We start from the raw sequence: 144,179 nt of genomic DNA, 5'->3' as shown, positions 1-144,179 counted from the left end.
CCAACAGCCCTAGGAGCACATCAATGGAGAGGAGAGGGGAGGAAAGTGGTTGCTCCAAGTGTGTCCCCATTAATCCAGTCTGGGATAGCAGAGGTTTTGCACTGTGTCCCCTGAGCCTGTACAGGACCATCGCTTCGGTGTCGTGTTGGGGGACGTGGCGGGATGCACCGCTTCTGGATGAAGCTGAGGACTCGATGGCTTGACAACGCTGACGGATCTCTGAGTTGTTTCCGAAAGCTGCAGATGAGAAGCCCAATTTTCCAGCCCACTTCCCAGCCCATCACTGCCTCGATTAGATGAAATATTCTTTGTTTCCTCCCCTAAATGACTGGGTGGTGTTCCTCCACCGTGTTTCGCTCAACCCCAGTGTGTAAATCATCTCTAATCACCGGCGGGTTACAGGGAGGGCACAATTTGAGCACGAAAAAATGCCACGCTTCCAAATCAGGTTCTTGCTCTGAGTCACAGAAAACATTGCAACTTCTCCTGGTGAAAATCCCCCAAACCTTCTGGTCAATCAAAATGTTCTGTTCCTATTTTGACTATTTTCTTTTGCAGTATGTAAGAGACTGAAATAAAAAACCCTTCTGAAATGAAAAATGAAAAGGCTTCACTCCTGAAGGTTAAAATGTTCTGTTTTGATACCTTTAAAGCACTTGTAAGCTTTTTTTTTTTTTTCCCCCCAAGGTAGGTTTTAATTAAATCTTCAGTCTTACCTCTTTGATTTGCATCGGCAAATATTTCAACCTGGTCCAATAAGAACTACTAGCTGTAGAAAATATGAATCTGAAGGATTTTCCTTGTATCCTGCAGATATAGGCTGCTTTTTTATTCCTCCAAACTGAGGGCAAGGCCACTGCGGGCAGAATTTCTCCCTGCCCGTCCTTCCTCCAAAGGCAGCAGGACCGCAGCAGGCTCCGCTGCAGAGATGCTCTCGCCTTGCTGGAGCTCGCAAGCCCTGGCGCCTTTGGGTGAGAGCTTGCTGCCCTCCAACGTCGGGGGCGAGCGGGGCTGCACGCTGGCAGCCACGCAGGAAGGGCCGCTCTCCATCCCGGCCGACTGGGAGTTGAAGCATGTGGTCCCGTGGGCCCCGTGGGACCGTTCAACAAGGCTGCTCCTGGGAGGTGATGGGCTGCAGCCGCTGCTCGGGCTTACCCTTCCTTGGCGCGAGCCAGAGAAGCACAGCCGGCTCTAGCTAAGCTACACGTTTGCTTGTGAGCTATTTGGACATGCCCGGTTTGCCCTTTCGGAGTGAAATATCTCCTGGGTGATTTAAATATGAGGTAAACGGTTCAGCGGCTCTGTGAAACAGGTTTTTTTGGGCAGGGAAGGATTTCATACCATGCTGGTAGATGCTAAAGGTCGCTTTCTGATAATATTTACACACACTAAATGAAGCAATTAAAATAACCAATCTGCTGCCATTATCTGTCACAGGAGACTGTCCCAGCAGCGGAAATAACTTATTCAGTGGGAAAAACTGCTTGAAAGTGTCTATTTAATTGGCCAGCTGAGGCTCTGCCTAATTGGAGCCTCTGTTTGCCCTGACATTTGTGATGCAGTGGGAGCAAAATGCTCTTTTGAACCCTGGCTCCCCTGGGTTGCTCCATTGCCTGTGCAGGCTCAGAGGGTTTGGGCATTCCCATACAATGCTCGAGGCAAGAAGCTGCCCGCAGCTTTCATTTCTTAGGAGACTGGCAAAAAATTAAACACCTCTCCCTACCTCAAGCTGTTTCTAATCCTCATTCCCATCACTGACACATCCTCCCGGCATCATGGTCTATGAGCCAGGCAAGTTGACCATCAGCCGACGCCACGATCGTAGACATCAGTACTCAGGCTGGATGGTTGAAGCGGGGAAAGCAAGACTGCAAAGGTGCTCCCAGCCCGTTCACACGGGAGATGAGACACAAGGGGTGAATCTCGGATGGGCTGGAAATCCACGGAGAGACCCCACTGACTACAAGGGGGTTAAATCTCGCGTCTCGGGGGAGCTGAGCAATTGCGCAATGAGCGCTCCATTTAGCTGGATCAGAAATCTGCAGGAAGAAAACAGACTGGAAGTTGGCTGCCACAGTGAATTTGCTTTATGTTGCACTTATCACACTGTTGACACTATGTAAATAATAACATCTTATGATTTATTTATGAACAAGCTTGGAGGTGACCTCCAGCTGTAGACTCATAAAGCTGCCACACTCGCACAGACATTTGGGTATTGATCTCTCCGAGCAAACGAAGTCTGTGGAGCTGACACCAAAGGAAATTAAAAACATGGGTTGATTTTTTTGGAGGCATGATTGTCTGCGGAAGAAGGCCAGGGATCTTTCATCATGATGGTCACGGGAAAATCAGTTGTGGGGAGGCACCTCAGAATGGGGCTGGGGAGGATCTCTGCTATCTAAAGGTCAAAGAAAGGAATTGAAGAAGATGTTGCTCCACATGGACAACCCACCCCACCCCCACACAGTAAGGAATTAATGCATTGGGGACAAGGCAAAAAAGACTAGAAGTTTTCAGCTGAGTGGTGCCTAAGGGCTAATATCTACAGTCACTGCAGAAGAAGTCCCCATGTCTTCTGTGCACCTTTCTGCCTCCCCACCTTGGATCTCCTTGGAGGGGTCAGCTAAGGGCTCGCCACATAGCTGTGCTGGGACCAGTCCTCACACCCCAGTCCTCCAGCACCCTTGGGGGAGCAGAAAGCAAAAGTGGTAGATCTCCACCATAGAAACAAATCAGGTAGCCAAGACCTGGAGACCTGAAGAAAAACACACTCCATTTCACTTGTTTTAACTGAAGATCCCACACACCAGCTTGGGAGTCCAGACAATCCTGATTTGTTTCATTTTTCCTGTGGTTCCCCATCAATGTAGTTGCAAGTCACACTATGTCGCGAAGTTGTCAACACTTGTTTTCCATAAAGACCACCAGGCTGTCCACATGGGACACCCCGTGATTTACTCATGATGGGGAAGAGGAGCCACGGGGGCTATAGACCTCATCCCTGTACCTCCTGTCCATGCCCTGCTCACTCAGATCCACCCTGCATCCAAATCTGCCCCGGACAATCGCCAGGGTTGGCATCCGCTGGACCACAAACCAATGTCTGCACCAGCCAGACCAGTCTCCCTGGTTCTTTGGTTTGATTAACGCTGGCAGTGCAGGTCTCCTCTCTGTAGCTCCGTGGGGGTGGGGAAGCAGGGCTTCCTGCGGAGTATTTATAGGGCACATCAATATTTATGTTCCACTCATCTTGCTACTGTCATCATCCGAACTGCGTTTCAACATCGCAAGTTAATGACGGTAGCTCTGTGATGGATCTTCACTTACACGTTCTTAACCACACACAAATTTTTTTTGGCCTCTGCAAATGTAACTCAAATAATTAAAACTGACTTTCATTTCACAGTTCCTTCACTGGTTTCCCGTCCTGTTTTCTTTTTATAATTGCAACCAGCATTTATTCTCTGCCATTGGGAAGGGGGTTTGCTGTAGAAGGCACCAGCACTCCTGAATCTAACTGGCTTGGGGAGGACCCAGGCAGCGTGTGCTCAGAGGGTGAGATGAAACACCCTCATTTCTCCAAAGCTGGTGGGACGACCCGAGCAAGGCGAGCAGAATAGCCCTTGGCTCTCATGTAGAGGGAGGAGTATGGGGAGCGTGACATCTCCAGCTCTCCCTGCTTTCAGCAAATTATTATCAAGCCAATTAATCTGTCACTTGAAAATTTCAGCATACGTAAATCGACCCAGATTCCACACTGGCATCAGTCCCTCCGTGCCCAGCTGCTACTGGAGATATTTTTCCTTTACCTTTCATGCTCTGTTATTAATGGGAGAATTAAAAAAAGCACTTTTGCTTTTGCAATGCCAGCTAGTGAAGAGGCATAAAAAATAGAAGATGAAAGATTAAGTATGTTTATTTATGTAACATTATATTGTGTCTCTGGGTTACTTACCAAAACAGTAACTCTCTAAAACCATCCCCCTAAAAGATGCACGGCAGTTTATTTAATCACGAACTTAAACTTCCAGATGTTTTGCTGATGCATGCTTAAACTATCCGCAAGTAAACCATGTATCATTGTACTTCCAACCAAAGGCGAGAGGATTTCTAGTCATTAGTAGTACCAGCAGGGCTGTTATTTTAGGCATTTCATTATTTAATGCTTCTTTGAGATCGCTCCCGTGCCTGCACAAATACACAGCATGACACGTTCCAAAATGCAATATAAAAGGCCACAGATAAACCTGACTGGAGGGTGGATTCGTCTGCGTTTCCTAAGAGCCGGGGGAATGATAAATAGCCCATAATCCATCCTAAACCCTCCCGGGGACTGCCCACTCGGCCAGCCCTCCTCGGGCCGCAGCGAGCACGCTGCCGCAGCTCCAGCAAGGTTGCGCCGGGGCTTTGAGGGACGGGAAGGAGCAAAGGCGAAGAAAAGGGGCTGGGGAGGAGTTTTTCTTTTAAATTGCGAAGAAATAACCCTGCAGGAGAGTTGGCGCCGTGTGCCAGACCTTCTCCAGCACCCTTCGGGAAGCGGTGTGCTGCCCACCCCCGCTTGCTCCCTGTGCCCGGAAAAGCCATTTTTCCGTTTCGTTTCCCTCTCTCCTCCCCGGTTCGGACTGTGCCCGTTTCAGGTTATTTTTTCCTCTGAAACACAGGTGCAGGCTGCTCAGCTGCTGTCCCAGTTTACCAGTGCTTTGAGCCTGGTGGGAACAACCTGGCTCCAAAGTTACCAGAGCATCTCGCAAAGCCGTAGGCGCTGGCGATGCGACGCGCGCGGCGGTTCGGGGCGATGTGCTCAGGTCCCGGGTGGTCCTGGCGTGACTCAAACCGAACGATATCTCTTTTTCCCTTCTCCAAACAATCAGTTTTAAAAACGTCTCTGGCCTTGCAGGGAGTTTTGATTCGTTCTATTTCTTCTATGGTCCTGTGGAGTTTTTGGCAAAGAGGCACGTCCTCCAAAAATCCCTCCCTCGTCTGTTCTTCTCCTCCATGCCCTGCTAGATCAGATCTAACAACAGCTCCTGCCGGCAGCGGTGAAGCGCAGCCCGTCACAGTTTGCTCCCTTTCTGCCTAAAGAAGCAAGGAGCTGTGGGACACCAAAACCTGGGCTGTGGTTACTGTCGGAGGGATCTGAAGGCACCCCATCACCTGAAACCTTGGGGACTACTACTACTTTTAATAGCTGGCCACCTCCAGGGGTTCTGGACCACATACTGTCCTTTCTCTGCTTGGGACATATAGATCGTGCGTGCACCCGCTCCCACTTCACTCACAAATCCTGCTAAAAGCCTCTTCCTTAAAAATTGCTTATTTATGCTCTTTTTCCTGTCATGCAGTTCTTGTCTTATAAAACCACCCATCCACTTCACCCGTGTGCTATTGACATTTGTAGTGAGGCATTTGCAATGCGTGACGCATCGTCCTCCTGGGAAGCAGCCGGTGTGCCACCGTCCTTCCTCCTCCTCTCACCCCTGCAACACAGCCTCGTGGTTAGCACTATCCGCGTTGGAATAACCTGAGTCTGGCTGCGGTTGGTGAGAAATATCAGATCTCAGCCTGGAAAACCACAGGGATTCCAATTTCCAATCAATCAGTAGATTTAAGATGTTAAATTTAGACTTCAGATCCTGAAAAACTTTGATATAAATTGCATTTGTGGCTTCATTTGGACGCAGCACGCTTCATCGTGCCCATCGTGTTCCATTGCGGAACAGCTTCTTGGCTGGTTATCAAATTCTGCCTTTCCCAGGAGGAAGGTTGCATTTTCGTGATTTAGGGAGGCCGTTTTGAAAACACTGGTGATGGAGCAGATTCCTACACAGTGGTCATTTCTACTGTGCTTTGGGATTCCCTTCTGGTGAAATGCCATGAGGGACATTGCTAACGTCCCTCAAGACAAAAAGGGCTTTTAATAGTGAGCTTTCCTGAGGCTCTGCTTGTCATCACCGCTGATCTGTCCTTCCAGGATTCGGTCTCCTTCCCAATGATAGCCAATGATGAGGTGCTCCACAAAGCCGAGCAAGAAGGAAGATGATATAGAAACTCCTGACTTATCACCAAACAAACCTTCTGGCAGAAGCACCTCTTCCCTTCTTGTGAAGCATCTGACAGAGGTGCTGACAGTGACAGTCATGGGCCTGAGCTGGTGCAGCAGCTCCTCTGGCCCTTGATTTTTCCTGGCCATAGGCAGACGTCTTGTTGCAGCTGAGAACACCTGAGCCCATCATGATCATGAATGGGAAGTCTCCATTGCCTTCTAAGAACTGGCACCCACGTCAAGGGTTTCTTGAGGTTGGCAGTAGAAAATTAAAAGTGTGATGATTTTAACGTCCCGATACAGGACGTTTGAGTGGGGGAGAATAGAGCAGGTATGGGGTGAGCTACACAGGAGGTGATGGACTAACTGGACAAGCTTGGTGCTATGGTAGGAGTTATGGGGTGTGATAAGCTTGGCTAGATGTTTCCCTGCTTTTAAAGCTGTGTGCGACCGTTGTTTTTCTCATTTTCTCACCAGTGAGCTCTGAAGTGGCAAAACGGAGCTGAAAGCCCCATTGTCTCTTCTTTTCAGTCACCCTGGCCCTTCTTGATATCATAATATAAAACCCTGCAATGTCTGTCACGAGAGATTACTGCTGTGTGATGCCACTATGTTGTCATGTGTGGTAACTCTTTATGCGACAGGTTAAATTAAGAATAACATCCCTATCACTGCCTGTGCTCTGCCTTCACATCTGCCAGGCAAACATCCATCCATGACTCTATTTTTTCAAGGCTTAACCTTAATTACAAAATGAATATATTGATGAAAAACATCAGGAATTTCTGCTGGACCTGTGGGATTGAGCCACGCAGTTGTAGGGGATTTTGGCTTTCATTTTAGAGTCGACCTGTAAATATATTGTCATATATGCTGATATAAACGCTGCTGGGCAGTGGTTAGAGGGTATGGGGCAGAGCTGTCTCCACCAGCTAATAGCTTACGCTGCTACCAGATGGGCATGGCCGGGAGAGACGGGTTGAGAGGAGAGACAGATGGTAGGATGGGACTGACTAGGTTACAGCTCACGTGCAGGGATACGGTGCTGTCTCATGAGGCTGCAGATCCCAAACTATAAGCAGAAAAGATGAAAGCCTAAGGAGGGAAGGTAGCATGCAAGCAAGGTGAGTCCTGATATCCGGGGTGAAGTTCCTGCTGCTCTCAGGTCCCTGCAAATCTCCGGCTTGGTCTCACATGCTCAGTAAAGATCAGAGCATCAGTGACTGCTCCTGGGAAGCACTGGAAGGGGTTAAACTCCACCTGGGGCCCCTACGCATCTTCCTTCCTCCAAAATTAATAGTCCTCTATATCCTAATGTAGGTTACCCCACATTTTTCACTGGTGGCCCTGGGTAGACCTTCCCAAAGTGGACTTGTGTATACGTCTGTGTGTGTTCGGGTGTGCACTTCCATGACCAAGTGATTTCATTATCGTGCTAGCTAATTAATAACTGTGTGCTTATTTGGCCTCAGAAACGTGGATAAACTACTTTTCTTCTGCGTGGCTGACCCCCTTCACCTGCGCTCTGGCTGCTAATCCGTCCCCGCCGGGATTGCTTGTTATATTGCAAAGCTCTGAGCAGCTTCCACGCGGAGCCATTATAAGATATTAAATCTGGCAACGCAACTCTTTTTCTTCCTCCTCTAGAGACAGACGTCTGGAGCAGGTGAGAGCAGAATCCCTAAAGGACCAGGATTTATTTTGTTCGGTGCTGGACTCCTCCGAGACAAGGACTTCGCAGAGCCCAGTAATTTGCAAATTGCTGTGGAGAGAAACGCTGGCTCTCTTCCCGTGGAGCCCCGCGATCCGAGCAGTCCTAGGCATTAGTTTGTGTAGCACAAGCAGCCTCTGACCCTAATCGGGGTCATGATTTATAGGATCATGCAAGTCCCCTGATTTACAGAGCAGCTGTCTGGGAGCTTGTTGCAGACCTTGCAGTTCAGGGCTGGCTTTCCTCCCGCTGCCTTCACACAGGGTTTACTAGGCTGGGGTGAGCTGTGTCTAACAAAGAGAGAGACGGGGTCTTGAAATCGTGTTCAAACGTAATTTATATAGGGAGAGATGGATGGATAAAGAGCGTTAAACACATGTGCATGTGGAATAAATAGCTGTAACTACGCCTTGCTGGAGTAAAGTGTATCATTCACTCACTGGCTCCCTTGGATTTTGTGGCACTCCCAAACTCATGCCTTTAAGAGAAATGCTCATAAAATGTCAAATTGTGTCTGCATGCGGATATAATTAAAATCCAAGCACGAACACACAATTATTTGAAACTTGTTTCTTCCAGCTTCTAAGCCCTGTGAGGCCAGGCTACAGAGAGCCTAGCGAGTTCTGAGTTTAAATGCTTATTACTGTATCATGAGTTCCTGGCAGGTTATTATTAGTTTTAATGACTTTTGTTTTCCTAGAGGAAGCCTGCTTTGGTTTTGGCAGTTATGAACACTGCTTCCAGCAGCCTGGGTGCAATCGGTGTACAGGTCCTGGCAGCAGAGGAGAAGGGAAATGCATGGACACATGACAAAAGCCAAGGAGAAAAATTGTCTAAGCCTGGAGGAGGAAAAGGTTACGGTGAATCCCTTCTCTTGCACGTCCAGCAGAGACCAAACGTTTCTTCAGGATCCAGGTATTGCCAGAAGAAGCTGAAGATACAGCTGAGATTTCTGCACAAGCCTACCATCAAACATGAAAGAGCACGTGAGGATTTGTCAAGCACGCAGGTGGTGAGATAGGAATCAGAGATGCCCGAGGAATATATGAGAGGCAACCTAGCCAAGATGGTTGTCTTCATTAACCACCGTGACGAGGCTAAAAAGACTTGCAGGTTGGGACATGGACCTGGCTCTCAGTGGTGCGAGATGGGATCGATGGACATAGTGTTGCGCTGAGGATGTTTTTGGTTTCTACTTTCAGGTATCTGAAGTTAAACTGAGGATCCCAGCTGAGCATTTGGCCATGCAATGGTGAGTCGTTTGCTGTTTGAGCACTCGTGCTTCCTGGCAAAGTCTTGGTTAGTGCAGCAAGCAGAGACAGGAGAAGATCCAAACACCACAAGCTTGGGTCTGAACTTGTCCACGCAGGGCAGAGCTGCTCCATGTTATCCCAATCTTTGCAATCAGCCCAGGGCTCTCTGTGGGACCAGCGTTGTAGGGGCGTATTTTAGGGCTGAGCGCCAGAAAATCTCTGAGAAAAACAGTCCCAAAGGGAGCTGAACACAGGGAGAAAGAATAAACCTCAATGCACATGCTCTTGGCTTGTCCTCAGGATCAGGTGATTTGAACCCAAAACCGACATCCCCTTTTTTTCGCAGCCAGGCATTGCAACGGACTAGAGTGGAAAGGAAAGCGTCTGTGAGAAATGCGTAGATGTGACAACCAGCCAACACAGCAGGACTCTGAATTATCCATGCTAATGCTGCTAACTCTGGGGCAAATGAGGCAGGAATCTGGCATCCTGTTAAGAGCAGAGCTTCAGAACCAAATCGTGAATTACTTAACCTGTATGTAAAAGGAATTTCCCCTGTCTTTCCACCTTCACATGTCTTGGTCAGAATGAAACGGTTCGTCGTGGTCTGTGGGATGCTATGGGACAAGGCACAGCCAGGTTGTCCCTCCTGGCTTGGTAGCTGAGGGCACAGACAAGGCACCTGCATGTTGTTTTGCAGGAATAGCTGTAACGAATCATCTTCAAACTATATGAATGAACCAAGGTGGAGAACAACTGTCTTCTGCATTGTCCTTCTGCTGGATGGTGCAACCCCTCAGAAATTCCTTCCCAAGTGGACGGATGCAGCCCAGACTCTCCTGCTTCAAGAGGATGGTGTCCCTCTTGATTTGATCTGGAGATGGATGTGCGGGAGTCACCACAGTAGCTCCGATCAGCCACCACAGACATCCAGTCCAATGTGTCAGAGAGAAGGAGAGATGCAAAGGTCAGGTTTTACCTTCTGCCTATCATCCAGCAACAGAGGAGCCATTTCAATGCAAGACGGTCTGTGCAGAGCCAAAATCCAAGCTGACATAATTTAGTTGGGCTGTCTGCAATGTGGATGGTTTTTGGAAAGTGAAGAAATATTTTTTTTTGAGTTTTCATTCCAAACCAGAAGCCACTTCCCCCTTCCTCTTCCTTAGAAAGCTAGAAGCCCCTAGACTTTGTGGCTGCTCATCAACTCTCCCAAAAAGCCTGGTCTTGCTGTGCAGAAACGTGGTCCTTGTCTTCGAGGTAGACTCACCATGGGAGTCGGATGCAAAGCTGAACAGAACGTTCGGGTGAACCAGTGTTTTTCAAAAGCAAGCCCACGGTATTTCCAACCAGCCAACCGCTTCCTGATAGCCCAAGCTGGCTCTCCTGGGTCGTGTCTCTTCTGGCCCAGCCCATGGCGTTCGCAGTGGCTGTTGGGCACGATGGGTCCTTCCTGCTCTGCTTTGCTCCTGCAGCTGAAAATCTACCCCTCAAAACTGAAATCTGTGTCCAGTCTGACAGCACGGGCTGGTCTGTCCTGGAGCAACATGCGTTCCCACCCCCTCCGCACCCTGCAAATGTGACTGTGCTGCTGCTGGTGGTTCAAGGATGGAGAAAAGCTTCTCCAATGCTGAGGGAACTGTAGATCAATGCCAAACAGAGTTTCCAAGTCTTTTTGACATGCTGTGCCCTGTGGCCTGTCAGACACGTACCCGATTACTTTACCTTGCTGGATTTGTTTATCCTATCACGCCAGTAGAGAAGCTGATGATGTGTTGTTCTTGTTTCTTTTTCTTTGTTGCTTTTTTTTTTTTTTTACCTTGAATTTTGCAAGCATTAAAGGCTTCACAGTGGTTGAATAACTTGAAATTGGATTTTCAATCCCTGCAAAGCTCCTGTACAGGTACGGCTCCAGCACCGATAATTTTAGCTTCCGACTCGTCTAGCAATGAAAGCTCAGTTCCCACCCAGCTGCAGCAGGTCGCTCAGCGCTAATCCTTTAAAGCATTTGGGTACAAAATTTCTAAGGGAATCCATGAGAGACTGAAGCTTAAATAAATTTGGTATTTGTTTCAAACACCTTCGAGCCAGCTCTGGAAGGTGGGGATGGCAGCATCTCTACCACATCTATGTTGGGAAGACAAATCCAGCGCATCGCAAGGACCTCAGCAATATTAGAAAGGGTCATAAATACCAGTTGCTCTTCACTGCACCTTTAGTTTTCAGTTCTGCCTCCTGCAATGATTCCACTGGCGTGTTGTGCTTTGGAAATAAGGCTCAAAAAAAAAAAGTAACGGGCCTAGAAGCTTGGGTGCATATTAACTTTTTTTCTAGATGCCATATTCAGCATCAATATCAGGGCAGTCCTCTTCAAGCAGCGTGTTATGGTGTCTCCACTTTTCTCCTCCCTAGCTGCTCTAAGGATGTCATTCAGCACACTAAAATGGATGTTATAGGTGTATTTATTCAGCACAGCATCTGTTTAGTCTGCAGATGATCTAAGATGTTCAACAAGTTAGTGAAACTCGTATTATCCTGTGCTGACAAGCTGAATTACATGGCGGGAGAGTTTGGGCAGAATCCTAAAGAGTTTGTGCATTTCCATCCCACTTAACTCTGGCCACGGGCTCAGCCGTCCTGATGGGATCCCTAAAGCTGTGCTCAGCTCTTGGCTGGAAGGATAATGATTTTCATGGGGAGGAAGAAATATAAATTTTTCCTAACATAAATTAGGGGGAAAAAATGGGATTGGGTCCTCAGGGCTGTTGCACATGCTGCAGGGAGCTTAGGGCAGCGAGCGAACGCCATTTCAATCCTGCTGCTTGCAGCTGGCACCGCTCAAGATCCACAGTGAGACCAGCCATTAAACAGAGGAGTAACCAGTATGTCACAGCACTGCCGGTTAGTGCATTTTGTGCTTTACCGAGTCGAGAGCTGCTAAGGTACCTCCCTAGCAGGAGAGTTGGAGAAAGAGCTTGGTCCTCTGCTCAGGGCAAACCTCCCAGCGCGGTGAACCGCAAATACCCAGAGGTCTCAGGCGTGTATTTGCTGTACACGTCTCGGAGAGGGGCGCCGGGACCTGAGCTAGAGCCTCCTGCTGGAGAAAGAAACCGCCAGGCCAATGCCCTTAGGGTCATCAGTCATTTATTTAGACCTGCCTGTTGGTACGGAGAGCAGTCCAACGGTACGGAGGAGCAGTCCCATGGGCCACGATGGTTTCTTCTCACTAGAAACTGCGCTTGCAGCTTCACCTCCAGGTTTGTGACTCTCCATCTTGGCCGGAAATGCCTTTTCTCCATGCAGCTGGGGACTGTCACAAATGTTGTGACCACTCCCCAGGGATCCCAGTGCCTGGACCTGGGGCACGGGAGATCGTGTTGCAGGTAACGCATGGCACGAGGCGTCACCGTACGGCTTCTGCTGCACAGTCAGCCCTTCCAGAAGATAAAGCCTCCTTAAATATGCACCTCAGAATAAATACAGGAACCAAACTCAGCGTAGCCACCTCCTTTTGTAAGTCCAAGATTTCACCAGTCGTTCAGAAACAACCTCCAAAGTCAAGCTGAACTTGCAGTGATGTCTGCCTACAAACTTAGGGAGGTCAGCCCCTTGGCTTTCACATGTGTTTCTTTGCCTTACCAATGACAAGCTGTTTCCTACCCAGAAATACAGCAAGCATCAGATCGTGTCCACCCAGTTCCACGGTTCTGGACATCTAGCTGAAATGCCTATGTCTGCATTCCTCTAGGTGATCTGCTCGCTAACTATCAAGCCAACGTGACCATTTCTGGAGAGGATGGTCACCACGTCATGACGCTGAATTTTGCTGCACGGGTGGAATGGCCCAGTTATACCTGTTCCAGTACCAAACTTTCGGACTTGGTCTAGCTGTGTGCCAGAGGAGTGTCCTAGAGAATGTCTCAACCTTGTCAGCCCTGCCTCCTCTGAGGTCTGTCCCAAAGGGTATGACACATTACAGGGACATTGGAGAAACAATAAAAATATAGATAACCTGATTTACTGTGAAGTTTCAGGGGGCATAGCTGCTTTGCTGCATCGTTTTCAAATCCAGCCAAGCCGCAAAATATCCACAGCAGGTTTTCTTGGACAACAAGGGAAGAGGCTGCAAGGCTGGAAGCACAGTGCACATCTCAGTGACCTTCTGCACCAGACCGGGGGCTTACAGCCCTCCGCCAAATCCAGTGACTGGTGGCGGAACCGGGGCTGCTGTGGTTGAGGCATCTCAATGAGCAGAAGTGGTGCTGCAATGTCCCCATCCACCTCAGCATCCTGTTCAGGTAGTGAATCTCCTTTTCCTTTTAAAAAACACATTTTATTTCCCATATAAATATTGCTTCATTAACTTCGGACTATCGGGTGTTGGTTGTGTCTTTCTCTGGCGTGTGGAGGAGCTGTGTAATATCAAAGATCTGCTGTGGAGGTAATTCATGCGTCTAATCCGCTGCAGCATTTCTGCAGGGACTACGTCTGCCATACCAAGGTTTATATCACTTCAGAGGAAGGTTTGAAGAAAATAATCTGTAGATGGGCGCGCTCTTCTCCCTGCCAATCTCTCAAGAACCCAGTTTTGCCATCTGGGGTTAGGCTCACCTTTTTGGCTTTTCACTATAACGGTGATTCTTTGGCGTGGAGAGGAGGAAGGAAAAAATGCTTTTTGCATGTAGCAGAGAGAATTAACCACCGAGTGCTCACACTTTGCTGCCAGGCCCTGGTGTTGCTGTCCTCCAGACGTGACTACGTGCTGTGCTGAGGTTGTAACCATCACGGGAGGGTGACTTTGCCCCAGGGACCCGCTGCACCTGTATTTTGCTGGCCGTGGCGATTCCTTCACACAGACTCCTTATCCCTCGATGCAATTTGGGGGCTTCTCATCTGTGATTGGCCCCTCCAATATTTTTGAGGACGGCTTCGATATTTGTCTGCTCGGTGCAGAAAGGGCTCTTCAGCCGGCTCCCAAGCACCCGCTTTGGAGGAAGGGCGCTTGGTGTGCGCCCATCGTGGAGACCGGCGCCGGCTGACGGGATCTCCCCCGCGCCGCCGCAGCCGTTCTTGCATTCCTAGGAGTGAATCACGGGCCCCATGTTACGCCAAATTACCAAATTTCAAGGCACTGAGTGCCACAACAGCTGCTGTATTTTCTACCTCCAGAAGCAAGCTCCATGTCCATGCAGAAACCAGGAGGGCGATGACCTTCCCACGGAGTTTCCGCCGCGGCACAGGGCTCCTGTTGGGATCTGGGGCTGCGGGCGAAAGCAAAGGTCAGGCTTAGCCTGGAGGGAAGGGAAAGGCACGGCGCAAGCAAAACCCCGCCGACCCAGAAGGAAGGAGCTGCTGCAATGAAAAACGGGAGCATGGTGGTACATTTTGCTACCTCCCCAGCTAAGCAACAGCGACGGGAGGCCAAGCGACAAGCCGGGATATGTCTATTCTCTTCGGCTTTACACCTTTGTTGTGTATTTGCTGCCTCCTGGTGCCCGCAAAGCAAGGAGCGGGAGCAGCCCTTCCCCGCAGGCAGCCCCGGCACCAGCGCAGCAAAGGCGAGAGGCACGAAGCTGCTGGAGGTGCGGGGACACCCGCTCACGACCCAGCGCCTGTCCGAGCCTCAAATATTTTATACTATTTGAGAGCAAATCTGGGCCAGCCTCTGCTGTCGATTCTCAGAAATCGGCGCGTGCCCAGCTGTGCACATATAGGTGTACCTACAGAGAAAGGATTTTTTTATAAATTCAGAGAGTGGGAGGCAAAACCTTCCCAGTGCAGGGAATTTCCTATAGGAGCAAAGTTTTCTCAGGTGCGTAAATATTTCTGAGGTGTTATTTAAGTTAATAACAATGTGATATAGTTAAGTTAGTGAGAATGTTAGTTCCAGAAGTCTTTTGTAGCCCACCTTGGGAGAAAATACACCCGGCTGAAGTGAGGGTTTTGCACATGCAATGGGCACTCCAGTCTCATCCCGCTGACCCGTTGCCTGCCCTTCCCTATGCTTTGACTGAATCTTCTTCAGGTCGTAAACGTGGCCAAGAAATGACCAGTCGCCAGCTTCACGACTCCTGGCATTTAAAAGGTGCGTCGCCAGCTGCGAGTTCGTTCTGCCTGGCAGTTACGCCCGTGCTCGAGCAGTCGGGCGCCGACTCGTTGGGTTGTGTCGAAGCAGCGTTAACAGAGAAACTTGATGCACCGCGGAAGGGAAAATATGAATTCAGACAGAAAAGAAGCCCCACCTCCTATTAAATGGAAGAACAGCCAGCCCGGTGTAATCTGCTCTGAAAGCCTTCCCGTGTCCTCTGCCTCCGCGCTTGCATGCCCCATCGTGCCACCGGGTTGTCCTCACCTCTCACTGCCATAATCCCCACTCTGTGGCCAGGAGATGGTTCGTGGTTTTCTCTTGGGACTTCTTCCTAAGAAAATCCTTACACGTGCTACATATTTTTTTCCTCTTTTTTTTTTTTTTTTTTTTTTTTAAAATACCGGGAGAGTTTTCTAACTGCTTTTGAATACCGGGAGGACCTGAGGGATGCTCCTTGTGGCTGTTTGATTGCGGGAAGGCTTACGATGCGATTGCAATGCTAGCAGTGTGCCCTTGGATAGTTCTAACTCATCTGCATCACAAGCTTTACAAAGGCTGGCTCTTCTTCACATTTTATGATGGAATAAAGGAGGCGAGGCGATTTCATTACTTTTTCCCTGAAATCAGATGTTAGGAGTGAAATCCCATCCCCTCAGCCGTGCTTCTCTGCCTGAGCTCAGCAATAGCAGTGAGATATTCCAATACAAAACTAAAAGGACTAGGTACAAGGAAGGAATTTTTCCCAGTGAGGGTGGTGAAACCCTGGCACGGGTTGCCCAGAGAGGTGGTGGATGCCCCATCCCTGGAAACATCCCAGGTCAGGCTGGATGGGGCTCTGAGCAACCTGATCCAGTTGAAGATGTCCCTGCTCATGGCAGGGGGTTGGAGTAGATGGCCTTTAGAGGTCCCTTCCAACCCAAACTATTCTGCAATTCTATGAAACCATTCATTTTATATTTGTGATTCATCTCTTAAACCCATGACAGCAAAGTTATCTTGACCAACTCTGGCAAAGGCTTCTTCCAGGATGGCACAGCAAAGGAAAAGCTCTGGGCTTTAAAAAACTCAAAGGGTTTTCTAGGTCAGTGGATGCTTTTACACCAAGTGACCTTACTTGCTATAACTAGCTCATCCTAAAGCTCTCATGGAGATGTGGACGCTGTGCCTTCTCCTTCATAGAGAAGGTCAGTTGCAATGACGTAGAATCATGGAACCACAGAGCAGGGTTGAAGTAAAGCCCACTCGGCTGTAGTTGTCACAAGGAGACTTGGGATGACACACAGATCACTCCGATTGCCCGTGGAGATGCTGCAGGGGTGAGCATAAGGTATGTGTTAAAAATGGAATTAGTTTCATGAAGTGTCCTCTTTCCCAAGCTATTACCTGAAGATACATTCTGCAGGCTTTTGGTTTCGTAGCAAGTTCCGGGCTGCTGGGGTTTTGTAGCGAGCTAGAATTTCCACATAGATTTCCAACGTGTTGCCATAGTTTTAATGGAAGGGAGAATAATGCTATGATTTTCACCGACGGTAGACATAAAACCCCGATGGAGACAGGGCAGAGGCAGGTACCTCTGCACCGCGTATCAGCGGAACGTGAACGTTGCCTCTACCCACGGGGCTATACACAGCTTTGCGTCGACTTCGGCGACGGTAAAAGCTATCTCCAATGAGGCAGCTGATTGTAAACACACCTCCTTTCACAAAAAATTAGGATATTTGGCCTTTGCAAGGTTTCCTATTTTTTGCCTTCAGAGTGGCCCAAAGCCGTCAGCTGGCGGCAGCCGCAGGGCTGTGACCCGAGAGCGCGTTTGCTAATGAGATCAGTGGTACTTTTCCATTTAATGGGCTGCAAGAGAGCGCTTCGCTGAAGGGCTGTGCTTGAAATTAGTGCTGCCGCTGTGTAAAAGCCCAGCTCCTTTGTTTCCGATGGGGGCGACAGCTATAAATTACCATTTAACTTGACAGCTCGGTTCCTATTGTTCCCTTTTTAAAGATCAAGCAAGGTAAAGCGCTAGATGAAAAGCTCAGGAGAACACAAGGGAGAAGGCAGACAAGGTCAAAGTCAAGGTCAGAGACGGGAGATTCCTCACGCCCTTCTCTTGACAATAGGGCCTTTTTATTTCTGTGCTCTCAGTGGAAGACACTGGTTTATATCCTAATTTTCGCTTCCTTTTAGCTAGTAAACGGTGAATGTTATGGTGCTGGCTAAATAGGAATTGTGCTCACACAAGCCCCACCTGCGTTTTGCAGATCCTTCCTTTTCACTACACAATCCTGTTTCCTCATGTTGTTATTTTACAGTTAGGAAAACGAGCCGCAGTTTTGTCTCACCGGACCTCGGACCTTGTTTTATTATATTGCCAGCGCAACACAGAGGAGCATCGTGCTGCTTGCTCCCGAGCGTGGAAAAAAGCACAGAGCATCAGCACGAAGGGCTTCGCGGACGCCTCCGCAGACGCTATCACAGCGATCATCAGCTTCCCCCCTCCTCCCTTTTTAGGTCTCGTCTCGCTTTTATGCAGTCCCCTGCTCTGCATAAAGCGCTTCTCGACGCGAAATCTCTCCCAGCTGCTCGGGGAATAGTTTCTGATCGTGCTCCCCTGATCCGTCATGCGAACGCAGCGTCTCTGACGTGCCGGGCAGCAGCACGCTCCTCCTTCCCCTCACGCAAGAGCTCTCCAGAAAACAGAGAATATTTTGAAGGTATATTGAAGACGGTATTTTGGCCATTTTCCTGGCGCCGGGGCGAGAATGGATCATTTCTAATTGTCCATGATCGCATCTTAAGTGTCTTGTTCTGCGCAGGAAGACATCAGATTTCCTTAATTTTTTCCATCTAGGAAAAAAAGCTTTTCCTTTGTCTCCCATAGAACAAAGAAATGTGAACAGGCTATTTAAACAGCGAGGGCTAAGCCCATCCCCAGGGTAAAGGCACTGCCTTAGTGGGGTTACATGCAGAAGAAATTTGGCTCGGAGTGTGTAATCACTGCCTGAATTAATGAAAAAAGGGGTTCTTTGGAACGGGCTGAATAGCCCAGCTGCAGCAATTATCTCGTCACTCATCAGAATGACGACAAATTAGTTCCAGATATAAAACCGGACGGCGGAGGCGAGATGCCTAGCGTGCATTTATTTTCCCAGTTAATGACACCTGAGGTTGCCTTTCCGTCCCCACAGGTTTGGCGCAGCCCGCGCCGCACGCTCGCGGCTCACGGCACGGCGCTGGGGGTTCCCGCAAGGCGAGACGGTTTTGGTTTGTGCAGAAATTGGCTGCTTTTTCAGGAATCTGCTGCAGCTCCATCTCAGCTGTCCCGGCCGGTCCCCAGCTCATGACCTGTGCAGGCAGCTCCTGCCTTTGGAGCGGGGACCCCCACCTGGCTGAGCCCTGTCGTGCTCATTGCTGGGGAGACAGCACACCGGCTGCCGTGGGCACAGGTATTTATCCACCTGACGGGGACCCACATCTCTCTCGTGGCTTCTAGGTGCCACCGCCGTGCCAGTAACCGCCAGGATGGGCAACTGGTTTCTCGGGGAAGCCAAGCACGGGACTTTTCCCCTGTTGCTGTTTGTGGACGGGTGGGCTGAGCCTGCCGCTTTGGTTATGGTCTCTTCCTAAAACGCTGGGACTCAGCCAGTTCGCGTGGCTGTGCTTCGCGTCTCGTGACGAGTGTCGAAGCGACGGAGTCCAGTGGAGGGCGAAGAGGGAGCGGGAGCATCGTCTGCCAACAGCTCTGTGCGTCGGCGCACGGCTGCTGCCCAACCCGCCTGCGGGTCTCGGAGCCAACAGGCGTTCGCAAAGGACGCGAGCTCTACCCCTTGTGAGCGAAGCTCGAGGAAAACTACGGTAAAGCGAAGAAATCGCGTTACGTGTTTAACAGGATCACGGACTAAACACCCCTCCTGCGCTGCCCGCCGCGGGCTGCCGGCAGGAAGCTTCACCGCCGGGGGAACTGGCAGCAGCACTGCCCCCGGAAAGACGGGAGCTGCAAAAAGCTGGTTTTGGCTCGAGGGAGCAAACCGCAGAGGTCTGACAGGGAAACGTAGCGCATGGGGTGTTGTTTTCCACCTAAAATCTGTTACCAGCCCCTCTGCTTGAGCATCCAGAGTCTTTGCGCAGGAGGATCGGGATTCTCGCATCCCTGCTGCGCTCTCATAGCCTGCGACGACGGATTTTGCTTCCTGACCCACCCGATGGTGTATCTGTGACCTGGCACACAGGCATCCTCCCCCTTTCCATCCTCCCAGCCTGACTTTAACATATCCACACCATCCTGGCCAGGTTTTAGCCCAGGGTCGGTGCAGGGTGACCCCAGGAGGTGCTTTGACACCACAGTTCTCCCCGACGTGTTCAGTACTCGCATAGGCAGCCCCAAGCCTAAAATAACAAATAAAAACTGTATTCTGTGTTTTGGGGGACTTTTAGCTGGTGGACACGCGCTGCCATGTTGTGTCTCAGATACAGCTGCGTCGCATGATGGGGAAAAAAAGATTGGTAGGTTATTTTTGTGTTTTCATTTAAAATTTCTGCAGGAATGAAAGCTTTTACATGAGGAAAAACTATAATAGCCGCAGCTGACTCACTGCACTCTCCCATTGAAGGAGGCTCATCAGACACTCTCTAGAAAAGCATGTGATTTTTTTAAAAGAGACTTTTTTTTTTTTTTTTTTTTAAATCTCCCGGTATTCGGAGGCAAGCAGAGCCTTTGCTTAAATCAGAGCTGTGATTTCAGTTCTGCTTGTGCGCCCCGCAGCCCTGTGCGAGTGGGTGCTGGAGACCATTCGGTGTGTGGTGTTTCCAGCCGACACGCAGAGCTACCTCAGTAATCCGGCTGCTGCGCCCGGGTGCCGCACGCGGCTTCCAGGGAAGGGCTAATGCCCCTTCCCCAAGGGGAGCCGGCAAGTGTGAACCGAAGCGGTGGGAAAACCCCTGGGGAAGAGGCTGCCCAGTGGGCTCAGCGCTGCGTTTTTCGGGGGACGGGGACACCAGCCGCCTCCTTCCCACGCTGCCCGTCAGAGCGAGGGACCTCAGGTGACAGCGACCGGCCTGTGCGCTCCGCGGGACTGAACCGCCCCTCCCGGACCGCTGCGGGCCATGGGATGGATGCCGCCTCCGGGGCGACGTACCAAAGGCATCACCGCCCGGTTAAAGAACTGGTGGCATCACTTCCCAGCAAGCCTGTTAGCCAGCTGACCAGGCTTTGGGAAGCTTTCTATGCCTGTGCACTAGCCATTTTAATCTCCCTGGTGCTGTATTAGTATTATTATTACTAATGATAATCAATAAATTAAGGCCTATGGGGTTCTCCACTGAGATACCACTCCGTTGTGTCTAGCACATTACAAACATCCCCTGAGAACGCCGTTCCTGCTCGAATCGCTGTTGCGCCAGCTGCGACAGCCCTCGGCGTAGACAGAAAGTTGTAAATCGTGGTCTTGTAGAGGCTGGTGCCGGTTTAGTGCAAGCGATAAAGAGCCCAAAAAGGTGTTTGTGCTCTGGCTTGGAGCGACGCGATTCCTGCCTACGCCCAGGGCTGGGAAATCAGGGCTGCTGTCCCTATCGAATCAGGATTTTTTTCTTGTGAAAAAGACACGGGTTTGATCTCTGAACTTGGCCCACGGTGTGTGCGACAACGTGGTGAGGTTGGCAAAGGTGAAATAACCTGAAATAATCCTCCGCCCAAGTGCTTCACGCTTGTCCTGAAGCATGGACCAGCGGCTCTCCCTGCAGTAATTTGGGAAGAAGGCCGATGGGAGCTGCTGAAAGAGACTGGGGCGATGCAAGACCTGAAGCTTCTTGACTCATGAACAAGTTGGCTTCAGCAAAGCCCAACCCCTCCGGCACTCGGTGTTCAGTCCTGCAGCGCAGACCAGCCAAAAAGCAGATTTCAGGCCATTATTTCCGAAGACGTGGGGCCAAAGCACAGCTTATGGGGAGCCTCAGAGCTGGCCGTGCCTAACGTCAACGCTGTGTCTTCCCCGTAAGCTCCTCACGGCTGGGTCTTACTTCTAGATGCTTGCCCTTAAGTCTCTTAAGATTCTTTAGCTCATGAAACACTATCAAGGTTACTTGCTGGCGTTGGAATAGAGTTTCTCTGAAGCCTGCCTGCCGGCTCCGATTTTCAGTGGAGATTTCCCCGGCACGTTAAGCAATAGGCTGTAGCGTTTCACTTCCCAGCTGTAACTGTCCTAGAGGTAGGGAGAGAAGAGTTTATTTGTAAACCGAGATTTACGGCGGGTTACGCCTGTGTGCTTTCCCAAGCTGCGGATTTCACAAGAATAATCGGGAACGGGGAAGCTCTCAGCAGCTTTCCTTTCCCAAGGCTGGGTTTTAGGCTCTGCTTGTTGTTTCACAAATGAGTGGGTTTGCTTTTCTTGCTTGCAGATGCGTAAGTGCTGCGTGCTGAAGGGCAGCGAATTGACCAAATGCACCATTTTCCCCCACGTCTTCCCTTCCAAATCTCTGTAATCATGTATTTGATTTGCAAAGGATCTTTTTGCTGGTGGCTTCAAAGCTTCCCCGGTTAGAGCAAGCCATAAAATGAACCGTATGACGAATTTGTCTTGGTAACAGAGGGACGCGGCGGCTCGCGAGCCCTGAATGCTGCCACGCAGAGATGCTTGCTGAGCACCCAGCCTGCCTGCGGCGCGCGCCCGGTAGATCACCAGGATCCGTGCCGAACATCAAATCCATGAATAAATGGCTCAGGGAAGGACAATGAGTTCGCCCCCATCCGTCACTGAACAAAACCTGGGAGCTGAGCCCGGAGTGGTGCTTCAGCTGCTGGCTTTATCCCACCCGTGGGTCCCCGCCGGTTCCCACGGCCCCACCGCCAAATGGGGCTGCGCCTACGAGCTCAGCCTTCCTCCCTCTGGACCGAGGCAGGATAGAACAGGAGGATGGAGTGTTGCTGGTTTTAATTACCACCTTTGTTTTTATGGATGAGCAAAAATGAGTTTAATTTATCGCAGAGAGTGAGGGCGATCGCTGTTTGGTGTTTGCTGATCGGACTCCTGGATTTCCGCTGGGCAAGCCAAATCAGAAAAAAATAACATTCCAAATGATCTCATTGTTGTTTCCTTCCCCTGGATCCAACAAGCGGAGTGCACGGCAAAGTGGTCAGCAAGGTACTGCTTCACCGGAGATCCGGGAAACTCTGCAGGAGGTCCTGGTCAGGAGCTGCATTTTGCCAGAAAAGAGGTTCAAAAGGAGATGAAAAGGCAGCCGTGACCCAATGAGATGGAAATTAGTGATGGAGTCTGAGGATATAAAAGTCCTTCTTCAGAGAAAAAGGAGAGAAAGGGGTTCAGAGGAGTTGGGTCCCAATTCCCACTGCACCATTGGTGATTCCCTCCTCCAGCAAAGGAGGGGGACAGCACTGGACTGGGCATGGAGGTGGGTGGGAAGCTGTTGAAGACATCAGCATTGGCAGCATGAGTATCTCACTTAAACGAGATGTTGGCAAAAGCAGATGAAAAGCATAGGTGGATTTTCCCTTCCTGACATCCCAGGCCTCATCAGCTCTGAGCCAGAAACCATTGCAAGCTGGAACCAGGGCGTCCGAGAGTGTGAAACTCCAGATAAGGAGAGATTCTGGCTGTTTTCTGGCAAAAGCGGTGGGTGAAAGATGGAGGGAAATGGTCTCAGAGACAGAGAAAGAGCTTCTGGGAGTCTGTTTAGAAGAGGAAGACTGAGAGGAGAGGTGCACCAGTGCAGCATGGCTCATTCGTATCTTCATAGAATCACTGAATGGTTTGGCTTGGAAGGGACCTATAAAGATCATCTAGTTCCAACCCACCTGCCATGGGCAGGGATACCTTCCACTAGACCAGGTTACTCGAAGCCCCATCCAGCCTGACCTTGAGCACTTCCAGGGATGGAGCATCCACAGCTTCTCTGGGCAACCTGTTCCAGTGCCTCACCACCCTCATAGTGAAGAATTTCTTCGTTGTATCTAATCTACATCTGCCCTCTTTCAGTTTAATGGCATTACCTCCTACGGGGCCCACAGAAGGTGACTAAGAAAGCAAATTTGCTTAGAGATTTCTCAATAGACCTCCTAAAAATGTTCCCGTATGATGCAATGGAGTTCACGTTAAAGTGAATATATGCATGCTGGCAAATTTGCTTTCTTTGTCACCTTCTGTGAGCCAAGCCTTAGGAAGAGCCCAGAGCTCTCCATAACCACTGACTAAGGAGCTCTGCCAAACGTGGAGAGGCTCTGAGATGCTCTTGGCTTACACATCCAGCCTTTGAAGATGTTGCGTTGCCTGAAGTTGCAGCCTCTCCCCAGCCTGGTGGTTGAGGCCAACAGGTAGAGACTTGAGAGCGAGTTGGAGAGTTGTAAAATCAGATGCTGTTGGATTAAATCATGTTTTAAGAAGTGTATCCCCAGGCAGCATTGAGAGGAGGCTTCTGGAAGGGCGAAGCACAGCGAGGGGAGGGATTTGAGCCCTGGAGGAAGCGGGATGGGAGAAGTGGGAAGCTGTTCCTGGAGATAACGAGATGCAGGGAAGGCCACACAGCAAGCGTTGTAGGTCCTGCCTTCCTCTGTTCATCTGAGGCTGAAACAACTTTAAGGGAGAGGAAAAAGATGGGTGTAGGGCTGGTTGCCTCCAAGAGCTGGTGGTCACCCAGCGGGAGGACAGCTGTAGTGCTGAGGGTGGGTAGGTGGTGGCTGTGGGCAAGCACTTGGAGAGGAGCAGGTCCCAGGCAAATCTTTGAAGTTTGGGGTACGGGGCCCAGGGAGGCTTCACTGTCTCCATCCTTGGAGGTTTTCAAGAGCAGGCTGAATACAGCCCTGAGCAACCAGGCCTGACCTCATGGCTGGCCCAGCTTTGAGCAGGAGGCTGGAGTAGAGACCTCCTGGGGTCCCTTCCAGCCTGAATTTCCTTATGATCCTATGATCCTAAGATGTACCCAGACTGTTCCCCCTTTGTAGACCCTTTCCACAGCATCCAGGGTATTAAGGGAGAGAAGCCGGCACATCGCTCCAGGCAATTATTTTGTGTCTTCTGTCAGACAAGATCCCACACTGGCAAATCTGACATTACCAAACAGCTTTAGAAAATGCTGCCTTTAGCCTCCGGGATCACACGGTGAGTGGGTAGATGAGATCTGAGTTTTGCTCCATGGAGCCAGACAGAGTAACACCATGGAAATGATGCCGGGCAGAAATTTAGAAAACAGTAATATTTCTTTTTTCACCAAGAACTGTCATACTGTAGCACCTGGAGATGTCCCAGACTGTGTTGGGATTAAGAAGCCATGACACTAAATTATTCTCAGGGACGGTGGTTCCCCCATCTGGCAGCAAACACCTCTCTGCTCCAACCACCGTTGAAGAAGTCAAGGACAACTTCAGCAATGACCACCAACAGCGCCAGATTCCCTACGTGGAGTTAGCTATTGCAAACAGAACATCTAATAACCCCTTCCAGTTCAAGTCACCCTCACCTCAGCCTCATCTCTCTCTTAGCCAAGCTCTTCATTTACAAAGAGCGGTAGCTATAAAAAAAAAAAAGCCCGGCTGACTCTGGGTCAGCACTGCTATTTTTGCGATACGTTTCCTGTGCTTGCAGGATCTCCGTGTGTCGTGTCTCCATCATCTCCTGCATCTCCACCCTGTGTTTCTTGGGTGCGCGGTGCCAGATTCTCAGTGGTATAAACACGCAGACCTTGGCTGGAGAACTAACTCGCCTTTTCATTTTCTTTGACTTGGGGGCTGCCTTTTGCAGTGAGAATAAAAGTCATTTAAGGGTAGAGGAAATCTTAATATCTCTCCTCCCAAAACAGCACTTGAGAAGAGCTAAGATCTTTTAGCCTGAAGAACTTGAATAAATGGCATAGGAAGTATTTATTGCCATCCTAGTTTATTATTCAGTTTTTCTCTCCTGAGTTAAAAAGTGAGGAACTTCTGTTGCAGTCTTGGTTTATCCCTGTCTGGTGCTATTCATTAATTTTTCACGAAGAGCTCTGTAGGCAGCCGGTTTGTTCTGGGTACGAACGTCCACTGCTCTCAGGACGCTGCCCGGAGGGTGGCCTCTGCCGAAACATTTACGAGATCCCATAAATGCAACGGGATCCCAGAAATCTGAAGAGACGAGGGGAAAAACAATTCCTAAGAAACACAGCAGGGGACTACCTTGTTTGTTTACCACGCAAGCACGGCACCCTTCGTTTTTTCTCTCTGAGAAGTCTAAATTATTTCCTTAAAAGTGCTCTTACGCTGGGAAAATGGCTCATTGTATTCTTGATGCTATGTAGGGATAAGAAAAAAAAAATATTTGAAAGCCCCCAAGGATGGATCCTTGGCTCATAGGAAGCTGAAAGCTGACGGTGAGATTTCTGTAAGCCATAAAGCTCTTCTGTTGGTTTTTATTTCTAGCCGTTGTGCTGTCACTTCTACCAGTGACCAGCTGCACCTCAGCTGTGCCTGGCACCGTCGCGAGAGCCAGAGCTGCAGCTGTGACCTCTGGTTTTATTTCTCGGGTTGCCTATGCCCAGGCAAACACAAGGGATGGAGACGGGTCTTCCTGCCGGTGGACTGAGGTTCGACCATCCTGCGATGTCCTCCAGGACAGCTCGTGGGTGGCTCCTTGACACGCACCAGGACATCAAAGCCTTCCCACAGCCGACAAAGCCAGCAGCCCACGCCTTTCACGGGGAGGTGTGGTGCACGTGCCAGTGGTATGAGATGTATGAGTTAAATTCTAAATAAAATGCAGCCTGCAGCCTTCCGAGCAGTTTCCAGCCCAAGGTGAGACGTTTCGGTGTCCCTCGTGGGTGGGTGAACAGAAGACCTCTTCCAGGTGCATGTCTCAGGCTGAACGATGGCTATTTTTGGCCTCTGTGTATCCAACATCGTTTTCTCCATCAGTGCAGCAGGGATTTACTAAAAATAAAAAGGTATTCATGGGCGAGGGTGCGAAGGCAGCTGTTCCCATAGGCAGATGCCAACGTTGAGGTACCCAAGCTGAAAGCACAGCGAGAGACAGCCCTATCAGGTCAAGCGAACAGAGACTTAACCCAGATTTGGTGGTTTTCTGTTGGACAAGATCTAGGTCAGGAGGACCCACCAAGGAACATCGGCAGCAGCTTTCCTCCTTTTCCAAAGCGTTCTTCTTTCCTCTTCCTTTCTTTGGCAATTGTTATGGATTTCATTCAGCTTTTGCAGCCTTCAAAATGTGGAACAATAGTGGCACAGCGAAGCTCAGGAAGCCGGGGAGCAGGAACAACAGTTGATGTTGTGTCCTTTCCCAGCCGTGCTGCCAGACACCCCTGCCCCTTCACTCCTTCTCCAGGAAGTCTGACCTCTCTGTTGGGTGCTTTCCAGGCTGTTGATCTGCTTTTGCATTGCCCTGCACCCCAGGGAAGTGTAAGGCTGCAGATAACAGCCTGCTGCAATGCACCGGTGGTGCAAAATGTTGTCCCTTGTTGGGTGAAAGAAGAGCTTTGGGAGCAAAATTGCACTGACCCCCGTCCTGAGAAGATCCCTGTCTCCTCTCCTCTCTTACCATGGACTCACTGTGTTTCTGGGGCTCTGGAGCTCTGCACGCCCCTGGGCAGGCATGTGAACTCCTCTGTGCTGGTGGATCGTGGCCATCAGGGTCTTGGTTGCATGCCAGGGAGAAGACGGAAGGAGCCAACACAGCACCCAAATGTTAAGGACGGTGCTTGCTGCAGGGAAAGGACAGCAGAGACGTGTTGTTAGGACATGTCCCCTTCCCTGCATGAGTGCTGGATGTGGAGGGAGCCTGGGAAAGCCTTTTGGAGGCTGGAGCTCCGTGGGCTAGGGGCTCTCTCTGCAGGAGACTGCCCCATTCAGCACACAGCAAGAGAGCCAGGAGGGACATGGTTTAGGGGCTTTCTGGAGAGAAGCCAAGCATTTTTGGCAATGCTGAGAAACCCCAAAGGTGTCTGCTTTTCCTTTCGGTGCGTCAGTTCCCACTGCTGACGTTGCCTTAGCGAGCTCATTTCAAAGCATGTCCAGGAGCTCAAAAAATAGGGAGAGCTCGGGATCCGGGCGGTGCCAACTCCCCGTCAGGACGTGGGATGGGGCTGGGTGGTGTAGCCCATGGCTTAGGGACATCTGCACATCGAGCCCATCTGAGCTTTATTGGTGAGGGCAGCTAAAACGCTTCCCAGTTGCCCCAGGGCAGCTGGGTCATGGCCCAGTATGTTTATCTTGTCTTCTCTGCTCCGCAGCAATGAGCAAAGTCCAATTTGGTCTTTGAGGAAAAAAAAGAAATAACACTTTGGAACGTGCTCTCGCCTGCTCCGCGTTAAAAGCGAGGTGTGCGAGAGAGCCCTTGACGGCTCCCTGTGTGCCCCCCGTTTGCATTGGGCTCCACCACAAAGCCGAAAGGAGTTTGCTCTTCGCAGCCCACGTCCCCGTCGCAGCCAAAGGCTGCAGATTTCGGGCTTTATGCCGCTCTTGGCAAATACTAGCATAATTAAATAAGGTGCAGACGAGTGGTCTGATCTCGCTCGCCACCAGGGATGAGGAGCCGGGGCGGTTAACGGGGACGGCAACGCGTGCAGAGGGCTCGGCTGCCGCAGATCAACGTTGGGCTTTCTGGGGAGGGGAGGGAAGAAGGCACCACATGGCGGGATGAGAGCGGCGACAGCAAATCCCATTTTCCTGAATGCTTCCTCAACCGCGGGGCAGCTTTCCTCTCCTCCTGGGCTCCTCGTCGGGGCGGGAGGATGGCGGACGGGAAGGATGTGTTCCCCGCAGCCGGGGGCTGCGTGATTAGCAGGTTTCACGCCGTGTGCCCCTGCGCGGTTCCTTAAACCTCGGCTCCAGATCCTTCCCCGCGTGGTGTTGGTCTCGGTCCTTTAATTACGGATACGCGGGGGTGTTTGCATGCGGGACCTAAAACCCCGGCTTTTGGCATCATGGTGCTGGTAGCTGGACGCGCCGGCTCATTTTTATCTTTTATTCTTTTGCACTGATGCAAGACACAGGCCCAAGGGGGGGACGGAACGACGGAATAACGGTTGAATGGGAAAGACCGGGGAAGGCGGCCGAGGCTGGTACCTCGGAGCGGGGCGGGACGGGGGGCCAAAACTCGGCGCTGGTTGCAGGAGGGGCCGGGGGCTCTGCTCGCCTCGCGCCCCGCGTTTACGGGGTAAAGCGAGTAAAAGGCGCCCGTGAGGGCGGTTGTGCGGGTGCCGGGACGCGGCCAGCACAGACGGGGCGACGTGCTGATCGGAAAGGGGGTATTTTTAGGGGGGTAACAAGAGAGGGACCGTGGGAGATAGTGGGGTGCTGGTGTCTCGCCCCGGAAGGGCGCCCGGACGGGGCTGCCGCTCCTTTGGGGCACGGAGGGGAACGGTGACTGGGGAGGGGGTTGCATGGGGGGTGCAATGCCGTGGGGTGATGGGGGGGCCGGGTCATGTCCACGTGCTGTGGGGCGTTTGGGGGGGGGCAATGCTTGGCGGGGGGTGTCCCAAGCACACTGCCCCACGGTGCTCCGCCGTGGTGCGTGGAGGGGGGGGTCCGTGTCGCATCGCCCTGCGGGGCTCCGGAGGGTGTGTGTCCGTGGGGCCCCGTGTCACGCCGCCCCGTGGGGCGCGGGGGACAGGGGATCCGCGGGGCCCGGGTCCGTGGGATCGGACGAGCCCACGCCGCGGCGCGGGAGGGTGGGGGCTGTGGCGGGGGTGGACGCGCCCATGAGCGAGGGGGTGTGTGGAACGAGCGCTGCGCCGGAGGGTGTACGCGGGGGCAGGCGTTGGACGAGCCCACACCTTCCGGAGGGGGGAGCCAGCCTTATTGCCCGCTGTGTTTGCGCCCAGCTGTTGTCAGCGGCAGAAGCCTTTCCGACCTCGCTTATTGCGGTTCGAAGAGAAGGCCGAGCTGAGTCCTACGCTGCCAGGAAAGGCGGAGAGCGCGGGCGGTGGTGCGGCCGCGCCGCGGCACCCCCCTGCGGCGGGGAGAGCGGTGGTGCGTGCGGCGCGGGGAGGGGCGGGGCGGGGCGCCGCGGCCGCAGTGCCGCCGGCTCCCTCCTCCTGTCGTCGCATCGCCGTCGCCATGGCGCTGTGCGGCCGCTCCGCGCTCCTCCCGCCGGCCCCGCGCCCCTCGCCGCGCCGCCCCCGCGCCGCCGAGGCCTTCGTCAGGTAACGGGGGTCGGGTGGGAGCCGCCGGGGGAGGGCTCTGAGGGTGCGGGGGGCCGCGCTGAGGAGCTGACAGGGAAGGGCCGGGCTTTGGGCTGCGCTGAGGGGGCTGGTGGGGTGGGGTGGGGTGGGGTCGGGTCGGGCGTTGGGGGGCACTGATGGACCAGGGGTATGAAGGGGGCTGGGGGCAGCGAGGGAGGTGGTGCAGAGGTTTTGGGGGAGCTGATGGGGAGGGGCTGGGGGCGTTAAGGCGTGCGACGGGGGAGGAGCTGAAGTGATAGAGAGCCGTGGACACTGAAGGTGGTGATTGGGAAGGAAAAAGGATGTTAAGGGCGTTGGGGTGGGCTGGTGGGAAGGGTTGGGGGCTTAAGGGCTTTGGAGGTGCTGAGGTAGGCTGGAATAGAGGGGTTGGGGGCTTTAAGGAGAGGTTTCGTGGTGTGCAGGGGGCACTGGGGAGCTTTGGGGGGTATTACGGGGGTATTTGGAGCCGTTAAGGAGGTTGGGGCGGTTATGGGGGGCTGGAGCATTAGGAGCATTTTGAGGGGTTGGGGCTATGGGTGGAAGGCATGGAGCGTCATGGGGAGTGGCTAATTTTGAAGGTGGTTACTAGGAGAGCGGTGTTGATGGCCTTGGCAGGATGGCAAGCAGGGGACTGACTTGATCTTGTGTGTGTAGGGATTGGTGAATCGTGAAGCCCACGGGAGGAGGCTGGGGGACAAAAAGAGAGGTTTGGGGAGGGTCTGGTGTGGGGAGAGTGGGCTTGGGGCAATGTTACTGCGGGGAGCTAAACCTGGGTCTGGTTTGGGAGGGGATGGGTGTCAGGCTACCTTGGAAGTAGGAAAAAAGGGCTTGGCAAAGGTAGGAAAGGCTAATTAGGGTAGGGATAGCAGAGATTTGGGAGGGGGTGAGGGATTATGGAGAGAAAGGAGATTGTGTATTTGTGTGGGTACCTGCTGGAGAGCTGCTTGAGAGTACGAAGGCAATAACATTCTCCGAGCATCAGAAATACGGAGGATGGAGCTTGACAAGAGATGGGGGCGTGGGGACATGTTAGATGATAGCGTTGGCTCTATGGAGCTTGGATGTCAGCTCGGGTATCCTTAGGTTGCCAAAGCTCTATTTCCTTTCTAAGACTTAACACACACACAGATGCACCTTATCTGAAGTGTCTGAATGTCACAAAGAACAACCCAGGAACTGAAGTGCTTGATGCTTTCAATAGCTATAGCACAATACATGGAAATATTCACCAGTGTGAAGTCGGATAATAGAATAACTGGGACGTTGCACGTAAATTGCAGAATTGCATGTAAATTGGAAACAAACAGTTGGCCAGGCTACTCGGCTGTTAAAGTGGTTATATGTTTGCCATAGCTTTTATGATTAAAAAAAAAAGGTTTTGATATTTTGTTCAAGGAGGGAGGAAAAGCATTTTTACTTTTCAGACAATATACCTGTGAAAGGAGAAATTCAGCACTGTGAGAGGGAAATGGAGGTCGTTCTGTTTGCTTGAAATACATGAACATGGCTGTTCCGTGATGGTTATGTTTCCTTTCTGCCTGCAGTTAGAAATTGAATTGATCATAAGAGGGAAGGAAAAGTGACCTTTTAAAATATTTTTTTTCACTGAATAAATTATCTTATTTGTTTAGAAAGAGCTTAGTGTTTGTTTATAGCTGGAAAGTATCTAAAAATTCATGATCAGTAACAAAATACTAAGATGGTTTTAAACAAAAAAAGCTGAAAGAGAAAATGGTTTCCACTCAAGCCTCTCTCTTTATGAGTGGTAATCTGAGATCCTGTTTTAGAGTTGTCATGAGAACATTCAGACTCCGTGAACATCTGCAAGCTTTTGAGCTCCACTGGGAGACCCAGGCAGCATCTGTAATTTGGCGTGTTTGTAAGAGGCATGTCATCCATTAATATTTTTCCTCCTCAACATTCATTCTTGTGCAGTTTTTTTTTTTTCAGGCCAGATGGAGGCAGGGAGGCCAGTGTTTGCAATAAATTTCCCAAGCAGTCACCAGATACCAGGCAGTTAATAAAAATAACTTAAAACAAAACAATCTGTTACCCTTCTCCCCCTGCCCCCAAGTCCCAAACAGGAATGGAAAAATTCTTAAGACTATATAAAGAATAGAGAAACGTCCAGAGATAATTCTTGGAGTTCTTCCACATACTTCAGAGTTTTCGTCTGCCATACAGTGTGTTGGGAGCTGGCGTTTACCACAGTGACCCTCGGCATTGTAACAACAAAAGCAAGTAAAGAATGGTTTTGTAAATAAAAAGAAAAAAATCCCTTAACTAAGAGATGACTATTGCCCAAAAAAGGGTATGCCTTTTTAGAAGGTGATGTCATGTTTCATAGGTCTGTTTAGGGGCGAATGAGTGTTTTCCTTAAGAATACATACATTTCTGAACAAAATTTCGATTAAATGCTTTTGTTAAGTATCACCATCTGAAATCTGTGTAAACTTGATCTATTTGGTAGGGCTCTGGACCCACCCGATTTTGCATTACCTTTGTGTAAAACAGAGTAAGCAAATCCTCATTATTAACCATATTGGTAGCATAATACAGATTAGTTCTCGCTATAGATTAGTTCTCGCTATGTGTCGATGTGGGGAAATGCAAAATGAGCACTTGGGTTCATTTTTATGTTGTCTCTGCCTATATGCCTAATATCATCATCCTCTAAACCATTCTGGTTTTAATCACGTAGCGGTTAAGTATGTGGCTTTTTTCCTACGGCTTCAGAGGAGCAGTCAGTGGGGCGTTTGGGGACATGGCAGTGCAGGGATGAAAGGGTTGTGGTTTCCCAACCAGTTTTAGCAGGGGACATATCTGTGTTGAAAGATTAACAGTTTGTATCTGTGTGTTCCTTAATGTAATTATGCCGAGGTTCAGGATTTTGTAATAGCACTGTTTCACCAAATTCTTTTGAAGGAATGCACTGTATTTCAGCTATGCAAAGAGAGTGCTAAATTAACTTTCTGAAGTATGGGCGGGGCGGCAGAGAGAGAAACAAACCCCATTCTTCGAATATGTTGAGTTTCTACCATGTTAAGGGGAAGTAAGACAGCTTAGGGTCTGCTGAGTGCTAGGCTGCAGCCAAAGTTAAGAGGGATGTGGGACTATGTGGTAGATATGAATAGAAAGGTAGGATAAGTGCCTGGGAAGGAAAAATTGCCAAGGAGAGGAGCCGAACTATTGCGTGCACTTGGCTGCTTGTGGAGCTTGAGCATGAAGTTGCCTCTTTGCGACTGCGCAACTTGAACTCATGGCAAAGCATGTGGCTTCATGCTTTGTGGCTGCAGTGGTTGTGGCCCAGTAATGGGCTCTGAAAGTAAATTTAGTCTTAAGGCACTGTAGCGTAACTTCTGATTTCTGCGGAAGTGCTAGACGCTTGCCTTGTCTTTCTGATCAGAGGTTGACTGATGGCAGAATAATCACACTTGAGTTGCTAGTCTTTCCTACTTCTTCAAATATTGTCATTTTCTCAGGTGATAATATTTTTTTGGGGCAATAGTTGGCATTCTCGATAACACGCTGCGATTTAAGAAAGTGAAAATACAGAGCTGGTGTTTGTAAATCAGTCTGTAAAGAGAGAATGCGTTAAGGCTGCAGGACTAACTTGCACGTACATGTGTGTAGGTGATGGGCAACCTGTTGCTTGATTGCACCCATGGAAGCACTTTGCTTCGTTTCCAGCCCATGAGCTGACGTTGAGGTCCAATCTGTGAGTTACTCACAGTTAACAAGTATGCCGAAGGGCTGCGCTATCCTGTGTGGTTACAGAAAATACCAGTATGAATATTGATGTGCATTCTTCATAAATAGTGCTACTGTTCAAATGTGCCGAAGGTCCTGAAACAAGCTTGTAATTTGCAGATGGCATCAGGTAGTCCCAAATGTTTATTCAGGAGAGATTCATGCTTGTTCCTATGCGCTTTGAGGTCTCTGAATTACAGAATTGAATATTCCTTGTCCGTTTAAAATCAAGAAGCAAGGAATTTGGTCCTGTAACAAACACACGGAGTTGAAATTTCTTCCTTTATGTCCAGTTTTAATATTTACTACTTGCTGTTGCTAAAGACGCTAAGTGTTTTTCAAGTTGCTAGATCTCCTCTTTACAGTCAAGTTACCTATGTTCGTTGCAGAGAAATTTTGAAAATAGCTGAAAACTTGTCATGTATTTTAAGGTGGGTGAATACCATTGTCTTTTGTAAGTGCCAAGCTGTAAAACACAGTTATTTTGGTGAACTAAAATAAAACTGAGAAAGCGTGTTATTGTTCAAGCTAGATACTGAATTTCAAATAAACTGCTTTTGAAATTCATGAAATTCTGAGAGTCTTTAACTCACTCTGACTTCTTGTTCCTGCTTTCACGAATACATTAAGATGGCGATAATGTCAGACTGTGGGAAGTCCAGGGAAATCCTGTACTCTAAGCAATACAACAACACTGTTTCTGGTAGAAAATGCGAGGTCAACAAAATACCCATGAAAAATAAACTTGATTTTTTGGAGGTAGAGTGGAAACAGATGCAGCAAGTTAACAAGAAGTGAGATTTGAGGGGGGAGAACAAAAAAACCCTGTTTTATCTTTCCTTTTTTTTTTTTTTAATCAAGTACTTAATGTTAAAACCAATGGCTGTCTTGGGTAGATGGCATGAATCTATTCAAGCAATTCCCTGAAGATGAACCTCGTTAATGTGGAGATTTGCAGGAGCTCGCTAGGGCTGTCTCAGGTTTTCCCCCAGGTTCGCTGCTAGCCACCCAAGCTTCACCACGTTGGGTTTTTAAGACTGCCTAGCCTTTGTGGGGGAGGAGCGTAACATCTGCCGATATGAAGCAAAACATACTCAGCGCAGTGAAATCGCATCCTTTGTCAGCTGAATTGCACGTTAACCACAACTGCGGCCACCCCAGGCGTGGAAATCCATCAGGGATTGATGCCGATATTGTTGCTGTGTTAGTACCACTGCATTACAACCTCAAGAATAAATTCAGCTAGCAACGAGGGATGCAAGAAAGAAGTAACACTGTGTGGAAACATCAATAAAATGAAAATTAAAATACCGTGTAGCGTTATTTAAAAGAAAGTATTTGTTCTTTCTGATTGAGGAAGGCACAGTTGGTAGTATTCTCTTTATTTGCCAACATACATGGCTTGCAGTGCTGTGTCTGTTACGAAGTTGTGACAGGCTAGACTGTTGTAAAGCAAGGTACTTTGCATAATTAGTATGAAGATGTGAACAGCTGAGCACTAATTCTTAGAAGTTAATGATTGTCAATTATCTTCCCCCCCCCCTTTTTTTTTTGGATCTAGTCCAAGATTAGCAGAATATCAAGTACCTCAACGTATAGTTACTTAATTGGCTCAAGCACACTTTATTGCCAGATGCCACCCCAAAATGTGGCTTTGCCTTCTGACCCGCGTTCATCAGCAGTCAGATCAGCTTGCTGGTGTTTGAAAGTGTGGGTTTTTTTTTTTTTTTTTTTAATTCCTGGGCTAGAGTTTGTTTGGATCTGTAAGCTGATCTGACTTGACACATGGCTTCAAGATTGTTAGTGCAGATACAAAGGCGGTGAGAAGGGTGAGACCGATCCTGGTGGCACCATGGGCTCTTATACCGGTTTAAGCTGATGTAGAAATCGCATCTTCTGTTCAGAAGTGCAAGCTGGAAAAATTCTCACTTCACCTACTTCCAACCCTGTATCTGCTTCTAAAGCAGCCTGGTTGTCTGCAATTCTCTCCTGGGATATGGTTGGGTAAGTAGCTTGCAGCTCATGTCTTGTCCAAGTCTCATGGAAGTACAAGAATTTGGGGCTTCCTTGGAAGGGCTTCGTTGTGTCCTTTAACATACCTAATGCTGATTTTTCAGCATAAAGCTACTGTAAAATTTAGTTGTGGTTATGTATGTGTGTGGATCCAGAGCCACATCTTCTAGGAAAGTGTCCTGAAGCCCAGAGGATTATGCCCTTGTGTGGAGGTTGCTTTTCATTGCTTCTGTTTGAAATTGGGTTACTGTGGTAAAATGAAAAGGAATAAAAGTCATTACCCTTGCTAGGGTGCTTGCTTTGGAGGCGGGAAAAGTAATGGATTTTTGTTCCCAGGATGGTGTCTTTGTTTTTATCAGATGACTGTTTAATGTGAAATGCAAGAAAAATGCCTTTTTTTTTCCTCTGACTTTATACACAGTTTAGCCTGTATTGTTTAAAAGCATGTAGCAAGAATTCTAATTATTCTCTTCAGTATTTCTGAATAATGTCTTTCTTCAGCCACAGAAGTCTTCTGTTTTTAATGTCAGCCTTTGAATTGAATGTTTTATACACAGTTGAAATGATGTTGAAAATATTTTGGTGAAGAAGCTTTTTCAATCATTGTTTTCATAGAAACTGCTTCTTTAAATGAGGCGAGGGAAAATATTCTGCTGAAGGCTGTTTAATGTTAAAGGTTGAAATAAACATCTTTATGGTCATACATCTCATTACAAAGTAATGAACATACAATTTGCCCTACGCTTTTTCCTTTTCTGCCAGGACTGTCTTCTGAAGAAAATGTAGCATTCAACTTTACGTGGCAGAAATTTCTTAGCAGCTTAATCTGAGCACTTCATATAATTTTTAAGGGGTGCACCAAAGTTACAATTTCTGTGAAAGATACTGAAAGCAATTCTAGGAGAGTAAGATTCATGACCTTAAATCGAAACAAGGAGGGAAAGAAATACCCAACCCAGTACAAACATGCAAGTACTTTCTTCCCCCAATTCCTTTTCCTCTTTTCCCCTCACCAGAGTTTACTTGTACAGATCAGAGAATACTTTCACAGAGCTTCAGAAGACAAAAACTTCGTGTATTTTGGTTTTCTCTGCTCTGATCTTGTTGCACAGGCTCATAACGCTACTTTTTCTTTTAAAGGATAAACGTATTTGTTCAGGTCTCCCTTTTTTTGAAGCTGTTAGTGTGAAATTAATATTTAAAGATCTTAGGAATAACTTAACTTATATCATATAATGTTTTTTAATAAATTGGAGTATCTTTCCTCATGAGTCTCTTAAAAGGAGTTTCCATACTTGTTCTTTGCCAAATTTAGTTCTAAACATTCCTTTCTTTTAGAAGTGATCAGTGTAGGGAGGAAAAATTGATAGCAAAATCAAGGTGTGTATTTGTGCTGTGTTTATAATGCATAATAGGTTTTAAAAATATTTTACAATCCAGACAAACCTGTCTTTGCCTGGTGGATTACTTATGTTGCCTTGAGAGTGAAAGTTGAACACGAGTAGTAGAGGGATTTTTGGATCTTGTTGCTGAGAGGTGTTTATTGAAAATTGACCTCTTGTGCCTTCAGTTTGGAAGGATTCCTAGTATTTTTTTCTGAGGACAGTTTCTTTTCTCACTCTGAGCAGAAGCAGGAAGATGCGTCCACTGGTATGGTAACTGTTTTAATAAAAGTTACTTTGGAAGCTGCTGCTTGTGCCACTGCAGAAATCCTTGGGCATGCTTTCTCACAGTCCTTTCAACTTCAGTCTGTCCTTTAACTAGGCTTGGGAAGCTTGGGTTTCTCTGAAACAGTCCTTTGCAGATAAGTTGAGAAGCTTTTTTGTTTTCATGCTCTCTTCGTACGTAAAGTTGCTTCCATTTTCTTGTGTTTTACGGAGGCTCTAGCAATTCTACTTGCCTGCGGCTGCTCCATAAATAACTGTAGGCTTGTTTGCATGCTAACAAATGAAATAAGTCAACTTTATTTGTATCCACAGTGAAGAGTCTAGCAATTTTTTCTACTCTTGATCTTGTGGTGTGGGAAGTATAAAAATAGGAGCACTGCATAGCTTTCCATAGTGGGTCATCTCTCACCTGGCTAGTCCGGGGTCCTGTTTAATGATGGGAAGAAAATATTCTAGAATGAGATACAAAACCTTAAGTTTGGATAGCTGTAAGATTCAGTTTCAGGTTAGATTTTACAGAACTAACAATTAGAAGTTCCTAAAATGTACAGCATAAAATTCAATGTTTCTTTCATGGACTGCATAGCATCACATACATGGGGAACAATACCTGGTTGTACCTGAGTAGGTGTCTTTTTGCTGTCATCGGTGGCTTTAATTTCTGTTTCTATATCTACGACTGGATCAAAATATCTATTCATACATACAGTGCACTGTGATACAGTATGGCATATAATATGAGTTGGGAAGTTTCAGGCAAAAAGAATAATTGAGGGATTCAGAAGTCAAATAGTGAGCCTAAAAATCATGAAACAAAAAACCAACCTGCAACAGTTTGCACTGATTTTGTAGGTCCTATCAAAGTATCTTCAAATGTTGTTTTGTCCTTTACCGTGGATGTTCGAATTGCACGTAGATCAGCTATAACGTAAGCCTTGCATGTTCATTCTGTCTTTCAGAGAAGGTAGAGCATGATAATTGTATTACTGGAAAGATCTGTCTGCTTTTTACTTGGCTTAAGTAACTACGAAAATAGGAATTTTTATTTGAGCATATCATATATCTAACTCTGTTGCAGTGTTGCTGTAAGAGACATTTGTTTCCTAGAGCTGAACAGCTCATAGTTATATAAACAAGACTATAAACACAAAAACACATTCAGTAATACCAGCAATGAAATTTTGTGCCTTCTGTATGTATTAAAACAAACTCACAAAATGTTGCCTAAAAGCACAAATTACGTTGCTCTCTGTGTGGCTATTGTAGCTGAATTTTTTGCCTGCCTTAAAGATGCATATTGGACAACTAAATTAAACTTTATTATATAAACAATTCATTTTGATTATGAAAATCTCGGCAAGACTCAGTATGGCTTCATTTCTTTTTAATATAGATTATCAAAGATTATACTTTAGGCTTATAATTTTCCCTAACTGTTAATTTTAGAAAAAAATAATGGTTTTACTACAGAAGTCATGAAACAGGTAACGTGAATCTTATAAAAATGATCTAGATATTTCTTTGGGTATAGAGGGGAATAAGTTCCTGCTTTTATGATTTGCATTAAGTATATTCATTTGGAGTTCTTCTGAGCTGTGGCTTTCTGACTGGAAACACACTGGTATAAGTTCAGTTTGTTAATTTGTCTTGCAGAAAAAAATCTTTCTTAAGAGAGTGATACTCTTCTGGAGTTCACCTTTTGTTATACTAAATGAGGGTATTGGCATGCTAAATGAGTGTATTGGCTATATATTTTCCTGTTATGGACTACATAAAATTCTAGAGAGTAATGCTAGATGGAAGGAAATACTGGAGGTACCTGAAGCTTAAATTTAAGAGAAGATCTCCTGGTTGGGAGCTATCTATCTCAAAGTGCTCACTAAAACAGCTTTAACTTTTCTGTCTGAAAGTTCCCTCGTTCTGCATTTCTGCTTATGTATGTGCTTGTAACAGTGACCGGGTGACCCATTTGAGTCTTCCTGATACTGGTAAGGAAAAGCGTCACTGGGACACCACAGATAGCATGATATTGATGCTTTATTAACCGAAGATGTGGGTGAGACCCTGCAGGTTTGCAAGTGGATACAGAGCTCTCTGTGCCTTCTCCTCCTTCTTCCCTACACAAATATCCTGTTTTTCACTTGGATCTTGTAAAAGGTTTGGGCTGTGTTCGTATTATGTAGTTATACAGGGTGGAAGTGGTCTCATGGTGCTCGAGGTCCTGAAACTCATCTTTTGCAAACTCTTCTTGGAGTGTAGAAGCTACTGCAGTCCCATTCCTTCTCAACTTTCTACCTTGGTATCACCTGCCCCATGTTGCTTTGCTCTCTCCTTCTCTGGTAGAGAAAGGAGTGGTGCTGGCTTGGTGAGAGGAAACTTGAGCAGAAATGTTTGCTAGAGGTTAGAGGTTAACAGGGCACTTGGTTAGAAGGGATGGTTATGGGTTCCAGTCTTCTCTCAGGGCTATGTACTTTTAGTTGACAAAAATAAATAATCTAGGGATGGTTTGATATGAGATCTAAATGTATTTCAAGCAACAGATACTCAAGTTGAACTGTGTCCACTTGGTTTATATAATAAAGAAAAAAACCTAGGTCAAGTCTGTAGCCTACCAAATCTGAGTGCTTCAAAACACTGACCTTAAGGATGAATTCTCTTTTCTTTTGCAGCTGCAGCCGCCTTCGAAACATTCAGAGTATCCTGACACAGAGCAGCAAATCTCAACCTGATGGAATCCTTTGCATTTTAGGTTAGTTTTACTTCACCACCACCCCACCCCCTGCCCCGGTTCTGCTCTCACTGTACTGATAAAGATGCCATGAGTTTCAGAAAGATGAAAATCATCTCTTCCATCCTCCCCAAGTCCCAGCCATGTTTCTCAGCAAGAGGACAGCTGATTGTTACACTCTTTTGTCCCTAAATAATTATTAGGCCTATTTACTGATTTCAGGCAAACTTGCTACAATAGTAATATCTTCAACATTTTTCCAAGCCGTATGAAAATTAAGTGGCTGGAGGGAAGAGAGAGTCTTTGTTAATGTCCGAATTGAAGGAAAGATGGGGAGCATTTAGTCCATATCTATTTGGAGTAAACATTCAGCTGTCTAGGCAGTGTTTGCTTTCTAGCTGGTGCTTGGCATGAAAGCTCAAGGCTGAAGGCACATGTGTTGCAGCTGGTTTCCCCATGGAGGCGGAGGAATGGAAGGGGTTAGAGGGTGCTGAAGTTAGGGGAGTGGAGAAGACCAGAGGAGGTCCAAGGTTAGGGATCATGATACGCAGAGCTGTGAAGGGTGGTGGTTGAGAACAGGCTTGGCTTTTAAGAGATGCAGGGGAATAATCATAAAACTGACAGAATTAATGAAACCTGAATTTGTAGAATTACAGAATGGTTTGGGTTGGAAAGGACCTTTAAAGGTCATCTAGTCCAAGCCACCTGCAATGAGCAGGAACATCTTCAACCAGGCTAGAGCCTCGTCCAACCTGACCTGGGATGTTTCCAGGGATGAGGTGTCTACCACCTCTCTGGGCAACCTGTGCCAGGGTTTCACCATCCTCACTGTGAAGAATTTCTTCCTTCTATGTAGTCTAAATCTACCCTCTTTTAGTGTAAAACCGTTATCCCTTGTCCTATTGCAACAGGCCCTGCTAAAAAGTCTGTCCCTATCTTTCTTATAAGCCCCCTTTAAGTGCTGAAAGGCTGCAATAAGGTCTCCCCGGAGGGAGAGACCCTTAGGCATCTTCCCTTAGGAGAATTAATTCAAAACGCATTTAGAGTTGCATGAGAAACCTGGGAAGCAGTAACAAGTTAAATGGTGACATATAAACAGCGTGTGGTTTCAGGGGTTGGGAGAAAAGTGTCATACGAAATAAAGCTACATGTGCAAGTATGATGTAGGAAAGTAACAGGTTAAAACCAGCTTTAATATAATTTCAAAAAATAACAGCTTTAACTTTTGTACACCTTTAATATAATTTCTGTATCTAACATTGACTCTTGTTTCTTATTATATAATCAGTATCAAGCTATTAAAGGAAAAATTCAGGAATGATGATTGAAATGCCTTAGAGAAAAGGACTAAAGAGTGATTGTATTACAGTTAAAGATAGAGAAATCTAATGTAGCCCTAAAGAAGCTATGTGTAGTATTGTGTATATGTGTAGTAACAGGCTTGCATTAGGAAATGATACAACAGCCTAGTTTTTTTTGGTGGTGGGTTTTTTTTTTTAATGATCTAGCAAGAAAGCTTGAAGAAGCTCCTTTACTGAACCACAAAAAAATTGTAAATGTGTATAACCTAATTCTCTTTTGGTCAATGCTAACTGTATAACATGACTCTTCCTATCCCACATTCTCTAGGGTAAGAGTTTAAGAATTCTTTGGCTAAGTAGTAACTACAGCTAGAAGGTCTGTAAGGTCACTGGGTCAACCTTCCAATGAAACGTAACCATACAGGATAAAGTACATGTTTTTTGCCTGTGATGCTAAGCTAATTTCATAAAATAAGTCACGTTATGCCATCTCGCCATCGACACTGTAGTATTTCTTGACTGTTGTTAATTCTGAAGCTGCAGTAAGTCCCAAGCAAAGAACAGTGACTCAAAACATTGTACGACTTTAGGGAAAGCATTACAGGCAAAAAGAATTGCTTTGTGTAATCCTCTGTGTAATGGGCAGTATTTAAGTCCATGCATAAGACCATACCTCTCAATAAATAAGCATTTCTGTTATGGAAAAATTAGACTTGTGCTTTGCACTAATCTCTTTCAGCACCCACAATGGGACTGTTGTTGTCTAATCTGACCTGTCTAACATAGCCTGTCGAATTTCTTGCATAACTTCTGATGAAACAGGCATGTTGCTGTGTTATAAATGCATTAAATCTGTCTTCAAATATAAGCTTCAGATGACAAAAAACACGTGTTCTTACATTTTTGAGTCCTGTTGACTTGTATGGAAAGCAGATACTCATAACTATCTTTTTTTTACAGTTACTGCATCTGATATTTCACTTAGCTGTTTTTAATGAGCTAGAGTTACTGCATTTCCCTCACCCCAACTTTAATTTTACATACTGGGCTGTGAGATAAAAACAATATAAACTTTCACAGCTTCACTTCAAGGACATTTAATATTTATACTGAAATTAAAAACAGTATTGTGAGATTCCAAAGAGAGATGAGAACTGACCAATGATTGATACAATTATTTAAATTCAGTTACAGCTGATTTTTTTTAAAAAATCTTGTCTTATTTTAAAGTAGTTGAATGGTAGCATTCGGGAGAAAAGATATCACAACTGACAGGAAAAAGGAATTTAGAGGTTGACAGGCATCTTTAAAAAGCTGTGATGTCTCAGCTGGAGTGTGTTGCTGTTAAAACTGCTAAGTAAACAGCATATGAGACTACCTAAATTATATTTTTAACAGTGGTGTTTCTTCCATCTAACCTTTCAACAGAGATTTTCAGCTCACGGCTAAGTTGATGTGATTCTGAACTACTGATGTGTTTAGTTTCAGTAGGGTATGTCTGTAAATCTGACTGTAGTGGTAGCTGTTCTGATTGTAGATCAAACTGTTTCACAGTTCAGCATAGCTAAGCTAAGTTTTTTATAGACTTCAATATATACTTTTTATCTTCCCTGAAGAGGATAGGAATACTTTAGAGGCTGTACCAGTAAATCTTTAAGTTTATTTTATCTTGGTTCTGTTTGTGTATTACTACTTTTTTGATACCTTTTTTTTTTCCCCTTCCCTTATACCCATCCTACACAGAGCTTTTGTGCTAGGGATGTGGGAGAAACCTCACCAGTGTTTAGTATGTTGAATTGATTGCTCATCCCATTCCCTTTCCAAATGGAGACTATTTTAATGATTATTGTGCCACTTCTATTAGATGGCAGTTCCACAACTGCATGTTGGTTTTGGGCAGCTGCCTGAAGGTGACCTGTCCACTCTATCCAGCCTCACCTTCCTGCTTCCTCGCTGGTCTCCCTAGAGCTCACGGGGCTGTTCAGCATGTTACGGAACAGCTGTTCTTAGCTTTGATACTCAAAGGTGTGTCAGAAGTGCATGGCTGGGAGAAAGCGAGCATGACTTCTTTTACCTGTAGGCTATGTTTATGTCAGCTTAGCAACTGTGAAATGGCAGATGGGAGATGGCTGAGCTGAATGCTTTTTGCAGCACAAAGGGGAGTCTCGGCCTGCCCATAGACTGCTCTTCCCTTTCCTCTGTTTCCTTCCCGCATATGTTTTGCATCACTGCGGGTGCTTGTTTGATATCTTGCACCCGATTCATCCTATGGAGCAGACAGATTTTTTAAAATTTTTTTTAATTTTTTCCCCTATGCTTGCCCAGACTAGTTTTGTGCCAATTTAGCAAACTGAGTCAGCTGGTGGAGAGGTCAGATAAGCTCTGGCTGCAGGAGAAGAAGGAGCAGGAATGGCTCTTTGGGCAGCAGTGAGCTGTTAGACCGAGTCATTGTCTAACTACACCCTTGTGATGAGTTGGGAACAGGCTGGGAGTTACTCAACTCCCAGCTCAGCTGGAGACAGGGGTGGGGGTTTCCTAATTAATAGCCTTCCCCATTGTTCTTCTGATAGCTTTCTGGAGGTATCTTATCCTTGTCATTGTTTCATTTCCTGTTTATTTTCCGCTAACTATATCTGGTCATTTAACTCCATATATTTCTGTAGAATAGTACTAAAGCCTCAGTATGAAAGCTCCTGTCTGTACTGGACACTTAATAAAAAAACAACCTCCCCCCTAAAGAAACGCCACAAAACCCAAGTATTCTGCAGAGTTATGGTAAGCTAAGGCCTTCCCTGCTATCCTGTTAGCATTCTGCGGGCAATAAATTAACCTATGTCCTCCATTCTAAGAGGTAAACTTATCAGCTGCCGCCCGTGTTAACATCTTTTTGTCATCTCTTCCCCTTCTTCTGTCGTTAATTGAGAAAGCAGGGTTTTGGTGTTTAGTTTTGACGATCTCTGCTTCAAGCCTGGAGAAGAGGTGGTATGCACCCAGATAAAACCTCATACTCCTCAAGTGACGGCAACATCTTAACTTTTTTTTTTTTTGATGAGGACAATTTCTCATTTGTCTTCTGATCTTGCAGACTTTTTAATCATCTGTTGCTTTTTCTGCTTCACTGTGTGTTGTTCTGTTAGCCTATCCCTGTGCACAGTAATTTAGCTTTTTGGGCTGTGGAGACCCTGGCAATGAGCCTAAAATTGAAAAAGTGCACGTCATAGCTGCTTTCATCCATGCTGTTTGGCCTATAGTTGAGGATGTCTTGTTAGATTAACATTTGATATGGTAGGTGATGTTTGCTTGTGAAACAAGTAATGCTGCTTGCAGAACAACTGATCGATCAGCCACTGAAAGGGACTACCCTAACTCCTGCTTTGTGCCAGATTATTAGTCATCTGATTGCCTTCAAAAGTTGCTTCAGTTAGGCAAGTAGTCAGTAAAACAGATTATCTTCAGGACATAGTGTGTGCTAGCTTTCTAAGGCTGTAGCAGATTTCAAGGGGGCTGATTACATTTAAATGAACTTCCCTAGAACAATGGAATGGTTGCTTCCTGAAAGAAGGGAATGTCCATAACTTGGTTGTAACTAAAATCCCACCTGGAGAGGTGGGCTTTGGCACCAACGTGAGTGTGTTGAGTCCCACTGAATTCTAGATTACATTGATATGCCTGCTTTCATGGGGCCGGAAACGTAAATAAAATAAGAGTGTGTTTGCGCTTTCCTCACCCTTTTTGCGTCCTCCCTCTCCGAGTTCCCAGATCCAGGGCAGTCTGGTTATACAGAAGATTATTGGCACAGCAAAGACGGAACATTGCAGCAAAGGGGAAAAAAAATGTGTGACTGGGTCTGGGCATTCTTTAGCTGTCTTATCGATGCCATGACTTGGGTTACAGATTGACTGCGAAGGCTCTTGAGACACCCTTTGTCAAGGGATGCCTCCCTAAACACAGAATTGTGATTCGTTTTAAAAAGACGTGTGTATGAAGGACACACGTCTGAGGACGTGTGTATGAATGCGAGATCAGTGCTAGAAGCTAGATAGCAGAGGAATGAGGATTCAAAGTTGTGTCAGGAAGGATTTTTGAGGGCTGAGAAAGCTGGGGCAGGCGCGATGCAACTTCTCCCTTTCCCCACACAGTTCAAGGAATGCAGTGCTTCCGTGTGTTACTGCTGATGATAATCATGAAGCTGTGAGCGAGGAGCAGTATTACAGAGGTTCATAGCTTCAGCACAATTTGAAGTGATTGAATTTTTCTCTTGTAGCCTTACACCAAGTATCTGATACCTTAAAAAAATATGTGAGCTATCCAATTACTACACAAACAAGGGAGTTTATTGAGATGTGGGATTCAGTAGCTGGATGTAGACATGGCATCTGGTTAGCACTTTAAAGCTGAAGTGTGACTTAAAAAAAGGGGCACAGTTAGGAGAGCCTAGGGTTTGTTCCAATTTCTGGTACATTCAGGTGGTTCTTGGGTAGTTTGATTTCCAATGCAAGTCCTTCAACCCAGACAGCCAGGCTGTGCCATTACATGACCAGTGTACTAATCTCTACTTTGGACAGTGGTAACGAATCTTGATTTACCGTCAGCCATCCAACTGTATCCTAATATAACTTGGCAGGAAAACTTGATGTTAGTGTTTATGAGGAATTTTGTAGCAGTCAAGAGTGGTGACCTCTGTCATGTGTGGATGTCAAGGGTTCTGCTTCATGCAAAATTTTACTTCTGGAGAAAACTTCATTTATGTGACTGTCTTTGAGAGATTAAAGCGTTTCCTAAATCTGTGGCCTGTTTCCTTTCTTCTTGTATTTATCTTCTACCTTTTCATGCTCCAGATCTTTGTTTTAATTTTATTTTGCGAAGGACCAGAAAAGGCTGTCCTTGGAAGCTGTTTCTATGCCATATGTTCTGTGAGAATATCTTTTCATGATTTGTTAGAAGTCCACACTGGCTTTCTGGTGACTCAGGGATTGCACTATAATACTGATAAGATAATGTTTAATCATGTATTCTAAAGCAGGAGATTTAGGTCACAGGATTAGTTTGTTAGGAAGCTTCAATCAAGAACATATTAACTGGAATGCACACTGCGTACAGACAGATGTTTGTTTGAATTACTAGATAAAATTGAACTTTCGTTGATGCAGAGCACTGCAGAAAACTGGACTTAATTTTTTTAAGCAATGCCTGTGGATTTAGGTCGAGTGGAATGTCAGCATGTGGCAATGAACTTGAAAAACTTCTTTTTCCCTACCCTGTTTCTCCAGTGTGTTCAATGGGTACAAGTGCCCACTGACTATGTGAGGGAGTTGATACTCCTATTTTAAAGCTTTCTTATTAGGGAAGAAAACTAACTTTTCAGGTGTGCAATGTTAGGACACATAACACTTCACATATGGTTTTGCTTTTGCAGGAATAGACAGTCGATACAATGAAGGTTGCCGGGAACTGGCAAACTATCTGCTTTTTGGCTTGTATAACCAGAGTAACAATGACTTTGAAAGAACTGGGTTTCCTGAAGAAGTTCTTGATGGTGAGTAACATGCTCAACATATTTACCTATTCTTCAGTTCTTCTTGGAGGAAGTGTGAGCCAGAAAAAGGGGCATACCTCAAAAAAAAAAAGAAATTAAATCCCTAATTGTGTATATATAGACCTGAAAAAACTGTTCTTAGAAAGTCTGCTGATGAACTCTTGTTTTTAAACACATGCCCCCTCCATACATTCCCCAAAGTCTTATAAACCTAGACAAATACAGCCCATTAGGAGAAGTCCTAGCTCAGTCATGGTATGTATGTACATGTATTATCAATTATTGTGTGATTAAACCTCTGGAGTTCTAAAATACTTGAGCTCTTTTCTACTTTAACATTAACTTTTTTAATATTTGAAAGGTGGCCAATCACCATGATCATAGATAATTATTCCCTTATTTGCATGAAACTTTGAATATCTACTCCATATGCTGTAACACCAGTTTTTAGTTGGCGCAACCTTCTGATGTAGTATCAGGCGAGAGCAACTGTAGTTTACAATCTTGTAAGTGTTCTGTGAGGACTTACCACTTGACACTCTTGGCTTTTCAAAAGACAGGCTGATGCAAGTTCTGTGCAAGACTTCAAAATAAACCCACAATTGTTCTGAACAGTAAGAAGTACTATTGTGCTTGGAACTGTATATGGCTGCCAATTGTTTCTTTTAAAAGTGGGGAATGATTGTGTATTCATATAGTTAAACAATTGTCTTTTGATGAGGTACATTATAGGAAAAGTTTTCTGTTCACTTTCTGTGGGTTTTTTTTGTACTCATGTAATTTTTCTGTGTGTGGAGTCTTGATGCTGGAATAATATTTGTTCTGCTTGTTGCAGATATAATCATATTAATAAAACCTGACAGTGTCCATCTGTACTGTAACCCTGTGAATTATAATTATTTTTTGCCATATGTGGCGTACTGGAGGAACTTGCATTTTCACTGTCTGACTGAAAATGAGGTAAGTGTAAAATGAATGCAGATGAGAATTGCTAATGAACTTGTTAATGAACTGATATTCAAAGTGGAACTTTTTTTTAACATTCCTTCCAGAAGTCGTCTTTTTCTTTTTCATACTCAGCAGGGGAGTGATCTGCATATATATATATATATATATATATATATATATATATATATATATATATAATGTGTATATATATATAAAAAATGTATGGGTATTAATCATTTTGCTAATGTGTGCAAGAACAATATGTTTTTAATACTTTGAATTTGTTGGAGCATGAAGACAAATTACTCCCCTCTCCCACTAATTACTACTGCTTTGACATGAGTTGATGATCTTTTTAATGAGGAAAAACGTGTGGGTTGTGAGAAATCTGAATTGAGTATCACAGTCACCACTGAGATTTCCAAGGATAGCCTTATTTGACACCAAAGCAGTGTTTTAATGTGTTGTATGCCGATAGTTTTAGAATACTAGAAAAGATTGGCTTAATAAGCCATTTAAAATCAAGAAACTTTATTATTTAAACTTTCAACTCTTCCTTTCAATGGCTATTAACCTCACTTCTGTTGGACCATGTGAGTGATACGGGTTTCATTTTGCATTTGGAAGTCGGGGTATTCTTAGAAAAGCTGTGTTTATCATAGTGAAGTACTGTTAGAGGTGTAAAAAATTAAAATACTGTTTGTCTAGGTGTAGAATAGGAACCTTTTTATTCCAGTGGAGACTGGAATTGCTTCTTCGTAAATGCCATCATGCAAAACTTCCCCCCCCCACACCCCCCAGTTCATTTCTGTATAATTCCTTTTCTAAATTAGAATTATACTGAAATCTGAAGGGAATGGTTAGGAGCCTGTGATGCCAGTGGGTGAAGCTGGTGGAAGAATGAATGGGGAGTTCCAGGAGAGAAACCTTTGCTCCCTTGAGTTTCCAGCTTGAAGTGCTGGGGCTTATGATAGATGGATTGTGTTTTTATGTGGCTGTTTGATAGTTTAGATCAGAGAATTATGAAATAATTCAGGTTAGAAGGGACCTCTGGAGATCGTCTTATCCACCCTCCTGCTTAAGGCAGGGTTAGTGATGAGATCAGTTCAGGTTACTCAAGTTTTTTTGGAGCTGGGTGTTGAAAGATTGCAAGGATGATGACTGCAGAACTTCTATTGGCGATCTGCTCCATTACCTGACTGTCTTATAGTGAAGAGGTGTTTCCTTTTGTCCAGTCTGAACCTCTCTTGTTTTAAATCCTGCCACTGCAGACCACTGCGAAGAACCTGGCTTCACCATCTCAATAACACTTGTGGATGTTGGAAGGCAGCTATTAGGTCCGGCCATTGCCTCCTAGAGGCTGAACGAGCCTGGGGGTCTCCTTGTAGGACAAGTGCTCCAACCCACTGATGATCATGGGGGCCCTCCACTGAACTTGCTCCAGTTTGTCCATGTCTGTCTTGTACATGGGTCCCAGAACTGGATGCAGCGTTCTAGATACAGTCCCATGCATAGAGGGGGATAATTCCTGCTTGTTGAGATGTGAACAGCTGAACTACAGGTTAAAGCATGCTGTAGCAAAATCTAAAGCCTGGCTTCATAAGGTTTTTCTGTTGCCAAAATGCCTACTGAAAGGGCAAGTCTTGAAGCCTATCTGATGGTGGTAAAACACACACATTTTGGAGTCAAGACTGGAGTAGTTGCTAACACACTATTGCTAGCACAGCTGCAATATCACTATTGAATTTTAAAGCTGTGTCTGCTTATGGCTTCTGTATGATCCTGTGGTAAGTAGTAACCCTAATCACACAGTACTGGCTTGAAATGTGATGTAACTAGAAAGGTAAACCATATGCCTTGCTATTTCTAGAAATGGATGGAAAAGTTTGATTTCTGAAACTGAAAATACAAGGTTTACTTCATTGCTGTTTCATGTGATGAAACCCTGCAGATGCAATGCAACGCGATGCACTTGCAGTCACATTTCCAATGTATGAGAATTGCCAGTTTCCTAGATTACTTCTGAAAGAGAAACCAAAAAACGTTGCTGTGTCAGGTTTTAAGGGTATCCTGTTTACAGGAGGATTGCCTGTAGTGGCTTTTAAGCTTTTTTTTTTTATTGCAGTGATAGAAGTACCTTTTGCTTGCTTTTATAAGAATGAAACCAAAAAGGCTCAAGAGCTTTAGAAATAAAGAAAGCAATGCAGTACCTGGCTCTGTGCAGCTCTTGGTGAATTTGGCAAAACCTACAGCCTCTCCTTCCTTTCTTCCTTCCTACTTGCCTTTAACTAGACCATTTAAGTGAACACCTAGTTATTGGAAGAGAAAACATATTATTAAAGAATGCCCATTTTCAAAATGGCCAAATAAGATAAAGTACTGAAAATTGCCTACTGTAAAAGCTTTCTGGGTGTCATGAGTGTACTGTTTATGGAACGGGCTGTATTTATACCTGCAATAGCAGATAGCGAGCAAGCCTTTAGCACCCTGCCAAAACACAAGTTCTTATTCTAATGGCATTTTAAGTTTTGAGAAACTGGCAGTTGTTTGGGGCTTGGCTTTGAACTGGAACTTTGATCTGGCTTCCTAGGATTGAGGAGAGAACACATCATGGAGGAACTTGGGCTGCATCTGAAATTCAGGCTTGTCTTAAAAGAACTTGTTCTTAAAATAAATTTGTTGGGTGTATCCTGAAGCTCACAAGAGCTATACACAACAAGTTCATAATGATGTAATTTACCTTGATATTAAGTTCATAATGCTGTACATTAAAAAAAAAGACAAAACACCACTGCCTTCTGATCTTGCTGTAGAAAGCAAGGGACTCTTGAAGTACCCAGCAGTGCCTGTTGGTTTCAGACTTCCTACTAAACTGTGCCTCTTCAGATGAGAGAGCATTTTCAGATTTTTTTTTTGTTCTGTTATAAAAATGATTTTTGTGTGGTTTGTCTCTTAAGTCTAGCTTTTATGCTTCCCTGAGCCATAAATATGATATTTGTTCTTTACTCCTGCTCTTCAGTCTGCTGAAGTCTTCAGACAATTTTAGTCCGCTCTAGCGTGAAACAGCAAGATAGTGTTGCATGGTGGTGTCTCTTCTTCTTTCCTCCTCTTCTTCCTACATATACCTCTCCCTCAGACAGAAATTGGTTCTCATTGCGTGTTCTGTGACCTGAGGCATATCTTGTCAGTCTGCTTTCCCAGTTTAGTGTTGTTAAGCTGGTAATAATCCCCCCGCCCTGATTAGTGGCAAGTTTTTTTGTGGCACATTGGTTGGTATCCTCAAAATATCTGTTATTGTTTAAAAACTGTCTAGAATCTAGTAGATGATGTTGAAAGACTTCACTGAAAGCTGAAAATAAAGTGTATTTTTATGCCTTCGTATAACCTTGTCAAAAACCTTGCTCTAAAGTTTGATTTTTAAAGAACGCTTTCCGTTGTCTTGAATACATCCCTGTTATGATGGAGTTTCCAAAATGCAGAGGCTAAAGAGATTCTTTAACTTCTGGAAACTAGATAATATTTTACTAGATTATGTGTAGTGACATTTGCCATGGAGTTAAAACCATACAATGCAGAATCTCCTTACTTCAAAGCTAACAATCAAATCAAGCATGCTTGATAAAATTTGATTTCAAATTACTTCTTTCAGTATGAAGATGAAGAAGCCGCGGAGGAATTCAAAATTTCCAGCTTCGTAGACATGGTTCGAGATTGCAGTCGCATTGGTATTCCATACAGCTGCCAAGGTAGGCTAGCTTGTTTTATGCTTATAGTATGTTTTGCAGTATGCAAGTCATGCAGTTCAGGGAATGAAGATTTTCCTGCCTTTGTTAAGAAATAAGGATTAATATGTCAATAGTTTTCTTTTAGCCTCTTTTTACTTGAGTTGGGTTTCTTTCTGAAAAATGCAAGCGCTTAGACTTCATCTGAAGAGTGAATGCTCACAGCGTGAGTCAAAGAAAGAATTTGCATTCAGAGAAGTGTGTTCTGCTGCTACAGAAGTTCTCTGTTCAGATGAGAGCTCCAGCTAAATACTTCTTTATGTCAGGAAAGAATAAACATTTCGTTATGCAAGTTTCCTTTTTTAGCACTGAAAAAACGGGACTGCATGACTTCCTGTTATGATCTGTAGCCAGCCTTTCTGGCTATAATCTTAGTGTTTAGTGTAACAGTGTAATCTTACACTGTTTAGTAAAGTTTACTTTGCAGTAGCCCGAACAGTGAATAATGCAAAAGTAATGCAGTGCAAGTACTTCACTGTGTAGCATGAGCATGTGGGGTTTTTGATCCGTAGTACAGTAAGCGAGAGGCAAACAAAAAAACCCGCGCTCTATTTTTGAACGATGTAAGTTCAACCCAAGCTTTTTTTTTTTTAATTATTCCTAATTCTTCATTGCTTCTCTTGAGGAAAGGGTAATATGCTCTGACTGCCTGGAAAATTGTTAATGGGTCAGGGCATGGGGAGGATGGCTGTTCTTTGTTAGGAAGCATCTGAAGAAGGTGTATAGCTTAAGGGTAATAATCGCACTTCGCTTCAGATGGCGAGTGACTCACAACAGTGAGTACTGGTGAGTACCACACTGAATAGTTTTCCTCCCCCCTGACTTAAAATAGTGGTTAACATGGGGATGATGTTGACTGTATTTTACTTAAGGCCAAATATTTTAAGAAATTGGAGTAAGCAAAGCTCCCCGTTTATTATATTGAATTTTAATGGGCCAAGTTTTGCTAATGGTCTTGGAATGAAATTTGCGAGGAGACATAATATCCTTTACTAGACTGACAGCTGGAAAAACGCAATTTGGAGTGTAGCAAAAGGAGTTTCTAAAAACTACTGTCTTCACAAAAACCCATTTTTTCAATTAAAGATTTTAAGTTGAAGAAAGACAGGATAATTGAGAACCTTTATTAGAATCTCAGAACAACTCTTACGATCTCACATAAAGTTCAACTGCCAGTATTTGTGAGAGAACGTTTCTGTGAAACATTTCTTTTGCAGGTCATCTACAGATATTTGATATGTTCATTGTTGAAAAGTGGCCAATAGTGCAGGCTTTTGCACTGGAAGGAATTGGGGGTGATGGCTTCTTTACAATGAAATACGAAGTGAGTAGTTACATTTTTTGTTTTCTTCCATTTACATTCTGAAGCAGAAATAAAATCAAGAAATTATTTCAGTTGGAAAGTACCTTTTGAGATCATCTAGTCCTGACTCATCACTCAAAGGAGGGCCAGCTTCTAAGTTGGATGAAGTTTTTCAGGATCTTAGGAAGCTGGATAAATGATGATTGTTTGGTTCCCGCTTCCAGCCCCCTGCTGTGATTTAGAACTTTTTTTCCTTATTTTCTAGATCCTCCTCTACCAGTGACAGAAAATACTTTTTTTAGCTCTAGTAGATGGGTATAGGTCTTTGAGTAGTGCAAGAGAAGCTGCCCAGTGACAGATGCCTGAAATCAATTGAGAAAATAAGAAGTGACTGTATTTCTTGGGTCATTGGTTTTGATGCAAGAAATGCATCTGCTTTTCACCAACGTTATATATTCTTGGGTCATCATAGCCTGCTGAATAAGGCAACAGTGAAGATTTTTGATGATGCTCCTCGTTTTAATAATGATTTGCTGTTCCACTCTGAGGAACTTGTGTCATTTGATTTGCCTGTTTATTAAAGATACTCTTAACAGCATCTTCAGAGGATAGCTTTGTATTTTTGTACTTGTTTGAAGCTTCTTTTATTTAATTTTCTTGGACTTCTGCCACCAAAATGCAGATGTCCTATTTTTCTTGTCACTCCTCCATTTTTACAGCCAAAATGTTCTTTGTCTGACTTCTGACAACTGGAAAAAAACCAAGGAATTAATAGTACCATTGTTTAAGTCTCATCACATGTAGTACTGTACATGCTTGCTCAAAAATCTATTATGTGAGTTCAAGTGTGCCTTTCTCTGAGCACTGTTCTCTTTCCACTGATACTTCTCTTCATGCTTTTCTTTTATTCATTCCATCACTAGTACTGTAATCTTGTTGTGTGAACCTGTCAAAATCATTAAATGCAAAAGTGCAAATAGACGACCATCCTTGTGTATGTATGCCTAAGTATCAATAGCCCTTCCTGATATGTGAAATCAGTCAATGAAAATTTGTCTCTGGATTCACAAGTTGTTTGGGTCTGTAATTACCCTTGCTAATTCATTTAATGAATCCATAGAGGCTTTGAGAAGATGTGTAGACACAGTGTGGCAATGACTTCGTAAAGACAGAGCCTCTTGCATTTCATTGTGGGACTTGATACTGTCTTTGCAGCACTCTTGCAGACTTAAAAAGGAGCAATGAAAATTCTCAGTATCTGTTTTTAAGAGTAAGCATGTTAGCTCTGGCGGTTCAGAGCTTTCTTCCTCCTTGAAGTCATAAGGGGATTTCAAGTGGGAAGTGGCGTTCTTAACTTTTTACATAACTATGTATGCATGGGTATTGTTAGGCAGCTGCTATATGTCACAGACGGGGAGAAAAAAACGATCCATGGGAAGAAGTACCTTTGGGATGACTGTAAATGATCTATAAATGAATACTTCTGCCATTATTAAGTGGGGGTGCTCTTGGTACTTTTTTAGCTCCTCAAACTGACTTTCCCTCTACTGTGCATTCTATGCTGTTAGATTTGAAGGTAACCTAATGATGATAAGTTACAAATTTTTTTCAGTGTTTTAAGAGCAGTTGCTCTTTTACTAGAGAAGTCAGAGATGCTCAAGATGCTGTAATCCAGAGAATTTACTGTACTGATAGGTGAATGGAAGTGATGTCTGGGAAATCATTATTACCATATCTAATAACATGAGTGGCTGGAATAACTGTAAAGCAGTGGTTTAAGAAAATTCCAGCCAGTGTTGCATTTTTAATTAAGTGGTTATGGAGATCCCTGTAAATGCAGAAATTACTCAGATTCAAGTGACCCTTAAGAATATATTTTTGAATAGTGTTCTCATATGCAGCCTGTGTCATCTGCTTTGGGGTTGGACTAGATGACCTTTAAGAGTTCCTTCCAACCCAAACTATTCTATGATTCTATGATCTTACTACTTGGAAGCAGGTATTGCTAAGTTAAAGTAGCTTAGCCTAAACTTACAGCAAGAATTGGCTGGTGTGTAGGATGAGTAACCTTGGAATCTGCTTCTTGTCTGTCTTGTCTCAGAATAAGTGATCTTTCCCTTTTGCTTGCACCAACTGATACTATTCTTTGCTATTAACTCAAATTGAAAAACTTTATGAAATGATGTATTTGAAAGATGCAAGCAAAACTTTGCACATACTTTAAACCCTCACTTGAGGAAATGAGTTGCTGAAGCATCCACAATACTTGCATCTGGTCAATTCTTTTGTAATCAGTAGTGTAAAAATATTTCCAAATTCAGAGTTAAGAAGGTCTGTTAGACTGGGCATTGTGCGCAAGGCTGCTTCAGTGGAGCTTAAACCTGAATCTGTGGCATTCTTCATGGTGTTTTTCACAGAACTGTGTTTAAAATCTTTTTCAGTTAATGGATGTCAGTGCTGATTTGTGGAGGACATACAGCAAAATGGATCCTGTTTCCTTGGAGGACTTGGTCTTTGAGGTAATGCAGGTGAAATATTCTGAATTAACTACTAATCCGTTAGTGTAGCCGCAGAGCAGAATTGTGATTTTGTTTAGTTTTCAATAGTGCTTACAGACTTAATCTACTAGTTCTGCATACTATTGTTCCCAGGGTCTCTTTCCTTTTCTTAAATCTACGTCAAAGTCCACAAAGCGTTAAAATAGCTTGTCTTGGAGTCCTTGAATTTCTTAATTGAAATAGCTTGTCTTGGAGTCCTTGAATTTCTTAATTTGCCTGAAATTCTCCTAGAAGTTTTTCTAAATGGTGTGACTGTTCTTCAGGTCATAGGACTATGTACAAAGTACAGAAAGTTGGTATGTTTGTGTGTGTTAATCCTCCTTTTGCAGCAAGGGGGGCAAAAAAACATAGAACCATTCTTCCACGAAAAAATGCTTTCAGGACTGCTTGGTAACTGCTTTAAGTGGGTAACAGTGACACACAGTGGCTGCCCTGATGCTTTGTGAAATACAAACATACAGTGTAAAGTGATTATGCATTTTAATGCGATGGTCTGATCTCAGTGCTAGAGAAGAAAGAAGGAGTATTAGAATATATTAATTTGTTGTTAATTTTTTATCAGTTTCTCGCTTGGCAGCAAAATAAGCTTCTAATAGTAGTAAGTTCAGCAGTAAGTATGCTTCATTATTAAAATATTGGTAGTTAACACCAGTTTAGTTGTTTGAATAACTGCTGTAATGAAAATTAAAATGCCATACGGTTTACAAGGCTGTCAGTCTAAATAGTCAATCTCTGATATTTCAATTCTCCCTTCCTGTGGAAGTTTAGGACTTTTCTTGTACCTGGTAAGTCTACCCTGAAACAGACTGACTTACCCTATTTTTAGGTTTTAAACCTGAAAGTTGTTTTTAAGTTTACTTAACCCATTGATTTATTTCAGAAATTTTTTTTCATACAACTCATATAAAGTGGTGATTTTAAAAATGATTAATTTTCTCAGTGAGGATGAAGTTAGGTGATCTTAAAGAGCATTTGAAGCTGGTATATGTTTATCTTTTTTTTTTTTTTTTTTTTTTTTTGTTAGCACAGCTTTGATTTCAAAAAGTCCTGATTTGGACTCTACTTGGGATTTAAAAGAATGTGATGTACCTTATTGCCATGTTCCAAAAAACTGACAAAAGCACTTTTTAGTTCTTAGCTTCTATGAAAAGCTTATTTGAGACTGGAATATTCAACAATAGTTTCTCCCTCTAAATTTAAACCTTCATTTTAAACCTCCAATATAGCCTTTATTATTATTTTGGAAGGCTTGTAGGATTTTGTCAACATTCACTCCCTACATTTTATTCAACCCTGCGTTAATGAAGTGGCTGAAGTAAAATACCGTATAATACCTACACCGCTGCTAAAGTTCTGGTTTTGCCTGTTATATACATGTGAAAAACTACACTTTCTAAAATCAGGGTATCTCTCATCTTCCAAGTTAGTATGTGACAAGTAACTGAAAGTAAGCTTGAGATCATTTTAAAGTTGCCTAGTTCTGTAAGGCTCCTGCTTTATCAGCATGGCACGCTTTTCTTTTTATTGATTCTCTGATTTTTTTAAATTAATTTGAATGCAACATTACCTGTAGTCATCTTCCTTTTTTTCTGCTTTAGTGAGGTGTTACTAGTACTTCCTTTTCCACTTACTAATTTTTTTTTTTTTTTTTTACAAATGCAGATAAAGAAATGACTGTCTGCCACGTGCATATCATGAGCTTCCCAAATTCCCCAGCCTGTTCCTCATTTTCTGTCCACAAGTTTACTTAATGCCAGATAGAAATTACTGCAGAACCATATATGGATTTAAAAATTGAAAATGAAATCTGTCCCAGTGTTTATTTTGGAAATCTTATGGGAAACGAGGTCTGACTTAAGAGTGATCTCAAAACATGTTCTTCTATAGGTTAAAAGCAGATCGTGCGAGGCTCTGGTCCTTTTCCCTCTTCTGCCTCATCCCTCTCCAAAAAACCAAAACCACCACAAACAAACAAAAACCACACACCCAAAAAAGACACCCTTAAAGTCCAGCAGAAAGTCCTTATCTTTTGAAAGATGCTTATTTTCTTGTACTTATTGTTTCATCGGACAGGCTGTATTCTATACTGCACAGTGAAATGTAGTCCATGTTGTTCTAAAGTAATTTGGGTTCATTCAGTACGACCTGTGACTTCTTTTCTCTGGTATAACACTTGCCATACTAAGTAATGTTGAATTTTTTTTTTTCCTAGGATTTAATGATTTTTGAACACCAGTGGACCAACTTTTTTGCTAATTTTGATACTGAAATTCCCTTCATTCTGGAACTATCAGAATCTCAGGCGGGGGAGGTATGCCTGCTGCAGTAATCCTTTGAAATGCTAGTGTCATCCATGCAGAAGTAATAAGTATTAAGTATTCAGCATTGTTTATTGGTTTTGGGTTTTTTCTTTTTTTTTTCCTCCCTACGCCATCTCACCTTTATTGTTTGAGGGGTAGAAATCTATTGGTTTCTTAAGTTCACTGCCCACCTTACCTGTATGTGGAATGATGGCTTAGGACTGCCTGGTGTAGTTCACAGTTGAGTGTTTGTTCACTGATAATTGAACTTAGTTGATTTACACCTGCACAGCAGACACCTATTTGTAGGTAGATTGACTTTCATTTTGGTGGAATGTCTGGTATGTACACCTCCTAACAAACTGAGGTTGCACATGACAAGTATCAAGCATAACTGATGGTAACATACAGCATGGGTGAAAATAGCACAGTACTTTTTGGTAGTGGCTGTTGCTTTTTAAGCATATATGAGACTCAGTGGTGTTTGGGTTTGTTTATGGAGGTTGGAAGTAGTTTTTGAGGGTTCAGGAGTCTTCTCTTAGAAGGGTAACTCAGGTTCGTTCACAGAATCATCAAGATTGGAATAGGCCTTTAAGATCATCAAGTCCAACCATCAACCCAACACCACCGTGCCCACTAAACCATGTCCTGAAGTGCCATGTCCACACAATTTTGAACACCTCCAGTGATGGTGACTCCACCACCTCCCTGGGCAGCCTGTTCCAATGCTTGACCACTCTCTCAGTAAAGAAATTTTTCCTAGTGTCTAGTCTAAACCTCCCCTGGTGCAACTTGAGGCCATTTCCTCTCTTTCTATCGCTAGTTACTTGGGAGAAGAGACCAACCCCCACCTCACCACAACCCCCTTTCAGGTAGTTGTAGAGAGCGATGAGGTTTCCCCTCAGCCTCCTCTTCTCCAGGCTAAACAATGATAATGATATTCTTAATGATAGTGAGGATATATCACACTTTCTGTTCACTTACTTGTTAATCAGATATTTTTTTTTTCTTCACAGCCATTCAGAAGTTATTTCAGTCATGGAATGATCTCAAGCCATGTAACAGATAACAGGTATTACTCATTAGTCCCTGTGAAATTGTGGTATCACTAGTACCTCGGTATGTTATTTCTGTATCTCTGATGCCATAATGCTTATAATTCCTATTGGGACCATCTCAGTATATCAGATCTCATCTTTGCATATTTAAAAAAAACAACATGCGAAGGTACTTCTGGGTGGGATAAACCGAATTTTCATGAGTTTTAATGCTGTGGCTATTACATTTACAATGTCAACATGTTTGAAACCATCTGCCTTGTGCATTCCAATGTGATCAATTTCTTCATGGTCAGGTATCTAAACAAACTCATGAACTGCCTACAGAGGACGCCTATGTTTGAAAATATTAGTCCTATTTATATGCTACTCAAAAAACAATTAAAATATGAAGGTTGAAGATGTCAGTATACTTTTGTGAGTCACAAAATGCACAAAACCAGTACTTAAAGCAGGGCAGTTAAAAACCAAAATTTTGGCCAATATGAGATGGACAATACAGGTCAGCTTTGTTTTATTTCAGCAGAGAAGGTTAAGTGAGAAGGAAGGTTGTTTGTCATGTGTTGCAAAACCAAGCTTTCTGCTGTTTTGAGCTAAATAAAGGTTGCTTAGCTACTTGAATGTCTCTGCAGATTCTTCTTTATTTGGAATTAAACATTGGAGTTCAATGTCCTTTATTGTTTTCAGCGTCCTATGTTGTTTGCATATAAATAATGAAAAGAAAAACCTTGACCTCTCCAGCTGAGTCTTGGGCCCAAAGCCGGAACTAAAACCAAAATAGTTTTGTTTCATTCCCATATAGTCATTTCAGGGTTTTTCAAGACGGTAAATTTTAAACTAGTCAGCTTTTCAAGGCAATTTACTTTAAAAACGAGGAAAAAACCCTTGTAATATAATTTGGGAAACAGCCTTGAGATATGTTCTCGTATATGAAAGAAATTATAGTCTTGTAGGTTTTTTTTTCCCTTGGAACTTGGTCTTTTCAATGAGAGAAAAAAAAAAAATTTTTTTTTTTTTGTCCTACTGTTTTAGTGAGACATTCAATAGTTAGTCCGTCAGATTTGGAAGCTTTGATTTCATTTGTTGTTCGCAAGTTTTCTTCAAGTATTTTGGTGGTGATACCCTCTTTTCTCCTTAGTCCGAGCCGGCAACCCTTTGTTCTGTTTGGTAGCCACTCAACGAAGGAAAACTTGAACTCTGGTAACTTTAATTTTCCATCAGAAGGACATCTTGTTCGAAACACCGGCCTTGGTGGAAGCACAGCTAAGCATATGGTAAGGCTTTTAAATAATTATCTGATATTTTTAAGAAGTGTATGTTTTTTTCTTTGTATATTTTTTTGGTGCCCTTAAAATGAATTAAATACCCATTTTTTAACGTACAAAACCATGTTACCTTAACAGTCAGTCAATTTAAGAACAAATTTCATTTTTTTTTCTCTCTTTCCAAGTCAAGCTATACTGGATGTTTAATCAGGGATTGCTGAATGAGTTAAAATATCTTTCGTATTTAAAAAGACAGCTTTTTTAACACTTGTAGTGCTGTAAATGTGTGGGGTGGGGGAGAGGGAAATGTTGTTTATGAGGACATTTGTCTTAGCCATAAAGTGAAAATCTTCCTGATGGTAGCATATGATGTATTTAACTCTGACACAGATTTTATTTTAAGCAGAATTGTTTAGCCGTTTCTTAAATAGATATGGAAAGACACTTTTTTTGATAATGACTTTGTGACTAGACAAAGGATACTTACACGTATCCAAGTTTCGGTGTATGCTTCAGCAACTGAACAGTTCATGAAACTGAAAATCTTTCTGGTGTTCAAAGAATGTTAAGATCAAGTTGTAAGATTAACTTGTTTCCATTTTCAAGTAAAAGCTTAGTTTTAAAACATATGATGAGGTCGATGGCTTGTTGCACCGCCGTGCAGGGGACGTAACTGGGGAAGCGACCCCAGGGAATTCAGATCCTCTGGCTGGCTGGGCTGGGTGCATCAAGAAGGTAACTCGCAGCGAAGGAGGAGAGGTAGCGTGCAGATTGCATTGTGTAGTTCTCCCTACTAGCCGATTTTCATGGGCTCTGGGAGTGTCCGTCAGTTGTGCGAGTCCAAAGTCTGTGCTGTTGAGGAGATGGATGTGGTTGAGTACAGGTTATCGTGGAGTGAACGTATGACTGAGGGAATGATTTTACGATCTTATCATGACAACATTTTGTGCGTAGCTGCTTTAGGGATGGATGTATGTGGATATTCTGGACACATTACCTTGATCAGAAGCCTGAGAAAGGATTGTATTACCATTCCAGTGAAATCTCATCCTCCATTTCCTGTTCTATCTAACCCTATTTCCATAAAAACAGTCCAATTTTGTTTTTTTTCCCCTTCTTAACATTCCCGTTCAGACCATTTGATATCTTTCATAATGCAGGTACAGGTTTTTTTTCTGATGCTGTACTTGCTGCATCTGTTGTTCTCAGATTCTGACACTGTTCTCAAAAAGGTGGTTTATTTACAGGTACAGGTGGTACGGTTTTAATAGGGTGTCATGAAAATAGTAAATAAGACCAAATGCAAGCATAGTTATGGGAACCTGACACACTTTCCTCTTCATGAAAAGAGCAGTTGACGTAGGAAATTGAAAACACATGCTTAACGCTTATGGAAGTCAGAGCTCATCTCCTTTCCAAAGCCTTTCAACCATTCAGGTCAAGTCAAAAGTGAAATATACCTTTGAAAACGTAAGTTGCTTTTTTAAAATCCAGTTAAGTCTGTGTTGTGCACTTCCTGTAGTATGTCAGTGGTTAGAAGACTTAAGGGGAACTTAGCTTATTGTTAATTATTGCACCAATTTTTTTTACTGATGTCTTTTTGTATCTCATTAATACTGCCAACTAGGTAGTGCAGTGTGTATCTCCAAAGGGACCTTTGGCTTGTTCAAGGACCTATTTTTTTGGTACCACTCACATTCCTTTCTTGGGTAAGTATATTAAAAACACCAAGCAGTAATTTAAGGCAGTTATTCTCTTTGATTATTTAAAATATGTAGTGATTAAAAGATGGTTTTGATTTCTTTTATGAGCATTGAGTCATGCAGCGGTAGATACCATGTAATTCTGTAGCTGGTGCATGAAATTTTGATGGAACATTGTTCCGTTGCACGTCCTACGTTCATGTGCAGAAATCTGTCGGATATTCTCAAAGAATGATTCAAAGATGAAGAAGTGTATTTGTGTTTGCATCAGAATGCAGTGTGAAAGTAGAGAGCACCTGAGTGTGCAGGCCTTTTGCAGGCACTAGATAAACATTTAAGTTGGTGTTTCATACAGTTTGATAGAAAAATAGTCCTCAAAAATCTAGTAATTCAAAGTGGTAGTTGTCAAATAAGCCTGCTTTTTAAAAAAAAAACAAACCCACCAACAAAATAATTAAGGATTTTAAAAGGTGGAGAAAATTGTTTGACTTCTGTTCTTTATCATCTGGTTTGCGTCAAATTGTAATAGTTTGTCTTTCCTAATAAAAACAAGCCACATGAAATTGTTAAAAACAATTTTCTTACCCATTTTAAGTGGCTGTATGAGTCCCTGGATAAAGTCAGTCTCCTTAGGGTTACTATACATCTTGAAACCATATCTAGCTCAGAAAATATCTGAAGAGAAGATGGTTGGAGGCTTGCCAAATGGAAGGAATTATAGCATGTTTTCTGCTCTAGCTGTGCTTGTTCCTGGGCATCCAGGAATGGCCACTTTGGGAGCCAGGGTAAAGTGTGAGAGAGATCTTGGTTCTGACCCAGTGCCGCTGGTTTTAGGGGATGCAGGTCTTGGTCTTGGCCACAGTATGTACTGATACAAGTTAACCTGTGCTTTGCTCTTTTTTAAATCTACAAACAAATGCATTTCTATAAAATACTGGATAAATGTCATGTAAGATATGCAGCAGAGATGTTACGTCCAAAAGTTCTGTGTAAACACTTCCGGAAGTGCTTAAAACAAACAATTTTGTTTTTAATACAGGAAATGACAATGAGACGCACAAGCAAGCTGAACAAGTGTAAGCTGCCAACTTTTTATTAATCCTTAACTCTTCACTCTTTCTACCATGTAGTAGTAGGTCAAAACTGCTTTTAGTCAGCAGTAGCTGTTGGCATTTGCAGAGCTACATTTTTGTTTAGAATAATCTGAATGTTCAAGGCTCTCAAAGGATGTTAATGGGCAAACTAGGAATTCTTAGTGTGACATCCCTTCTGCTGTATGGCGAAGTATGAAAGGAAGTATTAGTAAATTTTGTCTAAATTTTATACAACTTTTTAATCTTAACACTTACTTGAGTCACTTTAACATGTACTTCATCTACACCTAGGGGGAAAGTGTCTATAACTGAATGGGAGCATGTTCCATAGATAGAAGTCAAAGTAATTTTTTAGACTAGTTTCATTAAGCTAAACAATGCGTAAGATTTATAATGTTTAGTGAAAATGCCAACAGAGAACACTCAAACTTGTGAAGAAATTTCACTGTGTTAAAGGGTAGATAGAAGTTAGCTTCTGAATTTTTTTGTTAGTAAGCTACAAGGCTTCCGCACGTTTTGACCTTCACAAAATAACGCTTTGTTTATCCATGTTGATGTCCACTTCTCTGCATGTTGTAGATACCTGTCAGCCTTTAAGAACGTGGTAGATAATCTGCTTTGGTACTGCTCTCAGTCTTGATAAATCAGACCTTTCCTTAGAGATTTTGTCCTCCTTGCTAGTTAGGATAATTTCAGGAGCCTGTTCTTGCCTCTGCAGTGGAGCAGTTTGCAAGCCTGCATGACAGGTTAGTGAGATGTTAAAAGATGTGTCCAAGGGAGCTGGTAGCGGTGACCTTTCATGCTAAATACCATTGACTTTTGATAATCGTGGTATGGTTCTCAGGCGTACAAGAAGTTAGTAGACCAAGCAGCAGTATATTACATTTTATAGTAAAGGTGACTTTGACAGATAATCTTGCTTACATAGATGTTCTGCTCAAACATATAGAATATCTCTTGTCCTACTTCTAAAAGGCTTTGTACTAAATACAGAGGGGTTCTAAGCAAAGCAGGGGTCTATTGACAGAGGCAGTATTTTTTATGAGTATCTTTTTCTTGGAAGGGTCCCATTTGTATTGGATCAAATAATCTAGTTTCAACAACAGCAGCAAAATTAGCTTTTCTGGCAAACATGACCTCACGATTTCAGAATGAGTTTGCAGTTGAGTCCTGTAACTAGTTCTTATATTTGTCAGTGTTTTCCAATGAAATAAAAAGTGGAAAATATTTCATAAGGACTCTTCAGTCCAAATTTGCCTGTATAAATACTACTTCCTAAAGGAAGCAGAACTGCAACCTTGAGTGCAGATTGACTAGAGTGCATGAACTGACTGTGTAACTTCAAGTATCCCTGGGGTAAACGTATTTTTATTTTTATAAAGAAAATACCACTTTCTGGTTTGTGGTGTTAGTGTTAAAATTTTTGAAACAGGAAAAAGAGTAAGGTAACTATAGCATATCAATGCAAAGCACAGCCCACTGTGAGGTGTTTTCTTGCAAATAGTTATATGTGAATTTGAGTGAAAATAGGAATGGTTCCAGAGTTAGGAAGAATTATACACATTTCCTGTAACGAGTGTGTACTGAAAACATAAATTAAATGCCTGTGTTAGTACATGAAGTACATGAAATTGCAGAGAAGAAACCGCAGAAAGTAGTAAAAGGTTGGATTTGAAAATCTCTTACTGCTATTGGGGATGAAGTTCAAAGACAAGCATTGGTGTATTTTGAGGTTCTTCCATGTTGAGCCATGTTTGGGAGCTTCAGATGCTTTTTTCCATCCTTCAGGAATGCTTTGCATATGTGTCCTGGTTTCAGTTTTTTGATGTTCTTTGGCTGCCCGACTAGAGAATCTAGTCATAAAAGTACGCCATGTAGATGCTCATGTACCCAAGAGTCGGGCCACCGAAGAACATCAAAACAACCATCAGGTGGATCAGGCTGCTAAGATTGAAGTGGCTCAGGTGGATCTGGACTGGCAACATAAGGGTGAATTATTTATAGCTCGGTGGGCCCATGACACCTCAGGCCATCAGGGAAGAGATGCAACATATAGATGGGTGCTTAGTTGCCGGCTGGGGCTAAACCACGACAATATGGCTTAAATGCTGTACCCTTCTCTTTCTGCCCCCTCTTCCTTCCCTCAAAATCTAGCAGTTGCAGAGGAGTAATGAGAGGAGTTAAAGTTTGGGGAAGTAGAACTGTTTTGTTGATCTGTTTGTCTTTTTATTCCAATTCAGTTGGAAGGCAGAGACTGATGTTTCTTAGCTGGGCACAGATGGGTTTTTTCAATGGTTCTGGAGCTATAAATATGTCGGTAGCTGTAAGTCACTTCTGAAGCTTCACCCGGTCATTGTTTTCTTCTGTACAACTCTTTCAGTTCGCTTTTAAGAAGAGAATCAGACTAAGCTGTGATGTAGATGTGCTGAAAAGGTTCTGGTGACTGGTTTGGTTTGGTATTTTTTTGCTTGACACGCTCTGGAACAAGGCAAGCTCTGAAGTCGGTTCACTCTGTTTTCCAGTTTTGCTTTTGCAGAACATGGGGCTACCATTCTATTTTTGTTGGAATATTTAGGATGTGATCCTCAACCTCCAGGGAAAGGCAACAATAAAATGTCTGTTTGTTTTCTTGGCTGATGAGAACAGGGGTACATTTGTGCCAAGAGTGGTCTTTTTTTTTCCCCAAGATACTCTCTCATTTGAGCAATTTACTTGCTGTAATTTATTTTTTTTAAGATGAAAGGTTAAGTATAAAGCTATTTTTACACTTACTTGAGCAAGGACCCCTTCCATACAAGGGAGTTGTGTTATGAGAGGGAAAACTGCTCCTTTAAACAGAGGAGGAGGAATCTCTATCTGTCTAGTAAATGTTGTGTTTGTATTTTTCTTCAGTACGCTGTTGTCGCAAATATATACTGCTGTTGTAGAGGCTGTGCTTGCTGGCATTGAGTGCTATGCTAAAACTTCCACTGAATCCAAGGTAAATGAAGCACTGATTCTGTACATTGTAATTGTTGATTTGGATTGCTTGCAAAGTAAGATTATACGCAAACCAAAAAAAAAAAAAAATTCAGTCAACTGCATAACATTAATGAAGTTAATACTGTGGCCTCCAACCAGTCACTCTGAATTATATTAAAAAAAAAAAAAACAGAGAAATTTCAGAGTATATCTAATCTTAGCCATCTACAATTATTTTTCCATCTTTCATTAATTTTCCTAACCTTACAGTAAGGAAAATCAGATATGTGAAAGAACAAATTTTAGCCTGGTGCATCAGTGTGTTGTTGTTTAGTGTATGGTCTCTTGTTTATCTTATGGGTGCTCTTGTAGTTGCTGGGATTTCAGATTGTGGGAAAAGATACTTTATTCTTGATTTCCTTTTTTTTTTAGGCAAAGGAGGTAGCAGAGCAGATGCTCATGTCTGTGTTAGATACCCTTCATTTAACACAACTTAAAACTGCATTACGGTATGTATTTTCAAATACTTATTGATTGATGTATTGTCTCGATGCATTAGTTTCCTTTTGGGGGGGGAAAAAGTACACCAAATGTTAATCTGAAACTGAACTTGTGTGACTGCCCAATTTCAAGATTTCATAATGTATTTAAACTTTTAAAATCATGATAATTATTCCATTTGTCTTTTCCTGCTTTTTAAAATTACTTCAGCAGTTTTTTTAGTTTTAAATCTGTTAGTGCATATTTTTTACATGTAGCAGTATAAAACATTTTTTCAGCAGTACTTTCTTCTCTACAGCTCCAGAATCGCTTTTCAAATTCAGGCTGTGAATAATCATGGAAGGTTTGTATCACTGTCTTACACTTCTTGTTCTTAAATAGTGTTTTTAATACAGTAGTAAGTTTACTTTTCTTGTCTTGGAGCTTCTGAGGAAACATTGCATTTGATTATTTCATAAAAGATGTACTAAATGCTTTTGCGTGTGTGACAGTTTAATAGTTTCATATCTGTAATTCTGTGGAATCTTAAAAACATCAGAAAAAATCTAAAACAACTGGGCAGACCAATTTTATTAACTGTTATTGAGTAGAGGCAGCATGAGCCTATTAAGAGTTTCCTTTTAAAACTGTGCTTTTAACTTAGTTGATATTACATGCTTGTGCTTTTTTAATCTCCATGCTGTTTAGTTGACTGAAATGGCGTACAAAAATAAGAGTTTATTTCAAAATAAAATAACTTTTTTTGGCTGATAAGAAGTCACGGAAAATGACCTAACCTTTAAATGTTTAATTATTATTGTTCTAGAATTACTCCATTAGAAAATGAGGATAGCCTGTGTTTGATTAAAACAGTAAGTAAACTGTTCAGTATTGTGATTACACATTTTATTAGAAAATAGAACTCGAGTGGCTTTTTTATGGGACATGCTGATTTTTTTTTTATCTGTATGAATACAAATGTAAGAGGAGAGGTGAGAGAGATTTCAAATGCTGAAACCGAGGTAAGATTGAATTTTAAGATTAAGGTGGACAGTGAAATTTGGAATAAAATGGTAACATAGAGTTATGATCTCAGACTTTCCACCACAACATAGAACGGTTGTGTTTTAGGAGGCTTAAAACATACGGAGTTTGCTGCTTCAACCGAAATATTTCAAGTTCTGCTTTCTCGTCTTTTCTGTCCAACTGTTTGATTGCTGCAGGCATCTATGATGGTATTTGACATTCCAGATTTGCTCACAGGAAAAGGATGCTTGGGATCTGTTGTCTTTTCAGAATCATTTCTAACATCACAGATACAAGTAAAAGAAAAAGGTAACTACTCTAAATTCTAATACTGACATTGTTCTGTTAGCTTTGTTGTGGTGGAATAGCAAAAGGGCTTGGGCTGGATCTTACTATTATTACCATTACGGTTTTAAGCCTTTGGGCTAATGAGAAGGCCTAAATGTTTTAGCTTGCTAGTAATGAATATCTTAACTATCAAGACAGTTTCTTTAATCTCACTTTTGGGTTTTATGGCTGCCTTGTGATACAGCAGGGCTGAGGTGTAAAAATTCAAGTGTAATACTACCTGTCCTAGATTTTCGTCAGTCTTTGTGCCTATTTTCTATTGTATGAAGAAACTCAAACAGCTCTCTTCCATCACCTTTGTAACACTCATTTTATACCACATGTTTTTGTTTCAGTTGCTCTTTGTTTCTAAGAGAGGAAACAAAACTAAAAAAGGATACAATTTTTGGAAAGCTTGTTTTTGAAACAGTCTTACATTTAAAATACAGGATACTGAGCAATTTCTGTAACACTAGACAAGTGCACATTTTCCAGATTGTTTACATGTGACAAAGAAACATAGTTGTTGAGGTTGTCTGAAGAATATTTATGAATTCTTGTATCCAGACAGGCTGTGGGTTTTTAACCGTAAGAGTTGGGAACACTTGGTGGGGAGGACAGCAAAGGAAGACGCCATCATACAGACACGAGTATTATATATATTAGCTTAGATTTAGCACTCTGATGTCTAAAGCAGAAGTCTTGGGCTACTAATTTGGGGTAGGTCACAGGCAAGAGTTGAATGAAAGGGAAATGGTGAGAAAACAAGAGGAAATGGCCTCAAGTTGTGCCAGGGGAGGTTTAGGTTGGGTATTAGGAAAAATTTCTGTATGGAGAGCGTGGTCAAGCATTTGAACAGGCTGCCCAGGGAGGTGGTGGAGTCACCATTACTGAAAGTGTTCAAAAAATGTGTGGATGTGGCACTTTGGGACATGGTTTAATGGGCATGGTGGTGTTGGGTTGATGGTTGGACTTCATGATCTTAAAGGTCTTTTCCAACCGTAATGATTCTGTGAAGTATGTAGCTTTAGGTGAAGAAGATAGACATGATAAGGAAGTGTAAGAGGTATATACTAAGACCAGAATAAAAAGTGTTTCTTTTGGTATTGTATAGCTGCTCTGTGTATGTTAGAGCACGAGAAGACTGGGAGCTTGTCTGCTGTGAAAGCTTCACTTAAACACGAATAAGTCCTTAAAATAATGAGGAAACTTTCATATTTCCTAAAGAAATTTCAAGACCTAGAAGTAACTTATTGAACAGTCTGAAGCATGTGCATGGTATTATACTACGCTGCTTTCCATGTATTTCCCTGCAGATGGCAGCATTAATTCAGAAACCAGCCACATAATACTGACTGCAGCTATCCCAAGATACGCTTCTTGGCTGGTTAGTACACAAATTTATTTGAGTGTTTTTCTATAAATTCACAAATGAGAACTTGTTATAAAAGTATGGATGTATGAGGGAAAAATATGTAACTTGGACATTGAAACAGAATATTAATATATTATTCTGATTTTTAACTATGGACATGAAGTAAAAAACTAGTAAGTGGAAACAGGCTGATGGTTCCATTCATAACACAAGCTTTAAATTATTTCGTTTTCACCATTTCATTTTTTTAGCTGTGTAAAGGCATAGGTTTTTTCAAGTACACGGTGTGGTTTTGAAAATTCTGTTTATTGTGGGCCACTTTAGATCACTCAAATGTGTGCCCCAGCAGAAAGAAAGGTCTGCTTCCAGACCTGCAATGTACTCTACTGTATTAGAGGTAAGATTGCCCAACTCCATAACATTCATTGCAACATTATACCAGTTGGCAACCCATACTTCTGAAATGCTTCAATAAAAAATAAGACTGAATGGGATACACTACTTTGTGTCTATACAATACTATTTTAGTCTTTTCAAACAATTTAATGGGGAGTATCCCCTTGAATGTGTTTCAAGGAGCTATTTCAGTCCCAAAGTAACACAGTATTGAAGAAAACAAAGCTGTCTTTGAAGCCCTCCGGTTTCTGGACTGTATGTGTTTGTGGTACCTAAGGTTCTTGTTTGCCTTGAATCTTACTTAATTCTTTTTATTTAATGTTATACTTGCTTTATGTACTAATGATGCAAATGGAAACCGTTTCTGGCTACAGGTTGAAGATAGTGATGTGAAACTGTCTGAAAAGGCGCAGCATATACTGAAGGTAAAATTAAATACTTTTGTCAAACTATATAAGTTACACTTTCAAAAACCAATACCGAAAAGCTCTTTGCTAGTAAAACTGGCTTTTATGTTTGTTATTCCTCTTCTATGAAAGACTTGCCTATTCTACCCTGTTTCAGTCTTTGACCTACAAAAAAAAATACATCATGTGTAAAAGTTTGAGATTTTCTTTATTTCAAAGAATGACAAAACGAAGAGCAAAAAGAGTTCTAATAAACCTACAATTTCATGGAAGTCTCACTAAGGATTACCCGTGCAGCTCACGTGTTTCAAAAAAAATCCCCCAAACTCAATGTCACTCTACCTGCAGCTTTCTTTTAACTTAATTACTGTGCTAAATGTCTAAAGGAAAACACTTTAAGCACTATGAAAAAGAAAAGAATTTGGGATCTGTGAACATCATAAACCACATGAGTTTCACATTTGTGGTTTAATTTGTGGTTACCAGAAATCTTCATTACAAATAGATTTATTTTCCTGTAATACACTTTTCGTTCAGTAGATTTACAATCTAAAAACAAAAAGCTATGCCTTGTGGTTATGACAATAACTTGTAACTTAATAGCTGCAGGCAAAACCAAAATCAGGGGGAAGTGCTTTTAAAAATTACACTCTTGAGATGCTGTCTTTCACTAGTTCTTCTGTATCAATGCAGTTTAAAACTTTTGTAAGGGTTCTGACAGATGCTATTTTAAAAAAAAAAAATCTCTTGAAGCAAAAGCATAAGAAAATGTTCTTGCCTGGATTATAGTCCTTGATGCAGTCTGTGACAGTACTGTTTGTTTTTTCCTGTTTAGGAAGACAAATCTTTTCTTGGCACTTTACTCACTGGAGGTGATGGAGCATATATTTATTCTAGCAATCCACAGGCCATGCCTGCTGAAGGTGAGATGAGTTTTTTTCCAATTACTTACAGAGTTGGTCCACTCTTTTTTAAACAAGAGAGAGGTGCACGGTTTCTGGGATTTACCCATCTGGTGAGCATACCTATGCCATCGTCTTAAGCTTGCTTTCCATTTGTCTTTGCAACTTTCTCGTGTTAAACTCCATGTTTTACTATTTTGTCCCCAACCTCTGCTTGAAACTCCTAGTCCTAGAAGAGAGATTCCCGTCAGAGCCATAGGCACACGGGACTCGCCTCACATGATTGAGAGTGAGTCTTTGCAGACCTCAGGGATGACTTTCTGCTATAGTTGAAGTTTAAAAGCATGCACAAACTGGCTGCTTCTATCTGTAATGGGTGGTGTGCCATGTTTTCTGCTTTTTCTGTACCTATATGAACATTAGGTTGGAAAGATTGGGCATTGCAGTAGTGACAGTATGCCAGGGGCTCTCAGCTGGAGAAGTGAAGGCAAACAAGTGCCTTTTGGGCAACGTGATACGCTGGCTGTGATGTAGGAGGGGATTGGAATGATTTGTTTCTATTCCTTCTGGAGCTGACATGCTGTTCCAGTTTTTTTTCCATTGTCATTTTCAGTGTTTATTACCGTATTACAGAAAGATGCTTGATCTTGGTCCTTTTCAGATTCAGTTGAGTTACTGCTTACTGACATGAGATTACTAGCAACAGTCTTGGATCATTCCTCTTCTTTTGGTGCTTTTTCCTTCAGGAACTTAAGCAGCATAAATATCCCAATAATACGACCAAAGACAATTTGGGAGGATTGTTGGAAGGAGCTTCCCTCACTCCCACAACCTTACATTAATGTGCCTTGCTTTGTCTTGAGAAAACTCCTAGAAGAATAAATATAAGTTGTTGAATCAAAACATATTTCTTAAGGCACAATATATTTATATTCCTCTGTCCAGAGAAGGTATTGATGTATTGTCACAGTATTGATGTACATCAATAGATAACTAATATCTGATATCTAAATGCATAGTAATAAGCTGATGATCTTTAGGGAAAAATCTTTAGCTTTATTGTTTTTGTAATTTTGCAAAGAGAGTATTGAGGATAAATAAGGATATACAATTAAATAGTGATTTTCACATAGAGGAATTTGCTTTTGCTCTAATTTTAAAGAAAGAAGGCTAATGCAGAATAACGTATTTAACTATTTTTCAATACAGGGCTGTGGGCACAGGTTCACTGAGTAAATAATGAAGGGAAAGAATGGTGAATTTAAAAACAATTTTTTTTTTTTGTTGGCTTTTTGAAAACTGACTATGTCTGTCCCAGTGGAGCCATCTACTTTTTCCCTTTTTTGGGGAGATTTGTGAAGCTAAGTGTTTTGATGACTCTCGGGATGGAGAGTTTTAAGTAGGTGGTATAAGGACTATTATGTAACATTTCAACGAGTGAGATATTTTCTTAGGTGTCAAGTGAAAATGAACTTGATCTTGTTCCCTTTCACGTATGCTGCAACACAGTTTGCTGTGCTCTAATTTGGGCTCTGATGAGGTTGCAGCTATGTAGTCTGGCAAGATGAAGTGAAAAAAAGTGCTGTAACAACAGGTGTTCATCTTCCTTCTGTCACTTGTGACTTACTGTAATAAGGTATACATTCATGACTAAAATACATCAAAAAATTTCAAGCTGTTAAACTCTTTCCTTAGTATGCTAATACAACTGCTGTGTTACGGATTTCTGTAGGATGAACTTAACCGAGTGAATCAGTCTTACCAATTAAACTCTCCTTTGTGATTAATCACTTGTGGAAAATACACAAGTAGTAGATGAAGTTGTTCTTGATATAATTCATTGACTTCTATGTTAAAGGAACCTGTTTTAGTTAGGATTAATACTCTCTTTGCTTGCTTTTCTGTTACAAAAGAATTAAGATCTCTGATTTCCTTTCTTTGCCCATTGCCATATTCTCTGTGAAGTGTGATAGTCTGTGAGATTTGACAGAAACGTACTTGAAGTGTTGTATTTTGCGTTTTTCTTCCTCAGCCACTCAATAGAAGGCACATAACCTGTGCTGTGGCTTGGATTTTGTGAGCACTGAAAGCATCAGCAATGACCACGTTGTAAACTATTAAACCTCCACATCTATGCAATTACCATAGAATCGCAGAATCATTAGGGTTGGAAAAGATCTTTAAGATCATGGCCATCTGAGGCCATTTCCTCTAGTTCTATCGCTGGTTACTTGGGAGAAGAGACCAACCCCCACCTCACCACAACCCCCTTTCAGGTAGCTGTAGAGAGCGATAAGGTCTCCCCTCAGCCTCCTCTTCTCCAGACTAAACACCCCCAGCTCCCTCAGCCGCTCCTCATCACACTTGTGCTCCAGACCCCTCACCACCTTCGTTGCCCTTCTCTGGACACGCTCCAGCACCTCAACGTCCTTCTTGGTGTGAGGGGCCCAACATTGAACACAGGATTCGAGGTGCGGCCTCACCAGTGCTGAATACAGGGGCACGATCCCTGCCCTGCTCCTGCTGGCCACACTAGTGCTGATACAGGCCAGGACGCTGTTGGCCTTCTTGGCCACCTGGGCACACTGCCGGCTCATGTTCAGCCAGCTGTCAACCAGCACCCCCAGGTCCTTTTCCCTGGGGCAGCTCTCCAGCCACTCCTCCCCAAGCCTGTAGCGTTGCATGGGGTTGTTGTGACCCAAGTGCAGGACGCGGCACTTGGCCTTGTTAAACCTCATACAGTTGACCTCTGCCCATCGATCCAGCCTGTCCAGATCGCTCTGCAGAGCCCTCCTGCCTTCCAGCAGATGAACACTCCCACCCAACTTGGTGTCATCTGCAAACTTGCTGAGGGAGCCCTCGATCCCCTCATCCAGATCATTGATGAAGATACTGAACCAGACCGGCCCCAGAACCGAGCCCCGGGGAACACCGCTTGTGACCGGCCGCCAGCCGGATTTAACGCCATTCGCCACAACTCTCTGGGCTTGGCCATGAGCCGAGCCATTATGTGTGACTTTGTCTCCCTGCTACAGGCTCTGAATTTGGACCTTGAATTTGTGATAGTAGTGTTTCCTAATTTAATAGCAGCTGTCTCTCCAGTGCAATTTTTATGTTGACTAGACACTTCAGTCTCAAACAGTTACATTCATAGTTAGCAGAGCCTATATGTTTTTCAGGTAGCTGTTGAAATCGTGTATCTAAGTACGGTGATTTGATTTCATATCATGCTCTTTTTTATTAAAATGATACTTTAATACTGAACAGAATTAAGGATCTTATTTAAAGTTGCTGTTTCACGAGGAAAATGTCATAGTTTGTTCATTATTTCTTCCAAGCATTGTTTGGAAGAACATTGAGCTAGCTGTGCAGTCGTGTTTAGCTATATATGTTAGTCGCTTTGCTGCTTGGCTTTTCTTTTTCTTGAAGCGTAACTCTGACTAATGCCATCTTTTTCTTTCTTTTTTTTTTTTTTCTTTTTTCCTTTAAAGAAAATATTTAACCTTTCCCTTTTGCTGACTCACATGCTTCCCTGTATGGGATGTGATCCTGCTTTTAATGCATGGTCCAGCACTGGTAGCAGAGGTCCAGCTGGCAGCCCCTGCTTAGTCATTTGTTCAGGGCTTTCTGATGACTGTTGGAAATTAGCTTTTTACTGATGTCAGTTTGGAATGTCAGTCTTCGCTAGCACTTTGGAATTTTGTTTTTATCCATTATACCATCTAGCCTTGCTGTTTCTCATTTTCCAGCTGCTTTCTCTGGTTGTGCAGGTTTTTTAAAAACCAAAATGTCTGTATACTGGCAAGAAGACTGATAGAATGAATGCCATGTCTCTCTTGGCTGTCACTAGGTTGTTAGCTTCCAGGGAAACTGCTAGCCCAGTAACAGTTGTCTCTATATGCAAAAGAAAATGCAAGTCTGCAGGTAAAGGGCTTTTCTGTTTTAAACTCTGTCTTGGTCAGGAAGTGAAAGGAAAACTCTTGTGGGTTTTTGGGGTTTTTTTTATTGTCTGCATGTTATGTATTAGTATAATTGCCATTTTGCTGAAAATCTGACCAACTTGTTACAGTGTTTAAATTTTCAGTTGTTTTAGATGCAAGGTTTCCTTAAGGTCTTGTTTTGTCAGTTTTACATTTCTGTAAGTTTGCAATTCAACATGGTGGAATTTTTTTTTTGCTTTAAAAAAAAAAAGAGCCACAGAATACTCATAAGTGGGCTCCAGGGCATAAGGTTAAGTGAAATGCAATCGTAGTCATGATTCCTGCCCTTGATGGTGAGACCCAGTAAGGATGGAATGCTCTGAATGCTGTCTAGATACTATCCTAAATTTTTACTGAAACGTACTGCATGTTAAATATGACAAAATTCTGCAAGGACATAGATTTCTTCCTCAGAAAGAAGAGGCATTTGTCACATGACGCTGAAATATTCACATATACCTAATATGTTTTTTTTTCTTTTAAATTCTAGGCAAATTGTACTTCTTTTCTGATGGCATTCTCTTTTCTGATCTCCACCATGGCAGCATTTCCATTTCAAAAAAACATATGAGTTCCATTTCTCTCTATGATGGGGTGAGTATTTTGTTGGTTCCTACTGTCATAAACTCTATCAATTTTTAACAGTACTTCTGTGGGCTACTGGTACAAAATTTTGATTTCAGTTGCAGTTTTGTGTGTGTGTGTGTGTGTGTGTAAAACTAGTAACTGATGCAAATCTCTATACTTTTGGTATTGGTTAGCTTAACCAATTACTGACTAGCTAAACTGTAGGGAGGAGTGAATTTTGTATTAGACTATTATCAATGTGGTGTGGAAATAGTAGTGTGGAAAATTGCATTTTTATTAAAAGAAAAATTGCTGAACATTGCATTCATAAAACATCTAGAAGTCTTAAGTGATGGATAGAGAAAAGTTCAGGGCATTGTGAAATCATATGGTGTATCGGAGGGTGAAATGCTGCCTTCTGTTCAAAATATATTTAACCTTCAGTCAAATGTCCATGGCAGTGTACTACTTATCTCTGGAGAGGTCACGAGCAGTGTCTGTCTACTGTCGCAGAGCGTTGTATAACTGACAGGGTGAAGGGACTGGTTCACGTTTCCCAGGCAGAGAAGTGAGAAGGAAAGACATGCTGCATGGAATTACACATATTCTGAGTAATTACAGTAAAAGACACAATGTTAGGTGTAGACTTTTGCCATTCTTGTGATCAACTTACATCACTTCACTTGGCCAACTTGCCATGCTAATAGTTTGGTCTTCTGGCTTAGTGGGAATTGAGAATTAGGTTAATAATGGCAACTCAGCTTTTCTTTTTCCTCTTCAAGGCAGAGATGTTGGGTTAACTATCACCTTTTCAGAATGGAAAAGAGATTATTTTGGTTGGTTATTGTTTTCTAAGCACGGCAGGGGGGTGGAATCTGTTTCCTTTAGTTTCTATTTTCCTCAGGTACAATATTACATATTTTTTTTAGTGACCTCCAGAAAGCATTGTGTTTCTATGATTTCATCACATAATGGAGGAAACCAGTAAAATACAATAAAAGTGTGTGATTCAACTGAGATGAAAACACAGTGGAGAATCTTACCTTAGCTGCCTTTTCTTGTATATCATATTGATTGCCTCTTGGTAGTTTAAGAAGCTATTTTAACACTGACCTTCCTTCTATTGTTTGATTCAAGACACTCACTTTCATAAAACGAGCTATTTATGGGACCTGGCTATCATTCTTGAACTGATGCCAGATTTTTGTGTAAAGCTAAACCTTGACAGAGAGCATTTTATTGTTCAACTGACTTGGCATAATGCAAGGGTGGAGAACTTAAAATGTTAAGAAGTGACAGGAGAAGAAGGGTAATTGTTAGTACGCTTTTTACAAAAGCTACTGTAACAACAATATTGATGGAGAAGAACGGATAATTTAATGCTAGGATTAAAAGAAAAGATACAAAGACTTTAAGTGATGCGAAGTAGTTTCTTTTGTAGTTCTATCACCATGCCTGCTAGAAGCTTCTCTTTTTAACTTTAAAATGTCTCCACTTCTGCAAGCTTCTGTATTCTGAGAAGCTGGGCACCTAGCTGCCACCTAAGCTCCTGAAGTCCTTGAGGCTGATAGACACCGAGGGAATGGAGGACAGGGTAGATCCCTCACAAAACTGTACCATGAAGGTCTAAAGCAGAAACCATCCCAATCTCAGCAGAGTCAAAATAGATTTTCCATCTCGTAAGGCAGCACTATTCTAGCTTAGTTCCAGCCATGCTGGGAGTAAAAGAAAACCCAACAGGCTACACTGCTGCCCAGTCTCCAAACACCCAGGTTTATTTCTTTTTCTTCTGTAGCTGTTCAGTGTCTCAGTAAACTGTATCAAAGCATCTTTACTGTATAGAAATTAAGATGCTATGTGCTTGGTTTTAAGCTCTTACTTAAGACTAAGTATTTCAGCTTGTGAGTACCTAAATTCAGCATTCATTTTGGCCATTAATCAAGTGGACAAATATTATTAAATTTATTTAATACTTAAATTTATTTAAGTACTTATTTATTTAAATACTTAAATTTCACAACGTTAACATCTTGTAAAATTTTGAAATGGATTCATTTAACCTTACGTCCTTGAGGATTATTGCTGCTACTTTTCAGCTTTTTTCAATTTGTGGAACCCTAAATATTTTCCAGGAGGAGGAGCACATTCTGTTGCACACTACAGCGTATACAGATTGCAGCATGTATGAGTTGACCTTTTAGTCGCTCCTTGTGAAGTCTGCAGGCTGTCCTGCAGAATGCAGGGTCTGTGGATCATGTTGCAAAAGCCATTTTCTCTTAAGAGAAAGTGTTCTCTTTTAGGAGAGCATTTTTGTATATGTTCTTCAGTTACCTCAATGACTTTGAGGGGATTACTTTTATAATTAATCTCTCAGTCAGCAAAGGGTGGAGATACTGTTTGCAAATGTCTCTGAACTGATAGCAGTTCTTATGTAGGTGTCCCCAACTTGAGCTTTTTCTTCTGGAAAGTTTGTAAGTAAAGTTCTTTGCTCACTTCTGTTGAAAGGGAGATGGATGTTACTTGATTTCTGGTTTGAACCTTAAGTAATGGAATCCCTGTCTTCCAGGGATATTTCACACTGCTGAATTGTACTGTATTTCTAATACTTTGGTGTGAAAAGAGGTCAAAGATCAAAACTTGATCATAAAACACTTCAGCGTCCTGCGAAGTTGTACATAAATGCCTATCTTGAAATTCAAAAAACCAAGGGTCACTGTTGTCTTATTAGAAAAAAAGTTGGACAATCTGAGTTCATTGCTTCTGAGGGAGACCAGTGTTGAAGGCTTCAGCTTCCTGTTGGTGAAGACATAATTCAGGTGAAGGAGCAGTAGATTTAGTAGAACTTTGTGCTCATTAAAGAATCTGAGAGAAATAGGACAACTTCCAACATGCAAGTGACCTAGACTTTAAATTGCAGGCCTGATAGTTGTCTCATTGCAGCATGGTTCCTTTCAAATCAGAAACTCAAGAGCATGGTGTAAAAAAAAAAGTTTGCAATAGCACCGTGCCATCCTTTTGTTCTCTTTATCTGACATTTAATTCATTTTTCCAGGATATGTGTGTCAGAGATGCGTGGGTATAGATGAACGTGGCTTTGTTGTGAAGCATTAGCAGAGGAAGGGGCTAAAAGTCTAGTTTTTGGTGGAGGGAAAAGAGTAGATATTAAAATGCAAGCTTTTCTTTTAAGGACAAGACAAAGCTTAGGTGCTTAGAACAATCTCAGATGCTTTCTTTAAAGCTTATGGTATCTCTAATAGCTGCAAAGTAGAAACTGAGGAGCACTGTGAGTGGCTGCAGTTGATCCTTCTGCTCCATACCTGTGCTGTGCAGGCCAATGAATGTTCACATATTTATGTGTGCCTAGCTATGACTGTGGTAGTTCTCTTCTGATCTCTGCTATTTTATGTATTAAGCCTTTTTTTCCACTTTCAATAACTGTTAATTATAATTTGTCCCATTTCTTCCTCTTCCAGGATTCAACCAGTATTGTTGCTGCTCTCTTTATAGACATCAAAAGTTCTTTACTTGCTCATCTACCAATCGAATTCCATACCCGAGACAACTTTTTGATGATTGCACTTTTCCCTAAAACAAAGATTTATAAAGCTTTTTATTCACAGGTAAAGTAAAAAAAAAAAAAAAGATTGGTTTGGGTGGGGGGAAAACCACACAATTTTTCTATGTGGCAAGGGTGAATTTGTTGATGTCTGTCTTAACTAATTAATTTTGGAACAAAGAAGGGATTTATTGTTCATGTTAGTTAGTCCACTGAAGCTTTTTACCTGAAAAATAAATACAGGAAAGGTTAAAGTTCAGCTTCTTTTTCTCATCAGTCTTCACAAGTTAAACCTTTTCCTATATTTCTGTTATCAATCACAGTTTGGAAAGGAGAAGGGGCAGTTAATGCTGAGGGAGCGACAAGTTAGGAAAAACATTGAAAACCTCTGTGAAGCTGGATGGGATTCACAGAGGGTCTTGAGAGTTGAGGCTCCTTATCCTTTTCATAAAATCAGGGTATTGCAGTAGGAAGGACTGTTACAGATAGCTTTTTCAGTAGTGGCAGATAACCTATCAAGGGGCGGTAACCATGGATTGCAACTTTGAAGATTCAGACTGAATGTTAGTAGGAGGCTGGTGCAGTGACTGGAACAGGTCGCCCAAACCAGTGATCTCCACCTTTGAAGATTTTGAAAACTTGGCTGCACGAGATGATGGCTGAGCAGACCTGTACTGCCAGCAATAGTCCTACTTTGAGCAGGAGGTGGGTCTGGAGACCTCCAGAGGCTCTCTTCCAACCAGAGACTCTGCTTCTTTGTGTGACCTTATGGCATCTACCTTGCAGACTTGAGACTGTCACAGACTGCCCTGCCATGTAGGTCTTCCTAGTGGTGCCCGTGCGCATGATTGCTCCTGATCTTAGGACCTTGCATGTGTGAGGAACTGTAACTTATGTATGCATTTCTAGTGATTGTGTTGCTCGTGAAGTTTAATGCTCACCATGTGCTTTCATTTTGTCTTCTGAAGCCAGTGAGTGCTCTAAAAGCTTGTTTTCTAGTAGTTGCATTTTGAATGTAGCACTGGTGTATAATTGGCTACAGCAATTGTATGTAGTGGCAGAGGTTCTATTGTGTTTTTTTGTGGTTAGACACATTTGGATCGTGATCCTTAGGGAAGTTTTGTTAAAGTCTTTAAGTATCCCATATGGTATTGTATTATTCTCTAAGTAGGTTGGCTTCATGCATTGTAATGCAGAGGCTTTTAATAAACAAAACTTTATAACAATAGCACTTTTGAGGAAATGAGCTTGGAGATTTTAGGACTTCACAAGGGGTTTAGTATGCGATCATAACGCTGGACTGGAAAAGACCACCTAGCTCAGTGAGTAGTCCCCACTGGTAGTATTAATGTTACCATAAAATTCCTCCACCTTTTATCTTAAGTGTTTAGATTCCTCCCACTGTTCCTCTATAAGAGTGGTTGGGAATATTTTATTTGCTTTTGAATTTTCAGCCCATTTTTTTAGCTCTACTTTTTAGTCTGTTTTTTTTTCTTTTGCTCTACCAGTGGCCATCCTTGAGGTATTCAGAATTTTCGGAACTATTCTTTCTGGCTTATTTAGCCTCATAGATTAAAAAGGATCTGAATTTATTTTATGCTTATAAAAAGTTCTCTTTTTCTCTGATCCTTGTAATACTTTTCTTTTGATCTGTTTATTGTCTGTAGATTTCCAGACTATGTGTAGTATCTGAGATTGTTTCTTGTACAAGAAACAAATAAGTTCTCTCTTCTGAAAACATTCAGAGGTACCCTTGGCTTGCCTTTATTTTTCACTGCTGCCTTGAATTAATAGATTGTGCTCATTTTTTGAGAAACTCCTTCAGGTCCTTTCTCTTTTGCTACCCACTAATACACCAGCTGATTGTAGTCATACTTGCCTTCCTCTTATTTTTCTTTCTGTTTCTTCAGTTCTTACAGTTAATCTATTTTTCTTTGAAGCATCTCAAGGCTGTGTAGACTGTCCTCCCAACATAGTTCCCCAAAATGCTGCCAATTCACTTCAGTCTGTGACAAATTCATTGCAAAGGGTGTCATGGGGCATTCCCTAAGCAACTCTGCTGGTGCATGTCCCCAGCCTTCTGCTTTTTTCAGTGCTATTTAGTCCTGTCCTCCTTTGAGTTAGCTTTTTGCCACACAGTTCTGTACTGAGTTTCAGTTTCTGCAGTTCAACAGTTTCTCATCTGGCACCATACCAGTTACTTTGCTCAAGTTCAAGGAGATGAAACATGTCTTTTCTCTTGAAAATGTTATCTCATGAATGAAAACTATTCATAGGATCAACTGTACCTGTGTGTGTAAGCCATGGAAACATGTTATTGTGTTTTGTTAGTATTTACCTTCAGGTATTTATTGATTTCCTCCAAATTTTTTTCTAAAAGTCTGCATGTCATCAGAGTCACACAGAGAGTAGTCATTCTACAGACCTGTACTTACAAAGATTCACTAAAATGTAGGTGCTAATTTTATGCTTCTCCAATCATATGGCATGATTCCTCGCTTATGAGACCTAGGCTTTAATTATTCCAAGCCTCCTTGAAACAGGGAACAGGGAATTACCTGTTCCTCCAAGTCTATTAAATTCCATGTAACTGAGATGTTTGCAAGATTTTGAGCACACAGAACTGGAATCTGGTTTGCACATCCTGCAAAGACAGGACAGTACCTTTCACGTCCTCACTCTAATTGGGAGCAGGAAGATTTGCTTTGGCTTTGGGATGTATTACTTCTCTGGTTTTCTTCACCTTCTCTAATGCCATAGCAGCACTTACTTAAAACGTTCATTAAGTTATACAAAAAGGACCGATTTATTTCCTTTGAGTTCTGTCTCAGTCTGACCTGTGTTTTCACTTTATCCCTAGCCCTTTTGCCTTCTACAGAATACCATTTTCTGTTGACCAGTTCTTCTTTCCATTCCTTGTAGGCATTTTCCTTAGTCTCTTGTATGTGTTTTGAAGTGGTTGGTTGCCTGGATCCTTCTTCACAAGCAATATTGTCTTTGTTAATATCAAAAGTTTATTTTATTTTGATGTTTTTTATCTCCGTACCCTTGTGTTTAGGATGCCGATTTGTTAATGGAAAGCAGTCTCCCCCCCCCCGAGTTGTTTTGTCTTGCAGCAAATTATTGTGAAAAATGACAATGGCTGTTGCCTTTACTTATTAAAAGAAGGGAAATACCGAACACTTAAATGACTGTGTGATTCATCTGAATCTGATTTCTAGGTTCATAGTGCCATTCATATTAATGTGACTTGGCTAGAGCAATAGGATGTGAGCCAGAACGCTGTTCCCTAGAGAAACGAAGGACTCCCTTTTCTTTTGCGAAGGAACAGAGTTTTTCTTAAATTTCTAGAAATGATTGCTGTAATCTTAGCTCATGAAAATTACAATACTCCTTAAAGGAGACTTAATATTAATTCAGTTTCTGCTGTACTGCAGTTTGGACTGTAAATACCTAGCATATGCTTTAACTAAAAGATACATGTGACTGTTACTGTTACATTGGTGGGTAAATTTTTTGCCTAGCTATGAAGGTGGGGGAAAACTAGACCATTTCAGTAATGTTATTTCTTAAAGCAGTTCCAGTGTAGCCAAAGCGAATCTTACAAAATCTGATCTGTGGCGATTTCTTCCATATTTTGAATTCTTGCAGCAAAACCAGTGTTGTGAAATATTTAATGGCTAGCTAAAATGCATGTATTTTTTTAGGTGAACAAAAACAATTCCTAAACAAATTAAAAACAAATTTTGCAAAATTATGATGCTTATGCAGAGGTCTGGTTTGTTCCAGGTTTTCTCTTTGTGGCAAAACCAGGCAAACTCAGGATTATCTTTAAAGGTTGTCCAGGAAGAATTCCTGTCTGTGGAACAAAAGAGACTGTAAGTTCATGCCACTTATTCCAGTATAATTATACATTAACTGTGTCCTACAGTCAGAAAAATGTTGTCACTTATTGAACATTTTTGATAACCATTCAAAAAGGAATTGCTGCATTCTTAGTGCAATGCTCACTTTTTTGTACTAGTTACTGTGTAGCAGTCTGGTTTAAATAATGTGAATTTCTAGGTTTCTTTTTTAACTAACCAATTGACTGATTTGCTCGTTTTAGGCATTCCAATGTTCAGAAGCTGTTTAATGCATTGTCTTTTCCTTCTGGGGAAAGATGCAGGGAGCTGAAAATATCTGCTGCCCTTCCAGAATTAGAGAGGTGAGAAATTATTTTTGTTTCCAAGGGATCAGTTTTGTCAGAAATAATGCAAAAATATTTTGGTGTATATAATACTCATCTAAAAATTGCTTATTTAATAATTCTGTCTTCACACTAGATATTTTTATTCTGAGATTAATTATTTTCTCTCTAGGAGGCCTCTGTTTGACCTTTTAACAGTCTTATTTTAGTAGTTTCCCAACTATTTATATGAATGAAGTCTTTTGGTCTTGATTGTAAGAAAATAAAACTTTTATTTTTGAAAGGTTTGTGCAACATTTTACGGTCAGCAGCGTCAGTCACGAGCCAGTAATGAGGGCACATCTTCCTATTTTATTGCAACAGTCAGAAATCATTCCTGATAGCAAAGCAGAAAGTGATAAGGTAAGGAAGCAACCCCACAATACTTCCTATCCTTAGTATAGACTGTTTAGCAAATATTCTGTCTGTCTTTAGTTGTGTTGCAGGCAATGCAGTAAAGTACTGATGTATGTTTAACCATGCTCTCTGCCGCCTTCTCCAATACCACCAGTTCACACTGAACTTGCTTCAAGTCTGTTTCTTAGAATAAATTGCTCTGCCCTGTTTTTCTGATTACATGACTTAAATTTTTTTTCATTTAAACAATCTTTTGGAATTGCTAATGGCCCTTCAGCCTGATAAAATAGAGGCAGAAAATGAGGCATAGATCTTCAAGTGAACAGTTTTCTCTAATGTCCAGAGAGAGTTAGCCCTAAAGCAGTAGCTTGTTTTTATGAATTGCTGAATAATTTAACTGAATTGTTCTCTGGAACATAAAAGTCCTTTAAATAGCATAGAGGTAGCACATGATATTTAACATTTGCTGATATTATCTGTAGAACACTCAGTTCTCTATAGGGGCAATAACAATTGTCAAACTTCAGGAGTGCTTTAAATAACATTTTCAGAGAAAATATTTCATTGTAGTTTTCCAACATTTGAAATCTGCTGTAAGCAAGAAAGTCAAAGCAGCAGGAATATGGTCTTTCTCCTGCATATTGCAATATGGTGGCAGTCTTATTTCCTGGGGTCTAGTTCAGAGACCATACTGATGCTTAAATTAAGTATTAATTAATAAACCCTTATTAATATTTTAAAATCTGATTAGGTGTCTTTGTGTATTTGAAAAAATAAAAATATTTCAATAACACTCATACCAAATTCTGTAATTTCACTTGAACTTAGTACCTCTGATTTTTCTGAGTTAATTTCTCTGTATCTATTATCATGAATACTCATTTTTTGTGGGCATCCAAAAGTGATTTTGAGGAATGGATACAAATATTCTGCAGATGGCTATCTTCAACTATCATGTAGTTAGAAACTGGAAGAGGTAATTTGTCTGTTAGTAGCAGGATGATATGCAGTGTGATAGCTGGTTACCAGTGTGATTTAATTTCTTAAATCAGATTCAGCACAGAGCAGAGTTATTTCAGTCATGTTTCCTCCAGAGCTCATTTGCTTACTTGTGTAGCACACTGCAGTATACAGCATAGAAACACACACATCTATAAAAATACATGTATATACACACACACACACTTTGGAGATATGCTCTGACTTACTTTCAGTCTTTCTTTCCTCTGATGCATCTCTAAATACCACAAGAAATACACATAATGGAAACAGAGGTGCTTTATGCAAAGAAGCTGTTGGTATTTTAGAGCTGTTATTGTGCAGCCTTTTGCCAATCCTACTCCAAATGCAGCTTTGCAGGTTTTGTGTATAGCATGCGCAGTTCAATATCAGAAACCTAGAGCTGCTCTTTGTGTTTGACAAGGCTGTTTGACACACAGCATTGCTTTTTTAACCATTTTACTCAGATAGGGTTCTATGTATTTGAATGTACCCTTTTGATCATAGGAAGCATAACCTGTTTGGTGTCTCTTGCAGTGTTTTGTCTGACATTTGCATTAATACTTACACTGCAGACTAGATTTTAATGTAAAGGTTTTGATAACACTGCTGTATTCGTTAATTGTCCTTTCACTGTATTTAGGGTATGAAAACCAAGAGAAAACACATCTTTCTAAAACAATGCATATCTGAGTAATTGCCTAAACATAATTAAAGGTCTACACTACCTTACTGTTTCTGTGGTTAGTGTCACTTAATTTGGTGTTTAGACCTAAGATTTTATCAAGATAGAGAGCCTTATGTGTGTGCAATTGTTGTAGCTCATTTCTAGTCTTCAAGTTGCCCCATTTCTTATCTGTTCCCCGTGTTTTAGGTGGTCATCACCATTATAACTGGTCTTCCAGGATGTCGCTGCAGTGATCTGTGTGCTTTTCTTGTAACTTTTAACAAGGAACATGGAAGGTTCGTATAGTTCTGGTGTTACGCTCCAAAGTAGTGGTCATACTAATCACAAGAGAACTGCTCAGCAGGAAGGAAATGGAACTATCAATGTTTCACTTTTTTTTTTTTTTCTTTTTTTGGTAAACATACGCATTATAAGATGTGTTTATAAGAATGAATTCAGTAAATATTACGAGGAACTTGAAGTAGTTCTACACAGCAGACTGTTGGGTATATTATTTAATTTATGTTACTTCAAGTATCTCATTTAACTGTGTTATGCTAGGTAGATTTGTCCTTGGATTTTAGATACTGAGACAAGAAAAGTATCACAGGAGATTTCTTTGCTATTCCATGTGAAGAATACCACAGGTATCACTGTAGATCTATGATGCGTGTCTGGAACTATCACTGCTGCTACAAACAGTTAAGAATAATCTTAGAAGGGCCAAATGAATCCCGCCTTAAGCAAATATGGAAGTCTTCTTGTCAGAACTTGGAGGAAATGGGTGAAGAGCTTCCATTTATTGACTTGCGGTAGTGAGTCGAAAATGCATTTTTCTGGGGGAGAAGACTGTACTAACAGTCCTTGCTACAGCATTGTTTTTAATCTGGTTTCTGTTCTGCAATAGCAGGAGATATATTCAGGACTTCTGTTGTATGGCAATAAGATAAATCTACGGTAGGAATTTACCATTCTGTGTGTTCATTTAGCTTCTGGAAAATAAAAAAAAAGGAATTCTTATCCTTTTAAATCTTACAGCCAAACACCTTAGCATTTAATCTTAGTAATGTTCTGGACTATTTTTGTATTACTTGGTGTCTTGATATTAGCAAGTTGATTCAGAACAGTTTTGTGACTGTTTTTAGGGCAGACATGTAAGGTGAGTTCTGAATGTTCTGTAGTAATACATTTCATCACGTTTTCCTGCAAATGTCATAGTTACTTTTAATTTTTGCAGTGAAATATTTTCATGCCCAGAGTCTTTGAATTGGTTTCATACAATTTTTGTTTACTGCATCACTAACAAAGATCAAAATTACTCCCATGATGTGCTGCTTTGAAGAACCTGGTGAACATTGTTTTATTAAAAAACAACAACAAAAAACCACAAAACCTTTTGGCAGTAATGTAAAGAATGTGCTTATGCTGGAGATGATAGAAAGCCAAGTAAATTCCTCTTTCCCATGTGGTATGAGAGATGTGGAATCTTAAGGCTTGTCAAATTTATTTTTTTGTCATTGGTTCAAAATAAAAAGAAAACAGAAATATGTCATAGAATACTAACTTCTGTCCTTGTTTTCTGTCGTTTAGGTGGATAGTTTATCGGCAGACTATGGATAGTCCGGAATGTTTCAGTGCAGCCCATTTCCAGCGCTACCTCTCCAGTGTCCTGGAGGCTCAGCAAAACCACAGCGTCCGTCTGTCCACTTATGCTAAAAAGAACAAGCGTCTCTTAGTGGTCTTGCAAGGGTAAATGTTTGAAACAGTTTGAACTGTTGCATAGAATAAGGGATTTTCTGTTCACTTCCTATTTCCAAGGCATTTTTAGACTTTCCCATCACTTTGGGATGGGTAATCAGTCATATTTCTGTGCTCAAGTGTTAATTCTGGTTTATGTATGTACCAGACTCAGCTTTTCTTCAACCTGTTACTTTTATTGCTTTTTACTCCATTGAAACAATGGTGTCCAAAGCCTTCCTTCAATCAAAAGAAAGAATGGACTGTATTTGGCTCATCTTCCCTATTTAGGAGATTGACTGTGATTTTTGGCTTCTCAAACAAAGTTTTCTTGCCCTTTCCAGCTGCGTCTTAGACTGTTGTTAAGTGACACTTTATTTATTGGTGCAGCTGTTAGGTTTTGTGTTTGGGATTAGTTTGGTTCCCCCTGCCACCTCCCTTGGAGGTCCTCAATAGAGGGGCACTCATCCTTCAAAGGCTGATGGGACTTCTTCATGCACGTATTCTCCTATCTCCTTCAGGCTTGCATTTCCAGTGGCAAAATAAGAGTACTGGTTGTCTGTCTTGAAAGCCATAGATCTAGATGGGGGCAATAGAGAAGAGACAGCTTGAGATTGTACTGTAAGTTGCACTCCAGAGCTGCAGCTGAATGTTACTGAATATTACCTGCTATAGCGTTAGCTTAATATTTAGAGGGAGTGCTGTGTGTTGTAGTCCCTGTTAGTACACAGGTGAATTGGTGCTACTTTTTCCCAACAGACCTGTATTTTGCTGATACCAAAACAAAAAAAAACATGGAATAAATGCACAACTTCTTACAGAGTTCTCGCCATGCCTTTCACGTATAATTTTCTCTTCAAGTCTGGTAAAATTTTGAAATTGTTTTGATGAAAAGTGGGGGTGGAGCACCTCCCTATTTCTTTCAGAGGAAGATATATTGTCTTAAAGGCATTAGGTGACTGAGCGCATTTTGGCAAATTTTTATTTCATGTGCTTCAGAATAGAAATTAATTTTAGGAAGTGTAATATGGTGTGACATAAAGACTGTAATTATCTCTCTCAAGTGCTTACAGTTCCTTTAAACTTTCAAAAGATCAATGAGTGCTAGAGAATCTTTAATAAATAAATTCATAGTTTCCAGTATTAAATGGTCCATTCAGTTTGCAATATTTTTTCCACCAAATAGAAACTTAAAATCCTAAGCTACTGTGACTCTGAATTTTTTAAACAGAGAATGAGTGTGCTACAGTAAGCATAAGAATCAATCTTTGCTTCTTTCTAAGTGTTTAGCATCTTTGTGTACCTAGATGTTTGCTTTGTCTTTGCATTTTTGATAGTCCTTGCTTTGCTTCTTTGGCTCTATTAACTGCACTTCAAGACATGGTTTAGGGGACATGGTGGCGCTGGATTAATGGTTGGACTTGATGATCTTGAAGGTCCTTTCCAACCTTAGTGATTCTGTGATTCTGTGAAAAGTGACGCAAACTTTCAAATTTCCAGTTGATAAAAGATATGAAGAGAGGCAGGCGTGTGAGTTGTTATCCAAATAAATCTCTGTGCAATTTTTGCACAGCACTTCTTACATGGTATGTTTTGAGTCGCTGTACTTCAGAAGGAACAGCTTTGTAAGGATTATGACCTCTTAAACTACTAGCAGAAAGCAAGCTGTCAAAAATATGCTATTCACTTGATACAGCAGGAGAAAGTGAAGTAAGACTGATGAACGTGTTTTGGATGAATGCCAGGGGGCTTAGTGGTATAAAGGTGAAGACTCTAAGCCATCCCTGTTTGACGGTTCCATCTCACGTGTAGCACTCGAGCTGGTAGTGTCTCCACGTTTGCCCACTCTTGTTTCTGAGTCATTAACAGGTAACATAAACGAGTTTGAGGGAAGTACGACCGTAATCTGGCCAGAATGGTGTTGATTCTCAGGCTACCCAGTGTTCATCTTTTTCCCTAAGGGCATATATATGGAGCTTATAATATTCTCAATTATTGTCCATTCTGATAATGCAAAAAAGCATGGGGTTTTTTTCCCATGTTAGAGTGCGATTTTTTTTTTTTTCCCCTTAACGTTAGTAGGAGTGGGATAAAGTCCAGTGATGTACAAAGTAACTGACATCCTGATAGCAGTATTGGCTTCAGGAATGGTTAGTTACAGGTTTTCCATTCTTTTCTGAGTAGTTGAGTGTTGGTATAAACAGCTTTAAAGTAGTTGGAGTTCTCTAAGTAATCCAATAACTGACAGTACAGTTTTCAGAGAAGGTTGTATCTGGCTGAGATACAAACATCTGGAATAAAACCTCAGGCTCGCCTAAACTTTGCTATCATACAGAAGTAAAATACAGCAGCGTCTGGAGTACTCATAAATAATGGATGCGTTAATTGTAGAAACACATTTAAATTTGAATGTTTGAGAAGGGAGGGGGTTGCTTTTTAATATCTTTTTTTTTACTTGAACTGTACGTAACACGCTTTGCAGTAGGCATAACATGCTTGTATTTACATTGTGCCTTTTGTGCTTCTGGGAGGCCGGACTGTTCAGTTGTTCAGTGCAAAGTTTGAATTGCTTTTCTCCGAAGTTGTCAATCATTTATTTCTAATGTTGCGTGCCGTCTGCATAATTTGTTTGGATTTGCCAAGTTTTGAACTGCTTTATAACTCCTTCAGTAGGCTTTTTTAGAAATCTAACCTTCTTGCACACAATTGATTTCTTACTTGATGTTGTAATGTGTCGTTCCGTTACACTGAAACCATACTTCGTTTCATTTTCTTACAGATATACTGATGTTATTGATGTTGTACAGGCTCTGCAAACTCATCCTGACCCAGATGTGAAGTCTTCTTTCATCATTGGAGCAGTTAATACTTGTGTAGAGCCGCTGAGTTGCTATATGGAACATAGGTATACTTTAAAATATTTTTGCTATTACTATTTTATATTGTGTTGTTTTATATTATTATACAATATATTTATATAACAATACTTCATATTTATATATAATAATACTGTATACTATTAAATATAAACATATTATTTGCTGCTTATTTTCAAACTAACTACTAGTTTGAAAATAGATATGCGAGTTTGAGATCACTTTGTAATAATTAGAGAGATGTGATGGTAAATGGCATTGAACTGTCTTAAATCTCATAAAACTACTAGGTAATCATCTGGGATGAACTTTGAAGTGCTGTGTGGTTTGTAAGGATGACACTTGGTTTCCACTAGGTATATAATTATATATAATATTAACGAAAGTTTAGCTTTTGGAAGAATAAACAAATATTGTAGTTAGCATAATGCTTAAATACATATACTCTGGCTGAGGACTTTGTAAAATCTGGACAATCAACTGTCCTGTCGTGCGTGCTTTTTAAATCATTCTTTTTCTTACAATCTTTTGTGAGTGTGATTAAAAATTGAGACGTGCATCTTAGTTTGGGTTATTGATTGTGTCACTATTTTTGGATATTACATGAAGACTTTGCAGATTTAAAATATGGAACTTATGGGAAGCAGTCCCAAATTTTGTTGAAGAGAATGACAAAGCACGGAAGCAAAAGCATTGCAAGTATTAAAATCTGATATCCTGGGTTACTGCAGAGGCAGGGTGGGGAGGAAACAGTAGCACAGCCAAGTCGCTGACATTTTAAGATAGTGTGCCATGGCTGCTGTTTCATTGTATGTGTATGTGCTCTGCACTTCAGCAACCATGGAACTAATTTCATAGACATGTCTGTAAAATTATGGTACTTAAATTTTGCAATTATACCTTGCAGCTGCTTTCATAAAAGTAAGTTAAAAGGGTTACAATTTTTAGAGTTCTTAGCATTGCTGCTATTTGTGAAAAAACTCTGTGCATCACAGCTTAGAGGTGAACTGCCCAATCATTTTATAAAAACGCATTCCTTAAACTTCCTAGCTCTTCTTAAAACACTAACCAATACGATTCTTGTGTTTTGCACTAGTCAATAAATAGACATTACCTTACTGCATCTTTTTGTCTCTGTGACAAAGGTTGTAAATAAATAATAAAGACTACATAAAATATTGTTGAATTGATGCTGGAGTGCCTTTTCAGCTTGTCTTTCCTATAATGGAAAATATTACGGAAAGAACAAGTTCCGTTCCTAGTTTTGGGGTTTTTGTTTTGTTTTGTTTTTTAACTTACTAATGTGTTACTGGTCATGGTACCGAGTAGTATTTATAGCAGCAGTAGCCTGCAGTCCTTTGACTAACATTGTTTGTCTCCTGAAGTGCAGAAGCAATTGAAGGAAGAGGCTTAGCCTATGCTGTAGACTATTTGTGTCTCGCTTTGAAGTTTCTTCTGATAAGAACTTACGAAGTAGCCTCTTCTGATAAGAACTTACCAAGTAGCCATGTACTGTCAAAGACCAGTCTTTCAGTTGGGAAGCTTTGGTGATCTCCCTGTGAAAATCGAGAAGAGTGATTTTAATGTCTGAGTTGAAACTTTTGCAGTCAAGAAAATCAAAACCATTTCTTGTCTCAGAAAGTTCATTATTGTAGAGATCTAGATCTCTCATGAGCCTAGGGTGAAGCTCTTCTCTGTGTTGAATAACAAGCCAGGGCAGGGGGGAGGTAGTTGAAGGGGAACAGATAAAGTACTATCTCTGGAGCTTTTCTGTGCATGATAAAGCTCATAAAAATAATTGTTGCTTGTCTGACACAATGCCAGGAATCAGTACGATATGTACAGAAATCATTACCTTCCATGAAGGGTTCCCACCAGGTTTGGAAGGCACAATTCTTTAGGGCAAGCTTAAAATTCCTGTTCTTTAAATAGGAATTAAAGTAGTATTGGAGCTGTTCTGGTTTCCTTGAACACAGAATGATTACATAGTGAGAATTAGCTCTTAAATCAATTAAAGAATTAAAACCATCTACAAACCTAATTTTGGGGGGAGAACTGAAAGACACAACCTGTAGGGATGTTCCAGTTATACGGATTGAGGAAAGGAAACATGAAAATGGGTTGGATAGTAAGACTCTAGCTTAGTTGAATGTAAATGGTTTTCTTAAATTATAATATCTGTTCTTCATATACAAACTTCTGGGGTTTTTTTTAGGCTTCTTTTTCCCAAGTTCTTGGACCAGTGTTCACAAGGTATGTGTCACTTTTCTTGACTTTGAGCTATATAGAACAAGTAGCTGAGGCATATGGCCAAATAAATACACTGTAAATGTATCCAGTCAAAGGATCATGATAAACTCTTGGAGGTAAGAACCATCTGTGCAGAACAGACAATCTGCCTATGTTATTAAGCACTGTAGGCACCTGGAGGAGACTTAAGACTCTGGAGCATGATGCATTCTGGTTGCCCTCAGCTGGAGGATGGGTTTCCTAAGACCATGAATTAAACTGCTTATCTTAAACTGTTGTAACAACAAAATGGATTGGATCCTTGCAGGGTTCCTTCGACACTGCAGCAGACAAAAAAATCTCACTTGGAGAAGAACTGTTTCTTACCCATATATTTAGTTTTATACCCTGACTCTGAAATGAATCATTGACTGCATCATGTTCCTTGTCAGGCTTGGAACTTAGAGCAACTGTTGGCCTAAGTGGGATAACATCTTGCCTGACCTATCATCAAATAGGTTCTTTAGATTTCAAGAGCAGAAGCAAATTTGACTCTAGCACCTTTACAGTTGTTTTTAACAGTTATGTAGCTGATTCACAACATTAAGACCAGCACATGTGGTGTGTTTATATATAAAAACAGATCTCTATCCAGTCAGATAATCTATATTTTAGGCAGACTATAAGCTCAGACTGAAATTGGATAGACCAGTGGCAGTTGAGATTTTTTTTTTTTAAGTCGCTGTCAGACCACAGTTACTGCAGCATGACTTTCTGAACTCATGTCTTCAAGTGAAGTGCAGGACTGTAATTTTTGTGTTTGCATTTAAATGCAGTTGTCAGAGTAGGTTGCTGCACTTTTCTTGTGGCTGTTTAGACTCTTGTAGTGCTCTGTTTTGCTGCCGGAGTTATGCCACCTCCTATTCATGTGTGAAGGGAGTGCAAAAGAATGAAGTCGTCAACAAGCTGGAAAATAATGTAGGTGCTATAATATAAATCAGTATTTTATTCTTATTTGGAGAAAAATATTAGTGGTAAAAATTGGGGAACTGCCCAAATATATAACTACCATGGTTATAGCCATGGGTGAAATTGAAGAGAGCAGGAGAATATTGAGAAATAATAATATAAGAAAGTATCAGTAACTACTGAGTGCAAGCATGCGTTTTTGTTTTATGACAGAATTAAAAAAAAAAAAAGATACCTCTAAGTATTTTTTTTTTTTAAGTGCAGTTGTACAGACCTGATGGGGTGAGAATTTGTCATTGTTCAAGGAGGAACTAGAAAATGCTTAGAACCAGTATAACTAATTTTCCTATGGTCCAAACACTGAAAAAAGGAAAAATACTAGAGGTTAGAAGAATGTTCTTCTGGCAGTGAATTACTTCCGCATGTTGCAAGGTTTTGTCATCTAGTTTTCCGATAGAAAAATGTGACATTAGATAGCCTGGAGGTCTATTCATCTAAAGCAAATTGTTTCCCATTAATAGGGGCATTTTTTGTGTAAAAAGTTTTAGGAGGAAAAGTATGCTTTGAACGGAGATGTGGTACACTCTTACAATTCTGCACTTGTCTGGAAAGGTTATCACATGTATAGTAGAGAATTTACTTCTGTATAATTGAGAATTTGCTTCTGGTGCAACAACAGCAACACTTTGAGACCTTTTTTTTTCTTGCAATGCAGGTATAAGACAAGTATGGATATAGGCAAGTAGGAATTATTAGGCTTTTGAGTGATTACCGTGTCCACATAACTTGCGAACTTTGGGAGTGAGTAGAGTTAGCCTTTTGCTGCTGCTTTCCAGGTCCCTTCTATTGTGTGACTTTCTGGAAGGGTACCTATGCATACGATCAACATGACATCATTTGACAATATGATATGACACTTTCTGCCTGGAAGGCTATAAGACTAACAGACACAGATGAAGATCAGGGAGAACTGATAGACTTGAGCAGAGTGACCAATGTTGGCAGTTTTGTTTTGTCTCTCCCTTGCATGCTTGTTTAAACTTTAAAAAACAAACAAAAAAAAGCTTACCACCATCTGTGTGCTGAACTTCCTTTTGTCTCACTCCTTCCAATTATGCCCTATTTTTTTTATTTCTTGCTGTAAGATGACACTTTAGAGTCTAAGGGCACATTGGCATATCTTGTGTTATATATGAAGTTGCTGTACAGATTAAGACATCACCATTGTTAAATATGCCCATTGTACGTTTGGGAGCAAAGAGGATCCATTATTTTGGTAAAGCATACGTATTTTTAATCTATCCCTCCTGTTTCTTTACTGCTTCTATGAAGCATGCTATTCCCCAGGCTGCAAAGATTTTTCACTTTAGATGAATGTATAAATAAGGAATTAAATAAAACTGGGTGGTCTTCAAAATGCAGTAGAAACAGAGATGGCAGTGACAATTTAAATAGAAAAGGTCAAAATTATTTGTTACTAAAGCTATGTAGGCATCTTCAGTTCGCAAAAAGCTATTTTTCTTCTGGATTACACTACCTGTCGGGCAGTTCAGTGTCATGGACTGTTGTCTGTTAACCCAGGGCCAATTTTTGTGGGGTACTGGCACCTACAAGATGCATGCATAGGTGTGTGCAGAGCCAACGCTCGTGGGTTCCCCAGGCTCTGAGCAGTCTTCTCTTACTTCCAAGGTTGCGTGGGAGTTTACAGGCAGGAATGACAGCTAGTGCCTGAAAGCTGTTCCCCTTAGACAAGCAACTGAAGTGGAGATTGATGGAGAAAGAGTATGGGTGAGGAGCATGAGACAAGGTGCATAGATTTCTGAGTTGCTAGGTATTTTATGTCTTGAATCTTTTTCTTCACTTTAAGCTTTGCCAGCTTAGTCCTTGACAATTACCTGTTCTCTCCAAGTCATAGTGCTTCTAACTGTAGTGTATGCTTCATAGCATTTGTTACACAGCCTTTTTGTTGTTCTGTGCCAATTTCACAGAAAGTATAACTATGTTTTTAATTAAACTTGACTTTTAAATCAGTATCAAGTTTGGGGATATGAAGGAAAAAACCCAAACCACTGCGCATAGCACACCACACAATGTGGTGGTTGTTGATTAGCTTATTCATTCTTCTCATCTTAATTGCATGATCTACATACTGATTTCAAGCATGCATGTGATTTAAATTTCGAAGCGTGCTTGCTGTTCTCCCCCCATCTCTCTCAAGTACAACTGTGTATAGGAGAAAACTTAGACATTTCTGAAATTGGAATGGAAACTTCTGTGGCAGATTAAAAAAAGAGCGATACTAATGATGAAAATTTGCTTGGGATTTTATTAAAATCCTAGCTTGAAAGGGTCAGTGATGCAAGTAACAGTGACTGGGAGCATATGGTATAATGTAAGTAGCCCAGAAACAGTTGGTATAGAAATGTCTGTGTAAAGAATCCTCTGGAAGGATGAGTGTACTTTAAAGACTTCTGTAAAGATCAGGAATAACTGTAGGCAGCGGATTGTAGAATCACAGAAGAGTTTGTGTTGGAAGGGACCTCTAAAGGCCATCTAGTCCAACCTCCTCACAATGAGCAGGGACATCTTCAACTGGATCAAGTTGCTCAGAGCCCCGTCCAACCTGACCTGGGATGTTTCCAGGGATGGGGCATCCACCACCTCTCTGGGCAACCTGGGCCACGGTTTCAACCACCCTCACTGGGAAAAATGTTTTCCTTATACCTAGTCTGAACCTCCCATCTTTCAGTTTAAAACCATCACCCTTTGTCTGATCACAACAGGCCCTGCTAAAAAGTCTGTCCCCATCTTTCTCCTCAGCCCTGGCAGCTGCAGGAAGGTCTCCCCGGAGCCTTCTCTGCTCCAGGCTGAGCCCCCCCAGCTCTCCCAGCCTGTCCTCCCAGCAGAGCTGTTCCAGCCCTCGGAGCGTTGCTGGGGCCTCCTCTGGCCCCGCTCCAGCAGGTCCGTGTCTCTCCTGTGCCGAGGGCTCCAGAGCTGGACGCAGCCCTGCAGGGGGGTCTCCCCAGAGCGGAGTAGACGGTGTGAGCTTCGTTACGTATTCCGCTTTAAATAGCGATGAATTGGGGGCAGGGGAGATGCATCCTGGTTCAATCATTCATGGATAGTCAAGAGTTGATTGTTTTGTCTTCCTTGTAGTCACAGGAAAGTCTCTGAAATGAGCTGCACATCTTGAGCAAAGAAATAGCATTCTTTACTCCTTCTGGACAACATTGTCATCCCAGGGAGTCAGTCTCTTTGAGGAACTGGGCTGAAATTCATTCTGATGTAATGCTTTCTTGATATAATTGTAAAGCATGGATCCTATAACACTGAAATTAGTTGGATGATAAGTGTGATATGTCATCTTGCATTTTTTTCTTAATGAGATTCCTTCCAGTGCCCAAGGCTTGACGGCTGTGGTCGGTGATATGTTATTTCTGATTGCCTGTGGAGGCATCTGCAGTAGCAGCAGTTGGTTCTCATTTAATGTGAAACTTGTCTTACACCTGGCAAGACAGCAGATACAACATGAAGACTGTGTTGTCATCTTCAAATCCTGGCGAGTTTTTGCTGAAGAAGAGTAATCGTTTCTTCAGTGAAATTGGTCGCACCAGGTGCAAAGTGAAGGGGTACTGATAAGTTTGAAAAAGGAATTGCTTTTCTGCTGACACAGCTGGGTGTTTTTGGAAGTTGGGGCTCAGGACAAATAGTTATCCTATTGTTTTTCTCGGTTATCTTTTTTGATGCCTTGTGGGTTCATGCTTGCTCTCTGAATAGCATTTTGGGGGTCTATCTTTAAAAACAGAGCGGAAAAAACCAAAACCAAGCCCTTCTTTTGTTTTTGGAAGTCGCAACTGTGACAGTCCAAAATGCTGATTTTTAGCTGTTCAGGCTATCCTTCTACACTGCCAAGAGGCTTTAAACATCAGTGCTTTTTGTTGAACTAGTCCTTCTCAAACTGATTCTCGTATGAATTTATTCTTTTAAATAATTGATTCTTTTGATTCATGGAGTCTAAATTGCTTCTGTTACACGGACTAATTGAAAGAAAAATGTCTTGACCTGGTATAGCTGTGTTTTGGCAAGCAGGTCTTCCTCCTTAGTCACGTCGTCTTCAGTGACTGGCACTGTATTGGTAGGCTCATGTTTTTAATTTTTTTTTTTTTTTTTGTAAGATTGTTTTCACTGAATCATAAGAACCCACAGATCGCAACATCCTGCCTCTTTCCCCGTGAGTCATTCTAGTGACGGAAAAGGGTTGTGTCTCTCTCAGGAGGTATCATTCCCGTGTGTCTATGGGTTGTGACAGAATCGGCTTCTGAGCTGGCTGCCCTCTAGATGCAGTTGCAAAATAAATAGTTAATGATAATTCTGCATTTGGTTATTCCACAGTGTTCATGTGTGAATTTAGATGGGCTTCTGGGTTTTTGCTGAGCTCGCAAGAGATAAAATGTTCCTTGCTTGTGTGGTGGGGTTTTTTTGGTGGTTATTTTTTTTGTCCTTAGTAACTTCAGTGTAGTGAGATGGAAGGAAAATAAGAGAATGTCTGTTATATCACTTAGGTATGCAACAGTGACTAATAAACAACTGACTTCTGTAAACTACCCTCTGATTTCCTTACACAGGACTAGTGAGTAATGTGGTTTTCACAAGTCATGCTAAAGAGCAGAAGCATCCACTCCTTGTGCAACTGCAGAGCCTTATCCGAGCGGCAAATCCTGCTGTTTCGTTCATCTTGGCAGAAAATGGAGTTGTAACTAGGTAATGTTAATCGGTGTCCGGTGTTTGTCACTTCTGGCAGATGGGACACATGCATGTAGAAACTTGTAGTCTCTTGTTTTACTCTGGTAACTTATACAAAGGAGATGCAGATTTTTCTTAATTGCTTCTCATGCAAAAGATATCTTCCCTTTACATTTATGATCATATAAATATAGTGATTAGGATATGTATGTTTTTGTTTGCAGAGTATGGCTTATGTTACTGTTCCTGTCATACTGAGGGAAAAAGACTCTTAATTTTACTGTGACTAACACATTGCTTTTTATGTAAGTAGCATACAGATAGTGGCCATTTCATTGAACTTATAAAATTAAAAATCTTCTTTTTTATCTCTTTATAGGAATGAGGATATTGAATTAATTCTCTCGGAAGGCAGTTTTTCAAATCCTCAGATGTTGAGAGCTCGATATTTAATGTATCCTGGCTGGCAAGTATCTAGACTGAGAAGTATTAAAACTATTTTTCTAATTAACTTGAAGATTAAAAAGTCTTGCTAACTTAATTTATATTTTTTTCAAGACTACTCATTTGGAACAGGCAATACCTTGTAAATCATTTTTAAAAGAGTGCTGATGAGTATTCTTAGTAGATACACAATTGCTGTCCTTTTATGGGGAAAAGGATGCTTTCTGGACACCATTTAAATCGATGGCCAAGATTACTGTTGCTTTTCAGAAGAATAGAAAAGAACCCGCTGGGAATAAGTTGGGAAGGATCGGGATGGGTGAGGTCAATAATGACTAGAGTAATTTCATTCTGACAGCTCTTCAGCCTTACTGGAATGAACTTGCTATGTCAGTCTAGCTATTAGCAGAACAATTATTCATAAACCCCAGCAACCTTACTGACAGTCTTGGCAGAGGCTAAGGGCACAATAATACATGTACCAAGCTTTCCATTTAATACCGAGTAATTTTATTTTTTTTTCATGGTTGAGTGTTCTTTACACATCTTGTTGCAGTTATCTGTGCTGCACCTACTTGGCAGAAAACGTAAACCTGTCAGCCGTTATAATTTCTGGCTGACTATTTTCTAGTTAGGTTATAGTGCTGGAAGCACAATTTATTTACCATACCTTGCCAGTCCTGTATGTATGTATATCTTTCCAGTCATAATTCTTGCTCTAAATTGGATGCAAGTAAGGCTCCTAAAGTAAACTGTTGCAAAGCTTGTGATGTCAGAGCGGCTTGTGGATTGTATGGAGCCAAAGGGAGAGAGAAGAAGCAGGAAAAAAGTATTTAAAACTTTTGTACAGCTGCTAATTTATTTAATGAAACTATGCAAGAGTAATATGTAGATAATACGTAAGAAAAAAAAATTGCCGCAGGAAGAGCATCAAAAGGAGTCCTGAGAGCTTTGAACAACCTTATACTGTTAATATCACGTTTTCATGGATGTCCAAGAGAAGAAAACTTAGTATTTTTCTTCCTGTGAGCAAGGCTTCCCTGTGATGAAATAATATTCCTGTTAAGAAGTTTGTTAGATGAAAAGCACAGGCGCGTGTGTTTTCTGTACGTTGAAGGGGTGTGCTTGTTTTTGTCTTAAGGTATGAAGGCAAATATGGAGCTGGGTCTGTCTTCCCTCCAATGGTTCAGATCTGTGTATGGTTTAATCGTCCTCTAGAAAAAACACGATTTGTGACCAAATGTAAAGGTACAAATTAACTTTGACTGACTTGATTTAAATCCAAGTTTGAAATACTGAGCAATAGAGGGGAAGGAAGGCACTGACGTAGCACAGTTACTTGATTACTGCTGAAGTAAACGTTTAATTGAAAATTCAGCTTTCCTTCCTTAAAGTACAGTAAATTGTTGTCTTTAGTGTCTGCTCTGGAAAATTGACCTATGATTTTGTTCAGATGAAAATTAATTTAATTTTTGGTTTCTAGAGATTGACACACTTATTTTCATATGTTTGCTTTTTATTTAATGTTTAATTTTATTTAGTAGTGTAAAACTACAGTTTATAAGTGACCATCAGCTTCTACTTTTCATGCCAAATGGTCCTTTGTAGTTATTAGAAAATAGGCTCAACTCTGTGTTAGGCTTTAGAGTAGATATATAATCATGCCTTTCCTTTTTTCCTTAGCAAAACAGTGTTAAGGAGCACCATTTTACTTTCCACACACACTGTAAGCGTTCATTATGCCAAACACATGTTATTTCCCACCTATCCCATAGCAAAGAAATGAGAACATCTAGAAATGTTATGTAGTGGGGCTCCGGGGGACACTGCAGCTTTTTCCCCTGAAGCACTAGGATGTGGATTAGAGGGACCTGTAGCATAGGTCTGACCAGAAGCTACACCAAGGAGAAGAAAAATAAGTGAGATAATCTATTTGTCTTCTATTTCAAACAGCGATTAAGTCATTGCTCAAGCCAAGTCCTTTTTCCGGAAACATTTATCACATCATGGGCAAAGTTAAATTTTCAGGTAAAGGCAAATTACTACTTATGCTTTGTCTTGTGTTTGCACTGCATGTATATTTATTTGAAAACTTTTTTACGTACTGTATTCTGTCTACACCAATGTGTTGATGTTAAATTAGATTAACGATTATCAGGACTTTTATTATTATTATTTTTTCTTCTGTCTTCTCCTTGGCAGATTCTGATAAAGTGATTGAAGTTTGTCACAACACATCGTCTAATTCACTAAGCCTTGTGCCTGTTCAGGAGGGGCCAGCTCCTCCTGATTCAAGAAGCGATAACCGAGATTGCAGCAGTCAACAGGAGTGCTTCCTTGTGTTCATTGGCTGCTCCCTTAAGGAAGAGGATATAAAAGACTGGCTCAGAGAGACTGCAAAACAGGTTTGTGGGCATGTTTACTTCTGTTCAGTGTGATCTATTTGGCATTTCTTAACAACAAAACGAGGAATCAGAGTGTCTCGATTAACCTTTTTTTTTTTTAAAAAAAAATCTCCTTTCTCTTCTACCAAGGTATTAGTATTCCAGGGTGTAAATGTATTTCAGACAGAGGACTAACAGTTTGCAAATGCGTTTTGTAATTTGTGTATTGTTTTAATATCTGCTACAGCTTATTCATGGATTGATCTGCTCTTGAACGCTTGAGCAAATGGATTATGTCCAGAATAAACACAAGATGATTTAGCTGAGACACGATTGCCAAAAGCTAAAGCGTAGTATGAAATAAATCTTCTTGAAGTATCTGAACACTGCAAAGCTGAAAACTTGTTTTGATTCACTAAATAAAACCTCCTTGGAAGTAATCCACTGAAACGGAGGGTGTAGCTTTTTCATTTCTGTCTTGCTGAATTTGTCAAGCGTGCAGCTATGTAAGACTTCACGTATTTCTGCATGGCTAATGTACCTATGCAATAGAAGTTGGAGCAGGGAACAGGGACTATGCACATTGTAAGAAGCCTAGAAGGTGCATTTTGCAGTTGTGGTGTCTTGCTAACTTCACACAGTGACTGGCACGACCTGACCAGGAGTGCAGGACAAGATGGTTCGCTGCTACGTAACCAATTAATACCAGCAGGTATTACTTTTGCCAGGCTGCACATCAAGGTCTTAGGAAGCAAGTCTTGAGGCTTGATTCAGAAATATACTTGGACAGAAACTGTTCAACCATACAAATTGTAAATTATAGCACTCTAGTTGGAACCTGAGCCTATAGTTCTGACTGTGCCCTTTCGTGATGCCCATTTTGGAACATTTGTTAATTAAAAATACTCATGATTACTTCTTTGTGGCTTAGGATTTGCATAGTATCTCTAAAAAGTTATGTGGGAAGGGAAAAAAATTTCCTGCAGACCATTGTTGGAGCAGTTCCTAAGGATCTTCAGGTTCTCACCCCTGTTTAAGCAGGTTGTGTTACTTCAGGGGAGTATACATTTTCTGTGATGGTATCTCATGCTCCTTATAGATCACATGAGTAGTATACGTAGGCAAATGCTTTTGATATGTAAGAAAGCATGCTATGGGATACTTTGGAATTTTATGAAAACTTGGAACTGGAATGCTATCTCGTGTGTGACGTGCTTCCTCTTTGAGCAGTTCAAGACTACAAATAGTCTTTGTACAGTCTCGCTAGTCTTGGCTAATTTAGGGCTTCAGACAGTTTTGAGAGTTACTGTATGCTGCATGAAATAAATTATAAAACTTTTCAGACTAAAAACTAGGTTGTTTTTCTGTTCATATGACAGTTGGGGTCTTTTTTGCATTAGAACTGTATTAAAATTGTATTATTTAAAGTCCTTTTGGATTTGTTATCTCTAACAATACCTTATGTAAGATCATTTAATTTTTACTTTTGTTTTCAGAACATAGTTGTGAATGCCTTAATATAATTGAATAATTCTGTCTAGAAATTAATTTTTAAAATACGTACTTCTAAAAGGAGTACTTCTGTGCTGGGCTTGAGCATAATAGCATGTGATCAGTGATTTCACTGCTTTTACCCATGTTTTCAAGAAAGACCTTTTCTGTGTTTTGGGGGTTTTTTTCTTAATGTAACTAAACTGTAATATCACATTGTCACTCAGTAGGTATATAACTGGGGTCTAATTCTTCATACAGAAACCTCAGAGGAAAGCCCTGAAAACCAGAGGAATGCTAACCCTTCAGGAAATTAAGAACATTCACGTAAGTAAAATAAATTAATAGCAAATACTGCTGGCTGATTTTTTTAAATATCCTTTTATATGATAGAGCACCTCCCATACTTACCGTAACAAGTGTGCTGAGCACTAAATTATGGCAGCACTTAACTGCCTTTATATACTCGAAACACAACTGAGGCTGTCCAGGATTTGAGATATAAATCTTGGTGTTATCTCAGGGCGTCAGGTTATCTCTGAAAAGTAGACGGAGGTGTAAGATGTTGGAGAAGCGAACGCTTTTGGTTACTGTAATGGTCTTTCCTCATCTTTTCTCCCTGCTCTGTCCTGTGCAGGTTGTCACTTGCAAATTAGGATCCCAAATGCCTAATTCTGCTGTCGTCAACTACCTTTAGGTTGTAAGTGCTATCTCTGGAGTTGGGTTCCTAAGAGTTTGGCATGGCTATGATTGGTGTTGCTGTACCTAACTCCCCTAGTCTATATGGATGCCATTTGTTATACCATCTTTTCAGACCGCTCCTTTATAGCCAGAAGCCATACCTTCCTCCCTGGCTGCTAAGCTCAGCAGAAGGATTTTTTTTTTTTTTTTTAATCTATTTTAGTTTGTTAGGACTGTCTGTAAGCAGCTTTCAGTTTTACATGTTTAACGTACAGTATATTCTTTCTTAATGCAGGTGAAACGCCACTTGGATCCACTTCCAGCTGGTTATTTTTACAACGGGACTCAATTTGTGAATTTTTTTGGTGACAAAATGGATTACCATCCATGTATCCTTTAAAATGTGGTGATTTTTTTTTTTTATGAAGGTTTTACATAGCCAACAGGCTATGCAAATCTGAAATGTAGACTGTCAAAGCAGATGATATGGTGAAGAACCAGTTTGGTTTGCAGGTAGTTTTATGAAGTGAAAAGTTTTGTTCCTTAAATCTGTGCATGGCTGCTTGCCATTTAAAGCTTACTATTAAAACACTTTTTCAGAGATATGATCTAAGAAGCAGAACAGAACCAACAAAACAATCCCAAAACTGTACATGAGCTCACGCAGAGGATAATTTATGAACCACAGCTTGTCAAAGAAATATTTTTCAAACCAAATAGTGCTTAATATTGCTTAATGCCTGGTCACGACTGATAAAACTTCAAAATGAATATAATTTTGTGTGCATGCATGTGCGTGCACACACTGGAGTAACAACAATCAGGGTTGGTTTAGGTTTTACTACAGTATCCTTCTATTCTGCCCCATATCTTTGCAGTGAAGCTGATGTTAAATGATTGCTCTCATCTTGTAACTTGGCATGAGAAAAACCTTTTCGGATGCAGCATAGTAATATGAACAAGGTGTTCAGAATTAGGTGTGGAGGTGCATTTTTTTGTAGTCCCTTTTTAAACTCATGTAAACAAGTAAAACCTTATTTTAAAATTACTTCAGCTTAGCAAGCAGTGTGACTTACCAAATCGTGACATAAACTTTCATAAATGTGCCGTCCTTTCTGTCTTTGCTATCAGTTGGAGAACATGAACTACAGCTGAAGTAGGGTCCTCTGGCTTTCTTTCCAGAAATTATTTTTATTTTTTACTTTAAACCTGATCATATTTTTGTCTTCGGCAAGAAATGCCAGAGTAATACTAATGTTCCAGTGTATTCCTGTTCTTCTTTCTTGTTTCCATAACTTTCTATTGCTTTTGTCTTTGTTTTATTACAGAAATTTCAAATTTGGTTTTATATTCCCAGTTTACTTTTCACTTCAACTTTGACAAACTTTACAAAAATCCAAGTGGGTTCTGTGATTCTGTTTTGGAATAAGAACAGTTATTTTCTGTGCCCTATGGGACAACTTTAAAACTTTAAACAAGCAGACTTCTGTCTGCAGAGTAAGCTCCTAGTTACGGTATACTGGCAGAAAATAGCCTAACAGCAAACTTGGGCTTCAGTATTGACTAGACCTTCACTCCACCACCATCTTGGTGTTTGGCAATAAACAGGCACTGGTTAACCACTTCTGGATGATTTGCATTTGGGGCAGAGTTTTTTAGACTTCCACTTAACCAGAATAGCTGTAAACATCTGCAAACCTGCTGTAGTTTTGCTGTTCTTATATTCTTCCTCGTGACTGGGAAATGTCTATTGTGCAACTCTTTTATTCCCCAGTAATACATTTGTGGTTAGGTCTGACTGCGGGACTCCCGGAAGGTAATATATTGAATTTCTGCTTTCGTTAAGTGTCCCTGAACTGGCACGCCCTTCAAACCTGTATGTTCTTTTCTAACGAATGCTATTTGCACAAGTGTTTTTCCTTAGTTTTTCAAAATCAGTAATGGACCAATTCATGAACGATTACTTGGAAGAAGCCAACAGGGAAATAGAGAAGTACAACAGAGAACTAGAAGAACAAGAGTATCATGATCTCTTTGAGCAGAAGACATAAGCACGTGTGTTCTGTGCATTTCTGAACCGCCTGCTGTCAGTAACCAAAAATGCTGTTGTCCTTGCTGGTTAACTAGAAAATTAAGCGAAATGTCAGTTTTCAGCACTCCTTTTAAAGCTAAGAGATCATTCCTGTAAGGTTGGCATTTTAATATGGTAACTGCTTAGCTGTGTGTACTGTCAGGTTTGCTTCCACTTCACCTTAATTCCAGACTGTACAAAGCATCACCTGGAATCTCTGGCTAATAGTGGAAACTTATTTAAAAGACGAAAAGAAGCAAAACTGTATTTCGTAGTAGGTCAGAATGTAATCGTGGAATTGGTCCGTTGTGCAGATAATCAAACCACTTTAATCTCTGGATGTCCCTTGAAACTTGTTGCACAGAAGCACCTATGAGCAGTGATATACGTCAGTATGTGGGATTGGGGGATGTTCCCAAAGCGAGAAATGGGGGAACATTTCAAGAACTCGGAAGAGTATCTGATCCTACTGCTGTTAGGGTGTTCCCAAAGCGAGAAATGGGGGAACACTTGAAAAACTCGGAAGGGTACCTAATCCCACAGCTGTTACGGTGTTCCCAAAGCGAGAAATGGGGGAACACTTGAAATAATGCTACTGCTGTTAAGGTGTTCTCAAAGCGAGAAATGGGGGAACACTTAGGCATCTGCTTTTTTCTGAGGGGACAGCATGGCTCATAACCTCTGCTCAGTTAGAATCTGCAGTCGAAATTTTGACTTTTCTAAAGAAAAGGTGTTTATACATTTCAGGGTGAAACAAGATAAGTGGAGATATCTTGCTTTCTTCCCAGTGTCATTGGTGTTCTAGAAAATACGTGACATGAATGGTGGCAACTTGCTGTTGCTTAAAAGATTATCTCTGAAGCATTTCTTATTTCAGTACTAAAAACTAAGCAAAGCAAGAGAGGAGGAAGATTCTTTAGCTGAAGAATTCCTTTTCATGAAAATGGCTTATTTCCAAAGGTAAAAAATATCAGAAGGATATACTTGAAATATGAAAGAACTTGTTTGTGAAGCTTTCAGAAGTATTTGCACACTGTAACATTTCACTAAACTGATACACCAGGTTTTAAGTACTTGCAACAAAATTTTTAGAGTTACTAAATGATACTGTAATAGAAATTCTGGCAACTTGTCCCTTAACTTAATGTAATACAATTTAAGTGAGACTTCATAGATCACTGACTGAAGGATTATAAGGTACCCTAGCAGCTACTTAAAGGTAATTATTGAGGCCTCTTTGAATAAACAGATTATTGTAGCATGCTGTGCGTTCAGAATTTAGTCAAGTGAAAGCAGTCCAGGAGGAATTTTTTTATTTTCATATTCCTTAGCCTTAGGAACAGCTCAGTCTTTTAATACAACTGCAGCTTTTCTTTTTGGTCAGATGTATGTAATGCAGTAAGAAATGGAATGAGTAATTTCTTACAGGACATTTAAAATGCTTATAACGTGTCCACGCAGTCTCTTTCTGTGGCAGGAAAATGAGATTTAACTCCTGCCATCAAACTTAAGGCTACATACAGTTTTCCGCCCTACTTAAGGACTATATTTTTTACCTTTTGGAATCTGAAATTAGCTGAAATTTCAATAAGCCTGTCAAAAACCGAAACACCTTTTAGGTGGACTTTCAGTACATGTTGCTACTAGCTGGCTCGGTGCCTGTGCTGCTGGTGGTTTTACAGTGCAGAGGTGGAATTCCAGGTGCTGCAGGTTGGGCTAGAGATGTTGATAAGGTTTCGTTACTAGCTTTCCTAGTAGATTTAAAAAGCTGTCTGAATTTTAAGAATTTTTTTGCACACCACGGGACTTTATAAACTACTTGTATCCTGTTAAAGTACAGTAAAAGCCAGCGATTAGTTTGTGTTTCTAGGCTTTCTGGGGTAACCCGTATTACAGGTATAGAGCATCATGATAAGGCTCGTGAGTTTATCTATGCATGGCTATACTTTAGTCTTAATATCCTGTAGTGCCTGGTAGAGTAAACGTAGCTAGCAGTGGATTTGGGGGGCTAGCGGGTGTTTACAAACTAAGTACAGTTGGTTGCATGAAACTATTTATCAGACCAGGATTATTAGAGTACAAAGTTCTGGTCGTAACACTGCAATAAAAAGGGGCATTAGAAAATTCTTAACAAATCGTAGTTCTTTGCCAATAAACTTAGTGTAAACCCAGTGTGCTCCTTTTCAGTACAAGTTACCTAATCTGCAAAGCCATATTTCTAGAATAGTGGTATGACTATGTAACGTTGGAAGAAATACCAGTGGTTGGGACAGCAGGCACGTCGTTGATGCTTTGTGTCAACGTGTAAATCAATAAGAGAGTAGATTTAAGTGCAATTGATTGAACGATAGATGAAGATACTGTAGCTTATTTGGCTCGGCTGAACTCTTTTTAAGAACCCCAATTTGTGCAGCTCTCGAAAAAAATAAATGTTGGTGGGGCTAATTCATCTGGGGTTGGCGCAGCAAGTTGTAATTACAAGTGAGAAGCCCTGTGAACAAAGAGGAAATAAGTATTTAAAATTGGTGTGCTGCTGTGCAAATTGAGCTGTTGCTTAAAAACTGAAGCAGAAGAGCTCAGAACAAAGGCCTAGTATACCTATATACTGTACTGCATGCTATATGGTAATAGCTGTGTATTATGAAGACCTTTCACCATACTGGTACTATTTCAATTAATATATTTTGGTATTGAAATAATTTGATTACCTCAATTTATTTCTTTTTTGTAAGTTTTTAACTGTGACTTTAAAACACACAAAAAAAATACCGAAATAGTGAAACTGTGACAATGGTATCCTTTAAACATAGTAGTGCCTTGCAGATGACACCATTTATTCATGAAGCATAAAATAAATGGAGGTCATGGGTTGTATTGCTTGCACCCTCTTTTTTTTAAAGGAAAAACGGTTTTGGTGAAAGGACTTAAATTTTAACCTAGTGAAGAATATTAGCACAAATGGTTAAACTGTTTAAAAGAAAACTCTTTGAGGACTAAAATGTGTAAATGCCTGATGCTGCTGATAGTTTAATAGCAGTTGCTGATTATTTTGGAGTTACTTCTAACAATCAGCAGCACTTTTTTTTTTTTTTTTAAAAGAGCGTAACTTTTGTACTCTGATCGGAGATGTTTATACTGTATCGAACCCCATCTGTAGGGTAATCTGGTTTCCTCACTCTTTTGAAGTCAAGGTGAGGACTGAGATACTTCTAAGGATCTAGTTTTGAAAATTTTTTTAGCTACTGTAAAAACTAAAAAAAAAAAAAAAGCACCATTTCAAAACACAAATGTTTGGATACAGAAAAAGTGCCATTACACTGTTCCTTTTATCTTTTACTGTATTTTGAAAATTGGTAACAGTAACTTTGTGTCCAGGCATTTCTGATATTGTGAAGAAGTGCTGAGAGTCCTCAAGGGGTTTACATGCTTTGCTGACCTTCATGTTAGCAGCTTGTGGTGGTGTTTTTTTTTTTTTCCCCTCACCGAGAATGAGTGTGATCAGAAGTTACTGAAGTTATAGGGAGAAAAATGTGATAAACTTATGAGAGGAACATTTGCAACTGGAACTGCACTGCAATCTTGGAGTATTTTATATTAAGCCGTGCAATTTGGTATTAGCCCAATTTTACACTTTGTAATTAACAAAAACGATTGCAGGGAGGATTTAAGTTGCATGTAAAAGTTCCCTAGTAAGTTTTTTTTAATTACTATTTTTAATTGAAACTTTTCCGAATTTGCACAGATTTAAACTCTGGAATACTTTGGTATTCTTAAAAGGGAAAAATTGCAACTAGTATAGTGAATTGTAAACTGTGAGTGGTTAGAACCGCATTGTTGATCTAATTTTAGATTGTTTAAAAACATACCTCAAAGCTAGTGAGAAACTGCTTCATTTTTACACAGCGGTCAGATACTAATGTAACACTTCTCACTTTACAATGTGCCAAAATTCACTTTTATACTAGTTCTCCATGCTTTAATATTTGCAACTTCAAGTTTAAAAACTTGCATTTACAAACACTACTGTAACTTCAGTTAAACTGAATTGTGTGATTGAAGCTTTTAGCCTATTGTATTTATTACACAACTTGATTCAGTAAATATAAAATTACCTTTCCATATATTTTTGTATTGTTTTACATGTTTATACCTGCAGTTTGTGTGACTTTTACACCTGTAACTCAGATGTGATGGAAAGAACCAATAAACAGTATCCATCTGCTGTCTGTCTTGGACTTCTTTAACAAACTCACTATTTCCTAAACTTGAGTTTTTAAGCATTGAGCGGTTTTCTTTTAAGATTTCTTAGTTTTCTAAACTGGCAGAAAGATGACTAGTTTATAGTAAAATGTAAAGTTTTAAGGAAATTATTTGGTTGGTTTTTTAAGCTGCTATTTTAGGTTTAGACCTTCTTGCTTGGGCTACTAATTGGGTAGAAATTAAAATCGGTTGTAGGATGAAGGACCTTCATCAGCTTCCCCCCTGCCATCTCTGTCCTTCAACAACTACCCTTAACTGTAAGTTCGTAGTTGCATAGATCCAAATGCAGGAGCTAAATCCTACTCCTTGTGCTCATACAAACGAGGATGCAGATCAGCTTCGGCCGAACTAAAATCGGGCTGCTGTTGGGAGGGCAATCCCACCTTTTTCTGCTTCGGTCACCGCGTGGGAGGCTGTGCATGAGTCAGATCAGTTTGCCGGTTAAACTGAATGAGCAAATGGTTTCTGTCTCAGTTTGACAATGCTTTTGCTTTTCTGGGGGTTTGTGGTTTCTTTTGGTGGGAAGATTTTGCACTTGACCGATTTTTATGAACTGTTTATGTAAAAACAGCATGTTAAATTCGGCCTGTTTCGCATACTCCAGGTATGTGAAGAAGAAACAGCAGCTTCTCAAGCATGGACTTCTGACTGAAATGCAGGAATTTTCCCTTGCTGCACAGGTGGTTTTGGAAAGCGGGGACTCTTCCACTTGTAAACGCGCTTGGGCTGCATCCGCTGCTTTTGAACCGCTGAGTACATGCGGTTTCCTTGCACTTTGTGGTATGTGCTGTCAACACAACAGTGAACAACTCCTGTATCGTCACAGAGTGATGGTCCGAGAGAAACAGCCAGCTATCGCTTCAGTGTTAGACTGCAGAGCCCACAAAATCGTTCATGTGTCAGCTTTGCCAAGAGCCTTCGGGCCCCGATACCGCTAGCGTGGGTCTGTGTTCTCAGTACAAGCCCTTGGGCGAGCTCCTGGTGCTGGCAAAGTAACCAGCAGAGTTTCCACCATCCCTCAGGTGCTCAAGTAGGGAAATCTAGAGTCTCGGCCCATGGCTTTACTCGTGTTTTACAATGTGGTTATTCTTACGATGCGCTTCAAATGCAGCTATGTTACTGAAGTTCAATGAAAGAAAAGCAACTTCCTTCATTGCTGTTACAAACCGACCTGGATTATCTTTCAAGGGAGAATTTTGGTCTTTTCTCTGGTGTGTAACTCTACTCTCTGCCTTTGTGACCTGGTTCCTGCATCTTCCATTCACTTTGGATTTTCCAGACTTAACCTGAGATCAGTTTGTGGTTGATTATTAAAATCAAGACGTCATCATCATATTACGATTTTAAGAGATGTTCTTTGCAAAGAGATGCTTTTGCAGAAAGGCTACAGAAACGGGATGATGTCGGCTCAGCACACGTAGTTCTTTGGAGCTCTGGCCGGGAGGGCTACACCTCTAGAGCTCAGTTCTTAGCAGCCCTTTGGCTTGAGCGTAAAGAGGAAAATTCCTATGACCAGTGGTGAGCTGTTTATGATTAGGGTATTTCTAGAAACTGTTCCAATAGTGAAGTATTGGCATGTTTTTCTACAAGCGAGGCATGTCCCTTACCAGACTGCCTGGAACATCTGGTGGTGGAGACCACTGGCTCACGTATCGTCCTCTCCGTGAACGTGGCATAGTATTGAGCATCACTTTGGCCCTGGGTACAGGCTGCTCTCCGCCACAGACACACGAATGACAGCTTGCTTGTGTGTCCGTGTGATACAGCCAGCGCTTCCGGTTGTATCCTCGCGGTGCAGTCGGCGATGCTGGCTGCTTAACAAAGTCAAGAGCTCAAATCTGCCGCTTCTCGTGCTTCCACCCAAGCACATGTTGCAGATAGCAGCCCTTAGCGAAGCCGTACTGCAGCAGAGCTGTCTGGAGGGCTGACGTGGAGGAAGCATCGCCTACAAACACAGGGCAAGTTGATTTTAATTTTTTCTTTGCAGATACCAATTTCTGTCTTTACAGTTTTATTAGGTGTATATGCTTGGCAATGTACCGTAAGATTTGTTACGGGGAAGCTTTTAAAGCGCGTTCTCTGTGGAAGCTCAAGTTTGGTTCTGTTCCTGGTGGCCTCCATTTTGTGAACGTTTACTAACACAGCTCCTGCAACCCAGAGGGGTTTAAGGTGTCTGTGACGGTATGAAGTTACGTCAACAAATCTTACAAGAAAACAGCGTTTGGGAAAAGTTCCCGATAATTCAGTTTGGGAGTCATGTATTCTGTAGTTGTGTTACAGGATGAGATAATCCTGTATAATAATAATTAGAGGAAATATCCTGACATTTGAGCCTTAGCAAAAGCAAAGAGCAGTAAAAGCTTTGAGCAGCAGAGTACCCGGGGTGTGCAGAGGTTGGTAGGACAACCCCCGGTATCAGCACAGGCTGGGGCTGCCCCCAAAGCCGCGTGGCCAGCAGGGCGAGGGAGGGGGTTCTGCTCCTCTGCCCCGCTCTGGGGAGACCCCCCTGCAGTGCTGCATCCAGCTCTGGAGCCCTCGGCACAGGAGAGACACGGACCTGCTGGAGCGGGGCCGGAGGAGGCCCCAGCAACGCTCCGAGGGCTGGAACAGCTCTGCTGGGAGGACAGGCTGGGAGAGCTGGGGGGGCTCAGCCTGGAGCAGAGAAGGCTCCGGGGAGACCTTCCTGCAGCTGCCAGGGCTGAGAGGGGGCTTATATGAAAGACGGGGACAGACTTTTTAGCAGGGCCTGCAGCGACAGGACAAGGGGTGATGGTTTTAAATTAAAAGAGGGCAGATTCATGACTAGTTCTAAGGAAGAAATGTTTCCCAATGAGGGTGGTGAACCCCTGGCCCAGGTTGCCCAGAGAGGTGGTCAATGCCCCATCCCTGGAAACATCCCAGGTCAGGCTGGATGGGGCTCTGAGCAACCTGCTGGAGTTGCAGATGTCCCTGCTCATGGCAGGGGCTTGGAGTAGATGGCCTTTAGAGGTCTCTTCCAGCCCAAACTATTCTATGTTTTATCTGCTCCAGTTTTTAAAACTCTTGGCCATTCTCTGGGCAAAATATAAAGCTCAAAGGTCTCCTCTGACCGAACTCCTGTAAGGGGCTGTGCAGGTGCATCCCTTTTCCCTTGTTTTAGGTGGCTTAATCTTCCCTCCCTCATTCTCTACTTTGAAGCAGAACCAAACTTTCCAGCTAATGTATATTTACTCTTCTTGCTGCCATTTAGCTACACAAGTATAGGTCCCATTTCCCCTCAAATCCTTGTTCCAGCGCCCCTCACCTTGAGGACTTTCTTCTTTCCTCCCCTTCCCATGCAAGGAAGACCTCTGGGCATAGTTGTGCATCTCCCTGATTCAGGTTGCATCCTTTCATTTTCTCCTTCTGTTGGGTCATCTCATCTGATGGCATCTGGAGGCCGAGCTAAGGTGGAGCTTGGGTTGCCTGACCCATAGTGTCAGTGCCAGAAGCTGAGCCTCCGGTTCCTGGGCTTCAGCCGCTTCCAGATTTGGCCAGCTGAGGGTTATTTATTTACACAGTGTGTCTTATACCCACATTTCAGTGCTGACACAGGGAACATACAGGTAAAATCTCTGTTGTGGCAGGTCAAGCTGAGACTCTCAAGATCTTTTCTGCTTTTAAAAATCTTAAAATTTGGTTTGGTTTGTTGTTGGTTTTTTTTTTCTGGTCCAAAATAATTTCTTACTGCCTGCAGGCATGCATGGAAGGGATGCACAGGTGGGTGCCCTAGGAGCCGCAAAGGACCTCATGAGATTGTCCCCCTTATTGTTCAGACTCTTCCCTATGAACTTAACGTTCTCCTTCAAAACCTCCTTTTCTAGGCAGCGGAGACATGGAAGATCTCATCTACCCGGACTTGGGCAGTATATCTGGTATGTTTTCAAGATGGGAAGCTGTTGTTAATTTGGAGGCCAAGTGGGTTGGTGGGAGAGTCACAAGGTCAGTCAGGAACTGGCTGAAGGTTTGATGAGAGTGGTCAGTGTTGCAAGGAGAATTGGGCTGAGAGAAGGTTACTTGGTAGAGCTCAAGCAATGAACACTTCCGTGACAATTATTTTCATCAAGAGAGTTTTTTATGCAGTAAATTCACTAAGGCTGTAAAGAGGAGTATTAAATACAGAAGAGAGACAGGAAATGGTGGAGAATGAAGTGGAGGACCTACAGGTACCACTGAAAATCAAGTAATGAAGATATTGATGGAGGGATTGGAGCTTGTATCACTCAAAGAACTGAGGAAGAAAAGCTGAATGTGAGGCTGGTGCAAAAGCATCTCTGAAAAATACGAATAGGTTCTGGGATGTGAATGGTACTGATGTTTCCAGTGTGGTAGGAGATAACCTGGACACTCGTAGAGCATTGGGATAACTTGTGCTTTTCTGGTCACTTGTGCTCAGAAAATAAATATTCCAAAAACGTGTAAGTAAGAGTGACCAGGGTGGACGGAGATCTTGTCTCATCCAGGGACGCTAAAAAGGAGCCTTGCTTTGTCCTGACAACAAAGGGGACATGCAGTGGCCAAGGATAAATGCAGATTAGATGCTGGGAGGAAGGTCTCAAATGACCAGCGGGAGCATTGTGCTCCTTTACTAATAGCAGCAGATGAAGAGCATAACCCTCAACTACTGTCAAGCTTAAACCACTTTTGAAAGGGAATAGGTAATGGGGATGCCTACGATATGAGTTTCATTTCCTAAGAGAGACGAGTTAGGTTTTCCTAGGTAAATCTGAACATATCCCTTGAGTCAGGGTTTTTAGTCCTGTTCCTTGCTCTCAGTTGTCTCTCTCACTTTGGCGAGTGGTAGTATCTGCAGAGGTTTCCAGTTCTGCCTAGCTTTTTGCGAGCTCCTCTGCCTCCCAATGTGAATTGATCTGGAATTTTTTTGCCTACGTGTCCGCAGACAAATGGAGCCTTGTTAGCTTCATAAATTGCTAGCCTAATTAAAGTAATGAGTTCACAACAGGAATTGCATGAAAATGGAGCACTTGTTAATTGAATAGCCCTGGGTTCGGCTCCCATTGTACACTTCCAACAAGGTGCTTGTGTGATCCCTCCTATTGAATTTGCTTAAAATAAACCTTCAGGGTAGTTTGATGTCTTGGTAGGAAAGAAAACACCCAATGGGCAAGACCTGGAGGATTTCAATAGCTTTATTGCTTCAGGACAGACAAAAAAAGAGCATGGAAAGTAAAACCTGAGTGACCCATTCATGGCTAGGAAATCATTAGGCACACAATGTATTGTATAGATCACTGTAAAACCGCCCGACACGAGTAAAACAGGAAATTTATAATAGTTAAAATTGAGCCTTCAGTTAACCCCACCAAAAATTGTCTATTTTTCTGTGTTATCAAAGTTAGTTCAATATTTGCTTTATATACATCCTGTTCCGGACTTTGATTCCTCTATATAGCGCACCTTCCTGCCTTCTAATATCTGATTTATTACATAACCTTTTTTCTTCCAAAGCCTTTGCTTTGCCTGCTTTAACTCTTTATCTTGTCAGCCTAAGAGCCATTTTTGTCCATGGTCTTTCCTTGTGCCTTCGCTTGCGTTGTGGAGCCCCGGAGAAAGGATAACCAAGGAGCCGGCAAGGAGGGGAAGCTGTAGGGGACACAAAGTAAGGATGGGCTGCAGGATCTTCTGGAGAGAGGTGCAGAGTATCTAAGGTGGCTTGTATGCATCAAATCAGAAGCTGGGTGGGTTTGTCCAGGTTGTCTCTGAAGTCCGAGGACTGTAAACGTGCAGGATGTTCTCAGTGTCCTGCTCCCGGTGCTTGGGCTGTACGAGCAGAGGAAGGAAAGCGGGTCCTAGCCCTGTGTTCCCCCCTCCACATCAGTCTCCTCTTTCCTAAAACCCAGTGTAGGGTGTGGAGGCTTCACACACCCTCCCGGCTGTGGTGCTGGGTTGGGGGTCGCTGCCCTCCCGATGCTCTGAGGCTATTTGCAGGCTCTGCCGCGTCGCGGGGAAATGGGGAGGAAGCGCTTTGCTCGAGGTCAGGAGAGATGTCACCAGCAGACGGGGAAGGCCCCAGAGGCAGGTTTGATGCTGAAGACTGTTGAAAGATGTGTTTCCTGTGCAACAATAGAGAATTTTCTTGTATTTCCCTGTGGAACCTCTTGAGATAAGGGCTGGAGTTCATCCTGTACCAGCAGACACATCCCTTCTCCCTTCGTTGGCACGAAGAAGAACACAAAGAATTACAAATTACGGTGCCTCTTACGTGCCTTGCGCTGTCAGAGCTGCTATTCGGTGTGTTCCATCCTGAACCTACCACCAGGACGACACACACCTACCTAACATGCATCTTCATGTGCGCTAGCGACTACAGATGCTATTAGAAGTTGCCTTGGGGAGAGCAGAAGACTTCTGCTTTAAATTTTAGGAGAAAAATGAAGAAATTCCTTGCTGTTCCTCGACTTGGCTGGTCCCGAGAATGGCAGAAAGAGGAGGCAGCAGCCATCCTGCTCACAGGGAAGCATCTTTGCATCCTCCCATGGCTCTCAGCTGCTGGCCCAGCCCGGGACAGGGATGCAAGGGTGGCTGGCTGCAGCTTTCTGCTGTTTAACAACACATCCTTCATGGTGGGCACGGCTCAGATCTCTTTCCTCTGCAGAAACAGCTTAGCTATGTGAGCCTTGAGCCCTTCCTTCAGACCTAATTCAGGTTGGCCAGGAGCTCAGAAGGTCTTAAAGGAGAGTGACAAAACTACAAACCACTCCCTCTCTTTAAGGAAGAAATATTTCACAACGAGGGTGGTGAAGCCCTGGCCCACGTTGCCCAGAGAGGTGGTCGATGCCCCATCCCTGGAAACATCCCAGGTCAGGTTGGATGGGGCTCTGAGCAACCTGCTCTGGTTGCAGATGTCCCTGCTCACTGCAGGGGGGTTGGACTAGATGGCCTTTAGAGGTCCTTCCCACCCAAACCATTCTATGATTCACTGCAGTCCCTGCAGCTTTGTTTCTTCAAGAGATGGGGTTAAAAAGCTCCTTGAATTATACCTTTTTTTTTTTTTTCCCTAGAATAAACCTGCTAAAAGGCCATGTTGTTCCCCTGCCCAAGGACCTGCTCCCTGGCACTGGGACATGGTCATGACTGAGTGGGGCTGATGATAAGAGATTTCTTTTCTCAAAGCAAAGGCCTACAGCTTTCTTCCCTCTCTGGCTGCAAGGCTGCAGAAATGAGTAAAACCCCTCAATTCCCCTCCCTAAAATAAGAGAGGGAAGTGGGGAAGGGATGACTCTGCTTGCTTGGTCTGTGCTGCAGATTAAAATCGCTGCTGCGAAATGGAAGACAAACATTTCAGGTTTGGGTTGCTTTGGGAAGGGTGTCCGTTCCGCTAGCGGCTGTTTGTTTGGTTAGGTTAGGTGGGTGCAAGCTCTAATAATAAACTTTCCTGGGAACGTGATGGCTCACAGAGAGGTCAAAGCAAAGGAACAAGCCAGCACCAGTGGATGGGATGCTGTGGGGAACATGAGAGAATGAGGTGGGTGCAGAAAGCAGTGTGATGTGCTGCTTCTCATCATCCCTGCGTGTTGTCTGCCATCTTACCTGTCTTGTAGACAGTGGTGGGCATTTCTTTGGCTCTTGAGTCCTTTCAGCCTCTTCTTCCAAGCTTAAGTAGTCATTAAACAGCTTAAAGCAGTGTAAAGTGAGAGGAGAAGGGATAAAGAGAAGGATGGGAGGATGCATGAAAAGCCATCTTGTTTACCGCCATTGCCCCAAGAGAAGGTCACTGCTGCTCCTTGGGTCATCCAGCTGTGGAGTTTTCTCCACCTGAGCAGAGTATTGCCTCATTCCTCCCTAAAAAGCTTTTCTTGGTGTCTGGCTCGCCTCCCTCTTGAATGGTAGAGCTGAATGGAGACCCCAGGAGAAGGAGGGGGGTCTTTCTGTACAGCCAAGCAGTTTGACTCCACGTCCCCACTGCACACAGCAGCACAGCTTCTGTGAACTAAAACCAAACCCTTGGTGCCACTCCTCAACTAACATCTGTAGATCAGCGCTGGGGCAATATCACCTGTGTAGGTTTTGAAAGGGTGGTGTGATCCCTCTGAGCCCCTGGTGATGGGGCTGTACATTAGGCTTTGCTCTCCTTGCTGGGGACCCTGAGGAACTCCATGCTCCTGCTTCCCACTGACTTGGGCATGAACAAGCAAACTATTGTTTGATTCAGTAATGAAGTGGAAATGTGCTCCAGATGTGAGAACGTGGTTGGTGCAGATCTGCCAAAAGTGGACAAAAGACGAGAGCAGCATCCCTGGAGTGAAGAGGGGCAGATTGGCCACAGCGGGTCAAGTATGGTTAATTATTAAGATTCATTGGACTTATGTGAGATATGGGGGACCAGTGTTTTCATGGTCTTATTTGGTCTGGGGTGGAAGGGACCTTTAAAGGTGAACCCATGGACATGACTGTCTACATAGCTGCATCTACCCAGTGCCTTGCAACCATGTTAGCATGAGGCCAAGCCCAGATCAATGCACCCAAGCAAGCAAAGTCTCTGCCTTGATTCCCCTTGCAGGAAAACCCCATGGGACTGCTTTGCTGGGTGTAGGGAGGAAAGGTGTCGGGATTCACTGCTAGAAGCCCTGAGACGTGCAGCCTGCCTTGGTGGTGCCTTGTTGGGATGGACACGACATCCCAAAGCAGCAGTGAAGGCCAGAGCTCATCTCCAGCAGGAGGAAAGGAAACCAGGGGTGTTGCAAGCCCAAGGTGTTGGTATCAAGGAGGAGATTCCGGCATTGGGCAGCAGGGTGAATGTGTTTTCATGTGGCTAGAACTGTGGGGTTTCTTTCTCCCCACTCCAAGCAGACTCAAACTGCAAGTCTTCTTTCGTACAGTTCTAGATGGCAGCTCACTACCCGATGCCATGGGACATGGTAACAGAGGAGGGACACATAGCATCATCCAGGATACGTTAAACTCTGTCCTGAACTCGCCGGTCCCTCTGGGACGCACGGAGGAGTTCACTTCTCAGAGAGCTTCTGATTCAGCTGGCTCGCAGACAGCACTGAGTTCACCCATCTGCCGCTTTCTTGGCAGCCGGTGAGGGTAGGAAAATAACGATCGTTTTCAATCAAAGTTTAATGTGTGCAAAAAGCAGCCCAGAGGATTCCTTTGGCAAAGCCTGCCATGGGGGAAGACAGATGCTGGAGTGGGCCAGGAAGGCATTTTCCCCTGCCTGGGTCAACCTTTTGTTGTAAGTGAATGTTTCTGATTGTCTGCAGCAAGTCTGCTGTGGCCATGTGTCTCTTGCTTGCCACAGAGGTGCTCAGTAGTTCTGCCCATCTGACATTTCAAGCACAATTTGTGCACTGTTGCGGACAGCTTTCAAAGGCTGAGCCATGAAGACGCTGGTTTTGGGACTCATGGCCTCTGCCTGGGTCTTCTCCCAGCAGATTTCCCTTGGCTGTCCAGGCTAGCAATCTACACTTGTATCCTGCTTGCAGGATGGTGGGGAGCAAATCAATATTTTCTCTGTGACTGGAACATTTCAGGGGTTTCATAATTCTTTAATTCCCTATTTTTCTGCTCCGGATGTGCGGTTGTCCATGCAATGTAACCCTACTCATGTTCTCTTTCCTAACCATTGCCCCCAAAGTCCCCTGCCATGAAACATGGGGGATGCTGGAAGTTGCCGTGCTTGATGGCTAAAGGGAAGGTCAGTAAACATGAAGGATGCTCTTAGCTTTACCTGAGGGAGGCATTCCTTAATGCGTTGCGGCAAGCCTTGAGGCTGCCAGTCAGCCCGTGAAGGGTTAACCGATACCTGTACAAGACTTAAGCTTACAGAAGGCTGGTCTCAACCTGGCAACCAGGGCATCACACCACAGATTAATTTTTGTAACTCAATTGAACTGGCTTTTTTCTCTCCTCCCCACACCCTTTTTTTCCTCTGTTAGCCATAGTCTTTCAATCAATTATCTATCATATGCAGCCGGATTTCCTCTTCCATTCCCAATGGAAGACAAGGGAGCTGATGAACTCTGTTCAGAAAGAAAAGCTGCTGGGGCTTGGGGGAAAAAATGGTTGCTGATTCAGGGTACAACCCTGATGCTGAGGTGTTTGCAGTGTCATCACCAGCTTTTTGCCACTGCATCATGCCTGATTGGCACGGCTTGCCTGGTAGCACCAGGGTTGCTGAAGGTTGCCCTTAGCTCGCATGGCTTTGCCGCCTCTGGGTTCACCCTCATCGCTCTGCTTCCTCCCATCTGCAGGGCATGTGAAGACTCATCTTTCCATGGATGTGTTCAGACAGCCATACTGCACAGGGGTGGCTTTGACTTTTTAACACTTCTGCCGTGTTAGAAATATGCTCTTAGACCGAATGCTGTTGTAGAGCTGCCTCCTGTAGGAGGAAAGCAGGAAAGAAAGCAAAATAATGGGGAAAAGATGTTGAGCAAATCTCTGGCTTGGAAGGAAAAGCTCAGCTAAAGACGACTTCAAGCACCAAACCCCTTTTACCAGATCCTGCTTTCTAGCTGACCCTACAGATGATGTAAGGAGGGGTACAGCCTTGATTAAGAGTGATAAATCCAGGTCAATGCACCTGTGAGACCCCAGCATGTGTCTGAAGTTGTGGAGGGCTGCAGATCCCTGCACGGAGCCCCTCTCCCAGATTAGAAGAGCATTGCAAGGCCAGGAACAGAGGTTACTCTGTTCTCCTCCCAAGTGAAGATAAAAAGAAGGTAGGAGAAAGAAAACAAAGTGCACAGCTGTTTCCTGGCTTCTGTGTTGCCTCTTTGATGGCAACTATTTTTGGGATCTGAGCTATGTTTTGTTCCCGTTTTGAGATACCTGAAATGTTCAATTCAGACTGTCTTTAGGGAAAGCTTAGGGAAAAAAAAACCCCAAAAAACAAAAAACAAACAACAGATTAAGCACATTTCTAGCAAAGAGATACTGAAATAAAACCTTACTTACCTGAACTTACGCAGGAGCTTGGACTGTGACAATAACGTGACCTGAAAATGGACCCCAATCCTGGCTGTCCCATCTTGTGATGCCACCTTGTCCACAGGGGAACAAGTTCTCCAAGGAAAGGAGTATTTCTGGAGAAAAAAGCCTAACAACAATGATAAAAATATAATTTTCTGCTGTGTTTATAAAGCATAGGTGAACAAAAAGTCTGGATGTTTCTTCATGACCTCTTTCATATCTTGGAAATGGGAAACCAGAGATATGCTTGGTCGTCCTTGGACTCTAACGTTAGGAAGGGTCCATCAGGGTTAAAGAGCCCAACGAGGAGGTTTGTTCACCATTGTCTCCCTTGTTGCCAGCCTCTTGCCATGAGGTTCATGGGTGCTTGGTCCTCACTGGCTAGATTGTACTCGGCTGTGCGGAGCCCAGTGCTGTTACGAGCCGAGCTCATTGTTATACCGAGTAATGAGAATACTCTCCTCCAGCCAGACAGTCAGCATTGCCGTCAGTCCATCATTACATGCAAGGACTAAGCCAGTTCTTACTGTTCCTTGCAGCAGGAACTGCCTTGAGACCAGAAGACCTCGCTGTGGTTGACCTGCGGAAGCAATGCAGTATTTCCCAGCAGGGCTGCGTTCAGCTACCGGCATCCTCTTTGGGATCTCTTTTGTGCAATCTGCAGTTCAGCTCAGGAGCTCCTCGCTACATTACACAAAAGTGTAATTAGGTTCTGAAAGCCTGTTTTGCAGAAGAAATGTTTCATCAAGAGCCGGTAAGCAGCATAACGGCGAGGCGAACTTAGTGTCTGCCAGCGAGGGGACTGTAGAATGCTGGAAACCAGAAGGTAAGGCAAGGTGACCATCACTGCATGGCTGTGGTCACTCCCCTAGCACTGGTTCTGGCTCCTGCCTGGCCTTGGTGGACCCTTGGTCTGATCCGAGTCAGCTATGGCATCAAAAACCCCTTGAGACAAAAAGCTAATTAGCAATATGGCTGTAACTGCCCAGGTCTTCTGCAAATGCAGGTCCTGGGAAGAACTGAGAGGACGTTCTCAGGGCTGTGACACTCTGGGGGGCAGCTGGGGCAGCTTAGCTTGTCCTGCAGGTAACTGCCCAGGAGGCACTGGCCTCACAGCCACCACGTGGAGGCTGCCAACCCCTGGAGCATCTCACCGCAGGGTACCCGCTTATTTCTTGGTTGCCGCCGGGGCCCCGTCTTCCTGTGCTCAGAGTCCTGTTTCACCCGAGGAAATGCTGTCAATGCATCACCGAGAGAGGGAGGGGGAATATCGCGCTCTCTGGGAACAAAAATCACAGGAGCAAACCCCAAGTAACCTTGGTTACCACGCTTTTATTCGTTGTGAACAGAACGGTTGATAGCAGAAGTCCTTTTCTTATGTATGTACTGAGTACGCAGTGTACTCACGGGTGGAAAACAGCAGAGCCAGGGCTGTGAAGACTTTGGTAAAGCAAGAAAATCTTGTAAAAGTGATGTCACTCTTTTCTCATCGCTCCAGTGCTCTTGGTCAGTCTCTCCTGAGGAGCTTGGCTCTTTGATACAATGGGAAGTTGTTCCTTCTCTCTTTTCTTTTTGCTCAACTTATATCCCACGGTGAGTTGCTCTTGCAGCTCCTAGAGATGAAACATCTTTGGCTGCAGTCACGAAAATGCTAATGAGGTGTCCATGGTTGGATAGCTTTGTAAAATGGGTTTGTAGCTTAAATCCTTAATAATGTGGGATTTGGGAGATATGTTTGCCCAGTGTTTAGCCTACCCAGGAGCTAATCGCTCGGTTCTGTTGTTATAGAAATGCCCTTTGCAGCTTTCCCACCAGCCTTCAGCTCTGGAAGGTCTCTCTCCTGCTGTGTGCAGAAATGCCTGCTCATCATTTCACCACTTTTTCTGTGGAAAGTGAGACTTCCACAACCGGAGTCACTTGTTCTATATCCTCGTACTCCTCTTCAGGGATTTTCTGGATTCATCTTTTCTGCATTATCAATATCACTGGTCTGGGGAGGAGGACAGTACCCCCAGCAGAAGACCGTTTATCTCCAGTCCCTCTCATATGCCAGCCTGCAGAGATGCAAGCTGCAGCCAAGCTTTCTCTGAAAAATATTTTTAACCCTTCCTCCCTCCCACTCATCTTCCCAGCCAGATCCCTGGGGACTTGCTGAACAAGATTGTTCTCACTTACACGTCTCTTGTGACTGTGTGAAAGAGCTTAGCTCTGCTTTGAGAAATACACTTCTTACATATATTCTTCTTTTCCATACCCATTTTTTCTTGCACCTTTGCCATGAAATCCCAGTTGTCAGACCAAAGAGGAAAAGTGGGAAATCTGCTTGATTTTCTACTTGAAGTAGATGATTTTTTTTTTTTTTTTTTTTGTCTTTCCAGATTTTGAAGACATTTGGGCAATCCAAGGACTGTTTTTCCTGGAATAATCTCTGACCTGATTGATCAAAGTACATCAGTTTTTGCGTTGTTCTCGTACTCATTGCGGGACTTATTTGATTATGTGCAGGCATTTAATATGGTCTGGCCTGGTCTTTCAAAGTCAGCGACTCCAAGCCCAGTATAGATATCCCCACAGATGGATCCTACCCTCCATACTTAAGCTGTAAGAGCAGCACGTGATGCAATGACATCCACGCCAGAGCTGAGCCAGGCTGGTCCCTGTCGTGCGTGAACATGCAGTGCACATGTAGGCGTACGTGTACAGCCGTGATCTGCTCCACGGGTGGAAGAAGCATCATTGTATCGCCATGCTGACTTGCAGTACTACAGTCTTGGCATGACCTCCTCATGTAGAAAACCCATGGACACATAGGGACAGGGCTGTACTCTGAGCATACAATTCATCCCAACTGTAATGTGCAAAGGGGAAGTACTTTAACTCCTGTCCTACTGTCTTACTGTTAATTTGCTGCAGTCTGACAGCTAACTATGCATTTACATTTATTTCTGCAAACTCCAAAACCCTTGCTCCCCATCCAACAAACTCAGTGACGTCCAAACAGAGGTTGGAAAGGATGGTCATCTCAGGTTTTAATAGCACTGAAGTGAAGAAGCACAACAAGAAGCCAAAGAAAACGCAGTTTGCATGGACATCTCAATGATAGAGACTCACTGGGTAAATTCAGCCTAAACAAATATTAACATAATTTACACTAATGACAAGATAAACACAGGCGTAGCACAGGGAAATGTGTAAAGCCAAGGAATCTGGACGCCACATTTGGTGGATGTTGCATATGGGTCCCCAGAGGAAGATAAAAGCTCAGTCCACTTGGTGACTCCTGTCTTACCTAACTTAGGAAAGGCGTGCATTTTTAGTATGAAGGCTTCTGGTTCAGCCCTTCCTGGTCTTACCTGATTTGACTTTGGTTGTAAGGCAGCCTCTCAACCAAGATGGCTCATAGTTGTGTGCAGCTTCCCGCTCAGTCTTCGACCATCCACAGCTCGATGCATGACTGGAGCCTTCTAATGACTTTTTGAACTAAGTTTGCTTAGAAGTAGGTGTGTTTTATAGCTGCAGGTATGTGTTGTAATCTATCTTTACCTAATTTAATCCTGCTGGGCAGAGGGAGCAAGAGGAGGAGAGATAGGCGTTTGTTCTTTTGCTTATCACTGTTTTTGCATGAGTGACGCTTGCCCCGGGGCTGTTATTTCTGGAGAGTTGGTGCTCGTGTTCATTGCAAAGGCTCCTAGAGCTGGAGGCAAAGGCTTTGAGGTATGTAAATTTAAATAAGAATGACATTTTAAAATAGGTTACATGCTCTATCTGGGTGTGCACAGAGAGGAAATATTAGTAGATTGACTTCAGATCCTTGAAGTAAAAAATCCCCTGTGGGAGTATCATTGAAGTTCTCAGCACCTCCAGGTAATTATAGTCTGACATAAGTTGTTTAGACCCTAATTCAAGGTAATTCTAATCTGGACTTCATGATAATGGATAAAGAAGAATTAATCACTGAGCTGGAAGCTGTTTTTTCCCTAGAGGCATGTGCTCATGACCTGTCTGCTTAAATTTGGGCAAAGATGGGAGAGTTTCAGCTAATAATGTGTGCACACAGATATGTAGAGTGGCTCAAGAGGGTCAGAGGAGCACAGCTGACAAAAGTTAACAGCAAAACCAACTGGAAAGGAAAAGGACATGGAGAGGAAGATGGCACTAGGAACTGAGCGCCATCTTGCTTGTCAGTCATTTTTGGTTGCCAGGCCAAAATGCTTCGACAAAACACAAGCAAAAATAGAAACTTCGGGATCCTGCTGGGTCTGCAGGTATAATTTCACTACTGGTGCTGTCCTTGGACAATGCTGGGTGAGGAACTGGCTGAATGGCCGAGCCCAGAGAGTTGTGGTGAACGGCGTTAAATCCAGCTGGCGGCCGGTCACAAGCGGTGTTCCCCAGGGCTCGGTTCTGGGACCGATCTGGTTCAGTATCTTCATTGATGACCTGGATGAGGGGATCGAGTGCTCCCTCAGTAAGTTCACAGATGACACCCATTTGGGTGGGAGTGTTGATCTGCTGGAGGGTAGGAGGGCTCTGCAGAGGGATCTGGACAGGCTGGATCGATGGGCAGAGGTCAACTGGATGAGGTTCAACAAGGCCAAGTGCCGGGTCCTGCACAACAATCACATGCAACACTACAGGCTTGGGGAGGAGTGGCTGGAGAGCTGCCCGGCAGAAAGGGACCTGGGGGTGCTGGTTGACAGCCGGCTGAACATGAGCCAGCAGTGTGCCCGGGTGGCCAAGAAGGCCAACAGCGTCCTGGCCTGTATCAGCACTAGTGTGGCCAGCAGGAGCAGGGCAGGGATCATGCCCCTGGACTGGGCACTGGTGAGGCCGCACCTCGAATCCTGTGTTCAGTGTTGGGCCCCTCACGCCAAGAAGGATGTTGAGGTGCTGGAGCGTGTCCAGAGAAGGGCAACGAAGCTGGTGAGGGGTCTGGAGCACAAGTCTGATGAGGAGCGGCTGAGGGAGCTGGGCGTGTTCAGTCTGGAGAAGAGGAGGCTGAGGGGAGACCTCATCGCTCTCTACAGCTACCTGAAAGGGGGTTGTGGTGAGGTGGGGGTTGGTCTCTGATCCCAAGTAACCAGCGATAGGATGAGAGGAAATGGCCTCAAGTTGCGCCAGGGGAGGTTTAGATTGGATATTAGGAAAAATTTCTTCACTGAGAGGGTGGTCAGGCATTGGAACAGGCTGCCCAGGGAGGTGGTGGATTCGCCATCTCTGGAAGTGTTCAAAAAACGTGTGGATGTGGCGCTTCAGGACATGGTTTAGGGGACATGGTGGCGCTGGATTAATGGTTGGACTTGATGATCTTGAAGGTCCTTTCCAACCTTAGTGATTCTGTGATTCTGTAATGCACAGGTTGGGAAGCACCAAAGAGTCCTGGAGAGCAGCATGCCCATTGCTCAGGGAATGCAGCGTGGTTAGAAGACCGTTGGTCATGGAGATGCGTGCAAAGCTACTCACCTGATGGGGGGAGTCTGGAGGACAACACCGACAGACAGCAGCTTTATGGGCTCTGGCTTTTCAAGCTGGGCTCTGGATTGTCTGCTCAGCCTCACAGGGAGCAGAAATTTTTTTTGTCTATGGTTATTGTCACATTGTGCTTCTCTTTCCTTCATCCGTCCTAATGGATGGCCCAATATGGAGTAGCCAGAACATGGGTCAGAAGAGAAAGATCTAGGGATCTGTACTTCTTAAATTGTTTCTAGTGCCACAGGCAAGAGTCTAGCCTATGGCTACCGTTGCAAGTGCTTCCCTTAGTTCGAAGTAGTCCTTGTACTTTTTCTTCAGAACAATCTTCCAATACGTCAGGGTGCTTCCAGCGAGTTTGGTGTGAAATGTGAATCCTGATATTAACTGATTTCCAGGTCCAGAAAAAGTTCAAATCTACTTGAACTTTCACTACAAGTCAAATTTAAATTGTCAAACCTGAAGAAAGCGGACCGTATTCCCCCACTATCTTTTGCACAGCATCCAAAAATAACCCACAGTTCCTGTTCTCCGTTATTGCAACAAGAATCCCCCTTTCAAGGATCCATCCGGTGCAGGTGTGGAGAAGTATTTCCACTGTGTATCTTATAGCCCACCTAAGTATGAACATGTTTGCTTTCAGTAAGTCGATGTTTGTGGTGCCTTGCAGCATGTGTCAGAATTTAAGACCAGAACTGCTTGTGCTTTCTGCTCAGCAATTAGATGTTTTGGCTACAGAGCTGCTTCCTTGCCTGTTCCCTCTCTTTGTTTCAAGCCCTCAATGCCCTTCAGTATATAAATACATGTCATCCTTGATAATAAAGACGTGGAAGATATTTTAAAGACATAGATGACAAAACATAGCATCTCTGCTTCCTTTCCCCTTTCCTTTGCCCAAGCACAGAGTCTCTCTGCAAGGAGAACTTACTTGCTGTACTATATATTTACTTTTTTAAAATCTTGCTACCATTCAAAGCTTGTTGGCTCCAGTTTGGACTTTTTTTTTTTTTTTTTTTGGGTTGTTGTTATCCTCTCAGAAGAAAGAAACTATGTGGGTTTCCAAGTTCTTGAATAAATGTCAAATAAAACATTCCAAACAATTATTCAAGCTGGTAATAAGCAATGAGACATCCTTCCTGTAGAGAAGCTGAACAATGGTTTCCTCTGACAGAAGCAAAATATTAGGAGCCTTCCATATGTTGGTGCTGATTTAAACGGCGGCAAGATCTCTGAGCGGGATAGGAGGCCCCAGCAAGTATCTGGATATCCTGCGGGAAGAAAAGCTCTGTGGGTAACACCCAGACTCCCCCTGACATGCCATAAAGTTCTGGGAGTTTTCTCCATGTCTCCTCAACATCCTCCAGTTTTGAGAGCATTTGCTTCCTTCCCTGGCTTTTTTAATACTTTCCAGCACATCCAGCACTTCTGTGGCTTACCCTGAACAAGCCAGGGAGGCAGGTGAGCCGCCCTCCACCTCAAACGCCAAGATGACCTCCAGGGAGGAGCAGTGCTGGCTGAACTTGGCTGCCAGCTTGACCTGCGTCCCCGCAGCCCCGGTGAACATGTCCCCTTCCCAGATCATGTTCGGGGTCCACTGCAGCACTGTCTTCTCTTGCCCGAGGATGACAGCTTGGCAGGCTTTCGGCACCTTGACCCTGAACCGGACCCAGCTCTGCTCTTGGAGCACCCCGGTGCGTGGCTCTAGCAACACGCACCCTCTCTCCCACAGGCTGTACACCCGGGGGAAGGGAGGCCAGCTGGGATCGGAGAAGCAGCGTATAATGTAGTCACAAATATGGACAAAGTCCTTGTGGTCCTTGCTTCTCCCAAAAAGACCCACTTTGTAGATGCCCGACTCGGGGAGCACAACGCACACACTGACTTTAGTCCTCAGGTGGGTGACCAGGACATACCTCTCCAGGGGGTACTTGGCGCTGATGACTTTGTCTTTACTCAAGCTGGCGGTCACCTCAACGCTGGTGGGTGTGTGGAATGTGATGTTGCACTTCCCCAACTTGGTGGTGATTATGGGAGCAACGTGGCTGGGGTTGGAGAGGCCATGGCCACTGGAGCTGATCCCGCTCCCGCAGTGCATGCTCAGCCCCGAGGGGAAGAGTTCGTTCTGGTTGATGGGCCTCAGACAACGAATGAGGAAATTGGCCACGTTCCTGAAGGTGCTGCCTCCTAAATCTTTCACAAACATGGAGAGCCGGTAGTAACCCTGGAAAGGGCAGAGCACATGGCAACTCAATTTCTCCTCCTCAGCTTGAGCAGCTAAACATTTCTTGCTCAGAGCAGCATCTAAATCTTTATTAACCAGCTCATACATGGCAAGCAAGGGTCGGGATGTCGGGAGAGTCAAGAGCAAAGTTCCCTGTGGAGCAACAAGCAGCTCCCCTTTGTGACTGCTTTCCTTGATGCCAAAATCTCTCACCTTTTGGTGAAGGCCCCAGAAATGAAATGGGTTTTCAGGCAGTTTCTCTCCAGTGTGTGGCTCCAGACACTGGATCTGATAGGAGCACACCCAGCTGTACGCGTCCTGAGAGTCGGCGTGGCGTGCGAAGATCATGAGGTCAAACAAGCCCTTGGTTGGGGGAGTCACCTTGATGGTCATGTTGTTCTCGGACACCGTCATCATCCCATGAACTGTACCTACATCCTCTCCAGTTGATGTTCCCTGGAGTTTGGAGAGCTGGTAGGTGAACTCTGTTGGGTGGGTGCTCGCCAACATCACTGACACCTCCCCATGGGCTGCAGAAATGTGAACAAAACACCTTTTACAACCCTTTCATCAGCAGTGTAACACATTCACTTTCGCAGTGTTGACTGAAACCATATGCATGAGAGACAGGGCTCCTCTTTTTGCTTCTACCTGTTGAAGGACCTTAGCAAGACCCTTCCTCACCTTTTACCATTTTTCTCCCCTTGCTGAAAGAGAAATGATGATACCACTAGATCTGGAGATGAAGGGGACAGGTACAAATAGTTGTCTTTTGGGCCCTGGGACACCCAAAACTAAACTAATGGTGTCCCATATGGGGGTCATTCTTGCATGGCTTCTGGAGCTGGAGTCTTATACTGTGGTGTCAAACCAGCAAAGCAGCTGGCAGGATCAAAATATCCCAGCCTGGCTGCTAGGAGATCCCACATCACGGCCACATTTTAGGAATGAATTTTATTTTTCCCATTATTATTACTAAAACATTTTTTTTCTGAATTTTGGCCTCACCACATCACAAAATCCGCAAGCTTCTGGCTCGGAGTGTGCACTAACCAGGGAGGAGGGGAGAGCAGGAGGTCCAAAGGAGAGGTGCATTGGTATGGGTATCTGGTGGTGGTACCATGGTTGATGGCTAAGTGCTGGGGCCCTTTCCCTGCGACTTTTGCTCCTTGGTGGACACAAGCAGTCTCCTCTTCAGGGCCACCGCACACCACCCAACACCTCCCCAGCAGCAAACCTACCTGCTCCTCCAGGCAGGCTGCAGCAGGCAGCTTTAAAGCCAATCTGAACCCACCTTTACACCCAGAAATGAAGCACCTCCGGGGGATGTCACCATGGAGAAGAGTCGTGGTGGCCTTGATTTCACCCCCACCCTCCATGTGCCACGTCTTGCTGCATGTAAAGCCATACCACAGTAAGAGAGGGCAGGTCTCGGTGCAGCAAACCCTCCCAAGGGATTTCCATCTGCTCCGGGGCAGAAGGGGAGGTTAGTTGATTTTGCAGTGGGGACAGGGCAAGGTTTCACAAGCCCTGAAGTCTTGACTGTGAAGAGGATGGGACCATCTAACCAGCAGACAGCAGGCTGCTTTCAGCACGTGGTGAGCTACATCATTCCATGTGAAGCCACAGGTACTGGGGCAGCCTGAGTAGAAAACTGTGTTTTATTGGTATTTTACACCTTTTCTTTCTCCAGGTAGAGATGAAAGCATGAGGAAAATGGCCACAGAGAGCAAGACTTCGAGTCCTTTTGCTCTTGAAGGATCCCAGAGTGCTTCAGAGAGCCTGGCACCGGCACACAGGCGTACTGAGGTGCCTACTTAAACCCACCACCCTCAAGGTCTGTGGAAATTCAGCCTGCTCTGTTGCCCAGGGTCCCTAAGTGCCCAAGGATGGCTTGTCTCACGTCCAGAGTGCGACTGCTCTGCATCGTCCCATCCTTACCGCGTTTCTGCTGGAGAGAGGGGAGCACCGAGCAATGGCACTGCGGGAGCCCATGGCTGGTATCAGCACCCGTGCTGTGCACAATGTTCATTTGTTTTGGGTGCTAACACGAAATGACAAAAGACTCCAGATTCATGCTGAAAAAATTGTCCCTTGCTAATTATTAGATTATGAAACGTGTTTCATAATCTAATGAATAATGGGGGGGGATGACTTTTTTATTTTTCGGTTTGAATCTGGATTTTTTCATTGTTTGCCCCACAGTTTTTGTTGGTAGGTTGAAACAGAGATGTGAAAAGAATGGCGAGGCTGGGTTTTATTTGTGCCTTGCCTGTTAAAGCTGTGACTTGGCTCACACAGTAAGTGCAAACAATTCTCTCCTGGCGAGTGTTCAGTGGAGACATTACTGATGACAGACTTTATTAACTGCAGGTTTGCTTGTTATTAAATTTGCTCTATGCTAGTTTCCGAAGCTGCTGGCCTGGCCGGCTGCATCGTATTAGGATCTTTAGGAAGAAAGAAAAGAACAGAACATTGTATGCAGCGGAGCCAACGATGATGAGATAGGGAAGCCAGCAATGCATTTTGCGTTGGGAAGGAGGCCCAAGGAGATAATTAATGCCTACGTTTAAAACAAACATTTGTTTGTTTTATTGAGTTAATTCAAGCCATGCGCTCGAGATTCCTGGTTTCTGGGGAGGCCAGGTGAAGCTGGGGATGTGTTCCCATGTCAGCACGCTCAGTGCTGCAGGAGGTCAACGTATGTTGCATTAATTGTTTGGGGAAAAAACCCACCATTAAAGTACAGGCATGTTTCTAATTTCTCAAAGCCTTGTTTAAAAGGCTTCCCTTCCCCTCTCCCACCCTAGCTATTGTATCTACAGCATGCCACCAATGACTGCTTTTCTGTTAAAAAAAATTAATTATAGTCTCAGTTCCATAGGACTGAATGCCCTTCATCGCTGTGGTTACCAACGCTAACGGCCCGGGCAACGTTAGCAATTCAAAGGGCTGGGTTTTCAGAGGATGGGTGCCAGGTATTTCCTGAAAATCAGGTCCCTTTGCAACGTGTCCCACCTTCAGTCCCATCAGATAGTGATTTGTGGGAGGAATCTTGGCTGAAAGCTTTTAAGCATTTTAAGGAGATGGGAGCTACTTAAATATAATAGAGCAGAAATTGATCCACAGTAGCCAAAGAGGGAAAACAGGCTGATTTTGCACCGAAAATCTCAAGTGTTTTTGCGCTGAAATTGCCTCAGATGCTTAAGTGTACCCTGTAAGGTGATGGCTTACTTCCATCAACCTCGATCAATATAACCATAATTCTGCATCAACAGAAGCAGGCATCTGGTTTGGTTCACAATCTGGGTTCGCAGTTTGGTGTTTTAAGCACACTTCTGATACGAGGCTGGCTGTTGAGACTAATTGCAGTGGTTAAACTGTTCAGGTTGGGTCCAGGAATACAGTTCTTTCCCTCCGCAAGATGAGAAGTTCACAAGGGGGGAAAAAAAAGTTTGCATTTTTTTCCTGGTCTGATGGAAAAAATCTCATTTCACCTCAGTTTTGGAGGGAAAAAGAAAACTGTGCCTGTAGCCCAGGTCACCCAGTGAGTTTTGTGGCTGAGGGACAGGAGTTTCTCCAGCCAAGGGTTGCAAAGGAGCGATGTCGCTGGGATGTGCCGGGCAGGTTTGTTTCCCTGACATCCCTGCCCAGGTCTGTTTTGGCTCATCGCAACTAGTGGCCAGTGAGGACCCAAAGCTCTGAGCTGCTTCTGGGCTCCATCCCTATGTCTTTTGGCTATCAAAAACTGGGGGAGGGAGAGGACAGAATAGTGAAATACTTATTTTTCCCCATTCTTCCCTTCGGGCTTCTGTACCACCACTAATGATGTTTGGTGAGAGTCTATGTTTTGCAATTTATTGCTTTGGCACCCAGATGAAGGGTTGGACTATTGATCTCCTGGTTTTACTCTGAAACTGCAGATGCTGTGTTGTTTGGTTTTATGCCTTGGAGCCTCCCTGGTGACCTGGGTCTGAAAGGGCTTTCTCCAAGTCTCCATTCCTGCCTTTGCCACGTAGGTGCTGTGTGACCTTGGGTAGAAGTAGACTAAGTCCCCTCCCCAGGATGCTCTGAGGTTCCGCAGTGGAGAAGCACCATGAGAGCTTTTCATAAAAGGCAGCATGAGCCTTTCAGCTATTCCCAGTTTAATTTGATTTGCACAGGCCACTTGCTGCTCAAAAGGTGCATGATAGCCCATCTTGGTAAAGCACCAGCACCCTGGAAATACTGAAGGAGTTTGATTTCATGTAATAACCTGTCTTGGTCAAAAGCTTTGCAGTGTGCCTTATCCTCTGTACATTCATTTTCTGTAAGCCTGACAACTCCCCTCCATCTGAGATTGCTTTATCTCCTAGCTTGCTATCTTGATAAAATAAATTGCAGGAAAAATCCATATACTCTTGTCACCATCCAGGGGAATGCATGTACAAAGAGTGTTCAGGTAAAAAGAAGATCATGTTGTATCCAACCTGAAAAATCATCGTAAAAGTACAATCAAGGAAAACCGACTCCACTTCCCTCCCTTCATTTAGAAAAAAAAGGGACATGAATGTTTCTGGCCATGTTTTATCTGGGAGTCTCCCTCCCCAGCTTTTGAACGCAGTGAAGACTGTGTCTCAGGTACGTGGAAGCTATTTTGCTACCGTTGGTGAATTTAGATGGGAAAAACCAGGCACAAAAGGGCTTAAGTGATTTGGCCTAATTAACTATAATTTATGAATCCTAATTCCCAGTTTACTAATCACAGTATCACACAATGGCTGTGATTTTAGAAATTGCTTAAATATGTGCCTCTGCTCTACTAGATGTTAAACATGTGCATAAAAATAGACAGATGGGCCGTTTTTTAGGAAATCTTTTCCAAAACTCAAACTTATTTCTCAAAAGCCAGCGAGCTTTTACGTTACTACAATTTAGCCCTAGCTTTGCATTTACCTGTTTTGAGGAGGGAAGTGTTTGGAGAAAGGAGGGAGAGTTGAAGTCTGAAAAACTCTGAAGTTTTAAAAACTCTCTGCTCGAAGTCTTCCCACAAGACGGGGGGCTGCAGAAGCTGCCATTGGGGGTCCTCTGGCCAGTGGGTCTCAATAAAGTGCTCAGGGTCAGTGAGGAAGAAGAAGTCGTCATGCCTGCAAGGTGAGAGGAGAAGACACCATGGAAGGAGCGAGAAAACCCTTAGCATCCTCAGTGGTCGTGACGCACTGCTGTAAGGGAAGGGAGCTTCCTCCACACCATTAGAGCTGCATCAGCTTTGGTAAGGGAGGACCAAGCTCTCATTTGGCATTTCACTTTCTGCTGCCCTTATTTTCTCTCTATTTCTCCTGTAGAGATGCCCAGAGCTGAAACTGCAGTTCCCAGCCCTGTAACAGACCTCTGCCAGCAACCAGTTAAGATGACCCTGTGAGCTGCAGAGGAGATAATTTGTCCTGGTTTCAGCTGGGATAGAGTTAATTTTCTTCCTAGCAGCTGGTAGAGTGCTGCGCTTTGGATTTAGTATGGGAATAACGTTGATAACACACTGATGGTTTTAGCTGTTGATAAGCAGTTGTAGTGCTCATACCAAGTCAAGGACTTCTCGGCTTCCCATGCTGTGCCAGAGGGGAGGTGCACTAGAAGTTGGGAGGGGGCACGGCCAGGACAGCGTGACGTTATCTGGTGTTCCCTACCAGATAACGTCATGCCCAGTACATAAATCTGGAGTTGGCTGGGGAGTGGGCATCGTTGCTGGGGGACGGGCGGTTGATCACCGGGTGGTGAGCAATTGTTGCGTTGTGCACCACTTGTTTTTGCATATTCCTTTATCAGGATGATGATTTATTAGTTCCTCTTCCTTTGCTGTCCTATTGAACTGTTTTTATCTCAACCCATGAGGGTTTTTTTCCAATTCTCTCCCCCATCCGACTTGTGGGAGTGGGGAGGTGGGCGAGCGGCTGCGTGGTGCTTAGCTGCCAGCTGGGGCTAAACCACAACATAATTTTACTGAGTGATTCCTCTACCAAGGCCTGTTACTTGATGATATATTTCAATATGATGTCAGGTCTTGGTTTAAAGCTCTTCCAAGAATCTGCTTACTATTTAAGAACCAAAATACACCTTGGTTCCAATTTGAATGTGCCTAACCTGACTTTCCAAACATCACGCCTGCTTCGGTATTTGCTGAGTGGGTCAACCTGCAGATGCGTGCTCAGCCTCATATTGGGGTCATGCTGTGAAGCTCTGCATCTGTTGACCTGAAGGTTTTGGGGACGCTGTTTTGGACCTACAAGAAGGTTTTATCTCTGCCTGTTGCTCTAGGTGATGTTTCATTCTCCTTCTCCTCTTTTTCCCCATGCTCAGCTGAAAACAGCCCATACTACTGGTGTTTTAAACTGTTCTCAGCAAGATAATTACCTCTTAGAAATTCCACAATTATTCCATTATGCATTATTAGAGAAAAAAAAATTAAAAATGCAATCCCATAATACAGTTAATGGGAATTATTAAATTGTACAAATAACTTTCATGAGAGTCATTATTTGCTTAGCATGGGCTGAGAAATCTCAAGTAATTACACATGGAACCACATAAGAGCAAAGTTGCTGTGAAAATGAAGATTTGTTACTTCATAAGTGACATTCATTGCAGATTAAAAATTAGTTGCAGGGGGAAGTTATCATCTGAAAGGTTACTGTTCCAGCTCACAGAATAAGGCACTTAACATAGATGTTCACGTGTAGATGGTCCATGTTTGCATGAGGTCCCTGAGCACCCACCATAGTTGAGGATGAGCAGAATAGCTCTCTGGACCTTCTGCAAATAGCCTCTGGGGATGTACCTGAAAATAGGGGCTCAAGGCCTGGTGAAGCCAGACTTTAAGGAGTATATTGGAAGGATTGGGATGGCCATTCTGGGGTGTATCCAAAGTCAAGTTGAGCCTTGTTCATTTGTGTTGGGGACCATGTCTCCAGTGATGGCAGGAGAAGAGGTGTCTCACCTGGGCATGAACAACCTGCTCTCTTCATCCACGGTCCCTGCACCCCAGCAAGCATCCAAGAGGTACCACTGTCCTTCCAGCTCCACCGCGTTCCACATGTGGCTGCTCTTCTGCTGCTGGCACCACCGGCCTCCACGGGAGCCCGGGCTCCGGCCAAACCCTGGGACCTCCACGCAGCTCAAACCCGCCTTCCTGTCCAGGGAAAGCCGGCAGGGGAGATGATAACCACAGACCAAACACTGCTTTGTGCTTGCTTTCTTGGAGAGCAACCCAACCTGCATGGTAAGTACAACCTCCTTCTTCTAAAAGCCAGGGATGCCCTCATGCAAGCTGTTGGCCAAATTCAGCTTTTATCCAGCCCCTCTGCTTTCCCCACAGCTACCCCCAACCCTCATCCCTCATATCTGTGGTTCTGGTTAGTCTGTCAAAGCCATATACACTCTTCCATCCAAGCAGAGGAGGAGGGAGGCAGCTGCTGTGCCTGGGGACGTGATGGCTAAATGCTGCTGGTTGTGTGGCAAGCCCCATGCCGGATGTATGTCCCCACCTCAGACCTTCAAGGGGGAGGGAGAAGAACGCCCAAGGTGAGTTTTACCTGCACATTTCCTGGCATAAACGGGCATAACCAGAACACACAGCTCTTCCTGCTTGCAGGACCTGCTCTGGCATGTGGATCTTCTGAGTCAGCCCCAAGAAGCCTTCCACATCATATTCTAGGAAAGGGAGAATACCATGCAATTTCAGGCCAGCGTAAGGGCTTATTATTTCCAAAACGATCCCATTTCTTCTCCTGCAAAACCCTATTTCTTTGCCTGCCCACCCTGGAATCCATGACAGCTCTTCTATCCATCATTATTCAAGGGTTTGACAATCCCCCATATGGGCAAAGAATTGCCAAAGCCTTGGGGGAGTTGGGTTCCCAGTGCATGTAAACAGTCATTGCGCCATTCAAGTGAGGTACAGTGACAGTCATATTGTCTTGCACACATGGATGTGGTAGGGTAAAGTAGCACGAAGCGACTGCATTGTGCTGAGATTCCTGTGTCCCCAGATGACTGCTGCCAGGAGTAGCTCAGCCTCATCGAATCTGCATTATCAGGGAAGCAGCCGCCAACGCGTCGAAGCTGAGCGCACCAGAGGTGGGTGGGCTTTCGAGAGCCTCTGGGGGTCTGGCACCTGAGTGCCAGTGAGGCAGGTGTCATTTCCAGGATGGAGGGTCCCCTGGTGGGAACCAGTTCCTGGTCCAGGCACTTTCCTGAATTCAAGAGGGGGACATTTAAATTCATGACTGCAGCAGGAATACTGTGGAGTCTCTACTCTGCAGGGCACGAAGAGCCTAAACCCAGGAGGTGGCATATGAGGAAAGGGCTTTTCCCGTCTCTGCAAAACAGTGGGACCAGACTTACCGATGTTGTGGCAGAGCCAGAACCATATTGCCCGCACCGTCTCCAGTTTGCTCTGGGATTTGGCGGTGATGAGGGGAACGATGACCTGGACGGACAACCCGGCATGGCCAGACTTCAGCTGCAATGGAGAGGAAGGGTGAGTGTTGTCGCTGCATGGGTGGGTGACTGCTCCACGTGGTGGGCTCGCTGGGAAGAAAATGTGCACCACAAAACCCCCAAAGCTGCCCCCTGGGTTTAAAATGCAAAAATACTGTTTGTGGTAGAACAGGGTGTTTTCCCCATTTTCCTAGGCACGGCTTTATGAAAGCCTGAGGGCTAGAGTTGCAAGGTGGAGGAAATGAAGGTGGCATTTCCCGTTCCTTTGGAGTAGCTGGTTGGAACGTACAGTGTCATTGCTCTGGTGCCCTCTCTGTGCAATTCAATGTGTCCTCTGGCCCAGAAGGTCTTGTCCTAGAGGTGGGTCGTCTCTCCAGTGGTGCTACTCTGCAACACTTAACCAGGGACGGTGGGTTTCCAGCCCCACACCAACTAGTATCTCAGTGTATTTATGCAGAAGAGGACCAGACTTGTGGCTCAGGTGCTACTCTTGAGGCTATGAAACCTCACTCAAACCCGTGCTCCAAAACGAGTGGTAAGAAGATTTTTGCCCCTACCACTAAAATGTCACTAACATTCTAATCCATACCTGGCCCCAAAGGAAGGCTTGCTGCCTTTTTCTTCCCAGTCACGCATTCACATTTGTGGGCTCTTCCCTACTTTGTGATAGTACAAGCATTTTTAGCAGCAGGCTTTTCTTTCACCAGGTTAAATTTAGCCCAGCTCATTTCTCCAATGTCCTGCCCCTGCTATTTCATCCCTCCATGACTTTCCTGCCCCAAGCATCTGTAAGATGGTTTCGCATAGATGGAAATTTCTTTTTGCTTGTGGGAAATGTTGCTTTTGTAATGGCTGAAGATTTTCCTTGGGATGCGGGTGCAAAAATGATAGTGCAGCCAGGAGAGCACCTGTGTCAAAATGATGGTGCTCCTGCTGGTGCCTTGCATTTCTGTCCTGAGGCTGTTATGAGTGTGCAGCTTCTAGGCAAATAAATAATATGAATTATTCCCAAGGAAAAAAAAAATACTCAGCCATTAAATACCTAGCTACCTGCTTCCCTGTGTGCACATCTTGGTGCAAATTCAGCCCAAATCCATGCTTTTCTTTGTTTCAGTCAGTGATGGTACAAAGTAGGTCCTAAAGCTGAGAGTTGCAATGTTCCCAAGTAATCCTGGTCCCGACTATGCCTGAGGACCCTGAAGAAATGGGTCAGAGCACCCTGTGTTGCAGTAGCTGCTGGCTCCACCAGAGTGTTTGGAGTTGAAGGATGGAGCCGTTTTCTCCAAAGCCACCCAGGCAATGATCTTGCCAAGGCCTTTTCACATCGTTAAGGTGGATGCATGCAAGCAGTCCCCAGGCTACTCCTAAACGGGCAGGAAAGAGGTTCGGCTTTGTGCCTGCACCGCCTGGGGCTCCCCCGTCGACCACCTTCTCCCTGGGGACCGGCAGCAGGGCTCGGTGCATGGGGGGAGAGGACAACCCTGACCCCACGGCACCGCTGGCCGAGCCACAGCCCTCACCAGAGGTGCAATACCCTACTCGTGGGTGGTCGGTAAGCTGCTCTACTGCTGCTCTTGGCACCAATAACGCACGGCTAAGGGGAAGAGACGAAGTGCACCAGGTTTTAGCCCAGCTAGAGCTTTGAATAAAGGGGGAAAGAAGTTGTTCCCATGTCTCCCCGCTGCCTCGGAGGTATTTTTCATTGCTTATTACCCTCTTTTTCCTATCTTCCAACTCTCTCCCCCTCTCTTCGCTTTTTCATAGAGTAGGTAGACTCTGAAATCCTCAAGCATCCTTATTCCCAAGGCAGATTAGCCTCAGGCTACATACAAATTACAGGTTCCAGCAATAATGGAGAGCAGAATCGTTCCTCGTGCCTCTTCGCTCTCGTGAAGGAGTTGGTGTGTAAGATGCAAACCCTGCGCTGGTTCAGCATTCGCTGATTAGGCACCTTGTGCTGACCCCGGGGGAGAGATTACACCAGCAGTGCGTGGTTCAGGTAGCAGGAAGGGATTACAAAATTCAGCTCTCCCTTTCTGGGCTCCCGAGCATCCGGAAAGCAGGAGCATCGCCTAACGGCAGACAGCCTGAAGTGAGGACACAACCGCTGCCTCCTGCTTGAGAAAAAGCAGGACTTGGGCTGCCACAGAGAGGAAGGGGTTGGCGGACACGGCCAACCCATGTGGTTATTGCTGCTGCTTTTTACGCAGGAAGCACGCTGGCTCACCAGCTCGCAGGCAAACTAAACACAGCCCGCGCTGCCTAGGGACACCCTGTGGCCTGAGCCCCTTCATCTCCCCCTTGCAACCTTCCTAGAAGGGTTTCCAAGATCCTTCTACTTTGGGACCCTGAAAAAATCCTGTTCCGTGATGAAACCAGCCCTTCTTCCCATTTTTTCTTGATAAGCTGCAGCAAGCGCTGTATATTGCAGCTACACAGTGGTGCTGGCTGGAAACAGGCAGCGGTGGGTCCTGGGTGGGCAGCAGCTCTTCAGAGGTAGCACAGTGGCCTTTGGCCATGGTTAGGACAAATTCACAGCCTGGGGGCCTTGTGAGGTCCTCTAGTTTTGTTGTAAGGCACCACCTTGTCACTGCTGTCAGCAGAGCATACGGTGAAAAATTGAATGTTAGGATGTGGATCTGCTGGTGGCACCATGTATATTTCTACTGAAGGACACCAGGACCTACCTGCTGGCTCACGTGTAGGACGTGGGTGTCTACATGGCTGAAAACCTTCGAGTCAGAGAAGAGATCTCTCCTGGACTTTCTTTGGGGATTTTTAGCCTGCTTCTCTTCTTCCAAGCCTCTAAGCCCTTCCTTAGTTGCAGAGCAGCTTCCTGCGGTCACGGACGACTTCTGCAGTAGCTTTTGGAAGGTAGACCTTTTGCTGCTGTTGTGAACTTTGTTTGCCCAAGATGTGAAAACCGCCTTGGAGGAGGAATCCTCAGGCTCATCCCCTACTTTTTGTGTAGCTGAGACTTTCTTTAGCACTCCCTCCTTGTTCCTGTTCATGTTGGTGACTCGGTGGGGGAGTTTCCCTGAGGTCTTGCCGCTGATCTCTTCAGAAACGTGTCCCAGGGGAAAGTTGCCATTACAGACATCTGACATCCGAGCTTCCCTCCAGCCAGGCAAGACGTTTTCTGCCCGGGATGGCATCGCGTTTTCTCCATGGTTCCTGGGATGGACCTGTCTCAATGTGCTTTGGGTGCTTTGTTTTTCATGGTGGTTGCCGTTCCTGGAGCAATGGGAGGGAATCGGCTTGTTTTCTTTGACAGTCTGGGATTTGGACGACTTGGCTCTGTCATAGCTGGTCTTCATCCGTGCAGTGGGTAAGGGGGTGAAGAAACCACAGAGGTCTGCAGATGGAAAGACAGATGATTTTTTTTTTTTCAAAAGAAGAATGCGCTCTGCACCGATTACTTCAGAGCCTGCCTGTCTGTATGGTTAATTAGAGCAAATCAGGATTTGGTCAGATGGGTTTAACCAAAAGTACTGATATTTTCCTAATTCCAGAAGTCAGGTGGGACAGCAATGCCATAGAGAAGCCCTTGGCCTGTTTCCAAGTGCAAACACATTTTTTTGTGGCTAGCTGGAGATCCAGTGGTGGGCTATCGGCAGTTGTATCTCTGCACTGGGAGGGAATGGAAAAATCAGAGTTATTCCTTTCACCAAAAAATGGCAAGGAGACATTTACGTGTGTTGGAAGGGGCTGCAAGTGGGTGCAGGGAATGAGTGAGTGCCTTAGTTTCCCTACATGAAACTGGGACTAATGACGTAAGCACCTCTCCTTGACCCCAGAGCCAAGAATCAAGGAGAATAAAGAATTAATATAGTTAGTGTTTTGGTGCTCCAGATAGATACATCTGCCAGAAAATGTTGCCTTTAAGACGACCCTCACCTCCCACCCAGTATGTTTTTGTTTTGCTCAGATTCAGGTTCTGCAGAAAAACGTCATTCTTCGTATCATTGCTTTGCACTTGAAATGTAGGTGTCTTGAGTGAGAAGTTTGCAGGAGAAAATACGCGAAAAAGTGGAGGAAAGGTGCAGTCCAGGACTGATGAAGTTAAGCTGTGGGCAGAGCCAGCTCCTCAGTGCCCTCAACATCTGCACAGCGCTCGCCAGTTTTATCTTGGTTTAGCCTCCATTTGCTGTTGTTGTTTTTAATCATGGAATGACTATTTGTGCAACGCGAGCTGCGAGCCACTTAGCGTAGCCCAGAAACATCCCTCTCCGCGGTCGCCCGGCCTCTCCCGCGCCGAGCCAGGCTGGGCTTTCCACAGCTGCGCTGGGGCACTGGCCTCGCTCTCCCAGGGAAGCGGGATGTCGCCCACCCCGCTCCCCTGGTCCTTCCCTCCCTGCGTGGGATGGAGGCTTGTAGCGGTAGGACAGCCTGGTCCACAAGAAATAAGGGATCGTGACTGCTCCGGGCTTGCCAGATTTTTTTTCCTTATCCACACACGCAGGCGCGTGCCGACACCGGGAGGGTGCGGGCAGCACCAAGGAGTTAACCCGGCGCTGGGCGCTCAGACACCAGAGGATGCCCCGACAGCAGCATGTCCCCATGGTAGGTCCTGAGAGCATGGGACGCTTTTCCGTGCAGAACAGCCATACCGGAGCCCAGACCGCCCCACTGCCGTGGGGTGTTCGCGCAGCCCGCCGCGGCCATACGTTCTCTATTTATTCCCGGACCACATCTGAGCCCGAAGAGACGAATTGTTCGTGCCCGGCTGTCGACGCGTTCCAGTTGTCCTTGTGCTTGTGAGCTGCGGTTGCCGCTGGGCTCCTCTCCCCTCCCCAGGCGCAGACACCCGCTGTCACAGGCAGAGAGGGATTTTGCCTGCCACTTTCTAAGTGAGCAACAAGAGGCCACTTCTGAATCCTTCGTGGTTGTTACCTGACATGAACCAGCGCATGGTAACTCAAAAAAAAAAAAAATATCCCAGCAGATGCCGGGAACCCCAGCCTTTCTCCTCTTGCTTCGGCAGGGCTGGCTCCCGCAAAGTCTACCCTCGGTCGGAGGGCTTTGGGGGGGTTCTAAGCCCAGTTTTTCCACTGCTGTCTTTTCGGAGCGCAAGTCTCTCTGCTGCCTTCCCACATGGCATTTGGGAGGGGAGTAGCTTGGGACTGGGGTGGAAGATGCACCCTCAGCCCTCCGCCACCGTCTCAGAAATAGTGGAAACACCAAGTTTCGCTCCAAACGACCGAAAATGTGAAAGTCCTCCCTTGCCCAGTTTTATTTTTTAATTTGAGCCCTCTTTCTTGGGTTCAAACCTAATGTTTTGTTTCAAATCCATGTAACTTCCCTATTTACGGCTTTAAAAGAAATTTAAGCAAAAGCACCACTTTGACATTAACCTGGACAGTTTCCTCTCCCCAAGCCTTAACACGATGCTTCAGACACAACCCCTAACTCAGAAGTCCCTCAGTCACCTGGAGAAGAGGATAACGGGGGAACTGCTGCTTTCTTACTTTCCCCCCCAGATAAATTTCATCCGTGGTTGGAGAGGACGGGTCTTTGAGAACATTGATATTTGTGCAACCTCCGCTTGCACCCGCAGGGTCGCCAGCTCCTTCCCCGTGTCCCGTAGCGCCCCGGAGATGATAACGTGCTAATCCACGAAACGCCAGCTCCGGAGGGGATGTTTCAGCCCGGAGGTGCTGCTGCAGAGGGCTCCGGGAAAGGTGGGAGAAGGGCTGGCCTCTGCTGTGGTTCGGGCAGGAGAAGCATCCCGCGCCTTCCCGGGAACGGCTGTGTTATCAGCAGGCTCTCGACTCGCGTTCCCGGGCAGGCGTTTTGGTCTGCCCTGACCACGCTCCGAGCAGAGAAATGCGGTTTTAAAGTGCCCCGGGCAACGTGGCCGCCGGCGGCTCTGTGCAGGTTCGGTGTTGGGAGCGTGGGCGTTGCTTTGCCTCTATGAGCTGTAACGGCGGCAGCTGAGAGCGGTAACGGCTCAAGCCGAAAACCTCCACGGGACGAGCCGAGAGAGGCTGCCCGACGCCGCTGCAGCATCCCTCCCACGGTATCCTGCCCCGCGGGGGGTGGGAGGGGAAGGGGAATGCCATGGGGAACACTGGCTTTGCAGAAGAGGTGCTGGGGCGCGGAGGGTTTGGGGTGAGGAAGGCGGAGGTGGCCAGGAGGTAAGAGGGGGACCATGAAGAGGCCACCAAAGCAGAGCCACGCCGGAGCCCGGCCACTCCACGGGGGGACGTGGCTCTTTGTCCTGCTATGGTACAGGCAAGGGAGCGGGTGGTGCCAGGGAAATAAATGCCGAGGGGTGACAAAACCCGGGGAAATGATCTCTGGTGGGTCTGTGCCGTGGTGGGTGTCCCTGGCGAGACCCAGCGTGGGGGCTAATGGCAGAGCCAGCAAAGCCTTTGGAAAAGGGGCTGCTCCTACTCACCCGCCTCGCGACACGGCCGGGGCTCCGCTCCGTCTGCAGAAGGCAGGCAGCTCCCGGCCCCCAGCCCTTTTATACACGTGCCACATCAGGACATCAGGACCGTCGGGGGTTTTTTTGGTTTAGGGTTTTTTTGGGGGTTGGTTTTTTTTTTTTTTTGGTTTTTTTTTTTGCACCTTGCTAATGTCAGGAGAGCTAAAAATACCGTAAAGCACCAGTGAACATGTTAACGTCGCTGCTGCCAACCGCAGCCCCGCAGGCCTGGCACTTCTGCAGAGCGCACGGGCTCGGCTGTATTTACGGACGGGATAGCAGAGAGATAAGAAGCTTTCCCTTATCAGCGGCCAGGCTTTGGCAGGGCTTGTTTGGGGTTTTTTTTTGTTTTTGTTTTTTTTTTTTTTGTCTGGGCACCTTTCACTGCGTTTTCACAGTGCTTTGAATTTCTGATGGGGAAAGCCAAGAGCAGAGCTATCCAGCAAGCTGGTGGGGTTGTCCCATCTCCCTCCCCACTTCTCATTAGGGCTGCTTGGAATGCACAAGGTCTTGCTGTCTTGGGAGATGCTCATGAAACACTTCATAACACCTTTGCAATCACCTGCATTTGCCCTGAACTTATTGCATCCCTGATTTTCCTGCCCTTCAGCCAAATTCCCTGTGCCAGCAGGCTGCACCTGCAGGGTTTGAAGGGGGACTTTCCACTCCGGCTTTGCACAGCACAGGCTGCTTTGCAGCCCTTGCACTTAGCTCGGTACCCTGGGCAGTCCCCAGTGTCCATCAGGATTAAGAACACAGTCTCATAGAGGTGGCCAAAAATTTGAAACACGGATGTCGGGATGTTGTTCTCAATTATTATCTAACTATGTTCCACTAAGTGGCATCATATCCCTTGTTTCTGTTCACTCATCTTAACTCTGTCTCCAAATATTGAAAATTTTCTTGATCAAACAGACAGGAAATAATAAGGGAGGAAAAATATTTGCCAACTGAATAGAAATGCATTTTTGGAAGAGTTTTTCCCAGCTTTTGGCTGAAAGTCGGGAGGGAAAAAAAATAGAAAAATACTACTTTGTAGAAGAGGAGAAACATTTCATTTAAACTCCCCTCAGATCTTAGCCCCCCAGGCTCGCTCCTTTTACCTGGGGTTCAGAAACCACAGCCTCCCGACGCGGCGGGTTCTCCCCAGCTCCCCTCTCGGTGCGGGGTTGGCTCTGCTTTGGATGCAGCGGACACCACACCTGGCTGCTGGAGAGCACGACGTGTCACTGTGTCCCAGCAACGAGACCTTCCTAATTTGCAGAAAATGGTTTCAAAATGAAATTTTCACAGCAGGTGGGTTTTGGCAGCAGGAGGCTGGCAAAGGACGGTCCTGGGACTTTGGGGAGAGAGTGCGAGATGCCGTAGCTCAAAGGGGTTTCCAGTTATGTGTGGTCATTAATGGGTCTGGTTTGCAAGTCGTGACCCTGCGCTGGTATCTGCCCAATCCAGAGACCTACTGAAACACCGCAAAAGGCTTTACATCCCCCTGGCTCATGCAGTTTTGGAGCCAAGGTATGAGTTCAAGCCTCTAGGCAGACGTGTGGACAGCAGTCTGGCCATGGTGGAGCCCACTGTCAATGGGACCCTGGTTCTTCAGCCTGGGAAATCAGTGATATCTCACCTGGGTGCTGGCCACGTCCTTCCACTGGCTACAGAAACAGATTCAGCTCATCCATGCTCACCAATGGGACAACTAAGGCGAGGTTGAACTTTGGTCTCCGATACGCAGCAAGTTGTCATTGTCCTTGCTGCAGGACGCTCTTGCCAGATGATGTCCAAAGCTTTTGCAATTGAAATAGAAGGAGAAAACCCACACCAGACCGACCAAGGGGTTCACCAAAAAGCGATGAGCCAATATGAGTCACCATCTCATATCGAGACTCGTGTGAGTCACCATCTAACAGGGTCAAAGGGGTTTTGCAGGTGTTGCAGGAAAAGGCGAGCTTGCAGGGAGGATCTGAAGCAAAGGGATGACGCGTTGCCGTGATTGTATTTGGGGGCTTTTCTCACCTTGAAGACAGGGAAAATAGCACAAAATTGCGTGCTTGGAGACTCAGCAGCTATTAGAGGATGAACCAGGTGAGCCTGGAGATGGGGTTGGGATCAGAGGTGAGACAGGAGGGGGCACAGAGGCCTTAGATAACAAAGGCAAATCGCTTATCTCCTCCTTCTACAAGGGGAAACAGTGCAAAGAGAATGAGGATAACAGAAAAGTTGACCTGACCAAGGCAAGGAGCTAAAAATACTCTTGCAGAGAGGTATTTTGCATGTGAAA

General features: G+C 43.5%; 1 protein-coding gene across 1 annotated transcript; it reads left to right on the top strand.

Annotated features, from left to right (window-relative positions):
• Positions 1–28,857: 28,857 nt before the first annotated feature.
• Positions 28,858–104,073, top strand: DNAAF9 (dynein axonemal assembly factor 9; the record flags this gene model as incomplete). Its single annotated transcript, XM_081998945.1, has 37 exons — positions 28,858–29,216; positions 39,334–39,413; positions 46,110–46,229; positions 47,065–47,189; positions 50,827–50,923; positions 52,177–52,283; positions 54,704–54,781; positions 57,033–57,131; positions 58,137–58,192; positions 59,317–59,452; positions 61,071–61,152; positions 62,186–62,222; positions 65,133–65,220; positions 65,634–65,710; positions 66,001–66,045; positions 66,508–66,553; positions 66,905–67,016; positions 68,351–68,421; positions 69,180–69,230; positions 70,048–70,135; positions 74,585–74,688; positions 78,135–78,281; positions 82,007–82,095; positions 82,326–82,424; positions 82,691–82,808; positions 84,676–84,764; positions 86,059–86,217; positions 88,985–89,110; positions 91,297–91,334; positions 96,905–97,040; positions 97,402–97,488; positions 98,608–98,714; positions 99,420–99,494; positions 99,669–99,871; positions 101,603–101,668; positions 102,318–102,411; positions 103,961–104,073. The coding sequence occupies exons 1-37, from the start codon at positions 29,131–29,133 to the stop codon at positions 104,071–104,073; spliced, it is 3,531 nt and encodes a 1,176-aa protein (XP_081855071.1). The 5' UTR covers positions 28,858–29,130.
• Positions 104,074–144,179: the final 40,106 nt, after the last annotated feature.

The sequence above is a fragment of the Phaethon aethereus genome, assembly GCF_964289735.1.
Source record: "Phaethon aethereus genome assembly, chromosome: 4".
Lineage (NCBI taxonomy): Eukaryota > Metazoa > Chordata > Aves > Phaethontiformes > Phaethontidae > Phaethon > Phaethon aethereus.
The sequence above is the reverse complement of the archived record's forward strand: the minus strand, read 5'-3'. Positions and strand labels throughout refer to the sequence as shown.